The sequence below is a fragment of the Tinamus guttatus genome, unplaced genomic scaffold (assembly GCF_059628265.1).
Source record: "Tinamus guttatus ecotype Peru unplaced genomic scaffold, ASM5962826v1 Tinamus_guttatus_pri_ptg000601l, whole genome shotgun sequence".
Lineage (NCBI taxonomy): Eukaryota > Metazoa > Chordata > Aves > Tinamiformes > Tinamidae > Tinamus > Tinamus guttatus.
The window spans coordinates 2,736,626-2,878,402 of record NW_028289135.1 but is presented as its reverse complement, the minus strand read 5'-3'; the positions used below and the strand labels follow the sequence as shown (position 1 = coordinate 2,878,402).

General features: G+C 45.8%; 5 protein-coding genes across 5 annotated transcripts in view; 3 read left to right on the top strand and 2 right to left on the bottom strand.

Moving 5' to 3' along the window:
• TSNAX (translin associated factor X) overlaps positions 1-12,868 on the bottom strand; it is an 18,721-nt gene extending 5,853 nt beyond the window's left edge. The window contains exons 1-4 of the mRNA XM_088534899.1: positions 12,789-12,868; positions 10,865-10,972; positions 9,842-9,956; positions 8,166-8,296 (exon numbers count right to left, since the gene is read on the bottom strand). Coding sequence (XP_088391025.1) covers positions 8,166-8,296; positions 9,842-9,956; positions 10,865-10,972; positions 12,789-12,804 — 370 coding nt within the window. The 5' untranslated portion in view covers positions 12,805-12,868. The remainder of the gene's footprint in view (positions 1-8,165; positions 8,297-9,841; positions 9,957-10,864; positions 10,973-12,788) is intronic.
• Positions 12,869-42,314: 29,446 nt separating this feature from the next.
• Positions 42,315-74,050, top strand: EGLN1 (egl-9 family hypoxia inducible factor 1). Its single transcript, XM_088534897.1, has 5 exons — positions 42,315-43,357; positions 67,316-67,435; positions 69,403-69,539; positions 71,043-71,110; positions 72,987-74,050. The coding sequence occupies exons 1-5, from the start codon at positions 42,440-42,442 to the stop codon at positions 73,049-73,051; spliced, it is 1,308 nt and encodes a 435-aa protein (XP_088391023.1). The 5' UTR covers positions 42,315-42,439; the 3' UTR covers positions 73,052-74,050.
• An 11,346-nt stretch (positions 74,051-85,396) lies between these two features.
• Positions 85,397-90,924, bottom strand: SPRTN (SprT-like N-terminal domain). Its single transcript, XM_010216021.2, has 5 exons — positions 90,662-90,924; positions 89,461-89,560; positions 88,494-88,622; positions 86,757-87,024; positions 85,397-86,465 (listed from the first exon to the last, which is right to left on the bottom strand). Exons 1-5 carry the CDS (start codon positions 90,922-90,924, stop codon positions 85,726-85,728), a joined length of 1,500 nt encoding a protein of 499 aa, XP_010214323.2. The 3' UTR covers positions 85,397-85,725.
• A 371-nt stretch (positions 90,925-91,295) lies between these two features.
• Positions 91,296-94,209, top strand: EXOC8 (exocyst complex component 8). Its single transcript, XM_088534889.1, has 2 exons — positions 91,296-92,884; positions 93,528-94,209. The coding sequence occupies exons 1-2, from the start codon at positions 91,364-91,366 to the stop codon at positions 94,134-94,136; spliced, it is 2,130 nt and encodes a 709-aa protein (XP_088391015.1). The 5' UTR covers positions 91,296-91,363; the 3' UTR covers positions 94,137-94,209.
• Positions 94,210-116,042: 21,833 nt separating this feature from the next.
• Positions 116,043-122,615, top strand: RHOU (ras homolog family member U). The gene is made up of 3 exons (XM_088534846.1): positions 116,043-116,379; positions 117,077-117,135; positions 119,637-122,615. Exons 1-3 carry the CDS (start codon positions 116,043-116,045, stop codon positions 120,090-120,092), a joined length of 852 nt encoding a protein of 283 aa, XP_088390972.1. The 3' UTR covers positions 120,093-122,615.
• The last annotated feature ends 19,162 nt before the right edge of the window (positions 122,616-141,777 follow it).

Here is a 141,777-nt window from a genome sequence, read left to right as displayed (position 1 = left end):
AAAATCAGTTTAGAAATGAGTATAAACCTAGATGTGAATGCTCATGAGAGTCAGAGAAGCTTGTACGCAATTAGCTTGAATTGATTACTAATGGAATAAGACTAAAATTAAAAATGCATATCACACCTAACAGTGATTTGTCTTAACTGGTTCAACATTATTTCAATAGTGAAACTGATAAAAATTTCTCCTGTCGAGCCACCAATAATTTGTCAGCTGCTCAGTGATACGTCCATCACTGTTCCACTGCCCAAGCTCTGCTCTAGCTCTACACGTTGTATTGCTGCATTTCAGACACTGGAATCTGCTCTTGGATTCCTTAAAGTCTAGGCCACCAAACCATACACCTAATTTATGGTGAGTCCATTTTCCCAAGGACTAACGAAACAAATATAGCTTCCCTATTTAATACACATAGGTGCCTACAAGAGTGAAATTCATTTCCCTAACAGGCACAAAAACCTTGTAGAAAATCACAGAGAATAGATTCATCTCACACTGTGGAGAATAGAATAGTTTAATCAAGCAAACTTTTGTGTTGTTATTGTTATTCAATAATAATAGTTATTTTTGGTATTGTTAGTACAAACACATGTATCCATGACAAATGTTTTTCTGCGGGTGGCTCATCCTGGATGAGAATTCTATGCACAAGTTTGTACTTTGCTCCTACCTAGTTACCTAATACGCATTACCATGAACAAGCCCTCTTGTTTTCTTAAGCATCTTCTATTGCTTTGTGCTGAGAATTGAAATCCAGATTTAAAAACCATTCAGTTGCAGGGCAAATTTTTCAGCACTAACAGCCTTGAGGGCAAGTGTTCAAGGTACCCAAGAAGGGAAGATCCGAGTGAGTTCAAGTTTCAATAGGTCACAAAGAGCTCGTGTGTGCTGGTGTGGCCCATGACCAGAGAAGGAAGAGCACCCAAGGCCACACAGCTTCCCCAGACAGCTCAAACCTCAGTGCAAGTTCTCCAAAATGAGGCTGTTTCTGCCTAAAGGCCCCATCTCACGAGCAGGTCCAAAGCACCAGTGATGGTCATTTAGCCTCATAAGTACAGTTTTGGGGAGGTAATTGAAAAAAAAAAAAAAAAAAAAAGGTGCACTACCATTCACCAGCTCATGTTTTTTGACAAATGACTGCAAGACAAAAGTCCAATCACACTGTGCAGTTTTGTTTTCTGGAATGGAGTTCCTCTGTGACGCATTCTTCTATCCGATTTAAAGAAAAATAGTAATAGCAAAAAAGTTTCATCGCTATTTCTTGGTCCTCTCTCACTTTCCTCCAGAAATTGGTTGCTGCAAAGGCTACAGAGCTCTGGTGAATGACTGATGTACACAGCTGCCAGGCCTGAAAACACTCCTAAGCCACAGTACAGCTCCAGTACAGATTGCTCCACTCACTAGCTAGAAAACTGAATAGCAATCAGACAAATAAATGTTTCATAAGTTCGGTTTTTCAAATAAACAGCTGCAGCATTTGCCACAATAATATTGCAGAACATCAGATAAGAAAAGACGAACTTTGCTGGGCCCAACCCAACATACACATCTTTAGAAGGCAGCATGTAGCTTCTCTTAGAGTCTTAGGCTGCCCGTGGAAGTCAACGGCTCCTTCAGGAACCAGCTGATAATCACACAGAATATGTCCTGTCTGGTCACAGCTAAATTCATACTCTTATTCCCAAGTTTGTTTTTAATTTCTTGTGTATGGACACAGAAATGCTAGAATAGAAAGCAAAGACTAAAGAGGCTTTGCAGTTGCTGACAATTTTTTTTCTCCTGAAGAACATGGAAAAAAAATCATAAACAAGAAATAATCAAAGGACAGTAAAATGCAAAAAGTCAAGGTATCAAGTTTCAAAAAAGCAATTTACAGGGTGACGAAAATCCATCGTCAAAGGGTTTTTTTTAAACATACTTGGTGATTAAACCGAAAAAAAATAAGAAAAATAGGTCTGATAAACATTAGCTTATTCACTGCAAATTCCATTAATTTTTTAGTATAATCAGGAAACTTTGTTTCCATTTCTGGCATCTTACCTCTCACCCACAACTGCAAGGAGATGAACTTTAATTCTTTAGCCACATCCTGTTCCTGTGTTATTATGTTCTCCCACCATCTTTCAGAAATCTGATTGCTTCCTTCATGAATATCTTTTCTTTTAAGTTTTAGGTGTATTTAAGGCTCTTCCCGGGTGAGACGTTTACAGTGATTCATTATACCTTCCTCATGCAATAAAATAATTTTCCTTTATATCTGAGCATGCAATTAAATACATCATCCATTTTTATTACAGTTTTTAAATTTTAAGAAGAAAAAAAAAGTTCTACTTTCTAATATGTATGATTGTTACTAACTGATTTTGCTTTAGAAATACATATATTTGGAAAGGTATGCAGCATATATAATTATATGAATGCCTCATACTCAATGTAAGACGACTGAAAAAGGTTAAGGACAAAGTCAAAGTTACAAAAGATGTTAAGAGGTAGTTTTAGTCTGTGTTCCAAACAGAATCCTGCATATGATATCAAAAAAAAAAAAAGCCTCAAATTGCTTATACAAGTAATCAGTAACCTATATCTGTTTAATTGGAAAGACGTCACCCGTCCCTGTGGCATTTCTAAAGGAAGCACGTTTGGTGGCCCTAGGTACTGAAGTTAAAACACAGTACTCCAGCACAAGCAAAATATTTCATTCTAAACCATGCATGTTTCCTCAGCCTTACCCAACTCAGCAGCATTCAGAACATTTGTTCTGATGCTCTGTGCAGTATGATGAGGCCCCTAAAGAGACTCTAAGTGGGATAAGGAGACAGGAATAAGCTGCATCCCATCACCCATCCCAACACAAATAGTGCCTGCCCGAGATAAACGTGCCAGGCTACGTCAATGCTGAACTTTTACACAGAATTCCCCTCGGCACGAGCAGCACAAGCAGTGATGCAGAGACAAGGTGCTGACATTTTACAGCCTCATCACCTAATCCTGTTCAGAGCAAGTGCAGACATGACAGAGCTAATGAGCTTCTGGGTGCAAACCGCTCCGTCCCCCACTACTGCTAGCGCAGGCACACAGCAGCAGGCAGCTCGGCCAACATCCAGCAGCAGCAGCACTCAGCACCATCCTAATGAGGAGACTCCACACGAAAAATGGGCTGAGATGGGTTGAGAAGATTGAGATCTGATCAATATATGTAAGAACCTGGGGGGAGAATGCAGAATCCTCCGATGGGGCCAAACTCTTCTCGGTGGTGGCCAGTGACAGGACAAGGGGTAATGGATGCAAGTTGAAACACAGCAAGTTCCATCTCCATGTGAAGAACAACAACTTTACTGTGAGGGTGACAGAGCCCTGGAACAGGCTGCCCAGAGAGCTTGTGGAGGCTCCTTCCCTGGAGATCTTCCAAACCCACCTGGATGCCACCCTGTGCCACGTGCTCTAGGTGTCCCTGCTGGGGCAGGGGGGTTGGACTAGAGGATCTCTAGAGGTCCCTTCCAACCTCAGCCATTCTGTGAGTCTGTGATTCCATGTCTTGTCCAGCTATCGGCTGTAAAGACAACACCCCACCTACATCTGCTGGGCTAGTTGTAAAACCACCACCACATGCTCTCACTGAAGGTGCCCTACAGTGAATGCTTGTCACTCAGTGTCATTATGGCTCTCACACACCCACCAATCCCTCATCATTAGCAGACAAAAAAAAAAAAAAACAAAAAAAAAGTTGAGTAAGGCTTCCAAGAGCTGGAGAGTTGCTCTGACAGATCCTGTAAGAAAGGTGCTCCATTCATTTCCATGTAATGCCCATCCTGCTTTACTGATACCTCTGCGTTACCCAAGCGCTATGTGCACATGTAAAGCTACATGTACTCAGAGTGGATTTTGATGATATTTAGGGTATTTCCACAAATTCTAACACTTTACAGAGCATTGACTTTCACATCTTTAAGGCTCATACAGGTCTTTGCTGTTAACTAATGATATTTTACACTAATATTTTGTTAGTTAAATATACATATAAATAGGAAACCCTGCAAAGTTTCTTCACTCGGCTTCATTAATTCACACAATCTTTTGCAGCCCTTTTTTTTTCCATGGTGTCACACAGCATTTTAAAGAAACAGTACACGTTTCCTCACAGGATATATAAGGTATACACTGCAAAGTGGGGCAAAGGAGCAGGAATTCTATATTACAAATAGTAAAGCTTTAAAAATATCAACAAAGCAGAACGTTCTAACATAACAAATGAAGAGCCCTACATTAAAAAAAGACTTCATTATTTCAGTATCTCTTTGTTTGCTTGTTTAACCATCCCCTGGGACAATCTGTACTGTTAAGAAACGTGTAGAAAACAGTCATCAGTTTTTGTTGTTGTTCAATTAGTGCTATACTCAGTGTTTGAGCTCATGCAAGTGTCCTTTGGGGAAACGTCCTGCGTGCCATTAGCACTATTCTTAATGAGGGAAAGCATGAAACTCCTTTAGTGCTCTGCCAGAATTGTTTTATCTTCAAGTCAAAAGAACAACTGTTTGGAGTAACCCCAAAAAAAGCATTTAACAATGACAAGCAGCAAACAATATTCCCAAGCATTATACTCATAGCACTGTTCTATTTATGGACTAGCAGTTATTATACTGAATAAAATATGCATTAGGCAGCTTTATTATGCAGCCGTGATTCCTCAATTAAGGCCACTAAGACGGTTTCCATTACAAGCCTAGTTTTGATCCCTTTTGTTCTTTCTAGGAGAGGTAGGGTGGGGAGCAGGAGGATGTCTCATGTTTGGTTTCAAGACAAAAGAGAAGAGTTTTGGGAAGTCTGAGACTGATTGGACATGCTATTTTTTTTACATAGAACATAGGCAGCTTTTCAGTATCTTTTAAAAATATTTTTAACTGCAACTTTTCTGTTTATCAACCTTTTTTTTTTTTTAAACTTGTTCTCCAGATTTTTTTTAAATACAAAATCAGAATTGAGAAATGGATTAATGGAAGATCAAGACTTACAACTCTGGGAAATATATAAAAGGAAATGATCTAGTATTTTTCCTAGCTACACGTATTTCCAAAGAAAGAAAGAAAGACCAAAGAAAGAAAGAAAGAATTCTTCATCTGACTGCCCCTTTATTCTTTATGCCTCTAGGTTTTCTATTGAAGCTTCATAACCCTGATAGCAACAATCTTTACCACCTCCTCAAGCCCTGTTTCAGCATGGTCAAGACCTGCAAGTCTCAGTCTGCACATCCTAAATGGACTAACTGGAAAGCAGAAGACACAGTGAACAAGGTGAGAATAAAGCTTAGGAGAAAATATGTATTTGCATTTACTGTGCACCCATGAGCTCCTCTAGAGCAGGTCTGAAAGCACCGCCTGTCTTCTCAGTTATAAATGTGCGTATTTGAACACCCTCCCTTCGAACACGGGCACTAGCTGGCACAAACCTCCCTCAGAGGCACCTCATGTAGAAGAGACAGAGCTAAAGTAGATACTGGGGACAACCTACAGGAATGGAACAAGGGCTGCTGCATTTCAGCTGGATTTTATAGCCAGTGTCCTTAATGAGGCAAGAGTTACCTAATTACAGAAACAACTGGGAGATCTCAGGGCCGGGCAGCATGTTGCAACTGAGGAGGCTACACAGACTTGTCACTGAGTCATGAGAAAGTAAGAGAAGGAAAAAAAAAAAAAAAAAAGGTGAAAGCACAGCCGTTTCCCATTTGTTGTTCCAAGAAATCCCACTGCAAGCAATGCAACTCACAGTCACTCCACAAAAGCAATTTGGGCTGCATATTTCTTTCTTTTGTATCAATCCACAAAACTGCAGAGCTCAGGAATTTGTTTGAAAGACTGCACAGCTGATCAACAGGAAGGATGGGGGAGCAGAGCCTGCTTCTGCTCCCCGTTACGATTTAGTGCAGTGACACCACTTCCCTTCCCTTCCTTTTGCCTAGAGACACCAGTAAGTTTCATCCTGTTGAGAAAACCCTGTGACAATCTCCCTCTCCTCCAAATTATGAACAAGTGGTGGGGATGTGCCTTGCAGCTGGAGAGGCTCTGAGTCAGCATTCACAGGCAGCAGGCCTCTAACTTCCTCTACCAGATGTCTACAGCAATGTGGCTGCCTCACCGGGGAAAAGTTTTAGAACTGTTGAATCTTTTCTGAAAGTGTATTATCAGTTGCTCTATAAAAACTTTTTTTTTCAGTTCCATTCTGGTATTTGCAAGGATCTTTACTCAAATCAGAAATTGATTATAAAAAGAATTGGAGTAGCTGCGTATACATGCTGAGCAAACACAGCAAACCTGAACAGAGAACATTTTTTCCATCAGTTTCTTTAAGTTGCAACCTGTAACTAAATTTACCTATGTTTTAGATAAAAACCTGACTTCAAGTTGGCAAGGATGTGGTTTTTTTTTTAACCAAAATTAGAAATGTATTTATTAAGAGCAGAAAATGTGGAGAAGTGTCAAGTTTGCTCATTTGCTTTATCGGACACGGGCACATACAGAAGTTATCATGGGATTATCAAGTTTCCCTGGGATTATCAAGTTTCCCTATGTCTGCTATGTAATGATACAGTTATCCATGAGATTAATGCAAGCTGATTTGAGGCAACCTCCCCTGCTATGAAGCAGAGGTAGGTCCATCACCTGGAATCCACCGATGGCAAAGCGCATACAAAGAAAAGACCCTCAGAGAGCTCTTGCAAAGCAGCTGACACACAGTAGCTCCAGTGCCCATGCTTCCACCACAAGGTCTCACAAAGACCCGTGTCTCTTCTACGGCATCTCAAAAGCTGCTGCGATACGGATAACAAGGAACGTTGTGTGGGGCCACTATGTGGTGGACTGTGGGTTTCCTAAGCTATTCTGACAAGGTTTACAAGTCTCGGTGCAGCTTTTAAGTTTTGCTCATAGTGGTTATCAGTTCAGACATCTATAAAATGAACGCAAGAAGTCTCGGCTTTTAAGCGGTTTAAGCAGTGCTTAATAGGAAAATCCAAGGATTTTCAGCAAGAATCGGATATATTTGGACCAGCAGCATTTACAGTCTGAGGGCATTTATCTTGCAATAGCATCAGATATTTGAACTGTTCTGTTCCACTTTTCCTTGTCTTCTAACAGTCCTGAGCTGAAATGGCAGCAAGACTCAAACTGATCCTAATCAGCTCTTCTGAGTAAATATTCACATGTAATTTGAATAAGCTAGGTAAAAGGACTGTAACTGAATTAGCCATGGAAGACTGTAGCCTGGCAAGCTCCTTCCAGCTCATCAAACATATCTTTCACTTAACAATTGCTTTACTCTTACACAAACTTAAGTTCACAGACGTAACTGCGTGGTAACCTATGTCCCAAATGTTTTATAAATACATCTCTTTATAGATATATCTGCTGCTAGTTTGCAGAAACAACCCTGTGAATAGTTTTAAACAATTCAGTCATTCAGGGAATTCAATATTCAGCTGTCTTCAACTGACAAGAATTCTTGCCTGAACAGGGAAAGGCATACAGGATTTTAATACATTTAAAATTTGATAAACGTGAGACACCGTTTATGCTTTAACTAAATATTAAATAATCAGATGCAGGTTTTACTCAAGGTGCCACAAACACAGCCTAAGAGAGAAAGAGATGTGACTGAAACAGATATACGCTGTGATTTAATGTTTGCACACCAGGAGAGAGAAGTACATTGCAAATTGTTAGAGGAAAGAGAACAGTAATCCAAGGATTTTAGTTTGGGAATGTGAACAATTCACAACAGGACAGTTCCACAATTTAGTCACTCCTACTCTCCTCACAGAAATTATAACCCTTCAGCTGGGCTAAATGGGTATCTTGCATATAATCCTCTCAGTCAGAGATAACTGCCTAGCACCTTTGTGAAAACTATTACCCATTTTATGTCAGGGTGCAAACTGCCTCAGGTGCAGGATCTGATTCAAATCTCTATCTAGCTGCAATGCTGAAAAGCCTGTGGAGCAACAGTCTCTCCTGTACCAGAGCTGACTCTGACAGCAAAGATGAATCTAACTCCTCATCCAGCTGTTGACATGTGCAAAATTCAGACCTCTTATACAAAGATGAACCACTGCTAGGTAAAGAAACATATGTTAGTCCAAAATAACAAAATTTTCCTCTTTGGTTATAATTTACCTGGAGATATAGCTCTGTGGAACTGATACATGTCTTCTCCAATGAGTTCTTGTGCAACCTGCTTAATCTTCCTTCTAACAGCATCTAACTTGGCTTCAGATTCATTTAGTATTTCTTCACCATTAGGAGCGCTGCAATCATAAAACAGAAACTGATACAGCTGCCTTCAGAAGAAGAGAAAATAGCTAAAAGATTTTTACTAACCAATACATAATCAATTACATCAGGAAAAAAATAGGAAAGTTGATTAGCTTTCACTGAAACCTATTGTAGGTTCTGAATCATTTCCCTCTTGCTATGAAGATAATCAACCAACCATGCCTAGTTTTGGCAGCACGGTTCTTTATCCAGACTATAATTTTAACTGATACTTAAGTAATAGCAATGAGAAACACAGCAAAAGCTTAAAAAAAGTATTATAGAAAACTAACAGTATTTAGAGAAGTGTTTAACTTCTCAAAAAAAAAAAAGTATTTTGCTATATTATAGAGGACATGATCTATTTCACTCTTTTTTTTTTTTTTTAAAGAAGGTAATTGTGGATTATGCTGTTAAGAAACAGCTGTACTATCTCATCCACAATATACACTAGGTATTTAAAAATTAGTTTATCTAGTATACTTTTAACTCCCTCCTTCCAAATAATCTGGCCGTATTAGGCGTACAATATATTTTGGGACTACTGGTCTTGAAAAAGCATCTAAAAGCAAAGAGACTTTTGACAGTAAAGCCACAATGGCGGCTGAAAAAAAAAAAAAAAAAAAAGAAAAAAACGGAGATGGAAGTAGGAACACAGCATGGAAAGCCTCTACTCTCTGGAAAATGGAAATTTTCTTACAAAACAGGAACCTAAAACTCCAAGTAGAGGGCATGTGGGTTTTTTTGCTGCTATTCTTTCCTCTACCAGTTCCCAGAGTATCTAGCCCCTGTAGAGGGAGCAGCTACTCACAATCAAGTGGTTACTAGAATTACCACAATACCCCTTTTCATAACAAGGCAAAGTTAGAAAGAGGTCAACTTCTTAATCTCTTTTTATAAATGTAATCATATAGTTACTAATATAGTGGAATTGCATGGGTAGGTAGCAAAAGGTAGGTGAGAGCGGGAACAGGGAGAGTTGTTACAGTTGTTACATGTAAGACTACTATCTGAAATATAAAGTAAACATTTTGTACAAGAAGCTCTGGAAAGATTCACATTTTCCCATTACTATTCTATTTCATATGCCATTTCTGACAATTGCTTTAAAACTCACGAGGGGTGAGTTTTAAACTCCTAGGTTGCAGCACCTGGGCTCTTCCCTTTTGCCCCGATGAGCTAGCGGGAACTGCAAAAACCAAAACGAGGAAGCACTCACCTGAAAGAAGGGTGCATCTTCCTCTTTCCTAGGTCTTCTCTTCCAGCATGCTGGAAGCTGGAAAGCTCTCTCTTCCTGTCATATCCTCCTGCTCTGATCCCCTTTGATACTTCAATAAAAAGGGCTAAGAAACTTCACTTAGCACCTTTTAATTCTCTAACCGGAGTGTGCATTTATTAGCTCACATCCAGCCTAAAGAATATTTATGGGAAGTTAATCAGGTCCCTCTTAACACTGCAACTGCTCCTCACAAATACAGAGGACACTGCAAGGCATCTTCTGGACGAGCATGAAACTCTTCGTACACAACGTGACTTACCTGGTAAATCTATGGAGCAGAAATATCGTTCTTTTGCTTTCAATGGTTATATCACGACTGAGCTTCACGAGCCGCTCGTATTTGTCGTGCCTGGTGTCGAGCTCCAGTTGAAAGGCTGCAGAGTCAAGGACAGCAGTAACAGGCACAGTGAGCACGTTGCAATAGCCAGGGCAAGAGCAGAGAGCCGGCGCTGTGACAACTGCTGCTGGCCTCAGCCCCAGGGCTGTCTCCCTGGGGACACCTTTCTTCCCAGGGAGGAAACAGGCACAGGACACAGCTGTTAAGGTCACCACCACCCCCCAGCTGCAGCTCCTGATCTGAGCACGTTTCTCACCAAGCAAAGGTGCGAAACCGTCTCTGAGCAGAGCACAATGAACCAGAGCGAGCAGAGCACTCGCAAGCACCCAGGCATCTCTACGGGATTTCAGCTCTTTGAAAAAACTTGCTCAAGGACCACTGAAAAGCTGCATTACACACCAACTTCCATCCTTAGGCAACTAGGCATCTTTAAATTGTCAATCTTGAGCAGCAAAAAAGTTCTCCATTTATCAAATGGATTTATTACTACTTTTGCTTAATAAAGCAGGGTTTAAATACATGACAACCCTGACAAAGTTTTAAGGCATTGCATATAAAAGCTGGGCTTGATCAAAAGTCAACTGATTTTAATACTCCATAAAAACTAAAAAAACAAAAGCAAAATGAGATCAATTATTTGAAAGAATGCTTCAATTTATGGATTTAAGTTATCTCTAACTAAAATGAACGGCTAGAAAAGTGAGCAAGTGTAATTGGTTATAACAGTGAAAGTATTACAAATGCTTCGCAGGTAACAGTAACATTTTTAGATCACTGTAACATATGTCCCGCATATCAGTTTTATGAAGTGTAAAAGGGTATGCGCTCATCTGGTTTCAAATTTTTTCTCAGAGAAAGGTTGTTCATCAGATTATTAAATACATCTTTCCTAGGAAATCCTATACTGCATGTTTTTATAATCAGGTCTTTCAAATTCTTACTTACATTTAAAAGACATCATCAAAGCTGATGATGGATTAACGTTCTCTTTTTCCTCTCTTCTTTGGCCATGCGGAAAATTGTCATGCTTCCGTTTTCTGAACCCCCCTGATCCTGAAAGCATGAAAAAATTAAATAAATAAATACATACGAAAGGCATACGTAAAACTCTAACCAGCTTTGCCACAACATGAGCCACACTGCAAGGCTCTCTCCAGAGCATTTCCAGTTCTATCCATATTTCACAGGGCACAATAAGATAACGAGATGAACTTAACTGCCAAGATTACTCTACCAACTGACATCATCTTTCTCATTAGCTTGGTACCTGCTCCATCACTTTCCTAGTAGAAACCAGAAAAACCCTTCTGATCTCTGAGGATGGTAGGAGTCTTCTTCTTAGGGCCTTTACAACCCGCTCATCTTCCCCCTGGATGGGAATGGTTGCATTTTGCTAGGGGGGACTTGGAGTTAAGATCTAGTCATGGAACCAGTTATCTTGCATGAACAAGGCCTACAGGATCAGCCATAGGATTTTTTAGAAATTATTTTAAATGTTCAGCATGAGAAGGGCATATTTATTTAAGAGTACTGAAAGCTTTTCATTCCTGTGATTAGTTCTGCCATAGGGCTTCAGGAATGAGAACAGATCTGAAGGAATAATACAAGGGGATTATCATTACAAACTATTCAAGGTGATTCTCTGTGGTGTGGCACCTCTAGGTCCTTACACTCTGCCCATTCATCAGTTCCTTCTTTTATCACTTTGACAAAGCTCTTAGCTACAACTGGGCTTATATGTCTCTTCGTTAGTCTCCATTTTTCCAACCCCTATAAAAAATCCCTTTTGGATTGTGTTTTACTATTGATTTCTACTTTGTGCTGCTTCTTCCTTTTGTCCCCTCTTCATCTGGGACTGACCCAGTCATTCATATTTCAGCAGTTCCTCCCTCTTACCTCCTCCTCTCTGTTGCAGTTCTCATTTTGTGTTCCTAGCAACTGACCAAACTCTTACATACGAGCACACCTTTTTGAATACACAGAGTTCTATCAATTTCCTTAAAAAAAGGAAAGGAAGCCACTTAAAGGTTGCAGAACACTGGACCTTAAAATGTTTCCATTTAATTGTTTACTATTATCAAACCAAAACCAGAAGTGGGTGTAGTTACTTGCTAAAAGAGGAAAGCGAAAATCATTTTTTCCCCCTACTCTTCTATGAGGACCTAAGTTCAGGGTTTTGTTTTTCCGGTAGCAGCTGAAAACATTAGAAATCCAGCAACTGAGACACCATGGAGAATTAAATTCTCTGCAGTTTTCCAAACGTTGGACACATCGTGAAGAACAAAAAAGTGGGGGGAAGGGGGAAGGAAAGAAAAAAAAAAAAGGAAAAACAAGTCTGCTGGGGATGCAGGGAGAGAAAGATGGAGGGACAGGGAGGGAAAAAGCTAAAGAGGCTCTACTACATAAGCAACAACTCAACCATTAGAAAACTGCAGGCTGTGATAACAGTAACTTAATTTGAAATAAATAATAATAATAATAATTTTAAAAGTTCCTAGGTGAAGAGGCTGTTTCCTGGCTAAAAGGCAGGTCTATGAAACGCCTGGGCCAATTCCTCACACCGGCGGCCAAGTGAGCGCATTTAGACAGCGGGAGCTGCCACCTTTAGAGGCCTGGAATTCCGGGGGGGGGGAATTGCTTTTTTGTCTTGCTTTTGTGTTTTCCGCCGGAACAACCTCCTTCTCCAGGGCAGGGTGAGCACCCGCGCACTCCTCCCCTAACACCCCCCAGCGCAGCGACAACCGCCCCGCAGAACAGCACCCCTGCTCCGGGCGGCCCCGGCCCCGCTCGCCGCCGCACCGGCCCGGCCGGCCCCAGCCCCGACCCCAGCCCCGGACCGGGGAGAGCGGTGGTGGGGGCGGGTCGGTACCGTCTTTGCCGCTCATGTCGGTGCCGCCGCCGGGCCAGGCCGCGTTCCCCGAGCAACCGCTTCCGCCCCACTTCCGCCAGGACCCCGTGGCGCCGCCGCCGCTGCCGCGCGGCCCCTGCCGCTCCGGGCGCCCGGGCCGCTGCCTGACGGCAAGGCGCGGCCTGCGCACCGCCCGCCGGCACTGGGAGGCACGAGACAGAGCCGTGGCCGCACGGAGGGAGAGGTCGGATCTTTCGCCACGCGAAAGCGGAGCAGCGCCGGGAAGCGGGGCGCGTTGGCGAGCGGGCGCCTCGCGCGGCAGCTACGCGACGGGGCCTCGCGCGCGCGGGGTGCGCTGGGAAGTGTAGTCCTGCCGGCGCGCCTGCCACGTGGGAGCCTCCAGCGGCGGGAGGAAGGGGCACCGGGCGGGGGGAGGCGGCACCGGCGGGCCCCGGGGCCGCTGTAGCGTCCCGGTTCCCGAGGACACGCGGGGGACCCGCTGCTGCGAGGGGCAGAGCCTGCAGGAGCGGCTGGGAACACCCCGCCGCGGGGAGAGGTTTGCGTGGAAGCGGCAGCGCTTTAGAAGCAGCGATGCGGGGGCTGCTCCGCGCCGGGGAGCCCTCGCGGGAGGGAGCGCGGCCCCGGCGCAGCTGCGTAAAAACGTGGCCACGGGCACGGTGAAGAGCGGGCGAATCTGTCCGCACATTCAGCAGGACAACAAATTACTGCGTCAAAAGGGCACTTAGTTACCTAATCCCCGCAGATTGGGAGAAAAGCTTTGGGGTAAGACTGCGAACAGTCGTAAAGCAGGAGTTGCCAACACCTAATGTTTCCAAATGCCTAGAACAAATGATTCTGTCATGCAACGTTCAAAACTTTTCAGAAACATACTTATAAAACTCTTCCCTGTTGCCTAATCTAAGAAAACAGATGTTAATCACATTTAAAAAGCAGAGTGCAAAGAGGATCCCGGCAGAACTTCCTCGGGCCTGATCCACGCATCCAGTTATCGCATCACGGTTCTGGCTGCTGCACTGCCAGCTGCAGAGGCGCTTCCCGCGTCCTGCGGCGCAAAACGAGACCGTGGAACGGTCCGTGTCCATGTCACCGCTGCACTCATTTGAGCGCGGCCTTTTGCGTTGCGGGGTAGACAAAGCTGCTTCTGGAAACACTTCCTCCTTCCCTCTCACTCTCTCCTCATTTTTTTTTTTTTTTTTATTTTTAACTGTGATATTCCCCTGTTCTCTGCAGTTATCTAGGCAAAAAACAGAACAGTTTGGGGTATGTTGACACCGCAGCGGGGTGGAGGAATGCCGGCATTCAGGTGCTTCTCGGCGGTGAGCGTTTTAGCTGGACGTGGACGGTGGAAGTTTGATCTTCCACTGATCTCAGTTAAAGTTAGTAACACTTTATATGTGCCTAGGGATACCTGACAGCTTGCTTGACCATCGGCAATGTTTTCTTGTATAAGAAATGCTTTCCTGAGACGATAACTTTAAATGCAGTAGTGCTGCATCGCATTGGCAACAGGTGTATTTTTGCAATATCTTCTTTCTTCTATCTGGTATTTTTACCTTTCCCTCTCCCTTTCTAGTCTATGCCTGAAGAGAATGACATCTACACATACTACTGTATGTGAAGGAAGAATAGCAACATTTTGAGGGAATAACTGTTCACAGAAATGAGGTGCAAGGGTTTGGGATCAGGCAAAATAAACAAACAAACAGGGTTTTCTCAGCAACTTAAGGTCACCTTGAAATACCGCATCTGGGTTACGTATGGCTGCGCTCCAGAACCTAGGACAAGGTCAGTAACTGGGCTTTCATATGGAGAAGATTGCATTTTTAAGGCTCACGGTTGTGAGAAAGGAGTGTGAGTAGGTGGACCAAATATAATCTGTGCCTTTCTGAGTGGGCAAGCAACTGAAAACAACAGTTGTAGGAGGCAAGAGCTTCTCCATTTATTTTATTCCCAAGTTCTGCTTCTCTGGGCAAGCAGCTCCATTAATTACACTCCCATACCACGTTCATAAGCGAGGCCTTTGATCTGATGCAGCGTCATCAGAGACCACCTTGAAATGATGCTTGAGGAAATGGAGAATTAAATCTCCTTCTCTGGAAAAGCCCGAATCTGACAGCTCTTACTGACACAGCCAAAGAGGAGTCGTGACAGCTCCAACGCAAGGTCCACACTTGTGAAGCTACTTCAGCACCTGTAGCTGTAAGTGGAAGGGAGCTTACACTTAAGCCTAGTACTTTGGCAGAGCTATGAAGCCGCCCTGCCCTCGGTATTTTTAATGTAGCTCTTTGGCAGATGTTTAAAATCCAGCATTCTCAGTTTGCTTACAGGGGTCATGATCCTCTCCTTATGGCTCTATAGCTTTAGTCAGAAAGGGTATCTTTGTGATGCTTCCCACATCCAAATAACCAGGCTGGGAACATCCGTTGAGGTCTCCGCGAAGGCCGTAGCGCTGTGGACAGCTAGAGACGGAAGGACCTCTCGTACCCCTTCCTTTTCTTTCCATGTTTCGCCACCACGTCCTTGTGGAGCGAGGCTGTGCGGTTGCCTTGGCGATGGAGGGCCCGGGCACCAGGCGCTCCGCGGCACCGAGACGCCCGCGTGAGGCGGCGCGATGGCGAACGCTCCCAGCGAGGGGCACCGACACCCGCGTGAGGCGGCGCGATGGCGAACGCTCCCAGCGAGCGGCACCGAGGCACCCGCGTGAGGCGGCGCGATGGCGAACGCTCCCAGCGAGGGGCACCGAGACGCCCGCGTGAGGCGGCGCGATGGCGAAGGCTCCCAGCGAGGGGCACCGAGACGCCCGCGTGAGGCGGCGCGATGGCGAAGGCTCCCAGCGAGGGGCACCGAGACGCCCGCGTGAGGCGGCGCGATGGCGAAGGCTCCCAGCGAGGGGCACCGAGACGCCCGCGTGAGGCGGCGCGATGGCGAACGCTCCCAGCGAGCGGCACCGAGGTGCCCGCGTGAGGCGGCGCGATGGCGAACGCTCCCAGCGAGGGGCACCGAGGCGCCCGCGTGAGGCGGCGCGATGGCGAACGCTCCCAGCGAGGGGCACCGAGGCGCCCGCGTGAGGCGGCGCGATGGCGAACGCTCCCAGCGAGGGGCACCGAGACGCCCGCGTGAGGCGGCGCGATGGCGAACGCTCCCCGCGAGCGGCACCGACACCCGCGTGAGGCGGCGCGATGGCGAACGCTCCCAGCGAGGGGCACCGACACCCGCGTGAGGCGGCGCGATGGCGAACGCTCCCAGCGAGGGGCACCGAGACGCCCGCGTGAGGCGGCGCGATGGCGAACGCTCCCAGCGAGGGGCACCGAGGCGCCCGCGTGAGGCGGCGCGATGGCGAACGCTCCCCGCGAGCGGCACCGAGACGCCTGCGTGAGGCGGCGCGATGGCGAACGCTCCCAGCGAGGGGCACCGAGACACTCGCGTGAGGCGGCGCGATGGCGAACGCTCCCAGCGAGGGGCACCGAGACACTCGCGTGAGGCGGCGCGATGGCGAACGCTCCCCGCGAGCGGCACCAAGACGCCCGCGTGAGGCGGCGCGATGGCGAACGCTCCCCGCGAGCGGCACCGAGACGCCTGCGTGAGGCGGCGCGATGGCGAACGCTCCCCGCGAGCGGCCGCGCCGAGTGAGGCGACAAAACGCTTATGAAACTGTCACAGGGGAGTTGCATAAACCCGGGTCAGATGTTCAGTTCGAGGCTGCTACATAACCGAGGAGTTTTGCAGCTGGTTGACGAAGGGAAATGGGAGGTCAGCTGGTCTCTAGCTGTTATAACAACAACCTGTTTTGTTTCTCAGGCAACGGCGATGCCCATAGTCTTTCGGCAGTCATAAATCAAGAGGATAATTTCCTCTTTTCCTGGAATAATGTTTGAAAACTACAAATGTTTTTCGGTCCATTGAATTTGGGACTTCTCTTAGGAGCGCCAAGATCCATTTAAGGGTTATTATACTATGGTGCAGCCTGTGAGCGTGTTGGCACAGAGATTTAGGGAATGCTCCGTAGATTTAGCTGACTTGTAAATGAGCAAGTGTGAAAGAGAAAAACAGAAAGAACCTACCAGCTTGCTCAACGTCCAGCTGAAGGGAGAAAACAAAACAAAACAAAAATCCCCACTACTGTGCATTGCCATTTTCCTAATGTTTAGTTTATATCTTCCAAGGGAAAACTGGCAAGTGACCGACTATGAATAATGCACCCATGGGGAAAGTTTGTTTCTAAACATGAACAGTTAGTGCCTGGCTTATGTCTGGGTGGGTGTGCTGGCTATTTCGTAAATATTTCATTTTAATGAGACAGCCACATGAAAGAATTACTGTGGAGGAATTCAAGGTGAGAATATCTTTATTTTGCATCTACATCAACATCAGCACCCTTCGTGTAGTAAAACCGAAGAGCAGAGGCTAACCTTTCTCCTCCATCTCTACCATGCCCCTCTCTGTGTCCCCTTGCAAACTATATCTAATATGATACCATCCTTTACATTTCTTGCTATCTCAGGCAGAGGAACTGTCACCTTGATGAAACACTAGGCTTTTTATCCTCTTGACAGAACACAGAGATGGCACAGGCTTGAGATAAGCTTTGGTGTAATTTAGGAAAAGGTGCTGATGGAGTAACAGCTGCAAGCAGAAACCAGAGAGAAAAGTACTTGCCTTTAGCAAGTATATGGGAGTCACAAAACTGAGGTCAGTTAAGCGAGGGAGCCTGAAGGTGCAGTACTGTTTGGGAACAGGTAAATCAAATTGCACAGCAGCGTAATTTGCATAGTTTTTTAAAACATATTGAGGTCTCTGATCTAGACCTTGCCAATATAAATTAGTCTCAGATACTCTTCTGTACCTATAGCCTTCAGTACCCCCTGGTTGGTCAGCGTCAGATAGAAATTCTACTTCATCCTCTTGGTGCTCCTTAATACAGCAGGTTTGGGCAAATGACTGTTGGCAAAAGGGTTAATCTCATGCATCTGCAGTTAACCCTCTGTATAAAGGAATCTCAGAATGAGGTTGGTGTCTACATCTGAGAGAGGCAGAATACCACATTATATATGGAAAATAGCCATTCATGTCAATGTAAATCAAGAATAATTCTCTTTAAATTGGATACCATTGAGATGAGTATCAAGTCTTGAGAATCCCCAGTGTACAGAATATTTTATGCTGCGGTATAGGTAGGGCAAAAAAACATAGCAAGCCTCAGATAGTTAAAACAGAGAAATGCTCTCCTAACAATTCCCACCAAAAACTTCTGTTAAAAAGCAGTTAAGGTTGCTTCAGGGCAAAACACACCCACACAAGAAATGACAGGTTGGGGAAAGCTTCTTCCCATAAGTTATCGTGCACACCTCATATTAACCACTCCCAATGACAGACTCCAAACCCCAACGAGCAGCTTCCCTTGTTCCGCGGGATAAAGAGACACACTAAATACCCATCCCTCCTACACACTTCAGTGCAAAACCCTCTGGCTTCTGCAACACTAACATCACCAGTTGATGCATGCGGAGTGGTTATGTTTGTGATTATGAGAAAAAAAAAAAAAAGGTATTAACAAGGGTCCCCTGAGCTTGCACTCTGCTGGTACGGTGGGTTTCAAGGGCCCTCTTGGATTTGTCTGAATCTGTTTCTCTCTGTAGGTGACTCACCAGTCCCGTTGGTAGACCCCTTCCCCAGCACAGAGCTGAAGAGGCACCTATTGCTTTTTTTTAAATTGGGGATCAGCTATGTGAGCTATTTACACTACAGTAAATCTGGTTGCCTTGCTATAAAGATAGTTACGTTGTACCAGTTATTGGTACTTGACTTATTCTATGTGATTTATTCCCATTGATGCCTTGAGAATTTTACAGGGAAGGAGTTTGTGTTGCAGAAGTCTGTGTGTGTGCCGAGCTGTCTGCTCCCTAGTGTATCGGTGGTATTCCACCTCCCGTCCCACAGACCTTTATGCCTTCCCACACCTACCTGCTACTTTCACCCATTTTTCTCCTGCTTTACCTAGCTGTTTAAATGCCAATGCAGCATTTGCACTGCCTTTTCATACCCGGCTGCTCTAGGAACAGAGTGAACTCTGTTCGAAGAACAATGTCTTGGTATCTCACCAATATATTTTACCCACTCTGTGCCATAGCAGGTTCATGAGCCTTCTTATTCACAGGAGAAAGGCAAAGCTATGTTGGATTCAGGCACAAACCCAGGGCATTTACGCTGGGCCTCATGGAAGGATGAATCTTTTTCCCATGCATAGCTGCATCAAGACAATCTGAAGACAAGTAAATGATGGACAACAGCTTTCCAGACCCTGTCCACTGACAGTGAGTTGGAGAGGACTCTGTCTAGGAATACTGGTCTAGGAACATTAGTTCATGTCATATGTTATGCCCTTGAAAATGCTGTGACTTGGTCATAATCTGTTACTTCACCATCTATCTCCAAAATTTTGGCCTTGTTTTCCCTGGCTGCTGCACTGTGGCCAGCTCCAGCTTGAAAAATTGAAATCCTTACAACACTTTGTTCATTACTGGCTGGACATTTTAAAGTTCTGTCGTAGTATTAAGGTCCAGGAGAGCAAACTAATAAAGATTTAATACGTGCATGCACAAACCCATCTTTAAATGTCAGCATGAATTTTTTATTTCTGTCCTCCAGGAAAATCTACTTATATCAACAAATCCTAGAGAATCAATATTTCTTTAGAAAGCTGTAATAACCAGACATTAATCTTGATGCCTTTTTAATGTTAAAACTTTTACTAATGGTTTCTGATTTTCCTGTGGGCTATGGGTAATAACACAACACAGAGTGAGCTTGAAGCAGGGGGTTTTCCAGGATACCTGTATATGACATTCACATCTCTGTTTGCTGGTCTAAGGCTATGAAATCAAAATGTGTGGAATCTTTCCTCAGTTTCCATGACAGGAATACATCCCATATGGAAGTCATCAGCGTCAACTCTAAGCTTCTCTGTAAGCAATGTGTAAGGAGCCATCCGTATTAAAAATGCATTACACAGACACCCATGCAAGTTGAAGTCTTGGAAGAACAAGTCTATGCCCCCAAAGTCCAAGTGGTCACAAAGCAGTCAGAGAACACAGGGAGTGCTGAGATTTCAGCGCCCGCGTGATTGCCCACAGCTGTACAAACAGTACAGTGAAGAAGATGGGTTGACCTTGGCCGTGTTTTGAGAGTGCCAGATAACTAGGTCCTTAAACAAGCCCTGTTTCAGCATGAACAAGATAGAAGAGACAGTGACCCAAAGCAACATCGCAAGTGAGCAACGGGAATAGCTAAAAGGGACTGACCCAGGACAGAAGTGGTTGGTGATGACAGATATCTGCCGTACGTACCTGGCAGTGAGAGAAGTGGATTAGACTGGCTATATGACAGTAGTACTTCAAGTACAAGTAGGCAGCACTACTCAGAACATGACTTATTGTGCCTGAGTAGTCCCATAAATACCTGCAGGAGTGAAATTTTAGCCCATTTGCAGAAAATTGAAATGAAGAGACACAAAGTATTTTAGTATATTTCTAAAGCCACGGGGCCACAGCTATCTTTTCCCAGCTTCCCAAGTTAGTGTCTATATTTGTCTGCAAAGAACATTGCGGGGCACCATTCTAGCAAATAATTGCAATGCTCATCTTGCTGACCTCCCCTTCACCTTTGCAAATAGGTATTTTCTTTGCTGTCTTCTCACATGACTGGGGAACACACCCTCCAAGACTAGGATGGGTTGCAAAAGTGCAAACACAGTCCCTAGGCTGGGCTCATCAGCGACCCCTCTCTTATCTGGGGCTATGCCCCAGGATGGCTGTTAAGTACGTAATGTGAAGGAATTTCTCCCCCAACAGTGGATGAAATACAGTAGATCAGCTAACCTGTAGAGAAACCACCAGATGTTTGATCCATGACCAAGGGAGACTTGATGCAGTTTGAAAGCTAGAAATGAATTTATCAGCTCCACGGTCTTCTATAGAGAGCAGGCAGTGGAAACGAGCCTCAAAGTGACTGTTGCTTGAGGATTGAAAGAAACTTTTTCTTTGCTATGCTGGAAAAGTGGGCATTACACAATTCCTTGTTGTTTTTCTCACCATATGGATTCTGCCCTTGTGCAGAATCCTCAGGGATACACATGTTCAGTGCCACCCAGTGAGCTGAAGAATAATGAAAAGATGTTGAGAGAGCTCATGAAGATCACTGTGAAGAGCATTACTGTAGTTCAGAATGGCAAGAGCTCCCAAAACAAGAAAAGAAATGGCAGAACGGAGAAGGAAAAGAACTGGGTCACTGAGTGTGTCACTCAATTGTCAGCGAAAAAGAGGATCATGCTGATATAAGCAGTGGGGGAATAAGGCAATCTGGAATATGGGTAAGCCAGAAACGACAATAAGGATGCATGCAAAGATTCAGTAGCAGCCCGTGGATATTATGAATGGATCAAAAATCACTATTAATTATTGCTGTTATAGGATATGCTCCAGAGTGGTTGCTTATCTTCTTTCTCTCCATGCTCCTCCACAGCCTGTCCAGCAACCTTCACCTTGCCCATCTAGCACAGGGGCTGCTGAAAGTCCACCAAAGGCAGAACTTCACTTTTGAGACTTCACTCACAGCTACAGCCAGCTTGGCAGGGAGAGAATCCCTCTGAGGAGAGGGAAAAATAATCCTGTTTTCCTTGATATTTCGTTGTTACTGCAGTGCTGCAGCTGACAAGGAGCCTGCCCGACTCCAAGCAGAAATATTCTGCTTACTCTGTTTTGCTCTCCCCTTTCAAACATCACTTTTATATTCCAGTCAGCTAAGCAACAATTTTGTAAATTTTACAACCCCTTCCCCCCAGAGCCTGAAGGCATGAAGTGTTCACACAGAGCACAATGTGAGAGTTAAACTTATAAAGGATGTGAAAAGACATAAAGCTTGTACAGTTAAGTTCTAAAAAAAAAAAAAAAAAATAGCAGGAAATCTGCCTATACCTTCGGGGGCAAACACTCACCGAATCGATAAATTGAGAGTTAAAAGCAGACCATGTTAAAGACTGATGAAAGCACAAGTAGGCATAGCATATTATTTAGATCTGTCAAAAAAAAATCCCAGATCTGATTTACTTAAAGAAAGCATGAAAGTGCATGGAACACATCCTCACCAGAGGCACCACCTGCAATGTGAAACCTTTGGAACAAATTTAGAGGAATGAATAATTCCAAATTACATATAATAAGGAGGTAGAAAATACAAGATATGCAAGGTGGCTCTTTCAAAACCAGATCATGCTAAACTGTGCAATTACCTTTCTTAGATGCGATAACCCAACCTCTTTGGTGAAAGAAACATGGTAGATCTCACCCACTGGACTTCTGTAAAGCATTTGATTCAGTGCCACTTAGGCAATGAAAAGGCTGACAGGGAAGGGTGGAAATCAGTAGGCAAATTGAAAGGAGAAAAGAACCGCCTGAATGGAAGAAGACAAGTAATGTTGGAAAGGCATCATGCTGAAAGGATGGGGGTCCACAAAGACCAGTCTTAGCACTTTTAATATTTTTGACTGACAGCTTACACACACACACAGAGTGTTGTGAAATCTGATGGATTCGTGATGAAATCTGTGCTTAGCAAAAAGATTGAGGGCGTTGCCAGTCCTCAAGGAGTTACGGATATCATAAGGAGAGATCCCTGAGCGCTGGAGTTACACAAAGTGAAATGCAGTGGTACAAAAGCATAACTTGGGGAACTAATAACAAAAATTTCTGCTGCAAGCAGGGCTTGAAATAACAGAGAGAGTGAGTCTGAATCTTGAAAATAACCACAGGGTAATTGTGAGACACCAGTGTAATGCAGCTACAGAATAGACAAATCCAGTGTTGGGAAATATAGTTAAGATATTTCCCAAAGAGGCAGAAATACTGCTAATGGCATTGTAAAACAAAACAAACAACAACAAACAAACAAACAAAAAAAACCAATTTGTCTGCAGTATTGTATACAATTCAAGTTAGTTGTATTAGAAAAGTTCAATCTGAAGCAGGCGCTGAGAAGAGATGCTGGGATAATTACAGGGCACAGAGAGCCTGTCCTATAAAAAGCTGGAAGCGTTTCAGCAAAGCAAAGGGCGAGACAGCCTGTGATTTCTCTCCATAAATACCTGGGGGAGACACAAGGAGAAGAGCTGAAGTATGTTTGATGTGAAGGGCAGTTTGACACCAAAACATGTGAGTGCAAAGTGGCCACCAGCAGACCGTGTCCGGACAGCAGGAGGAAGGCCCTAGCCACCAGCGGTGCAAAGGAGTCTTCTCACCAGAGCAGAAGGCAGCAAGCAAATACTAGTGATGCTCAGAAAGAAGCATAATTAGTTTCTAAAGAGCCTGTATGAAGTGGCTGCCAATAGTGGCCAAGGACCAGACTCCGTGATCCCAGGTTCCTTGCCACCTGCCTCGTGCTCCCGTTCGCAGAGCAGCTGCTGGTGGTGTCCCACGTGTCCCAGGAAGGTGCTCCCGGAGCGTGCTCTTTCCCAAGCGGGTGTCTCCCTGCTTGCCCAGGCTCGGGTAAATCTTTGAACCTCTGTCTCCCAGGCCTCGAGGGAGGCTGCTCCCTTTTCTCACAGTGCTGTGCAAAACAAAATACTCCTGGGTTTCTCCCAGTGCCCCGGGCATTACTTAATCCCCACCAGTACTCCACAGGCACTCTCCATTTCGATCGTAGGTGGTTGCTAACGGCTCATTGCTCCCATCCCTGCGCTTCCTCTGCCAAGGTGGCAGGGAATAACCAGGCTCTGCAGGAGGCGAGGAGGCACCGCTGCTACACAGCCACGCTGGGCCAGCCACCCCTTCCACCGGGAAAGAAAGGCGTGTTGTGAAACAGGTAACACCATCACTTTTTCCAGCTCTGAGTGCCTTAAAAACAGCACACTCACCATGGTGGTTGGCCAGGGAGTAAAGCAGATTGCAGAAGCACAGCTTCCTACTTATGAACTCCAAAGCCTGGTGCTTTGGATGAAGGAGGTGAGTGCAGGTCCCGTAACAGGGCTGCAAGTTCTACCAGTCTAGTCAACACAGCTGGAGAACCTCAGGCCTGCAAAGCCAGCGAAAATCTCCCGAGGACTGTTTTTGTGTATGCGTCTGTAGCGATGCACATTTCTACGTCTGCTGCCTTGACGTGCTGCTGGCCCACACCGCAGGCTCCAGGCAGATGGCCAGGAAAATGCCCTCTGCCACTCTGGCATGGCTGGTGGCCATTCGAGGTCTATGGAGCCACCCAACTCTTTTCTTGAGCATGGAAAGGGCTTTGCAATAACAGGAACTTTTCCAGGTCCTCTCTGACGCCGGTCCCCCTTTCCTCTCTCTCCTTGTTGGCTGCTGCTTTCTGCAGCCAGTGGAATGAGTATGCAGCTCCAGGGTATTCCCCCGCCGCCAGTGAAAGCAGGAATTGCCGGGAAAGCAGAAGCTGGCTTTGCTTTGGGCATGTTTGCATCAAGAAGCTCCTCTGAAACTTTACATCTGTGTAGCTCACCGCATTAAGCTCAGGTAGCGCAGAGGTGTCCTTGTGCTGGTGTCACTCTAAGGACTGCGAATGGAACCCAACTGGTCTTCGCAGAAAGCGCGAATAGGAGACAGATTTAAAACAAACTCTCAGGAGGCAGGGCACGTAGGACAGGACCACGTGTTAAACTCTCTGTTAGCACAGTACAACACTGGCCTAGGCCTGCAACTCCCCCAAGCTATCCAGCACAGATACTAATGAAGACAACATTCAGATGTCAACCTGTTCCTGGGCAGCGGGGGCAGTTGTCCCAAGAAATAGTTCAAAAGTCCATTTTTAGAGCGGACGTCCAGCACGTAGGAAGAAAAGTTGCTGTGCCTCCTGTTCCTTTAGCTGTTCCCAATCTCCTAGTCTGGCTGACCTTTCCCTAACGTAAAACCTCCGAGGGCTATTTTGATCCTAGTGTAAATCACAGCAGCTTTGAGGCTGACATCACAGGAGGTTCTTATCTCATGGGGACTGGGGCTGTCCCAGCACAACCTGGCACCTTCCTCCCCGAGCCCACCGCCGGGCTGGAGCTGACAGGACCCCCTGGGTACACCACTTTCTGCCGGCTCTGCATGTCCCCCCGCAGCAGGGGAGTCCTGAGCCCATCTCCTCGGGTCTCTCCTGCCCTCCCTTGGAAGGCTCCCCAGCTAGCAGGACCTTCCCGGCCGGCAGCTCCTACCCTCCCACATCCCCGGCTGCAGCTGGACTCCTGCCAGGAGAGGAGCAACCTCCTCTTCCTCGGGGGGAGACAGGGAGGTGCCCACAGAAAACAGTTCATCCCTCCTAAAATTTAAACTGAGACAATTGTGCTGATGGCACAGACATTTCATTTAGACACCTAAAATGAGGTAAGGGTAATTCCTGTCCCTTCTGCTTCTCCAGCAGCGTGTTCCCCATGCAGAGGCAGTGTAAATTTTCCGCCTGCGTGCTGTTCTTAGCCGCTACGTGTTAGGTAGGATGTCAGATACTGTACGTCCTCCCACGTTCTGGCAGGGCTCTTTCCCCCAAGTGGCATAAATGATCGCTTTCATCTTGCTGCACTAGATATTCAAGATCACGTAGCGAAAAGGATGCTTATTTACATATCTGGCTGTGATCAGTAAAAAGCTCCTATCAATTATAACAAATGTCTGCAACATCTAGGGCTTAAATTTTGTTATGTAATGGCTGTTTAAGTGCGTGTGTTTTGTAATCAATAGCCTAAATGTCTTTCTCAGGAAGATTTGCATTACATGATCAACAGCCACATTAGTCCAAGCCAACTTGATGGAAGGGACAGTTAATCCCAAAGAGCCAAGTAACTGGAATGTGTCCTGCTCCATGGAGGGATTGCTCAGCTACACGCATACAGCTGGGTATAGCTGGTGCAGCTGAAGCTGGTAGTTAGCCAGAGGTTTGGGGTTTTATTATGATTTCTTTTTCTTTTCTTTCTTTTTTTTTTTTCATTTTTTTTTTAACTAAGAAAACATTCACAGTTGTTCCACAGAAAAAGAACAAGTAATCTATCTAATCTATCCACATGGAATAAATGCAGTTGTCCTTATTTCCTCCTTACTTGCTTTCACCTTCTGCTCGTGTTACTTGGGTGACAAGATTTTTCCAAACACCAAATTAGGAGAAACCACAGCTCTGCGTGACAGATAAAGAAGCGGGTGACCCAGCAGGTTTATAGCAGATAGGTAATACGTGCACAGGGCAGATCCTGCCAGGGATAAACCGTGCAGTATTTTACAAGAGCGGCCAAGGAAAGTTAACCCATCCACATGGGTAGAGTCCCAGAGGGGAAGGGGCTCTGTGCTTCACTTCCCGCCATCCCCTTCCCCTGGGACAGCTGAACTGCTGAAGTACATACAAAGCAGCTCCCATAGCACCCAAGTTTACAACCTGACCTGTCGAAACAACCTGACGCTGATGTGGAATGAGCTTAATACAGCGGACTAAGCTGCCGTGTGGAGGCCCTGTTTCATGCAGAGCTCAGCTGTGGGGTGATTTCCAGAGGAGAGGCAGCAGGCTGGGGGTTGGTCCCGTCCTCCTGCTTGGGCCTGCCTGTGCCTGCAGGTCTGCACCCTCTGTGGAAAAGAGCAGCCCTGGTCCAGGCAGGGCACTGCAGAGAGGTCCACGGCATGTTTCTACACTGGGGTAGATCATGTCAGGCACACAGCCTCTTATATCAGCACAGGGTCACTAGTAAATATGAATGGTGGTGGTTTGCACCCACTTTACACAGAGGCACATAGTGTGCTGAGGGCACAGAGAGCCTAGGCCGTGCTGAGTGCAGAGGCAGATCCCAGCTGGAGAAGGCAATTTGTATGGGGGTCTCCTTGCCACTGATGCTGTGGAGCTGCATGCATGCTGGAAACAGGATGACATCTCTCCAAAGCTGCCCAAATCTAGGAGGGAACAGTCAGAGCCAGCGGCCCCATGGAACAGCCTCGCTAGGAAGCGGTGCCTGCACTGCCTGAGCACCCTTCGGCTTCCCGCACAGCCTCCGACAGGCGAGCGCAAGGGCTGGAATTGCACCGGACCGTGTGGCCGTCCACCACAGGCCCGCGGCGCGTGTGCAGCCCGTGGGCCGCAGGCCTCGCCGCGTGGCGCGAGGCAGCGCCCAGGCCCGGGAGGCCGCGCGGGGCCCGGGCTCGTGGGCGCCTCGCCGCGCCGGGCCCCGCGCGCTGTAAGTTTCCACTGCCTACGTGCGCGCGGGGAGCGAGTTCCTCCTGCGGCGAGCGCCGAGCCCCGCGCCGCCTGGCCTGCGCCTACCGCACGCGTGCATGCCGGGCCCGACCATCGCAGCGGATGTGTTTCTCAAGCTATAAAAGTTCTGTGGGGCTGTTTTTTCTTTTTTTTTTTTTTTTTATTTTGACTCTGAGGGCAGGCTGTACTAGTTAGGAAGGAAAAAAAAATAGAGTCCACCTAGAGTTGCAAAATCTCAAAAGCCTGCAAAATAACCAGGGTGGCCCACTTGCTGCATATGTACTAGAGTGGCAAAATTCCTACAACAGGACATAAATGACTCATTTTTTTCACCCAGGAGTCCCTCCCCCAACCATTTAAAAAAAAAAAAAACACTTTTTACTTATTTCCTAACATGTGTCATTTTACTAGGAGTGCACTTACCCCGTTGTTATGAAAGGGAATCCAGTCCAATGGGACCAAGTCATTCTTGAAAAAACCTTCAATGAAATAAAAAGTCACAACTGGACTTACTTTGGCATAACAAGTCCTCAGGATACTGGTGGCTGCTAGAGTCATGTTTTTGTAGGCAGTCTGGATCTACTAGTTTTCCGAGTATAATAATTGCAGCAAGAGCTGTGATGTTTTGTAACCAAACTAGTTTATACTGGCAAAAGCCCTGCTTTGGATGATAGAGAGGTGACTTATGCTGTTAAATTTCTTTCAGTAACTATAGGGGAAGTGCCACTCTAGTATAAAATCACTTTATTCTGTCTATACAAAAGGTGGGGATGATTACTTATGCATCATTTTAAATATCCTTTAATATCACAGACAAGATAAAATAGCTAAATACTTGTTACATTTTGTAAAATACTAACATTAAAACATGGTTTTGGAAAGGAAAAGCTACTATCTCATAAAGAAAAACAAAGTAGATTGATGCTCCAGGAAATTAATCTGCAATGCAAATTCCATCTGATATAAGGAAAAAAGAAGTCACAAAGGCAGCTAGAATGCTTCAATTTCTTTAGCAGACTAAAGACTTTGGGATCTTTACATCCCAGTCTCCATGCACAACCAGCTGTGTGAATCCAGGACTTATATATTTCAATTTAATTTTTCAAATTTGAGTTAATTTGTTTGCAGCACGCTAAGAAATTAGTGATATTCTCCATGTGACAGTGCTGAGTAGCATGTCCCTTTAGAAATACACTAGCACTGTGATATCACTATGGCACTTGTCACTTGTGTGGTATCACTATTGCCTGGCCAGCTTGAGAGGCAGGGGGTACCAGCAGCCCTGGCATTATCAGTGTGGCATCAGATGGATCTAAGGCAGTTTTAGGAAGAGGATGTTCACTGCCAGCATCTTTGGAAAACAAAAGGCAGCATGACACAGAGCACAGAGTTGCAGGCATAAAATCTAAGGAGTGTAAAACAGGGGTTGAGATCATTGCCTCATGGAGATCATTGCTAACGGAGATAGGCTTGGCATGGAAGGCTTAGAAAGCAAAGACAAGCAACTGTTTGATAGTGTAATATCAGGGAGCGTTTCAGCCTGTGCTCACTGAGAGCAGCTACACAGTGTCACATATATATATATATGTGTCACATATATATATATATATATATACAGCAGGTATATATGTATATACATATGTATATATGTATATATGTATATACAGCAGGTGCGTTAGAACAGCTCCGTGCTGCTCTTTAAAATAAGTCCCCAGATAACACGTACCGTGTCAGAGCAGACAGCAGAGCTGCTGAAGGGGACAGAGGCTGTTCAGGATCCTTGCAGGGAAGCTGCTCATGAAGAAGAGGCTCTGGGCCACCTGAGCAAGAAATTCGCTTCTGAGTGGCCAATTCACGTACTATGTGCGAGTGAAAATGAGGTCATTTGGCCTCAAGCCTTCTGCTGGTGACCTCTTTCCCGAGGCGAGGCAGCCAGGAGCTCACAGCAATGACGCTGCAGGCTGGAGGAATCTGCTCCAGTGGCGGCAGCCAGTTCTGGCACCCCGCAGCCGCCTTTCCCCAGGGCTCCCTGCGCTCCCACCCATCCTGGGAGGGGTGCATATCCTCGATGTGACAGTGATGGGGCCCCTGGGACACCAGGAAAGGCGGTGCTGGAAACCAGCAGCCACCGTCAGCAATTCAATGGCCCGCAGCTCCCTCCCGGGAGCGTGCGAGGAGCAGGGCACCTCCGGCCGTGCTCCTTCCTGCAGCAACCTGCAGTGCGGCAAATCACTTGACGTGCTCTGCACGTGCAAACAGCCAGCCTGCACGCACAGAGCAGTACATGCAGCCAGAAGACACACAGGCAGCTAGAGTGCCCCTCTTAAGAAGATAAGGATGTCAGTGGAATGATACACGGCGAGGGGTGGCAAAGTGGCAAGCAAAGAAAACAGTCTTTGCAGCAGCACTGTGGATAAATACCGGCAAGGCAGAGGTGTCTGTGCCTCACTGCTAGAGAAAAAGGATGCTGCAGCAAGCAAAACTAGCTTTACTAGAAGAGTCTAGCACAGTAATGGCTGTAGAGTGGGATAAGAAAGGCCATAGCTTGGAAATATTATCCAAAAATAATCTGCAAGGCTAAAAATAGCACGGATGTCAAGATTTAAAAAGAGGTCAGAATTGAAGCTAATGACTGTGAAGATTCAGAAAGTCTTAGGAGATGCAGAAAATCGACATGAACTTCACAGCTCATAAAAGACCTAAAAGTAGCGTATACGAAATAATGCTACCTAGTCACGATCTCTAGTCACCTGAGCCTAAACGAGCAGTTTTCTTTACTTGTTTTTCATTTTCCCTGGCGTGTACGCACTGAAGGGGCCATATGCCAGACCTCCTGTGCTTCTCATATATGGACCATGATGTTTCCTGGTTATAAAGTCTTCTTCCCACTCTATCTGAAGGGGTTAATGCCCCTGTTTGCACTCATGGCTGCTCTCCTGCTCGCTGGAACTGCTGTCAGGCAGGACAGCCTGTGTGTGCTGCCCTCAGCCTGCTGGAGTTAAAACGAGCCAAGTTAGCCTGGACAATGGAAACACAAGGTCTGCCTGAATCTAGTTCATTGCTGCTAAGTGGGTCAAGGAGAGCTGGTGGCAATGGGGAGAGGGCTGTGGCTGCTTGGCAGGGTGATAATCTGCTCAGAGACAAAACTGGCGCTGGAAGACTGGCCTATGCACCTCTTTGGTGGCTTCCCCCATGCATAGAGTGGCTAGAGCTACTGATGAGCTTTTGATTGCTCCTCAGGTTTGGTGTATGCTACACTGAGAAGGGCAGTGCAGTCGGGTGGATTCCAGATGTGCACAACTCGCTGACATCCCTGTACACTTTCCTACCTGGGCAGGTATCTAAGGCTAAAAGGTGCAGTTAAGGGGAGTCCCCCTCCCCAGACCAAGGTGTGAAAGCACTCAGATGTGGATGGTCCTGGCGACACACAGAGGTACCCATCTACCTCTACAAGTGCAAAGACACTGAACCCCTGTACTTGTGCAAGGGCAAGGAGACTGGGGCCGCAGAGCTGCCTTCCTGTACCACAAAAAAAATATACACCTAGCTTCTTGCACCTATGAAGAAGCTGTTTCCATGCTCTGTTTTAAACTCTGGGATGGGCCCTGGCAATGTAAGGGAGTAAGAGATGCTCTCCTCATACATGTTTAGCAAATGTCCTGGCATATAGATGTGTTTGGGTTTGAGCTTATAAGAACATACACCCACATTTGCACGTTCTCACCTCTTCCTTCCTTCTCAAGCACTCTCATGCCGATACGCTGCACCGTCAAAACAAACAGCTTCCTTGCGAGCACTCCTGTTCAGAGTTTTATGTGACTCAGAACCACAAAAGCACTTTCTCCAGGTACCTGAGTGAGCAACAGTGTGCGATGCTCTGGCCAGAGGTCTGAGGAGATCTGCTCTTCACTTCTGTGGCCAAGCAAGAACCTTATGCTCTCCAAACAAGATGGTTATCAAGGAGATGTTTGTGTCCATTCTTATTTTTGGGGACTCTCTGTTCCCACTGCTGCCATGACTCATGAAACTCATTAAACCAGTGTGTGCCTGGCAGGAGATTTAATTATACAGCAGCAGCAGGACAGTGAGGGAATTTATGCTTGACAGGCTGACAGCAAGATGGCTTTATCTGCAAGGCTGTTTGTCTGTCAGTACAGCCAGCTCCCTCTGCAAGGCTGGGCAAGCTGCACCGGGCACCAAACCAGCGAGGAAGCAGGGAGGAAGCTGTGCCAGAAGCAGGCTCGAGACACTGGTGGTTTGCAGAAACACCCTGCAAGGGTGCCGGGCACCACCGCCTCTGCGCGGCGTGAGGAAACATCTGGTAAACCCAGCACCTCGCGCTGCACCGTGACCTAGATAGGAAGCTCCACGCAGGGCGGGAGAACGTGAGACACTGCACTGCTGCCACGTGTGTGTCAGGTTGTTTGCTTTTAGCTGGATTGAAGAGCCTCACGCTCACTAAACCATTGGAAAACAAGCTCTGGCTTCTCTCTTCCTTCTCAGCACGCTCACACCAGCACGGTGTGCAGCCGGCCCCGCATACGAACAACGTATTTCAGTACTTAGCAAAATACTAAGAAAAATATTCCCTAAACCACTGTATGCATCTCGGCTGTGCATGCACCACTTAAAAAGCACAGCCTTAAGGTTTCTGTGAAGCTGCTCACAGGGATTACGCACATTAGAGGGACTGCTCTTCATGTGTATAAACAAGGTTGTTTACGCAATGAAAACTTTCCCCTCCTACATTGGAGACTGCAGGAGACAAGGAAGCCACACATGTAAGAAACTGAGAAAACGAGGGCTCAAAAATTGCATCCTAGAACTCCTCCTCACACAAGACTTCCCTGATGCATGCAAGCGGGGCCTCTCCTGCATCCCTCACTACACATCGTCGTACAAAGTCCCATAACCCAGATTAATGCTGAAATGTAGCCCTTCGGAAGGACTCATTATTTCCTGAAAGGTCCTTTTTTCTTTTTCCCAGGTGAAACAGGCAACGGTAATTTTATTTACTGGAAACAACATGCAGGAAATGTTTAGGAGTTAATGCCTACTACTGCATGAAATACCTCTCCTTTTTTAATGTTTTATTATGATGTACTTTTATTTAAGAATCATATGTACGACCAAGTAATTTGTCATCATTTTTTTCTCCTAAACATACCTTTTAATTAGCACACTATATCATACACTTCTGAACATGTAAGATCAGATTGTTCTAATTTTAAGACTAACATAAGACCTGTAGCATGCTGAAAGAACTGAGTAAAGTTCTGACACTGAAATGTAGTCTCCTTTACCTTTAAAGAAGTTATATCTGTCTGACACTTTGAGGAAGGCAGAGAGATGACTACCCTATGGCTTAATGTACCTATATTATCACTCCCATATCATTTTTATATCAACAAAATAGAGATTTCTTTTAATTCTGAAACTCTACTATCAGGAAGGAAAATGTTGAAGGATGTATATCAAAGGTTTTTAAGACTAAATTATCTCAAAACTTACCTATTTGTCAATTTGTTCAAACATTTAAACCAAATTTTGGAAGACAACACTTTTTAATCTGCTGTCACAGTCAAGGAATCCCTCCTCATGAAAAATGGGTAGTATTAGGACATAGTTTTCTAGCTTCTGTAGCAGTCACCTGTTTCTCTCCTATATTTACCTATTTCTTAGAAAGAAATGTTCAAGTATTTTGCTCCAGGAACCTATTCTGGAGTTATATTTTTAACTGGCATATTATCTCGGTGCTTAATGCCTCTGAGCAATTTAAAAAATCTTCTCCGAACACTGCAGTAACTCATATGGCATTTATTGCTATTTTCATTGGTGAAGTAATTTCTGCAATCATTCTGGGATCTCTTAAGGGATGTTTCTGGACTGATTGAGGGAGTATTAGCACTGTAACCAGGACTGTGACCCATCCAGGAGCACACTGACAGGTACTGGGTAATCATTAATCAGACTGCTCGCACTGTGGCCCGTGCAGCCAGAATCTGCCCATGATAGGAAACTGTCTTTGATACCGAGAAGGTGCACAAATGGGGAAAACACTGGTGCAGCTATTTTAAGTAGCTGTTCTGGGAATGTATTTCAAACTCACCTTTTTATATTTTAATGAGAGGCACGTCTTCTGTTTTAAATGTACAGCCTAGACTGAATTATTATTTTGTGAGAAATGAAACAGCTTTCAGGAAGAGTGTCTTACAGAACATTATCTTTCTCGGATATCTTTCTCAGCCATCTGCAACTGAAGCTCACTGTGCCTGGATTTTTCCGTCTACAGCAGCAGTTTCAGTGCAGGATCTAGGGGAATTTCTCCCTTCGCACACACGCACACTTTTGGGAAAAGCCTTCCATGCTAATTCTCCTCTGAACCTGACAGCAGACCTCACCTTAAATTCAAGGAGAGCCTGTTTTCCTTCCCGGCTCCACCACATGCCTCTGGAACTCGTGCTCCATGGCCTCCCTCCGCGGAGCTCGACCCGGCCCGCGCCGCGGCCTTGCAAAACCTCCGAGGAGATGAAGCCCTCCTCTATTTATAGACGGCTGGAGCTGGGTGAAAATTTCCAGGGAGCGTCCTGGAAGGGCTCCCACGAGCTGCACCGAGGGCTGGCAAAGGCAAACGGCTTTGCGACCACGCTTCAAAGCTTTCCCTTGCGTCTAGCGTTCACTAAGCCTCTGCAGTAAAAAAAATAAAACAAATCATGCTGCACGTATGAGGCAACCGTTCGGTGTTTACCTTGCCAATAATGAACCTTTGAAAAAAAAAAATGTTCTTCCTTATGTGCCCCTGCCTTATCTGGATTACAATCCCTAAATCAGAGGTTTGGGGCAGATCCTCAGGTATGAACGTGGATTCTCAGTTTTCTTTCTAGGTGTGCAACTCTGTGCTATCTTAGGGTAACACAGAGGGAGATCTGTTTCTAGCTTTATGCTGTGGCTTTTGCTTAAAAGGCTCAGCCCCTTGAGGCCGGTATTTTTACATCAAAAATAAGGTCCAATTAACAGATGCATTGCCAAGTGCTGCTCTACAAAATATATGATTCAACATTTTTTACTCATGTGACAAATGAAATAAGGAGTATTTCTTAAAATAGGGGAGAAATGGTCACCCAAGCTAAAATAAGGTGATGGCAGGCTGAGTGTGCAGACCAGGCATATCCACAGACACACAAGCCTGTGTGTGCATATGAGCTAGCCATACTTGGCTTCTTGCATTGATAAGTTGTAGTTTATTCAAAAAAAAAAAAAAAAAAAACACACCCTTTCCTACTTTTGCTCAAATCACATGGCTTTTATTGGAGGATGTGTTTGCACAATGGGCCTCCCATCCATTTTTCAACAACGCTCACAGCTTACAATTTGCTAAATAGGTGAGGACAGAGTCTGTACCTTTTCTCTGCCTATTCCCTCCAGCTCAACTCTGTATTACCCAGCGAAGAAACTATATTCTGAGGAACCCTTCTAGGAATCTATTTCAATGAATAATCTTCAATGTGGTTCCAGCATTAGACACACTGTGAAGTTATTAAAAAAAAAAAAAAAAAACAAGGAAAAAAGAAAAAAAAGGACAACATTAAAAGGATTGTGCCAGGGAGAAATTGTAAGCCCATTGGAAGAGTAAGGAAGTGAAATCTGCCTACTGAAAAGATAACACGCTATCATCTTCCATTGCACTGTAAATTGCTTGCCGACCTGTTTTTATTTTTTTGTTCATTTTTGTTTGTTTTTGGTTTTTGGGTTTTTTTGGTTTGCTTTTTTTGGTTTGTTTTGTTTCTGTGCAAAAACGAAAGGCCATTTCTTCTAGTACCAATAAATGCCATCTTATCTCTAGGTCACTAATTAGCTAGCTGGGCGAGCAAGGAACAGGTTCAGGGGTAATAGTCCTGACCGTGACAAACTGATGGAGCGCGATAGGAAGACTCAGACACGACCCAGCCCTAATTACAGTTCTGCAACCTGTACTCTTGCTCCAAGAACAGAACAAAGAGGTTCATAATTCATATTCGGCTATGGGTTTGCAGGAGCTCCTGCTAGTCTTATTTTCTGAAGGATCGAACATTCAGGTACTATTCTGTAAAAACTCTCCAGTGTACAATTTCAGAGTTGTGTTTTACCTGAAGCATTAACAGCACTTTGCCCTCTGAATGTCTGTTGGAAGAAGTGAAATGAACAGCGTGAATTTAGATTGTTCATAGCAATATAAGATACTAAGTTAAATTACTATAAACCTTATATCAATATTTTTGCTATAGTATATATTTGTCCTTGGTATACGTAATGTCACTTGAGAAGTGCTTTAAAATATGCTGAAATATCTTACTTAGTGTATTTGCACGGAGGGTAGTGCATGTTAGGCCTAGGGAGCAAGGAGACATGGAAGCACCATCGTAACCGGCATTTATTGATTTCACAGTTTTTGATGACAAATTTATTGAGTTCCAAAATTGCAATAAATATTTTGATCAACAAGCAGAACCTTATCAGCTTGCTAAAAACTGCGAAAACTGTAAAATTTGAGTCTCTGGCCTGCTGTTCTCAGCACTAATAACCTAACGCTCCTCTCCCCACATCCTTAGAAAGAGGAACCAGTGACACCAGCCATTATCACATCCCAGCACATAATATCGTGCACTTTGGATCTGCTGATTCTCTCAGCGTGGCTTTGAAAGGTCATTTGGACAGAGTTCTCTCTCACTTACGGAAAGAAAAAAAAAAAAAAAAGAAAAAGCAGAAATGGGTCAAATTGCATAATAAGAAGTAAATAAAGGTGAAGCTACATGACACGACTGAGTCAGCTTACCTTTCTGTCTTGGGTGGTCCTGCTTTCCCCTCCCCGACTCCCGGCCGGCGGCTCCACACCCTCTCTTGCACCACATCAAACCACACCGTGAGCCGATCCAACTCGTTAATCCAACAGAAAACTATTCTCTTGAGCTGACTCACCAAAGGGCGAGAGGACGGTGGCGGTGAGGGTGGCGCTCCGGCAAGGAAGGATGAAGGGGGCAGGAGCACCTCTTTTGGTGGGCAGCCACTCCACAGAGTGGTGCAGACGTGTCCTCAAGCCACGACGGACCAAGGCGATACAGAAGGACGTGAGAAGCACACTGAGGGCAGAGAGAGCGGTGCGGAATAAAAAACTTGCTCCTCGGGAAGGATGGAAGTGGGAACACCCAGACCCTGCCCTAGCAGAGGAGGAAACGGGGAGCGCGGGGGAACAAAGTGCTGAGCGGCGCTGCCCGCATGCAGCCCACGATGGCTCTCCAGGGTCAGCTCCCCGTGCTGGTGTCCGCGTGCGGCCTGGCAAGGGGAGCTCTGCAGGACACTGCGCGATCTCCACGGCGCAAGAGCACATGGACTGCAATATTGCACTCCCATTGTTCAAGAGAAGGTGTGGGGGGAGGGAACCATTGTTCCTCCAGAAAACAAACCAAAATGAAGTTTATCTGCCGCATGCTTTTCTAGGAAAGGCCTTATCAAAGAAAAAAATCAAAACCCTAGGTCTATTGAGGAATAACACCTGGTTTGCGTTATCAGTTCAAAACCTCCCTCACTATTGTCTCTTCCTTCCTCTTCTAAATTACTGAGACACGTTTCTCCTTCTGCAGCAGCAAATGTGTTTTTTTAAGCTTTCTCTTTCCTCAGAGTCTCCCTTGCTAGTAGAAGACAATTGCCTTCATCAGAAAAAGAAATGAGATATACCAGAAATACTGCTAGCCAAGTGGAGAACAAGAAAAGCCCCTGCATTTTCACTCCAGGATAAAATGCCTGGTCCTGTAATAAACACAGCTCCATGCCTTCCAAAACAGTTCTTGATTCTCTCATGAGCTCTGACTAATAATTTCTAGGGAGCTGGGAACAAAAGAACTGAGACCATAACCCATTAGATAATAAGAATTATGTTGTAATACATGAGCTGAGGCCCTGTCAAGCTATGAGGGTCACAAAGCAAACTGTCCTTCTTGCCCACATCGCGGGGATGCCTGCTCTCTTTTCCCTTCGCAACACGAGGGAAGGCACTGGCAACACGGTGACCTACGTGCCTGGCAGCTGGAAGAAGAGGAAAGAGAAAACACGATGTGCAATAAATCAGGTACACACAAAATAATCACGGCAGGCCACATCATCCTAACACTGCTCGGCATTGTATCCACCTTGATGATCTTTCAGCATGTCATGATGCTGAATCATGATGACACGGGGCAGGAAGCACCTATCAGATGCAAAGTAAAAAGGTCATGTTATGATTGTGGCCCTCTGCCACCCCGTGAAGTGCTGAGGAGACTCTCCTGACATTTGAGCCCCTTGCTGTAAAGCTGGAAGACTTTTCTACATTCGAGTTGAGAAAAACTTCTGGAGCAGGTCGGATAAATTCGACCTATTTACAGATAAAAGAGGAATTCTTTTTCAGAACTGCTTATCGCTGAATCAGTACATGGATTTCAAACAGTGTTCAAAAAATGTTCTTTGAAAGTATCTTTCTGTCCATAACTGGACTCTAAGCACCCTGAGGGCCTGTCGCTTTGCTTAAGTTACAGGCCAAAAATGTTCATAATTGTCAATCTTCAGCAAGACAGGGAGTTCTTTTCTAACCAAAGCCAGAAATACTCCCTCTGGAGAAATCTCACAAACAATGTGCAAAAAGCTTTTGAACTTTTCATGGTACAAAGTTGAAAATAAGGACAACACTAGAATAAGTCAGTCTTGAGCTTTTTCTAAAGTTTCTAAACTTTGCTGCATTTTCATTGTTTTGCAGATGTCCAGTAGCAATATTTTCTGAAAAAAAAAAAAAAAAAGAGAACACTGTTCTGCAGCATAATTCACTAGTGTAATTCATTTTTCTTTAGAAACGAACAGAATTATTAAAGTAGCTGAATAATTAAATCTACATAAATCTGCCTCGCTCAACTCTAACCATATTTTTGGTATAATAGGCTATATTCCCAGAGAAACAAAAGCATATCATTTCAGACAGACTCAGGGACAGCAAAACCAATTTCAGCTGAAGAGCCTGGAGGAATCCCACATTAAGCACCAACCTACTTGAGTTCATACAAAGTAATTGAGAATACTTCTCCTTATAATTTAACCCAACCCTTAAAATCTGAGATTATAATGAAAGTTGATGGTTTTTTTTTTTTTTCTTTAAACTTTACAACATTATGATATTCAATGATAAACAACCAAATTATTCTGTTGCTTTAAGTTCAGCAAAACTTTCGGGGGAACTCTACATTGCTACGAACAAAAGAATGAGCAGGCTGAACGTGGTCCAGAGCGTTGCGGATTGTTTTCAAGGCTCTAAACCCAGTTTCTGGTGTCCCCAGGGCTGTGTGGCAGCCGGGACCCAGCAGAAGGGAGTGACATGGAGCTGCTTCGTACTCGGTTGCACGGGTCTGCAGCACTGACAGCAGGGCATGAAGCCCTTCGCGTATCGGAGAGCTGTAGCCTTGGTCTCACGAACTGCTGAGATCCCTCCGCTTGTGCTGAAAGTGCACAAAGCGAGCTGAAGTATCTCAGCTGTCCCAATGTACTCCCCCGTGCCAGTCACTGCCCCCATGGCTCGGGGATAGCCCTTCGTGCTCCTCACCCGCTCCCGGGATTGAACCTTTCCTAGTTTTGCAGAAATGAGGGGCCTGGTCAGGGAGGTAGCTGAGAGATGAGCAAATTATGTTAACTCTTTGGCTGCCTTGGGAAAAGAGTGTGCATTCAGCAAAGGAGCACTGGCATAGCCTCATGGGTGTACTTGGTACGGCTTGTCCTGGTTAGAAAGGAAGCGAGCCTAACAAGGATCCGACTCAAACAGTTCTGGAGCTTTATTTGGAAAAGCTGCAAACCTGTTAGTTTGCTTGCTAGTGTGAAAAGCTCGAAAAAACGCCACTGTTCAGATCAATGAATAATGGTTTAAGTGGAGTAAAGACCAGACAGGCCAAAGAACACGATGGAGTGGTCTCGGAGAAAACAGCAAATGCTACAAACCCAACTGTCCTGAACTGTAATCATGGTTTTGTCATGGGCACACGCCTGGCCACCCGAGTCCTTACACTCTCATCAATCACAGCTTCCAAGTGCCTTTCTGAGAGTAGTAAAAAGCTTAGCCTTCCTTGAGCCCCACAGACTGTTTCCTGTTCACAGTAAAACTGTCTGAAGGTGAGATTTAAGAAAGAAAAAAAAAAAGGAAAAGAAAAAAGAAAAGAAAACCTTCATTTCCAAGTTGATTTTGTTCTGTGAATTAAGTTTTTCTAATCTTACTGTTCTGCACTTCCTCCTCTCCTTGGGCTTCAAAGATTCCTTTTGGTTGCTTATATAACCTTACCACTGCAGTACCCTGCAGTACTTTATCGATATAAAGATGGTATAAATGCACCTATTATTACTGCATAGTGAAAGCAGAAAAGTTACCCATTGACCAATCTACCTATTTTAGTCATTTCTAATAAACGTATCAGATCCATATCTAGTTGGTGATAAAAAATTATGACCTTGCATTAAGCCTACGCCATAAGATCCTCCCATGACAGGTATTACTTTATGGATTTTTTTATCTGCATTCTCTGCAAACCAATCTTTCTCACTGTTACCTAGCCGTGGCTCAAGTTATTTTACAATATCCACTGCCACTGTCCTGGAAATGGAGCAGGCAGGGAGCAGGGAGCAGTGAAAGGTAACCTGCAGAAAAGGAAGAGGAGGGAGTCCCTTCCCCCTCACTTTTGGCAACCACCATGTTGGTCATTTTGTTTTGTATACTGTATGTTCCCTTGCTTCATGTTTTGTCCTTATGCTGTCTTTTAATGAACAAGCGCTTTGGCAATGAATAGAGCTTGGAAAACATTTTTAGCATGTTGTAGCCACTATTGTAACATAAATACACATTGTTTTTCAGAATTCCCCACCACCACCATGTACACACTCTTCAGTTTTGTTACTGGAAAAGAACCTTTACTAATTCGTTTTATGCCCCTGATGAAGTGTCATTATCATAAAATACGGGAAATCCTTCATATATCTTAAGTTGGATTTTGCTAACTTTAGTATTCCTGCTGATCACACTGGGGAACAATTTGTCAACAAAACTTCAAGCATTTTAGCACATTAGCAAATGTAAAAACTAAGAGCAAGATCAATTGCATCCTCCCAAACCTGTGGGAAACACAGGGAAGGAAAGATAGACTCTTAAAGCCAAATTAGCCCATAAACTAATGACGATCAGTAGTTTTAGCCAGACACCGTGTTTGTATCTTGATCGTTTGTTTATTGGTTTCATACTTGGACTACTGAGCTTTAAGTCCGTGACTGTCATTTCCAGTATGTTTGCTCGAAGCAGTAAGCAACAAATGCAACAAATGCAAAAAACAAAACAAAAACCTCTTCTGTTTCTCTCTGGCGGAATGTCCTTGTTCAAATCTCAAGGATTTGAAAAGAACAAGCTTGACTCTCGTCATTTAGCACCGTTTAGCAATGCTCCACGTCCAAGGAATTCAGCTGAACTACCCTCATTTTTTAAAGCAAGCAAGAGTAAAGCCCAGCCTAGTGTTCTTGACACTGCTCTTATTCCCGTAGTTAAGGAATGGCTCTAATTAAGTCTAGATTTAAAATCTGCCCGTTTTATGCTGTGGTCTTAAACTTGTTTTTAACCCACTTCCTTCTGCCTCTACCAATATATCTTCCTTTGTTTAAGGGCGATGAACAAAGAAATCACCAATCTGCAACTCTTTCTCCTTCCTTTCCCAGCTTTTCCAGCTAATTCAGCTCTTTTTATCAGCTTTGGAACGTGCTGGTCACATTCACCTTGAAATCTGGTCGTTTGGGCTTTCGTGACCTTGTCTTCTGAATTCTCCTTTTGCCCTTCCAAAAATTTACACTCTTTTTCCTTCTCAGTTTCTGTGCGTGTACCACAGGCATTTGTAGCCTTGGCACACTTTGTTTCTCCTTTTACATCCTTCACGTAGTACACGCTGTGCCTAACATTCCTCTAAGACCTATTACTATGTCAGTTAATTTTAAATTTAGTTTTATAGAGAGAGATGATAGGAACCAGGCCACTTTAGTTACATACCTAAAGCCACTGTAACACAAGTGTATTACAACCTGAAGCACTGCAGGAGCTTGTGGAGTGTGAAAACATCACTATTCTTACCCTGTCATGCAAAGAAAAGCTGATTTTTCCCAGATCACATGAAAACCTGTGGCAGAACAGAGGTAGAAAGCCTGCATCACCAATCCTCGGTTACCTACTGGAGAATTCATTTCACCTTTCTACCTCCCGACATGCTCATTTCTTTGACTCTTCTTGTATTTCTTAAAGTCGATACATACGAAGGGAGGCCTGCGGCCTCCCTGCAGCCCTCGGGAGCAAACGCTGCGGGTCTGCTCACCAACTGCTTCCTGGAGAGGCCGAGGACAGCAATTCCAGCAGCCCATGAGGCTCCGGAACAGAGCGCAAAGCGCCAGGTCACCCACTGCGGGATGTCACTGCTTGGCACCTGGGGCAAGGAAGCACAGCTGTGGCCACGCTGCACCAATGGCGCTTACAGGTCACCTCAGAGGAATCCAGATCCTCGGCTCACTCCCGAGCGCAGCCTTGTTGCATTCGCACCTTCATCCCTAAACTCTCCCATCCTCCTCCACCCTGCTCTGCCAAACCAGCTCCCGTTTTCCTGCCAGGCCTGCTCACGGTGGCCAAGGTGGTGGCCTTGACCTCCCCGTGGCTCTCGAGGCCCCATCACCTGCACCTTGCTCCACTCGGCGTGTTTACTTTGTGCCGCCCGGCTCAGGCCTGTGCTCCCGGCCGGGCCGCCCTCGCACCCCACGTCGTTCCGGTGCATTCCCGTGCATTCCCGTGCCGTGCCGTGCCGTGCCGATCCCCGCCACCCCGCGCCGCCCGCCCGGGCCCCGCCGCCGCGCTCGCCGCCCGCCCCGCCCCCGGGCTGCGCGCGCGCCCCGCCCGCCTGACGCGCCGGCGGCGCTGGCGGCCTGGAAGTGGCGTACGTGCCGCGCGGGCCGGAGCGGCGCCGCCCGCTCCTCCTCCTCCGCCTCCTGCTCCCGCTCCTCCGCGCCCGGCACAGGCGGCGGCCGCGGCGCGCCGGGCCGCGCAGCGCCGCACGAAGGAGCGAGGCTGGCGGCGGGGCCCCCGCGCGGCGCCAGCGGGCTCGGCTCGGCGCCGCCGCCGCTGCTCTGCGCCGACCCGCGGCCCGCGGCGCGGCGATGAGGCGGCGCTAGCAGCGGCGCACGGAGGGCGCCGCGGCAGTCCCCGCGCCCGGCCGGCCGGCGCGCGGAGGCCGCGGCGGGCGGGCGGACGCGCAGAGGGCGGCGGGCGGCCATGATGCAGTGAGCGCTCCCCTCCCCGCGCGCCCGGGCAGGGGCCGCCTCAGCGCCGCTCCCGCCCGCCTCCTTACATAACCCCGCGGCGGCGGCGGCGGCGGCACCAGAGCGCCATGGCGAATGACAGCGGCGGCGGCGCCGGCCAGGGCGGCGGCAGCGGCGGCGGCGGCAGCAGTGGGAGCAGCAGCAGCAGCAGCGAGCGGGACCGTCAGTATTGCGAGCTGTGCGGCAAGATGGAGAACCTGCTGCGCTGCGGGCGCTGCCGCAGCTCCTTCTACTGCAGCAAGGAGCACCAGCGCCAGGACTGGAAGAAGCACAAGCTCATCTGCCGCGGCGGCGGCAGCGGCGGCGCGGCGGGAGGCGGCGCGGCGGCGGCGGCGGCAGGGGGCGCTGCGGAGCCCCGCGGCGCGCAGCCCCCGCCGCCCCGCGCGCGCAGCGCCGCGGGGGGCCCCGCAGCCGGCAGCGGAGCCGCGGCCGGGGCCGCGACCGGGGCGGGCGAGGCGGCCCCCGCGGAGCCCCTCGCCTCGGCGGCGGCGGCGGCGCTGAGCAACAACCACGTGGCGGCGGGCGAGGCGGCGGCGGCGCCGGGGCCGGGCGGGGAGGCGGCGCTGCTGTACCGGGACAAGTCGGAGCTGTACCCGGGCGGCGTGCAGGCAGCGGCGGGCGGCGCGGCGCTGCGCCCCAACGGGCAGACCAAGTCGCTGGTGCCGCAGCGGCTGGCGCTGGAGTACATCGTGCCCTGCATGAACAAGCACGGCATCTGCGTCGTGGATGACTTCCTGGGCAAGGAGCTGGGCGGGCGCGTGGCGCAGGAGGTGCGCGCCCTGCACCACACGGGCCGCTTCACCGACGGGCAGCTCGTGAGCCAGAAGAGCGACTCTTCCAAGGACATCCGCGGCGACAAGATCACCTGGGTGGAGGGCAAGGAGCCCGGCTGCCAGACCATCCGCCTCCTCATGAACAGCATGGACGATCTCATCCGCCACTGCAATGGCAAGCTGGGCAACTACAAGATCAACGGCAGGACGAAAGTGAGTGGCGGCGCCGCGCGGGCCGGGGCCGTCCCCGGGAGACCCCCTCCTCTGGAGGCTTTGCTGGGTCGAGACCTGGCCTGGGAGCCGTGGCCCTGAGGTGACGTTGCCGCCGGTGTCCCCGAAGGCCCGGGGCAGTGTCGCCCCTGGCCTGGGCAGCGCGGGGCAGCGCCGGGGCGCTGGGCCCCGCAGGCCGCGGGGTGCGTGTGCGCCCGGGGCGGCCCGGGCCCGGGGGACGCGGCCCGGGGGAGCCCGCCGGGAGCGGGAGGGACCCCCGGCCTCGCGGGGGGAGCGCCGCGGTGACACCGGCGACACCGGCGGCTCGTCCGTCGGCGGAGCGATGTGGGGGCGCAGCGGGGCCTGCGCGGGGCAGCGTAGCGGTAGGGAGGCACTTCTTCAATTATGTTATCATTTTTATAATTTAGGGTTTTTGTTTGTTTGTAATGTAAAAACCCTCACTTTTCTCCGTAGATGCGTCTTTTTTGGGGAGGGGGGGCGGGGGAGGGAGGCGAGAGAAATCAAAAGTCTGAGTTCTGCGTCGAAATTTCCCTTTGTATTAGCCTAATTTGCAATTCCCTTCAAGCCCCTAAAAGAAAGCCCGCACCGTAGTAGAGCCCTGGTAATGAATATGCATTAGTGTCTTTTCAGATTTAAAAAAGGCGGGGGGGGGGAGCCCCTCCACGATTTGCTGCCTCTGTTAAAATCCGGGGAAGCCGGTGAATTGTGGGAGCCACCTCGCCATGGAGCTGCGCCGTCCGCCACAGACGGGCTGTTGTTGCTGCAGCTGCCGAGCCTCAGCTGGTAGGAAGCTGAGAGGAGGAGGGAGGAACGCGAAGGCAGAAAACAGCCTTGGATTTGTGTCAAGCACAGTAAACTTAAAACTCCCCCACTTTTCTTCATCACAGGACTGTGTGTTTTTTTTTTTTTTTTTTTTTTCTTCTTTGGGCTGTGCTGTCTGTGTACCTATAGCTGGACGAATGCAGTGTCAGAAGCTTAGCTGGAACATAGTCTGGGTTTCTCTTGTATCCCTGTTAGCTTGTTTTTTTATTTTTTTTTCTAAGCCAATTCATCTTTCAAACAGATTTAAATTTCTTTAAGGTCCTAGTATTGCAAACTCGCACCCTGAAAATACCTGTGGCTTTCAACTTTATGCAGTAAAGAGGAATAGGGCTTCTGCCTTGGAGGTGGTGGTGGTGAACTTGTGCCAGTAATGTATGCTCAGGCTTTAGAAAATGACCCCGGGATTTGTAACTGTGATTCCCGAGCTGTCATTTCTTAGATGTAGTAGTTACTACCACGGTAACTTTGAAAGTGTGTGGACAGAGAACGGCTGCTTCCACGTTTATTTGATTTGGTGCCGATCAGGTGAGGAAGGCCCCGGAGCCCCGCTGGGTTTTAGTCACTCCTGAAATACCTGCGCACTTCAGGCGTGGGGAGCGGTGCCTGTTTGTTCCTCAGCGGCTCAGGAAGGCCCTGCTTTCAGTCTGCGCCTTTTCTCCTGCTCTGCTCCGCTCCCAGCAGAAGTCAGTGCTGGGAGTGCTGCGGCGAAGCTCAGTTTTCTAAAGAGGCTCCGCAGCAGGAGGACGAAAGCTGCCAGTAACTTTCTGGGTTCACCCGTGAGGCGAATAAAGGAAAGCAGTCGGTGGGAAGAGTCAATAAAAGATGGTCCATAGAAGAGCCTGGACTGTTTAAATGTCTGGTTTGGTGCTTGTGTAAAAGGGCTTGTTCTCAAAGTCAGCAAGGATAAGAGTGGTGAAATGACTTTCGTATTCTCTCTTCTTCTGCAAGAATTGTACATTTTCTTCTGCCATTCATATCCCAGTAAATAGCATCCAAAGGCTGTGGCAAGGAGGAAGAGATGTATAACATGCATGGAGGCATCTCTTGGTTATCCGAAGTTTATTCTTCACTTCTTGCTTTTTCTGGATTTAGGTATGTTTGCCTTGTGGTAGGAATCCCAATGTCTTTTTCATTCTGAGCCCTATAGTGGGGTAGGCAGTGGGGACATGGCAGTACCAGGGTAGTGGTGCTCTGTGGGTTCCCTGTTGGTGCTGTTTGCGTGGTGGCAGCTGCTTGATTCACTTAATTGGTCAAATACAGTCCATTTCCAGCTATTTATGGGTACGTGGGTTCTGCAATCTGCAGCAAAAACTTGTTATTTTTAAAAAGGAACAGTCTGTGTGTAATACCTGCTCATTCTTACTGGCTGCATTTCAAGTAGCAGAACAAAAATACTTGCAAATGCAGCTCAATATTTTCACTGGACAAACTAATCTCTTACCAAATAATTTGACTGCTCCTGTATGTTTATTTTGCAGTATTGTGGTCTGCAGAGTTTGTGTGTGGAGGACTTAACATATTATTTTACTGAAGGTGCTAAATAAACCAATTTGCAGTGTTGCTGATGGGGTTTGTAATTCACAACCATTTGAACTGACAAAACAATTCCGGCCCTTGGGAATCCCCCTGCCCTGTCTGGAAGATTACCAATGCAAGTTGCACAAGAGTGGCTTGTCACCTGTATCAAACAGTGCGCCAAGCTGCACATAACTACCTCGTCTATAAAGTAACCTGTTAAAATTGGGCAGCATGTTTAAAGAGGAGAGGTATGGAGTGTTGCAATGTAAAAGTATATGCATCCACTCAAGGACACTTACTGAGAAACGAACTGTGTCCATTTTAAGGTGCAGTACTGCACCTTTTCAGGAGGAAAGGGAGTTTTTTCATTAACAGTTCTATTTTTTTTGTCTCTTTTATTTTTCACTAAATTTGTGAAGACTTGATAAAGAGGGTAGGAATTAGAGCACATGATGGAGTGGATTTGTTTATGATTCATTCCCTCTAATAGGATATGCTTGTTTACAGAGCTTGAACTAGGTCTTGTAAAGGTTAAAGATTCAGTAAGAGCTCCTGTGACTTCCAGGACAAAATGCCAACCCTTGCACAACGTTCAGAAACAAAGCTCGTTTTCTAAGAACGCACAGCAGTGAACCCAACAAAAATATTTTAAAAACTCCCTGCTGTAATCGGACTGTGAGTAGTTTGGATTTCTTGTTTGTTTTGCATCTTAAAATCTCTGCTAGGGTGCCTAGGCTGACTGGGCTGCTTAAAACTGATCCACATAACCCGATGTGACTTTGTTTAGGCCTCATCATCATGGGATTATTTTCCATGTTGAGAAGTATCTATGTAGCAGTGGGTGTAAACTAGCCGACTACTGTTTAGGTGAGCATAGAGCAGAACTGTAGCCAGTACAACACGGTGGCTGGCACTTTGCTTACCTTATAACTCTTGACTTGCTACATTCCTTGCTTTTGTTCTGTTTCTCTCCTTTCCAGAGTGCTTCCTTTTTTTTTTTTTTGCTAGCATATCACGGCACAGACTCATATGCGTGAGCGCCAGTGTCTTTTTCCCACTTCCTGTTGTTTTCTAGATTTTTCTTCATCCATCTCCTCCCAAAATATTAATTTTCTCTTTCCTTTCTCTTATCTGTTCCTGCATTTGTATGCGTACATATCTGTTTCCTGCCTGCCCTGTCTCAGTGAACTAGTGAAGGTATAAATCTGTTCATCAAAGTTAGCAAATGAAATATTCCAGGATCTCATCCAGGTGTAAAGGTTTTTCTCCCAGAGCTAGAGGGGCAGCGCTGTGATTTTTATTTATTCATTTTATTTATTTTCCTCCCTGAGTTTATGTCCTCTTTTGTGGACTGCTCTTCATATCTAAAACCTGAAGTGTTTCATAAATACGAAGCTTGCGTTCTTTACTGGTGTGGTAACTTTCGTGGCTCCCAGTTGTGAACTGAGCTTTCTTGCTCTTTGCTGTGTCAACCCGGGCAGTTCCTGCTTCCACACTGCTCCTTTCATTGATTGGAGATTGAATATGCACTTTCTAGTACATTTCCATAGTGTTTTTTTGTTTGTTTTTTTCCATCCCCACTCCTTTGTACATCTGACCAGAGAGCTACAACTCAAATTGTTCATTTTTCGTGCTCTCCTGTCTCTCTACCAGTATGCCAGCAGCAGCCCCTGCTGCTCAGCCACCTGGGGCTTAAATCGCTTTTTGGTCTGTGTGGCGTGCAAGCCTGCTTTTCAACTTTTTCCTGAGTTTGTTGAATTACTTATTTGTGCATCGCTTACTCTTCCTCCCACCTCGAGATAGAGATAGATGGCGTGGTTCTAAATACTTTCACTGCTGCGTATGACTTCCTGCGTGCCAGTCAATTTTCAATCTTGTGCTGCTGCATAGCGGTGTGGGCAGGAGTCTTCAGAAGACCTAGTGTGCTCTGAATCCAAACTAGCCTGACTGTCCTATATAATTAGGTTCTGAAGTAATATTCCTTGAGAAATTACTCTTCTAACAGGGACTGAATTTCTCTTACCTGCTGTCAGCCTTTCTAGAAGCGAGAAAGAAGAAATTCTCTGCTCTAGCCACTTATTTGTGTAGCAGCTGTCATATAAACATACTGAGTTAATGTTACCAGGGAAAGACAAGCACAGCCAACAAGCAGCAATCAGGTGATGCGAGCGAAGCTGTCAGCAGCTAGCGTGGCACCGAAACGGCTGCACGGAGAACATGAGAACAGGATACGCGAGGCCGGCTTCTGCAGATACCCTTTCACACAGTGCCCAGGAAACCTGAGCGAGACTTTCAGATGTTCTTTCCACTGCAGCTTATTCTGCAAAATGTAGAGGTGAGCGTGCGTGCAATAACAAGGCAGCAGGGGAAAATAAAGGCTGGCAAATGACAGCCTTGAGTGAATGATAGCCCCCAAGTAAGAATTGAAAGGCCATGACACAGGTGGAGTGCTGGCAGAGGGACAGTGAGCATGGGGCTTCATAATGGCTCGCTGTGTGGCTTTGAATTTGCAGTCCATTTGTGGGAAAGAGTGGCTAAGTCTTTCTCAATCTCTGTTTACTTGAATTGCTTGAATTTGTTTGAAGGTTACCCATGCCTGTGCTTACTGGTCCCCTTCCTAATGGTGGTAGTTCTGCTGGAGCTGGTGTTTTGGCCGAGACGAGTGTGTGGTTCAGTGATTTGTGGATATTCAGAATCGTCCACTGTTGTGAGGGTTATTTATTTCTCCACTTTTTTTTTTTTTCCCTATTGAGATAGAAATCTGAAATTTGGTGAGTATAGTTTCATTCATTGCTTCTCATGCACAAGTGCCTTGGGTCCCAAGCAGAGCAGATGATCAGAAGCATGTCTGTTGTTCCTGAGTCAAAGCAATCTTTTGATCAAGAAGCACAATGTCTGGAAAAGATACATGTTTAGGGCCCCTGAAAAATAAAATTTTGTTCTTTCTCAGAGGTCCTAGTAAGTTCTCACTCTAAAAGAATTACAGAATTATGTTACTGTCTTTTGGAAAGTAACTGTTGGTGGGATCATTTAGAAGACCTCAAGTTCAGGTCCCGTTAATAGCCCAGCACAGACACTGATATCTAGATCAATTGTATCATGAATATCACTTTTGCTGAGGATTGAAATGGTCTCCAGCAATAGGCGCGTGTGTGAGTACATTTGCCATACATATATACTGTGAAGATTTGTAATCCTGGAGTCAAATTCATACCTTGACTTAAAACAAGCAAACAGCAGCAAAAAACCCTTGGCGCACTGGTGTGTGTCATTTGTGACTTTGAGGTACGGTGTGAATATCGTGTGCCCGAGGCTGCGGAGCCCTCGCTGTGACTGCTGTTAACTTTTCCACATCCCTGTGTCTTAGGCTGCAGTTCAATGAACACTTTAGGCTGGCACTGCCGAAGAAGCAGTCGCTCCTCTTTGCCAGGACAAGTATTTACATGGCCAGCCAGTGAACTGGACTGGGGAACTGATCCATCTCAAGAACAAACTGGCAAAAGTAGCACTCCTGGTTCTCCGTTAGGTGTTTGTGCTGGCACAGGGCACTGGCAGATGCTGAGACTTTCTTTCAGCAGCAGTGCAAATTTATGCCAGCTTAAAAAGTGTTTGCCAAACTACAGCCTTAATTTAACACTTAAGGACTGGTTATCCCAAAACTTACCCATTAAAATTTGAGCATAGTTTAAGAAATTTTTGTTTGCTTATTTTTTTTTCATTCTTAAGCTTTCTTTTCTCTGCTCATCTGTGCTTAGCACAAGACTTGATTTTGGCCTTCAAAATGTATTCTTCTGCCCTCCAAAGCTCTTCCTTGTGACTCTTTTCTCTGGAAGTTGCCCCGCTCTACCCACATGTAGCATATGCAAAGCAAAAAAACTTTTTTTTTTTTTTCAAATGAAATTTATTTTTATTACGTCTCTGCCCCATTTAAAAAAAAAAAAAAAACTAACAACTGAAATAAGGCAATGAGCCCATTAGTTAGTGGGGTTTGTTTGTTTGTTTGTTTGTTTTTTAAGTGCTTAGTGCTGATCTCTCTCAGTTAGTCTAGGGTTTCTTTTGGTGCCAAACAAACTCCGTGTTTCTCCGTTTCGGGACAGAGCTGTCCGTGCGTCCTGCGAGCAGCGCGGTGCTGCGCGGAACTGGGTGTCAGTTCCTTGCTGGCTGCCCTGCATAAGGTCCAGCTCCCCACTTTGCTCAGAGGCCTGCTCTGAAGTGGACAATTTCTGTACTAATTCATTTTCTTGCCCTGTTTTGTCTGCGCTCCCTGGTGTATTAGGAGAGCTCAATGGAGAGCTGGTTTTTCTCTTGCTTGCTTTCTTCTAGTCTTTTTTGTTGTTGTTGTTGTTTATTTGGCGGTGCAACTGCAGTTAATTTTTGAGTTGCGGCCGTTTCGGAGAAGCGTTTTGTCCCGCGGTCCGTGCGCAGCGGCGATGCGAGTGCCCCGCGGGTGGGGGACCTCGCGGTGTCCCGCGGTGCTGCCGGGCTCTGTGCGCGTCGGCGCGGGCCCTGTCCCGGGCACGAGCGTCTCCGCTCAGCGCCGCCCGCAAGCCAGGCGGGACACGCTCCTCATCGCGGCTCGCGAGGAAGAGCCGCCTTCCCTCCTCTGTGGCCTCCTAGGCAGAAATTCTTGGGAAACGATGTCCTGCCAAGTCACAGGGCTGTCTGAGCAGCGCTCCTCTCATTCCTACGTTTGCCGTATCAGGAATCTTCATGGAGTGTTTGAGATTTTTTGCCTTTTTCTAGATTGCGTTTAACTTCTGAATAGTTTATGGTTTCCTGCTAAGAAATACATAGCATGTCATTTCCTTTAAGAATACAGGTAAATATCATGGTTGTTTGTAATAAGTCTTCAGGTTTGGATTATGTCATGGTTAATGTGGGCAGCCTTTAGCTTCATGCAGGCTAGATTGCTATTGGGATTTGGCAGAAACATCATCTAACTGCTACTGCGGTGTCCTTTACTCAGTGCTAGTATGTCCAGCCTTGTGGCTTAACTGAATATTTTCTGCTGTAACAGAAAGGAAGGATATTTTATGAAGGGGAACAAGTACTCCATATAGAGCCAATAGTTTCTTTTTGCCTATCCAAAAACTAGCCCAATGGATTTTCTTTAGATTACCTGGAGAGCTCTTGTGCAAACTCAGGGTTTTCTCTTCAGTTAAGAATGTTGCGAGTGGATGGATTAATCCTGCAGTGTGATGCTCCTGGGTCTTCCTGCCTGTTAGTATTTTGTTATTGTACCATAATTGAGTGACTTACCATTTCCAAGGACTGTGGAGATAACTCCAAAGATGCCAGTCTAAGATTCTTGATCATTGGCAGGATTTTTTCTTTGGAGCTATGGTAATGAAATAATATAGTTGTATTTTCAGTGAGTAGGACAGTAAAGTTATTTTGGCTTTCCAGATCCCACTAAATGGAGCGCTCACTAATTATGATACTCTTCGTGCCCTTTGTGTTTGTGATGAACTTCTCACACCATTCAAAAGGAGAACTAATGCTTGTCTTTGTGGCAACTTGAAAAAGTCCTCCAGGGCTCTCCCAGTCCTGCTGAGCTACCTTCCAGTTTCTGAGGGCTGCTGGTTAATGATAGCTGATGGAGCATATTTGCAGTGCTTGCTTGTGCCAGAATTAGTGGATAAGTTGGAGTCACAAGCTCCCGGCTGAAAGCTAATTCACTCGCTGTTCCAGGACAGCGTCTGTCAAAAATAGAGCAATGCTTTTAGGCACGTAACTGCTACTTACAGTTGAAGGCTTGCTTGCTGTTTGGTATTTAACTTAAAATTACCCAGGAATATTTTTGTTAGTGTGTCATGTTATAAATAAATGGGGATCATGTAGAAAAGCTCATGCCTATATGTCTGTATGGGCACAGAGTATGAGTGTGGGGCAGTTAGAAAGGTCGTACCTGTAGGCCAGTTAAGGGGGCCTAATAAAAAAGGCTTTTTACACCTGAGGATTAATTTCCTGCATTGATTTGGGGTCTGGCCAGCTTGGAGCACAGCTTGACCCTAAAGACTTTCTGACCTCTACAATTTTGAGGGAATTGCGTATGGCTTTAGTGGCCCGACTCTGTGGGCAGGGTGTGCAGCTGCCTTGCCTCTGTCCAGCAAAGATGGGCATTACACTGAAAAAGGATGTGTAGGTGAAAGCAGTGAGTGATTTCAGGAAGCCCTTCCGCTTTGCTCGTAACAGAGCAGAGGGATCTGAGCTGAGCATTGAGCAACTGTGTAAGAAGCTTATTAAAAGGCAGCAAACTAGCTGAAAGCTTGAGGATTTTCTGTGCATTTGTTTTATTTATTTATATATATATATATATATGCACACACACACAAAAAATGTATTTATTTATTTAGAGGAGGTGTTTGCACTGTCAGTTCGTATCACGTAGTTCTGTAGCTACCAGTTCCTGGTAAAGCAGCAGAGGACAGAGGCTTCTCTCCCGGGCTTGCACTTCCTGGGACTTGCTGACTTTTCAGTGAGTCAGGGTCTGTTATCTTCCTGCTTACATAGCTCAGAAAGCTGCAGATAACATAGCTAGATTAGCCTTGAGGTTACTGCTTAAATTAAACTGCAAATTTTCAGTAAGAGAATAACCTGACTGATGTGACAGCGTGGAATTTAAATCGCTATAGATCAAAACCTTGGTGCAAGCTCATTTTGGGGACAGAAATCTTCACATACTGAAGTTCTCGTGTAACTCTGCGGCCAGAGATAAAGCGCACGAACGATTTTTGTTTGTTTGTTTTGCTTGCTTTTTCCCCAAAGCAGTTTACAGCTGGTTAATAATACATTTACAATGCATTTTTCTTCTTGCTGCTCGTCGTCCCGGTGGAGCCCCCGCAGACGCAGGGCTGCGCGCGGGGCCCATGCGCTGTGCGGGCAGTGTCGGGCGCCCCAGCTGTCCCGCCGCTGTTGGGAGCTGCCGCGAGGGCTGGCGCTGCGCCGGGAAGGAAGGGAAACCGGGAGCCCTTGGTAAGGGCATCTCCAGCTTGCTGCGTGTCGCCTGGCGTCTTGCAGGGTGCCCGGTGAGGTCCATGTTGAATCCCTCGTTAGCTGTGTAGGTGGTCGTTTGTACTGCACTTGGTGCTTTGCTTTTTTCTTCCATGTTACCTATTTTAGTCTGTGTATATCTGCCCATTATGCAGCTCGAGGGCAGCATCTGATTTAAAGTGTATGTTCACGGGACTGGTCTAACCAAATGTTTAAGGAAGTTAAAATCTCCTTTTTTAAAAAAAAAATCTAGGGGAAGGGGCACGTGCTGCCAGTCTAAGAGTATTCTGATGCTTAATGTGCTTTTGGGACTGTTTCTGCAGTGAGAGGACGTGCTGCACCAGGGCTAGCCACATTTCTGCAGCTAGAGAGCCGGCAATATGAAACGTGCTGTTTGAAAACCACAAGCTATCAAAAAGCTTTACTCTAATATTTCCCACATTTTTTTGCTGCATGCTATGTAGTTAGCTTGTAACAAACATCTAGATAAATTTATTTTCAGTGTATTTTGTTTTTTGAGAAAAATGCCACTGACTTACCATTGAGAGTTGGTACCCTTTCACAGGAAGGCAAGGAAGGCAGCAGTTAAGGATCAGGCTCGGATATTTTGTCATAAATCAAAGAATTGCTGCTCTCTGCTTACAGTCCTTCTCCCTGCTTTATCTTCCAGACATTTCTCTTCTTTGTATGCCCCATATAAACTTTCCAGCTCCTCTTGCTTGCTGTCCTCCTGCCCGGGATGCCCTTCATCTATTGACTGCATGGAGAAGGAGCAGGAACTGAGGAGCAGGCGGCCCTGCCAGTTGGCACTTGCTGGCCCCATGGTGGCTGCAGACCACTGGTTTTTCCTGCATTATTTCTTTCCATAAGGTACTGAGCAGTCACCAGCATCCTGGCAATAGGTGTCCTCGGCGAGGACTGTGTGTGGAAGATAAGGGCTGCACGTGCCTCACGAGACACGAGTTGACCATCCGTGCCCTGTAGCTAGTCGTAAACTGAAGCACGTGGAGTTGTGCACATCTGAAGTGACCTTCTGTGTAAAGTGGATGGTAGAATGTGAATTGTAGATCAAAGCTATGAATTTTAGAAGAATATGCAGTCTTGCTGTAAAAAAAAAAAAAAGAAAAGAAAAAAGAGTGATTCATAGTTTAAGACAGCCGTTGCTAAATTGTTACAATCATAGTGATTCTATTCAACATTCGTGTGTTTTTTGCACTCTGAATAATCTAGTTTGATTCTCACAATTTCATTTTTTTGTGTGGTTGTTGGATTTTAATTCTCATTTGCCATACATCTCTCCTTCATGTAGATATTTATCATCTGTGATTATACTACTCTGTGTTCACTGCAAGTAGTGGTAGATGTTTATATGAGGCCTAGAAATCTGGGTGAAATGTTGCTCCTGTGTGCCGTCCAGCAATTCAGAACCTTTCTGAGCCAAAGGTTGTGTCCTGGCCACAGCTCTTAATAGCCACGAATGAACGTGTTTGCCATGAGCTTATGTAATCTTGTTTTAAAAGCCATTTGTACTTTTGGCCTCTGCAGCATCCTGTTGCAATGGATCCTGCAGTTTGATTAGGCAGAAAAAGAGCTTCCTTTTATTTAATACCTACTGCTGGATAATTTTAATACTTTGGCTTGTGCAAACTTTTTTCAGTAGTTTTGCCTCTTATGATTTCTAATAATCTGTCATTTTCTTCCTCACTTTTTTCAGCTGATACCTTTTCTCTTCCGAACTAAGGAGTCCTGGTCTTTCCGGTCTGTGTTCAGATGGGTGCTGCCCTGTGCTGTGGGTTGTTCTTGTTGCTTTTCTATGAGTGCGTGTTTTTTGTTTTGTTCTGGTGTTGTCCATTCGGTGCGAGGCACCCAGAATTGCAGTATTAGTATACAGGTACGTCATGGATTTGCATACTGGCAGAATAGTGTCAGAAATCCGTAGACAAGGAGAGGCAACATGAACAAAATACCCCATTTGCCTCTGCTGCTGTGCTGAGGTGCTGTTTTAAGAGAACTGCTTGTATTTGCTACCGAGTTGGTTCTAAGGAGACGGTAGCCAGTTTAGAGCCCATCACGGTTCTTTCTGGAGGGCAGTCCTTTGCACTGAGTGAATTTTGCCTATCTTTTTCTTGTCAGGTACTTGGCATCATTTTACCTTCTTGTGCACTTTGCGGAATGGATTATGGAAAATGGTTTTATATTGCATACAAGCACTGTCACTCTAGTGCTCACCCCCTTTTTCCTGGTCATATATATGGCCATTTTGAAAATAATCACTCCTGTGGGGGATCTTGTCATAGCTGTCATTTTTCTCTGAAAGGAGGTTCCCTGTAATGAAATTGTTATTGCAATTTACTATTAAATAGCTATTTTCTGTGTCTACTCCAGTACTTAAGACTATCTTGTGAATAAGATCTTGTAGAAACACCATGCTTAAAGCGCTCTTAAAGTGTCAACATTTCAATTTTTTTTTTGTAAGGAATAAGTTTGTGTTAAATTCCCATTATAGCTGGGAGAAAATGACATGTAGCAGCTCCCTTAGACCTCCTAACACTTGGCACGGCCTCAAGAACAACACTGGAGTTCCTAGCTTGGAGTCCTGACTTTGTCATTTTATTTTCCGTAGAGAAAATAGAAAACAGGAGTGGTAACATACCCTGAGCCAAAGGCTGCACCAAAATTTTGCTGAAGTCATATAGGAATTAGTAAAATAAATATGTGCTTATTTTTATCCATAGCATCCTATAACTATAAAGAGACTTGCAAACATGAAAAATAAGCCTCCTGCAGGAGAAGAAATGTAAATGAAAATGCTGTCAACAAGCCGTATTTTCAATTTAAACTTCTCATAGGACAACGTGAATATTGTAGTAGAAGAGTTTTGGGTGTTTACTTATTATTTTCCCAGTTGCTTTTTCTAGTACATATATCCTGCTGTTTCAAAGTTGTGCTTCCTAAAAGACAAGCCAGTAACAAATGACCCTTCACTACTGAGGCTGCACATTCTATAGGTCAACTCATAGTATCGCCATAGTAAAACTCCACAGAAAAGTTCCCTCTGAATGAAAGAATGAGAGTAGATATTCTGAAAATGCTGAGGGTTTGGGGGGTTTTTTTATGTGTTTTTTTTTTTCCCTCCCTCCGGTTTGGTACAACTTTCCAGAGGAAGTAATGGAATTCTCTAGGGAGTCCCTGAGGAACAGTCTTTGTCTGTGATAAGAAGATATGGACTTCTTTTGGGATTTTTTTTTCCCTTTGACATATCTCTTTTTTTAAAATCCTTATTTTGTAATAGAAGATGGAATAAAGTTCTTGTTTTCTGGAATAACTTTCAGCAGTCTTGCCAGTAATTACTTGGAATTGTTTGTATTAATTCTGAGAATAAAATACAATATGTTCTTTCTTATTGGCGGTTTTGGATTCTCGTGTGTGCCAACCTGGGAGGACCTGTCTCCTATTCCCAATTGGGGAATTTACTTGTAAAATGTTTTCAAGTAGCCAGCGAATACTGTACTGTGTTCCTGCCTATCAGCTTGATGCCTGCTTTGCTCATATAAATAAATGATACAAAAAAGTGTCTACTCTGAGGAATTAATAATTAAGTATAAGCTGAATCCTCAGCTCTAATAATTCTGTGTTTTTCTCCATTAGGGAAAACTATTTAAAATGATAAATGAATCCATTCCAGCTACAACTAATGGAAGAGTTTTGTGTGGAGTGCTGCAGTTATCTGCTGCTGCAGTACCTGCGGTTTGAATTGATTTTTAATTTTTTTTCTTCTAGTTAGCTTTCTGCAAGGCTACTCAGTAACCTTTTATCTGGGATACAAACCATGAGTACGGCAGTACCTGTGATGATATATGTAGCTTTTTACTTACTTTTAGTTGCAACTCGTGGTAGCCCCTCAATTTGAGATGTTTGGCAGTTCAGTTGATCAAGGGGCTGGAGGGCACAGAGAAGGTGGCGGTTCCTGCTGAGGGCTTGGGGGACAGCTTGTGGTTAGTGCTTGCAACTCGATTTCATGGGGTTAGTAGCAGGGCAGTTGCAGTTAAAAACTGTGCTTTGCAACTTGCTGCCTTTCATTATCAAAGCTCCTGTTTGGCAGGTGTTGGAGCATTCCACAAGTTTTTACCTGCTCCTTCTTTTCCATCCTCTTTTTCTCTTCAGTCATTCTCTTGTTTCATGTTTTTTTTTCCTTCCTCTTTGGTTTTGTGAATCTCATATCAAGTGAAGACTTGCAGGGGATGCAAAGTGAGCCCTGGGCCATGTATTGAATTTGTTGCAAAGATAAAGGGCCAGCAACCCAACTTAGTAAATCAGCTATCTGTCCCTGGGTGTTGTCTTGAAATGTCTCTTATTAAGAAATAATTATTCATTGGCAGTGCAAAATAATATATCTGTATCTTAGAAGATCTGTTGCTTTTTTTCAGTAACTGCATAATAGTTGCACATTAGATTATGGTCCATGGCTGAAAAGTAAGCTCTGTCTTACCTCAATCTTTCATGATTTCCTGTTGGCTTGAATTGGGAGCTTGCTTCATGTCTAGAAATGTGTAATATAATGTTTTGCATATTTGATTATTGTTTCACTTGTTAATTTTCGTGGTTCTCAGCTTTATTTTCTGGTTTTGGCTAATTTTTTTTTTTTTTTTGGAAGTGCTGCTCTCTGTCTTCCTTTTGCTTCACTTTACATGGTTGTCTTGTGTTTCATTCTTTTGGTAATTTCTCCCGCTGTCGCTTTAGGTGGCAGTCACAGGGAATCCGTATCCTTGAATTGTTTTTGAGTGTTTGCACACCAAGGCAAATACCGTTTCATCATTTACATTCTTAACTATACTCTGCACTTTTTTATTTACTTAGATCACAAAGGTGAAGGAAGAAATAGTCCTTGAAAAACGTTAACTTGTGTTCTGCAAACCTTCTGTGTAGATAGAATAAATCTGCCTTGCGGCTTGGCTCTCATGCGCTGACAAGACACCTCTGATGGGGGCTGTTACTGCTAATCCCGGTAATCTGGCTCCGGGGAGTACAGTAGACCCTGGAGCCTGGTGGTCCTTCAACTTCCAAAGAAAGTTACTGCTATTTGGAGTTTGGGTGAGCTATGTTAAAGCATACCCACAAAAACAGGTTGGCCGAGAGGATGAAGCGTGTGTGTCCCATCTCCAGATCCATTGTTTCGGGATAGACTCTGGAACAGCGTGTTCCCTTTTGCCAGATGCAGTGCTCTTCGGGAGATTTAAGTGTTGGTTACATGTTACCTCAGCCAGGGGGTTGTGTGGCTGGTTTTCTGTCTAGGAGCATTAGGGGAAGGTCCTGGCTCTCATGGGTGCCTTGGGAGAGGACAAAAACTTCCCTCACTGACCTCTGCTTCGGAGAGGATTCTGTTCTTGCTCCTGCGGAGGCCGATTTCTGTTTGCTCTGCTCTTCTTCTGTGCCGTCGCTTCACATTCAGTTTCAGTTTTGTTCCCTTCTGATTTTTAGAGGGGGAAATATGTAGTTTGAGATTATGACGCTGCTCGTAACTGTGATGTGTGTCCAGCCCGGGCTTTTGCAATGACAACAGACAGGAATCTTGACAGGTGGCATCAGCACTTTATTTTTTTTAAATGGTGGTTTGCAGAAAAGGACTGATCTGCCTGGAAAAGCCTACTCGTATTCTGGGAAGGGTGAAAAATGTATTTTCATGAATGTATAAAATACTCCTTTTGTTATCAAAGTAACGGTAAGGAGGGGAGTAGCTGGTTTTGTGACTTGATTGCCTGTTTCTGTGTTAGTTTCGTGATGCTTGGGGTAGGTGGAGTTGGAGAAACCAGGTGGGTTCCTCGTCATCTATTGATACCTGGTAACACCAAAAATTGTATTTTCCCTGAGCTTAAGTTTACTGTTGAATCAGCTGATATTTAAAAAATACAGAAGAGGAGAGGGGCAGCTTTTGGTATTACCTGGGCCAGGATGGGCCGTTTCCTCAAGTTTTACTTGCTGCCCATGGACAGCATTTGCTAGATGGGCATGGGAACCAACAGCCTCACCACCAGCGTAGCCCAGGGGCTCTCTGCTGTTTTACACCATGTTTGCAGTGGCAAAGGACAGCAGTTTGTGATCACACGGAGGTGATCAGCCTTTCTCCAGGTTGGCAGCTTGGGCAGAGTCAGCGTTGCTTGGACATAAATTGTAGATGGCTTTAAAATATGCTGCTAGCTGCTTTTAGCTATCTGGCTTTAAGTCTCCATAAGACTTTCGTGCCGGGTTTAATATTAATTATAGCACTACTTTGTCTACCATAAAAAAAAAAGGGGGGGGGGGAGGTAATGTAAGTTGTTTAAACGAATTACCTGCCCCCAAATAGTAGAAGTGATACATAATGTCAATTTTGGAATACTGTCTGTCCCTTTGCAAATATGCTTACAAATTATTTTAAATTAGCTTTTCATGAACTTACTGTCCATGGTAGTAAATCTTTCTGTAGATTGAGATGAACAGGTGGCAGCTGAGATCTTGACTTGGACATTTTAGTGTGCTCATATAGGTAGGGTAAATTTGAGATTCTTAGTGTACAAGTACCTTCCTATGTGGCTGGCTTTCTAAATATATAATCCTATTATTGTGCCCTTGCACAACATTCATATTTATATCAATAATTCTTTCCTGTAAGATAAATCCCAACTTTATAGTTATTTCACTTCTTAATGTGTGAATAGAATTATAGTTTTAAATAAGAAATGAAATAATTTCAATCAGTCCTTTTTAAAAATATACGAAATACCTCCTAGTATTTAGCAAAATTATCATGTATGGTTTCTTATCTCTGATAGGGAAAAAGTTCTAAGCTTCTCAGTATGTACAGTCTCGGGAGGGAGGGTACTATTGGTGATGATGAATATTTTTTAAATGGCAAATCTCTCAGCCATGTGCTTTCCAAAATGTTACAGTGTGTGGAGTTTGTTTGTTTGTGCTTTGTTATTTTATGTGTGTGTGTATATATTTAAAGTCCCTTCACTCCCTCCTGTCTCAACTGTAATCCTTAGGGTTTCTTTCCACTTCCTAAACCTCTCCCGGAATTAAGTTTATAAAGCTTCCAACTCTGAAGTTTCGGCTAATGCTTCCACAAGCTTTATTTTTAAGGTAATTAATTCAGTTTATTCAGTAGATCTCTCAACTAAACAAACGCATTTCTTGTGTGTAATAATCTTAAAATGGGCAATCAGTCTTTCATGTGTGATCGTTGGTGCTTGATGTTGTATGGCTGAGGATACACATTAGCTCTGGCATTGTGCTGAAAAAAATATTTAGTGAATACTGGTATTTATACTGAAAAATGTATTTGATGAAAATATATATTACTGAATTACTACTAGATCATTTTTGTTTGTTTGTTTTAAAAGATGCTGCTTTTTTATCTTCTAGACCAGATAATGATGAAACTAGCAAGTTGACTAGAGCCATGCAAGAACAAAGCATTCTGTTCCTTCTTGGAAAAAAAAAAGCTTTTTTTTAAAAAAAAATATAATATATTTTCAAGGCACTTACAATGGTAAATTAAAAACAGACTTTTAAAGTCTGTGTGGATTGACTTTTCTTTCAAATGTCTATATGGTGCCAAACTACTGAGTCACTAGTCTGCTCTTCTTGGAGGGCATGTGGAGTTATCCGTGCAGGCCAGCCAATTCCACAAACACATGCTACGTTATTCAACAGTTGCCTGAATCTGAAGTATATTATTCAACCTGTTTGTTCATAATGTGGACAGATTTAGGTTGCCACAAATCAAAGTATACGTTAAGCCCTTTGTCAGCTGCAAAATGGGTTTTTGTGTTTGCTTCTAGGTTTTTTGTCTTTGGGGATAGTACCTTTTCAGCTAATTTCTTTGAGAGACCTCAATTAGTTACATTTGGCTTTTTGTTTGTTTAAGTTTTCAACATCTGCATTTTTTTCGTTTGAGTTTGTAATAGGCTTTCGTATCAAAAATACCAGAATGTGTGTTATTGAACCTCAGGGAGGCTGTTAGGGCTTTGAAGCACTAACTTAGGCAAGTATCAGATATGTTTTTTGTTTTAAAGAGGGGTGCAGGTGTTTAAGCTTCAGAACATTGTAATTATTCAGAGATGCACTTCAAAAATTCTACTTTTTTTGAAAAAAAAAAAGTTAAAGGCAGTGCACAACTCTGTAGACTTTGTTAATTAAATCTGAACACAGCTTTATTTTCCTAATAAGGAATTAGATTAGTAAGTGGAAGCCAGTTTTAATACTATGGAAAAACTGCAAGGATGTTTGCATTTATTTCACCAAATCGATGTTAAAACAACACCTTTTGGTTAACTTGGCACAATTTTGAGAAAAGTGTATGTCCTAGCTTGGCTAGCAGCCTAGAAAATGCCAGTGTTTTGACTACTAAGGAGGACCCAAGCTTGATACTTCCCTGACGTTTGTAAGCTCACTCAGCAATCTGTTCTCTTGGCACTTGGAGGTTTGAGACTTGTAACCTTCGAAGCTCAGGTGTATGAGAGCAGTGGGAACCCTGTTAATGTTTAAATGCTGGTATCCCTGTTTAGTAGCAGAGTAGTCAGGGGCTGAAAGGCTCCAAAATCCTGCTCTGGCAGTCAGGAAGTGCATTCTGGGCCTTCCTGTTATTTCTGTCTGTTAACACTGCTTTCGGTTGCTCTCCGGTTACCTTTGAGATGTGTTTCTGGTTGCCCGGCTTTCCCCACGGCTCACTATGAGCTTTGAGGGGTTTCGTCCTGTTTCCAAGATCTGCACGCTCCTAGGTTCCTGGGTCTCATCTGATACGTTTATGGGAGTTTCTCTTTCCCTTTCTTTTTTTTTTTTTTCTCTCTCTCATTAAAGTGTGGGCACACCCCATGTTCACAGTCATTTTTGTGAATATTAGGCTTAAAATGTTTGATTTAAATTCAAACCAGATGTGGGATTGCCAGCTCTAGATCGCTGGGTTGAATACAGCAAGGGAGCAGCATGAAAATTTCTGCCTTCAGATTTGTCAGTTTGTTAGAGTGTGTAAATCGAATACTGTAAGTAGATAAAAGTACAGCTTAAAACAGGCAACAGTTTTAATAAGTAAAGCAGTGACTTCATTTGAAAAGAAGTTGAACTGGCAAAACTTTCTGTGAGCTTCAATCAGAAACCAAGAAGTTAAAGTAAGCTATGAGTAAAAGTACTTACCTGTTGTGCCCAACCTCTGCTGGTATCCTGACTTGCTTCATTTTGTATGTCTGTCAAGTCAGGTTCTTTCAAAGCAACCGGAAATCTTGTATCGACAGTCGTGTTGAAAGGCTTGGGAAGGTAGGTCAGATTAAGCGTTAGTTTCTGGACTGCCTAGAAGTTCGTAAGGAAAATAAACTGCATACAACATAGCTGCCTGATGATTCTCTTTAGAAGACAAGAAGCTGCTTCAGCTCTCTTTTGTTGTTGTTTTGTTTTCTTTTCTTTTCTTTATTTTTTTAAGCTGTCAGCAGTGAGCCTGCTTGCTTCTTGCAGACTCCCCACTTGACTTCCATTGAAAGGTACAGATTTTTAGTGAGGATGCATTTTGCAGATACTCATATTTCTCTTCATCTTCTCTAGATAACAGTTCCCCCTTGCCTGGGCTTTCGTGGATGTTTAGGCTTTTTCCACCCCCAGCTTTTCTGCAGCTGTAGGCTCTTTCCACATACTCCTAGCTTTTTAGATTCACTGTTTTGATTTCTGTGACCACTGATTCTCTGGCCTAACAAGATCATAGAAGGCATATTGGCGTGAAGTTTTACTTGTGTGAAAGTTAATATTGAAATACTTAGATTGGCTGGGCCCCAAAGAGCTTATTTTGCCCATTTCAGCTTTCTGTGTTTTGGGTAGAACTGATAGGAGTTTCTCCAAAGTTGATACATTTTTTTTTTCTTTTTTTTTTCTTTTGAAAATTTCCATCTCTGATTGTGGAAGGTCAGCAGTAGAAGACTTACAAATTAGAACCAAGCTCTACCATGTTAGCATGTTTAAGTCGGTATAGCATGTTTAAGTCAGTAATATTGACTTTGCTCATACAAAGTAGTATCTATACAGCCGTGCTTCCCTCAATTTCTCTGTTATTTTGTGTACTTTGCGAAAATAGCTCTTCGTCTGAAGTGTGCTTAAACTGAAATGTATTTCCTCAGGATTTCTGTTTGTCAGGGATGAACACATTCTTTAACCAGATATGCATTACAGATGCACCAAACAGGCTCAAGTCAGTTGTGTTATATTTGCTTTGATCCCATATGTGTGTTTTTTGTTTTTTTAATAACGTGTCAAATGACCCATGCCAGGGATTTCCAGTGAAGTCTTTGTGAGAGCGTGAGAGCATCTGATAAGTTTTTGCTAGGAAGTCATCGGTCTTGGATTTGGACATCTTGTTTTGCTCGCAGAGACTTGCAGTTCCTTCGGCAAATAGCAAAAGTGACATCTCCTTAACCGATGCAGCTTTCTTTAGTCCGAGCTAAACAATAGTTATTTTATACTAATAAATTAATATGACAGAGCACATGTCCTCTCTCCAGTCTGTTGCGTGTTTCTTTGTTTTCCTTGGGATTTGGCGTTGTCATGTAACTAGTATTTTCTCCCCCCTCCCCTTCCTAAGAGTTTTCTGTTACTGCTTTCTGCTTCCTGTGAACAATACCCAGGCTTGCAGGTATGCAGCTGGGAGAGGAGTGGGAAAGGAGAGAGGAAAAAGCTTCAATCTGTTTACCTGCAGCTCTCCCGCCTATATATAGGGGGTAGACGCCGGTGTTCCTTCTGCTTGGTCATGGTTGAGACCGAACTCATGTTCTGTGCTGCCCTGATGAGCTCTGCTTCGTTGATGCCCCTTCAAGTAGTGAACCAAACACTCCGATCGTTCCCTCTTGTTTGTTCCTTTCGTGCATTTAATTGCTAGATGTAGTAGTGGTTGGCACAAAAGTGGCAAGGATGTTTAGCAAAAAAAGATCAGTGATTGCAATTAGCTCCTTGTAACTTTGTGCTAGCAGGTTACTATTTCTTGTTTATGGTGATAACTTAAAATGCATTTTTTTCTAGAGCTGAACATCCGGAGGGTGAGCATGTACAAAATATGACTTGAATATATGGTGTCTCTCTTTGGGCATGCCAGTATGCAGGGAGTGTAGAGGCGCTCGGGCTCTTCCAGGCTTTTTTGCTTATTCATGGGTTTCGGGGAGTATCTCTGGAGAGCGCTCACGTGCCCAAATTACATTACTGTAGTATTGAAGAAGGTTGGTGTTAGTGTTTCATAAAGGAATGCTTAGAAGTTGTCATGCCAGAGAAGTGCAAAAAGGGGAGACTCGGGGTCTATGATTTGAGCACCAATAATTTCTTGTGTTGAATTTGTCAAATTCCTTTTCTACAGCTGATGAGACAGGTAGCTCTTGGTTTTGAACAAGCCCTTTATAGCCCTAATCTAAAATGTCAGGGAATTTTGAACATTCTAGTCTCTAATGTGGCTTTTTCAACTATCGATAGCAGTGTTTTTTTTTTTAATGTTTAAATGTTTTTTTTAAATGTTTAAAATGTTTTTTTTTTTTTAAAAAAAAAAAAAAAAAGCTAAGCTTTGTGCCAGGTTTGCATGTTTATATATACTATCGAATGGTAAAGCAGTGGGGGGAAAAAAAAAGTATGTGACTTAATTGCATGCGTGGGTAACCTTTCAGTCCTTTCCCACAGAATAAAAATGGGAGCAATCGTGCAGTACATGACAGTTTGACACAAACTCACTTTGTTTTGTTTCACAAAACAATATATTTCACATATCCTGTAAATTGTTAAGTTTTGTAACTTTCCTTATCGTAGCTCGGTTGGGGAAAGGGGACTTGTCACACTAACTGGGGAAGGCAATGTGCTACACTGGCCAATTCGTGTATTTGTTTGCTTTCCAATTTGTCACTAAAGGCTGAGTCATTGTTTCTGTTAGAACAAATATATATTAGATAACTTATCTAATCTAACAGCAAAACTGCTTCTCCTCTCTTGTGGCTAATGATAGCGCAAGTTTCGCACTATAAAGACAAAAACAAGTCCTTGATATATTTATTTATTCTTCAAAGAGTGTCAGTGCTTTAGGCTCAAATGAATTGCTTGAAACACTTTTAACACTGAATGCTGCCGATCATTGTCTTAAACTGATGACAACTGATCCTCCCTGGGCTTTCCAGCAAGTGCTGCGTGTTCTCTTTTTCTCCAGCAATTTTGAGGTTAAAGCTTCCTCTTTCCGTTTAGTGGGTAGAACTCAAACTTGTGGATACAGGTTTGGATTTCCCTTAAGTGAAGAAAACAAGTGAGATTGTTCCAGTAGCTTGTAAAGGAAACTACATCAGTAGGATGCAAATTTAGGCTGGTCTAACTATTATGGAGAGGAAAGGGAAGGGGAGGGAGGGAACTTTTTGAAGAAAGGCACCTCAGTGCTCTTGAGGGGGAAAAATATATAAGTATATGTTTTCATATATATATTTTATACAAAGCATATTTCTTATATATATTTGACAGAGGGGCCTGGGAACAGTGCTTTCTAAACTTTTAACTCTAGCTTCTTTTTAACTCGGTGAAAGATATGTAGGTCACTCGCACCTCAGTACCATTTCATACCTCAGTCTGATTCCTCGTTGTTTTAGTGAGAATTGGAATTGCTAGAGATACTAGATCTCAGCCTTTTCTTCATTCTGAACAGTAGCTGTTCCACGTAGATCTTGAGAAATAACTAATGTCAGCGTTAAATGTACATGATCCTTTTCAGTAAAACCTCTTAAATAACAATATTCATATTGCTGGAAATGTCTATTCTGGAATGGGATTCAGCAAACTTGGGTACCTTTTCAGCATCATTTATGCCCCAGGAGAGCCTGATACAGACCAGCTCTATGGACATGGGCCTCTTCCAAGAGTCTGCCTCTCTGTGGAAACCAAATACCTTCTTCTTCCAACCCAGCTTCACTATTTTATTTTATTTTATTTATTTTATTCCCTTTTTAGAAAAGGAAATTACAGAACCTTTATGACATTATTTGGTATCTTTAACTCACTGTTCTGATTTTGTGTGTGTGTATGTTGGTTTATCAGCTTTGTTGCGGGAAGATAAGTAATGACTTTGCCAAATAATAAGTCAGGTTACTTAGTGTATACGTAGTATGTTTATGTAATGTGAGCCTGGTAGTGGCGCCTGTCGTATGGATGCACTGAAAGTGGTTGGGAAGCTGGAAGGCCTCGTCTCAAAAGGACAATATAATGGAGTATTTTAGTTTTGAGAACTTTTCACCAAAGTATTGTGATGTGTGCGTTGTTTTTTTTTTTGTTGTTGTTTTTTAGTTTTTTGTTTTGTTTTGTTTTAATTTTGTTTTACAACCACCGTGCTACTTTTTGGCAAAGGTTATGTTCCTATATGTACCTGGAAGGATCCACCATTGGATTTTCCACTAGTGCTGTATTTATGCAAATAAATACTTTAAATGCTTGCTACCATAGCAAAAACAGTTCTGCTTACCTGTAATAGGTAAATATTTTACTGAGTAAACCACAAATAATACTTTATTTCTTTGCCTGCTCAAAGCAGTTTATCATGCAAAGCAAACTGTAGAAAGTTTTATTTTTTAACATAAGAAAGATAAAAGTTAGTTAATTATCAGTATAAACTAGCAAAAAAAGTGTACTGAAACAGTTGCTTTGAAAGGCTTTTAACTCCTGGTGTTTCACAGTTTAATTATAAGGCTGTTTTTGGTATATTACATGAGAGTTACATGGCTGAAGCTTGAGAATCTAGAGGGCTGCCTTAACCAGACTGAATCTGGCCTGGAAGGCCCGTGTTAAGTGTTGGCCTTCTCTACCACCTCCTGCAGCAGTCTGCAAGTCAGCTCAGATAAGTGCAGCATGGGAAGTTAAATGTACTACAGTACTGAGAGTCGTTTCATGTCATCAGCTTATTGCGCATTGCTGTTCAGTGTCTGTTTCAGACTTCTCACTTCTTCCCACATCCGAAAAGAGGATGTTTTCGTTACACACATAGATAGATTTCAACAAAGGTTCAAAGACCTCCTATGAACAGGACAAAACAGAGGCCAAGGAATGCACTTAGTGATGGAGAAGGATGGGCTGGCTGTGCTGTCTGAAAAGTCTTCTGAAAATAAAGGTTGCTACCACTTTTTGAGGAACTTCCTTGCAATGGAAACAAGAGGAGGGAAAAACAAACAGTGCGTTGTGACAGTTGTCTGTGAACTTGAATCTGGAAGACTAGTATTCTCATCACCAGGAGAAACACCTATTTTTTTTAATTACAAAAAAGATATTTTTCCTCTCTTGTATTTCGTTCAAGGGAGGGAAGTCTAAACGATTACTCACAACATTGGACCACCCTTATCTTTAGCACCTCACCAGCGTTCCTCTTGGTGCATTCCATGCCTTAGTTTTTGTTGTAGCTAAATGATTTTCAACTAAGAAGGAAAAAAAACGTTTTTTTTCCATTGGATTTTTGGATTTTTTTTTCATTGCTATCTTAATTTTTGTACTGCTTATGTATAAGTTTTATAGGTGGTAATACAGATAAAAATATAGACTATTTTTTTTCCCTACAGATAAGCTAAATTACTGTGTTTGATTCTTTGACTCTAGGCTATGGTGGCTTGTTACCCAGGCAATGGAACGGGATATGTTCGCCATGTTGATAATCCAAATGGAGATGGAAGATGTGTTACCTGTATATATTATCTTAATAAGGACTGGGATGCCAAGGTATGCAGTTTTCTATAGCTTTTTTTTTTTTTTTACATGTATTTTGCTAATGCATCTTTGCTGCAGATGTTTGTTCATGTTCTTATTTCTGTGCCTTAGTTGTGTTCTTAGATAACTTCAGTAATTGATATCCTCTGTGATTCTCTTGTGCTGAGAAGTTCTACAGATGAAGCATTTATTGTCATAGTTTTGACAGGTGCTAGCAGAACCTCCTTGACAGTTAGATTAAGGAAACCTGCATATTTTTCATGTATGTTTTCATTATGCAAGTAAGTATCTACCAGTACTCAGGCTTCACAAATATCTAATAATCCAATTTATTGTATAGCTGTTTGTATGATGAACACCTCCCTTCCCCTGCCCAACAGACTCTTAATAAGAGTAACTAATAATTTGGAAGGGAATGATTTAAACTTATTATGTGGCTAGATTGATTATTTGAATATGTTTATAAAAGTAAAGATTGTGTAGCTTAAGAGCAGTTGCAAATGAGCAAGTGCTGCAGTGCTTGCAGTATCAGTATAGTTCAAGGTTATGCAAGTCTTTGTATTAGTGTAGACACAGAGTGTAGAATAGATAAGCCTTTATGACCCAGGTCAAGTGGTCTGAGAAGTTACTACCAGTGATTTGAAACTCTCCTTAGAAGTTACACCTATGATAATTACTCTTCTAATTAGGATTATCCTAGCAATTCAGTGGGATTAGGTAGATTTGAAGAACAGATGTAGTTAGCTGGATGTATTGATAGGATAAGAGAGTGTGCAAAGATAGCTTTATTTATGCCTTGCTTGCTGTGCAGCTAGCTGTGCGGAAGATTGTTCTCACTGCATATGAAAGACAAGAAAAAAATCCCTACTGGTATCTCTGTAGTAATTCTTAGGAAGCCGAATGTGTAACAGCACGTAACGAGGCAGTTCCCTCATGAACTGAGTATACTTTCTGTGGATGACACTAGTTGCAGCCAGGGGTGATTATTTTCGTTTTTGAACACAGTCTGTTTCTTAAAGCAGCTGGATGAGCCACTGAAACTGAAAAGATTCCTGCATGAAACCAGTAGTTCTGAAAGTTGAGCCAGAAATGGATGTGCTTATGTGCTTGAATCTTTTTGCTTCTTGCTGCACTTTGTAAAATGTCAAATTTCATCTTTCACTTTAGAAAATAAATTACTAGCCGTCTGTGGACACAAGCATACTGGTTGGACTAAAAATCTTTTTTAAGTTTTGGGATGTTTTTAGTCGATTTCACTTTTTTTCCCAGGGCAGCTGAGTATGTATCAGAGACTAAGAGTCAAACAAATTGCACATTGAAAATAACTAAGACAGATATACTAGGAGAATATTTGAGTTATTAACAGATGTACATAATATACTGCAAAATCTATTTTTAATTACAGTATATTATCAAGTGAATTGATTAGCAAATAAAGAAGCTCAAACTTTCTGCAGGAGAACAAGTGCATCTAATAGGAGTTGTTTGTTGTTTTTGATCTCCTTTAAAAATAAATCATTTAAATCAGTGCATCTTGTTAGTATTTGCACTGCACATTGGCAGGAATTTCTTCATCTTAATTACAGAATTACAGAAATATTGCATAAAGCTTTGACTGCTGTTATTTTTTTTATTTCCTTTAAGCTGCCTGCTTACATAAATCTGTTTATCTGTTTTTTTTTTTTTTTGTAAATTAAGAGTGCAGTTAACAAAAATAAAAACACAGATTTCTACAAAAACAGAAAAAGACAGTTATTCTTGTAAAGCTTTCTGAAATTACTCAGAAATATGTAAGACTTTTTGTTAAATGAAATGCATTGTCAGGAGGAAACTCTAGGTTCACGGTTTCTTTAGCATCTAAGAAAGGGTTTTATTTCAGTTACAAGTGCCTAAAACATTTTTAACTATGATATTCGATACTTAGAAAAGAATAAGTTTCACTACATTTTAAGCACTGATTTTAAATACCTGATTTTTAGGTAAGTGGAGGCATCCTTCGGATATTTCCAGAAGGTAAAGCCCAGTTTGCTGATATTGAACCCAAATTCGATAGACTGCTATTCTTCTGGTCTGATCGCCGCAACCCTCATGAAGTGCAGCCAGCATTTGCTACAAGGTAGGACTCGTGGATTCATGGGCACTGCATGAAGCTTCTTTGCTCATGGGCTCAGGAAAATCCTAATGAGAAATGAGTGAAACGAATGAGTTATGACATGATCCAACATGCCTTCTGAAGTCCAGGTGTACTATGGCAAGGCTTTTCTTTTTTTCTCTCCTATCTAATGGTGATGTTTCAGTTCTGTTTGAGTTGCTGAATTTGTATGGATGTCTGATCTTTGCCTGTTTATCTTCTGGGTAAGATACTCTCTTGAAACAGGGTGAGTAGGGAGAATACTGGAAAGAGAGGAACTCATGAGTGTGTGTTGGACAGGAGTGGGAGCACGCAGGGCTGTGTAGAGACCCCACTCTAGCCAAGGGGAATCGTTTCTACATAGTAGCGTTATACTGTGGCCTCCGTCCTATGTCCATAGCTTATTGCTGTGTTTTAAATATTGACTAACTACTGCGCTTCTGTGTTCCCTTTTGTTGCAAGAGAGGGAGGTCTTATAAAACAAGACATTTTCCTTTTTTGTTTTTATTTTACAAGTGACTTAATTTGGGAATTGGGAGAGGGCTACTGGGTGAAATGGCCACTGATAGGCAACTTTGTCCTGTACTTGCAGGGTTACAAGAGGGACTTGATACCTTTCTTGTGACTTTGTTTAGAGCAGTGGATGATGCTGAACATACTTGTGTTCTGTACCCAAACCTATTGAGTAATGTTACCAGATTGTGTTGGCTGGTAAATTGTTGGAGTTGTTAATCCAAACTTCCTGGTCCACATGTTGTAACACATTTTGATGGTCAGAGCACTGAGCATCAACTCGAGCAGTGAGATAACACAGGACCAGCGCAAGAAGTAACCTGAGAACTGTGGTCCCAGTGTCCTCTTGCTCTGAGCCTTTTGGAAGACTGTGCCGCTCTGCCCTCCCCTCCATACCCTGAGCAGGGTCAGGGTGTAAAATGCTCTTTACCAGCCTTCTACCTTTGCATAGAGAGCCTTATCAGATACTTTGAAGTGTCTACTCAGTAGTTGGCCTTTCATATTGCAACCCTCTGGGCCGTGGAAAACTGGAGGAGCTCTGCAGGAAAGGGAAGTTTTTTTTTTTTTCCCTTATGCCAGCTTCTTGCCATGTGACTCAGTCCTGGACTCGACTGAGTAAACTCAAAAGTGAGGGCAGAGGACAAGGTGATGGGCCGGGAGACTGTGTGCTCCCTGGTACAACTTGGGGGCAAAAAAACATATAGCAAGTCATCAGAAAAGTCTAAATTTATAGCACTTTTAATAGATTTTTAATAGCTTGCCCTATAGTAAGCATAGTCTGAATGGTCTTTCAGGACCTGTTTAGGCTACACTTAATAAAAGGGAAACACTGTTTGGCTGTTGGGGTATCTTTTTTCTATGAAACTGCAGAAGTATTGTCTCATATAATTTGAGTTTTGTTTTCAGTGCTTCATTATAGTATGTCTGTTTTTATTAATAATTTAGGAATTCCTTATTTTTTATCCATTTCTCTAGGTACGCAATAACAGTGTGGTATTTTGATGCAGATGAAAGAGCACGAGCTAAAGTAAAATATCTAACAGGTAAAGTATTGCAAATATCTTCTGTGTTCTTCTTTTATGGAAAGAGCTAAACAGTCCCAACTGATCTTCTTGGCCCGCCAGTGCACAAAAGGGAGGGAGAGAAAACCAAATAACTTGTATAACCGGGTTTTATAGGGAAGGCGATCCAGTGGTTAAACTGTTAGTCGCTGACTTGGGAAACGCAGGTCAATTCCGTGTTCTGCACACACTTCCTTTGAGACCTGACGCTAGTCAGGCTTTTAATAGAGGGATACTGCTGCTCCCTGGTTCTGGGTCTCTGGTTGGGGTGTTCTGAGGGTAAATGCACCCAGAGGTGGTGAGGCCCTGCAAACTGAGAGCCGTGAAAGTTTCTTTGACAGAGTTATTTAATAGTCAAATTCAACTTGACCTGACTTGGGTCTCTGTATTTGAAGAATAAAAGCCTAAAATTAAATTTTGGAATCAAAGAATGGAGTTACTTCCTCCAAATCCACATATCTAGCATCTGTTTTCCTTTTCTGGCTTCTCCCTCAAGAGGAAGTTGATCTAATTTTCCTGTTCAAATTAGCATTATAAGGAGAAACGCTGTAGGGTTTCTGCCGTACTTGCAAATGCCATCACGACTGTGCATGTTGCAGCAGTTTATAAGCAAGCTAAAACAGGTGTAGCTCAGGTGTAACACACGTATCATAGGTCCAGGTTCTCGGCAGTTTCACCGAGCTCTCTACCTTGCATTACTTTGAAGACACAAGCCAGCCCATGCGAAAACTACATTCATTTTTGGTGCTGGAGTGACCTGCCTTTCAGAAGGAGCAGGAGAAACTCAGCTTGTGGCCCACAGAGGAACGTGGAGTGCTGCAGGCCCGGGCCCCGGGGGCTCTCAGCCCGGGCTCACGCGACCATGGTCCCAGGCTCCAGCCAGGCCCCGGGGGCTCTCGGCCCGGGCTCACGTGGCCGTGGTCCCAGGCTCCGGCCAGGCCCCAGGAGCTCTCGGCCCGGGCTCACGCGGCTCTGTGGCATGTGCGCCGTGTGGCACTGCCCAGGCTGCCAGGAATACCGGACGCCTCTGGCACGGCCCCTCTGCCAGGGCCTGTGCGTGAGCTGGGCTCCCTGGCGTGCAGGCGTGACTGGAAGCTTCTCTAGCAGTGGCCATGCCAGCGCAGAGCCACTTCCACGTGGCGGCCAGTGATAATTCTGGTCCCGCTTCGATCTGCGGTTGATTGGAGTCGTCCTCCTGTGATGATTTCAACAACTCCAGTGAGCATCATGCAAGACGCTTTATTTTCAACCGATATTAAAGAGTATAAAACTACTAATTTGGGCCTAGTGTCATTCTAACTAGTCATGCACAATCTTTGTGAATATTTGTTGAATATGCGATATTGTGTCTGTTGATGTCTGACTTTTTGGAGGATTTATCCTAAGTTATTTAGGTCATTTAGTGGCAGGGGCGGGGAGGGGGGGGAAGACAAAAGAGGTGGTTCTAGCAGCAAGTCAGATGAGATTTTGTGTTAGATTTTTTCCCTGTCTCTTTACAAATACCCTGAGACTTTGCGTCTTCCAATCCAAAATGATAGACCAAACCCTAGGATTCTCATGTGGATATTTTCAGAGATCACTTTTGTATATATGATATTAAGTATCCATTTTTAAATTTGGGCATCTGTTTTCAGAGATGAAGAGTGACTGTAGCTCATTAACTTGAATCCATGACACAGCAGCTGTACTGAAGTGTACACAAATCTGTTTTGGTAAATCATAGCTACAGGCCAACTTGAAAGATGCTTTTTTTAAACTTATCTTGAAGGTTGTGTTGAAATTCTATAAATTACACTTCGATAAATGCTGAATAGCAGTGCTGAATAATAATACTGATTTTCTTTCCGTATTTCTGCAGGTGAAAAAGGTGTGAGGGTTGAACTAAATAAACCTTCTGACACGATTGGGAAAGACGTTTTATAAGCCTTTGATTTAGCAATTCCTCTTGCTATTCTCCCTGATAAATCTTGATGCTATCTATTAACTTTTGAATGTGAATAACAAGATAAAGGAAAATCGACAACAAACCAACATTTTAATAAAGAAGCAAACAGTGTTTCAATGTTGCATCAAACAGAAGATTTTTTGACTGCTGAAGCATTGTGCTATGTGATTGTGACTCCAGGCCTGTGACTGCTTATGTGAAGAAGATAAGCAATCAGTAAGAAACAGCTTATGCATCTGGACATGAAATAAGTGCCCTACATAGAATTTGTCCATCCTTATATTTTGCCAGACCTGTCATCCAGCTGAATCCAGTTCATCTCTCCCTTTTTTTATATGGTAAAAATTTGAATTTTGGGTAATTTTTGTATGACCAGGTACAGTTTATCAAAATTGAGTGTTTAAAAAAAAGAAAAAGGAAAAAAAATTACAGTATTCTCCAAAATAACATCGATCTATTTTTGTAAAACTGTTCATACTGTTCTCCTCTGCCATGGAAGATCTAAGTTAATATAAGGGTTGCCAGTAACTGATTATCACTTTAATTTTCTTTACACCTTGAGTCAGAAAAGGAGCACTTTAATTACCAGCTAAAAATCTGATTGTTTTGTATTCATATCTCACACTAATCCTAACTTTTAAAGATTGCTGCTGTATTTTTTTGACTATGTCCTCTGAACCTTATTAACAGAAGCAAATCAGTATCTCGCTATTAGTAACATTCAGTTTGTGGTTTTGTATGTTGAATCCACGGAGGGCAAGTTTCTGTCCCTCCTTAGTGTTTTTTTGTTTTGTTTTGTTTCTAAGTGACTGGCACTAAGTGAACTTGACACTATCGGTTGCTGTTATTGGCTTTGGGGACCTGGTGAATAACATCGACTTACAAGTATATACAAGGGCTTTCCTAGGCTATTAGAGGTACCCAGAACCTCCTTATGTACTTGACAGAAAATTTTGAGCTTTCTCCCTTTTCTAAAGAATACCTGCCATCCTCCTTTCCTTTGTATATAAGTTAACAAAATATCTAAAAATACCCTCTCTGTCTGTCTCTCTTTCCAAATGTTGGTGTCCCATCCAGTCTGTAAGTTGACACCTTGGTCTATTATATAGAATCAAGGAAATGATCTGCACGGAAGCTGAAGTGCATCACTGCAGGCTCCATGTGCGATGCATCTTTATATTTTTTTCACTGTGCTAAAGGATTTTCCCCAGAAAGGCACTGCCCTTTGATCCATACTGAGATATGTATTTAGTAAGCAAATATTTAGTTTGTTTCACATTGTTTTCAGTTTTCGAAGGAGAGGGGACATCACAGAATGAGATGTGCAAAAACTTAGTTATTCTTTTTTATTTTTTTTAAAAAAAGGAGATTTTGGACTTTTTTTTTTTCCCCTCCCCTCCCTGAGCTTTAAAAGCTTGAGTAAACAAAGACAAACCCTATAAGATACAGCATTCACATTTACAGGAGTTTGGGGGTGGATCAGCTTACCCACTGCAGTTTTCTATCTGTCCTTTATTCCCTTAGCCAAAACAATGTGAGTGTACAGAAATATTTCTGTATATATTACAACTTGTGACAATTTTAGCATCTGTATAGTTTGTATTCAATTAGAGACCTTTTCTATGGAAAGCTCAGTAATTTTTTATTAAAAAGATTACTATTGTTCATGTAAAACATGAAAAAGCTAATTGTTTAGTAGCAAACTGACAGAAGGGGGAAAAATCAGTATTGGTATATCTTTTAGGAGAACCAACAGAAATTCCAGGTTAATTTTGATTTCACTTTTCCTTTTTTTTTTTTTTTTTTTTTTTTTTTTTTTTAATAAGTTGCCCTTCGCAGTTACTTCTTTCTCTGTTCTTCTCTACTCTGTTCTTCCTGGAGAACTCAGACAGGATACCTTTACTGTAAGTGCCTCTGCCAACCTGGCCAAGGAGTGCAAATCTTCATTACTGTCTGGTCTGCAGTGCATTTAGGCTACTGATGAAATGAGCAAAAAAATAAAAAAAAATAAAAAATAAAAGGCAAACAAAAAAAGCCACCACTTCTACTTCATCTTCTTTAATACTACTTTAATGGAGGTTTGGTTGGTTTTGTTTTAGCAATGCACAGCATAAGCCTTTAAACTTCATTTCATTCCCTCTGTCATTGAAACTTATGCAGTTACACAACGTATCAAATTCTAATCATGGTGTAGGTTTGCGCTTGCCAGACAGGTTTAAAAAGTGCTTAATTTTTCACTCCATTTGAGTCATTGCTATAGGGTCAACAAATCAGGTCAGCCATTTCTTCCACGTTATCTTTTAGAAAACTGTTCATTTCATGTCGGTTGAATATTCAATTTTAAGCATCACCAAGCAGGTCCTTGTTTTAAAACTATTTTTTAAACTGTCTTATGATCTGTATGTGTCTAGTCCTGGTTAAAGATACAGCTTCATAATGCTATTTTTATTCATGATGTTAGCCAGCTGTAAAATACGAGACCTTTATCTATAGCAGGCAAAGAAATTCAGGATTCATTTACAGGTTGCCTATAAAGTTGTGTAATTTGAAAAGCAGTGTTCATTATGAAAGAGCTCTCAAGTTGCTTGTAAAGCTAATCTAATTAAAAAAAAATGATGTATAAAGGTTCTTGAAAACATTGTGGTTCTTTGTGATCTATGTAACTTCTGGAAACTTCTCCTTAGCATCTCCTTTCTACTCTGATGAAGGGGGTAGGTGGATTTTTTATTATTATTATTACTTTTTTTTGAGGCAGACCTGTTAGAGCTCTGGAGAAGCCTCTCTTTCTTTGTAACTTCTCTGTAGTTATCTGGGCCTGGTGATCAGTTTTCCACACTTCTTTCCCTTGAAAATGTCCCTGAGTTCAGACTGGCTGGAGAGCAGGGTCAGCTTGTGGTGTATTGAAGGCACGGACTCTGGTATAATGAACCAAAGACCCTTGAAAATGGAGCATCAGATACAACTTATACATCATACTGTCCTGGATACAATCCTTATTTGACTAAAGCACAGTTACCGAATAAACCGATAATGTAAAGGTCAAGACTATCCAGTCAGCTTCTTGGTCACGCAGCGGCTGCACAGGTGCCATTTTGTCCTTTTTCTTGTTTTTGCTCCTTGCTTGATGATAGACCACCTGCACTGCTGTCCTTGAGGTGGGTTATCTGCTAACAAGGCACCCGTGCTACTGTCCTTGAAGGGCCTCCATATCTCCCCCTCTTTGTTTAACTGTTGTATTGCCATAGCTGCTTTTAGTTAAGCAGCCATAATGTGGTTAACTGATTAATCAATCAATCATGGAACACAGAGTAAGAAACAAGGCAGATGCACTAACAATAACCGAAATACAGTTAGCTAAATATTCCCATGGATTCTCGGTTGTCAGGCCTTGCTCGCTGGACCCAGGCCTGTGCAGGGTCAGGGTCCGTAGATTGGCCGCTTCAGTGTCTTCACCCACACAGCTCTTGTTTTCCAGCACTTGGTTGGTAGGTACATGGGGTGCAAAGCCATCTCCTCACGGGTGGGAGGGGGCTGCTAGGGTTTCATGGGAGCTCTCCCGTTTTGGGCGGCTCTTAGTGAATCCGAGCCCCTTGGAGGCAGCAGCAGAAGGGCAGGTCTCGCAATGCCAGCCCCTGCGAGGGGCCGTGCAGCTTCCCCAACTGCCCAATGTGCTTTTTGAGGGCCCCGCTGAAAACAACTGCTTGCACGTTCTCTCAAAAACCATTTCCCATCCTCCTTTCATGCCGGACAAGAAAGTAATCCAGCACTTGTCACCATTCCACAGCGATGTGGTTTGTAGTTCTCAGAGTGGAGCCCGGTGTGCAGGGGTATCAGTCGGCCCAGCGCAGCCCAACCCTGTGCCACAGAAGGGTGACGTCTCTCCTGCGTGTGGTAAAGAAGAGCCTGTGCTGGGCTGTCTGGAAGCAAACTGGCAGCCCGAGCGCTGGGGACAAACACCTTGTGCTCAAGGTCGTCTGCTGAAGGTCAGGAAGGAAAGACGCCCATCTGCAAGTCCTGCTGCAAGTGTAAAGGGAGAGGAAGATGGCGCTTCTGTGCCCACTGAGGGCCGTGCACGGGGCAGGGTTGCTACGTGGTAGTAGTAGATGCAACTCCCCAAACCTGGGAGTCGGGAGGTGTACCTTGCCTGTGCAGAGACACGCACTTGTAAACACGTACACAGAGAACTCAGCACTATTTTGAAGGAATTCGTGGCACTGTGCATTTTCTTTTTTTTCTCTCTTTTCCCCCCTTTTTCTCCCCTCCCCCCTTTTCTCTCCCTTTTTTCCCTTTTTCTCTCTCTTTTCCCCCATTTTTCTTTTTCCTCCCTTTTCTCTATCTTTTCCCCCTTTTTCTCTCCTTTTTCTCTCTCTTCCCCCTTTTTCTCTCCTCTCCTTTTCTCTCTCTTCCCCCTTTTTCTCTCCCCCCTTTTTCTCTCTCTTCTCCCCTTTTTCTCTCTTTCCCCCCCTTTTCTCTGTCTTCTCCTCCCCTTTTCTCTCTTTCTCTCTCCCGTTTACCCTCCCCTTTTCTCTCTTTCTCCCTCCACCTTTTTCTCTCTTCCTCCCGCCTCCCCTCTCCCCCCGCCTTCCCGCCTTTTTTTTTGTGGGAATAAAGAAACCCTGAACGTGTTTGGTTGCTGCAGCCATGCTGAAGCCTGTTTGTGCTCCTACAGCACCTGAGGAGCTGGACTCCCTCCAAACTTGAACCTACTTTTATGGGCTCCTTGTCACCCCCGCCAGGTCCTCTGTACACCAACCAAACCAACTTCTTGCTCTATTGACTCTTGTTGCCACTTAGTTCCAGCAAGCCTTTCCCCACAGCCTTGAGGATGAGTATGCAGCACGTTTATCCCACTCCTGAAGCAAAGAAAGCCTCAAGTTCTGGCAGGGAGGAGACGGGTACTAAGGGCTGGCTCTGCATGTGCAGGAAGCAATGAGATACAAATCACCAGCCTGTCGGGGACAGGTATGAGGCCTTAGGACAGTGATGGAGGAGGGAGCTGAACACAACTGGTAAAGGAGGATGACAACAGACTGATGCATGAGGTTAAGCTAAAGCACATGCATGGGGTGAGTATGAGGAGAATGGAGCACAGCAAGCAAAAAGGGGTGTTAGGAATGTTTCAGTGTGGGGAAGAACATGAAATGTGAGGAGAACATACTATAAGTTTGCCCCAGGAAAGAGGGTGTGCGTGGACAGACAACTGTTCATAGGTCCCATCAACCTCCATGGATGTGTGTTGCAAAATAGTGTATTTTGTCTCTGAAGATGAAAATTTCATCAGGAGTTTCATTTTCTGTGCGAAGCAGCAACTGTTTTTCTTGTTTGTCTTCCAGATATAAGTTCAGCTTGGGGGATCTTTTTCTCTTCTCTAACTACCTTGTATGCAACATAGTTGTCAATAGGAGAGAAAAGGCGTGCCGCTCATTTAGCCTATAAGCCCAGTCCCAACATCTTCATGCGGCTGAAAGTCGGCAGAGCAGTGGGGAGGGAGATGAAGCTCACAGGTGTGAGCTTAAAGACCGGCCAGTATTGTGTACAGCTGAGTCACGGCTTCGGCGCCCTGCCTGCATCGGAAACCCTTCCTGTCAAAAGCAGCTGCAAGTGATAAATGAACTGGGGGTCTGAAATCTCAGCATGCAGGCCCAGGGCTCCTCTGGGGCCTGCCTGTTTCAATGAGGTTTGCTAGGGCAGAACCAGTTCCTTCCTGGGCTCGTTTCAAGAGTTACGGCTGCATAAAAAAATGAATCCAAAATAGTTAAAATGCAGAACCTTGATTCTTTGCTCACTGATAGCAAAAAAAGATAAAAACCTTAATATTTTGTTACTGAATTGGGTTGTGAGCTAGTACGTCACTGCCTAAAGAAAGCCAGGGTCAAAGGAGGGACAAAGCAAAAAAAGCATAGGGCAAGACACTTGGGTTGGGACTGTCCCTTGCTTGCATTAGCATATGTAGGCAAGCTTTACAAAGCTATTAATAAAGTTTGCACTATAGCCGAGGAGATAAGGCAAGTAGAAATTTGGAGCCTGATCAATTTTTGCCGCAGGCATGAGGAGTTTCTTCATATAGTGAAGATGGGAGGGACCTGTCAGGAAAACAACCCATGAAAAAGCAACCACCACCACCAAACCTGAAAAGTGAGTGCAGAACCTTAAGTTACTGAAACTGAAAGATATTTCGGAAGAATTGTCTTTTGGCAGGACCAGTATCATCAAGTAGAAAATACTTGCAGAATGAAAATGTGATTGTGGAAACCACATATATTAGGTACATGGAATCAGGGCCACGGGTAATGCCCCTGAAGGTGGCATTCCCATAGCACAGAACAAAGTTTGAGCTGTCGCAGGGACTTTTGGCTTTTTTCACTTCCCCTTCCCCAGCTGCTGCATTATAATAAGCAATAGTGTATTGGGTACATGTTCTGCTGTTCTGCACAGTCACATTTCTAGCAAAAAATCTAGAATGTTAATTTTTTTTTTGTTATGCATAGAACTCTCTGAAAGGAAGTAGGCAACTGAATTTCTTTCAGCTGTACTCTCAGAATGGTTATTTAAAGCTACACAAGCAGGAAACAACCTTGTGTAGTGAAGATTGCCACAACCTCAGGTATAACATTATTAGTGAAGGAATATATTTTACACTGCAAATCCAGGAAAATGCATAGTGTCATTTTTTTTGCATGATCATTTTCACTTATGACTCAGCAAACTTGTCCACAGTAGCTGTTATCTGTAGTACACGCTGCCAGAATGCAGAAATAGTCAAGAATCTCCTTGGAAAGGAAGAGCCTGAAGCAAGAGCAAGCAACTGGGTCCCCCTGCTGTTCTGAGCTGGGAAAAACAAATCCTCGAGGCAAGAGAAGAAAAAAAGTGTGTTTTTAAGCGATATGATAAAGGAGTTATTCTATCCATTTTAGATGGACATTTTTGTCCTACACAAGAAAAGGCTGCTGTTTTCTTATTTTTTTAAACTTCTGGCATTCAAGGAAGACTTTTCGGTGCCTATCGTGGTAACAGAGTAAGCTCCTGTTTAGATACTTGCAAGGCAGCTTTATTGCTGTATCAATATGTTGCCTATAACTACGCACTCACTAGAGGCAGGAGTGAAGGAGCAAGCAAAGGCGGGAGGTGGTTAGCTGGCACTTCCAGTGCTAGTGGTAGATTTGAAAACCGGTTCTGGCTTCCTCGAGCACGACTGCACAGAGACCGACAGCTGGGTTTCACAGCCCCTCAGCACATTTGGCTGCCATTTGTGCTGCCGAATACGCTGGGAAGGCCTTTCCGCCCGCACGGTGACTGCGCGGGCAAGAGGAGGCTCCCCTGAGGGCCGTGAGGCAGCAGCGGCCACGCGGCCTCTCCCGCCGCCGCTCTGCGCGCGGCGCCTGGCCGCGGTTTGGCCAAGGCTCGGGGCTGCTGCCGCTCGCCCGTGGAAACAGCGTTCGTTCACCTCGAGTGGCTGCATGTGGCCCTCTCCAGACGAGCTGATACGGGAGGGCCCCGGTCGGACGGCAGTTGAGGTGGTGGGCGGTACGACCGGCTCTCAGTTTCATTGACTTAACCAGGCCGGGACCCATGTCAGAGCCGCCCAGGAGCAATTTCACAGGAAGCCTAGGAAGTCTCTCCCCTGAAGAAAGGAAGGGAGCAGACACAAGGAGATGGGAACCTGGTGCAGGATCCACAAGTGAAACATCCTTTTGTAAATCTCTAGAAAACAGCGTCACTTCAGTATAAAAACTGGTGCCCACAACCACACGTAGACTACAGCAGGGGCTGGGATTCCCCGCTGTATAACTCTCTGCATTTCATGAGTCAAGTGTCAACCCCAGATGTTGCCAATAAAACCTCTTGGTCTCTTTACTCTGATAAAATTGCCCAGGCAGTGTTACCACAGAGCTTAACAGTCCTTTGGGGATTCACAGTGCCTTAAACACCTATTTCCTGTGTCATCGGATGCTTTTCCTACCTTCTAAGTGTCTTACAGCTAAGGTTCAAAGTTAATTACGGCTGAGCTTTAACTCTGTGGTTCGGCTAATCCTGCCACTTCCCCGCACAGCTCAGCGAGGCACCAACAACTGAAAACCGGCTTTCCAGATGGTGACCCAGTTGCCTGTGAGCACGACAGAGCAGGGCTTCGCTTTACACGTGTTTGGGGAGGCTGTTCTGGTAGTGGCCCATGCTGCGCTCCTGCCTGAAGTTCCCATTTGGGATGACAGAGCTGGCCCTCCTCCACAGTCCCAGCGAGAGGAAGAAACAGTTGGAAAAAAAACCTGATGGCTAGAGATGGTGAGAGAGCTCCTAGGCTGCTGCAGTGCAAAGTCAACAAGGTTGACCCCAACTACCTTTGCTCACAGTTTCCCCCTGTACTGAGGTGCTCGTGGGGCTGTCAAGCAGAACCACAGAGTGGCCCGCTGGAGATCTTTGGGTCCAATCTCCCTGCATAGAGCAGGTTCAGTTAGAGCAGGCTGCTCAGAGCTGCGATCAGTTGGGTTTTGAATATCACCAAGGATGGAGACTCTACAACCTTAATGGGCAACCCGCTGCGGTGCCCAACCATCCTCCCTGCAGTTTTGCCTTATGTTGAAACGGAAATTTCCTGCACAGGTGCTGTTAGTCTCAAACCTAAGGAGTAACCCAAATAATTGACAGAGGTGAATCCCGCAGAGGACAGGAGCTTCGAAAGCTTCAGAGGTGGTGGTTGCTGCCCATGCCGCTGGGCTGGCTTGGTGCCCGCAGGCCGGGGCTGCTTCCCACCTCCCACCCTCCTCAGCAGGGCAGGAGGCTTGAGGACACAACGTGCTGAAGTCGCTCTCCCCGCTCTGGCCCTTGGTGTCCTTATGTCGCCTCTTGTCCTTAGGAGTACTCTTCCCCTCCAGCCTGGTACGAACGGCGTAGACTTTGTATCACACCCCTCCTTCGCCGTGTTATCTGCGGCAGCCCATGCCAAACTGCGCAGTGCTTCCACATACCAGGGAGCTTGCCATGCTGTTAGTTAAAAAGCAGCTCGTGTGAGATTGCAACGCACTATAAATAGCGCTGCCCCTAAGAGCCTTACGAGTGATGCCTGTAAAATATCAGGTGTGTGCTGAGCTACACGTTAACCAGGCCCGAGCAGCGAAACGAGGCACGCTGCGCTCCCAAAGCAGGCGCTCCTGAATTGCCAAAGCTACACACTGCCCTGGGGCAGGGGAGGATATTCATTGCTCCCGAGCAGTATTGGGCTCAAGCTGGGCAAAATGGCTAATATCCGGCCTGCAGGAAATTGGGACAGATGGTCATGGCAGGCTGCAGGCCGCTCCCGGAGCAAGGGGAGCGTGTTGCACCTCTACGAGAAGAACCTGCACCTTTGCAAACACAGTGCCTGTGAGGAGAGGCCCCGGCATTTGCCTTTCTCTATGAGTGTTTGTATTTGAAGGTGTTTGTTTAGTCCCCGCTTTCACAGGAGCATAGGTGACCTGGCGAGATACGCAACGGGTGGCAGCTCCAGGACACGGGTGCCTGCGGCGCCACACAGAACGTGGCTCCGTGCAAGCCAGCGGCGCTGCCTGCAGCGAAGACCCGTCCGCTGCTTTGTACCAGAGCACACCCGCGGTTAGGACACCTCGTTACTAACATTCAGTACTTCTTGCCTTGTGTCTCACTCTCGGAGCAATATTCACATGCTCCCTGTGACTCAAAAACTGTTTGCAAAATGGGAAGAGCGGGCCCACCAAATGGGTCCCTGCGGATACGTAATTACTGGGACACTGCTGAGAACAGATCAGGAGAAACGAGCACGAAGGCAAAGATGTGGGAGAAGAGTAATAGGGAGATAGCGGAATAGGAGCAGGCAGGCCAGACGCTGTTCTTCCCAGCGACTCAACCTCCTCTTTCCCTGTCCCCCCTCCCCTTAGAATGTGAAAACTGCTGAATGAAGCTTCGAGGTGCAGCTTAAACCCAAACTAAACCAGATTACAATGTTCAAGATGCTGTATTGGGATTTCACTGACCTCGTCTTACACCAGACTTTGTGTGACAACTGACAGATCTTCTAAGACAGGGTAGGTGTAGTAAATACACAAGTTATAGTCCAGAAAGTGATGAAAAAACAGTATTTACTGTTTCTAAATTAGGTATTGGTAAAGTCAAATATTTAGCTTTCTTTTGGGGAGGGGGACTTGTTTTTGTCTAAGGACAAAAGGCAGGAATAAAGAAGCGATGGATGATAGGGGACATTGGGGCAGAGACAGGGTGAGATTTTTCAGGCCAAGCTGCTGCACCTTCTTAAGACACTTAATCTAGCCTTAAGGCAGTCTGGCCTGGAAGAAGCTAAAAAGCAAATGGGGATTAAGGCCACAGGCTTCTTCTGCTTTAGCTTTCACACCTACAGCCCAGTACCACTTCCTCGCGCTGCCACCTCTCTACCTCCCAGGCCTAATGAAGGCCCAAGGTGAAGGTTGTACAGAGCCACCTCTGGCCTCCTCCTCCTGCACAGCTGGCTGGATGCCAAGTTGATCTAAACCGCCTTGTTTTTCAGCACACCATGGATTTGTTTTTTGTATATACCCCCCAAAAAGATGCTTTTTGTATTATTCACCCATCTTCAAACTAGAGAAAAAAAAAGAAAAAAGGCGCTACTGTTTCATCTGTCAAGCTGCACTTGCAGTAGAAAGGAATATTCACAGGAAAAAAAAAGCAAAAAACAAAACAAAACACACTGCCAGGTGTTAACTGTACTGGACACCCCCCTCCTCTCCTCTCCTCTCTCCACCGGTTTGCATTGGGGCCGGACTGCAGGGCGGCCGCAGGCGGGAGCCCCCCGCTCCGCAGCGCGTTCCCGCGCACGCGCCGACGGGGCGATGCCCGTGCACTGACCGAGGGCTGCTTCGCGAAGGGGAGGGAGGGTTGCCCCAGAACAGAGCCATTAAAGCCCCCCGATGTTGGAGATATATATATATATATATATATATATATATATATATATATATATAATGTAAAAGCCCACTGATGAGTAACACAGAATGTGTGCACCAGCATGTAAAAAACCCCCACAGGCTTAATGAAAATTTAAAATTAACCAATTTATTTAGAATATGCAAGAACATTCCAATCCAAGTTAAACTGTAGTAGTGTCAATATTTAGAAAAATACATCATATTCAGAAAAAAAGAGCTAATGTATTCTTAGTTTTTTTTTTTTTTTAAGATCCTAAGGCCAACGTTAAGTATCACTTGTCAAGTTCCACTGTACCCAGCTTATTTCCACTCTCCAAAGTGCACTGCAGATAACTCTATACAAAGGCAAAAATATGTGCACTTATGGCTAATATAGCCAATTAAACATTGCAACAATATTATATGAAACACTAACTACTACTTCTCCTTTCATCAAAAACATTTATGACCAGTTTTACAAGTTGACAATAAAGTTGTCTGCTTAGCCAGTTAAATAATTTCAGTGCAACAAGAGAACTGTAAATGTTTTACAAGTTTATATTGCAATCACATCTGCTGCGCATTCATCACCTCTTACTGCACAATGATTTTGGTATTCACCACCACTCTGACTGGCGTATGGAAGCTGCAACAGAAACTGCCAGCTGAGGTCAGCCTAACGCCGTTTCAAGCTGTTAAGCACTTGAAATTCCAACTGGGACTGAAAAACGGTTAAGATTTTTATGGCAAGGCCAGAAACAGTCTTTCCCAGTTTTGCTACAAATATTTTTCAGAGCTTTTGCTTACCAGTGTGTGCCCACGGAAATCAGTTACTCATGTACATAATACCTTTATCCTGAGAACTAGTGAACTTGCAGTGCAGGCAGAGTTTGTACAAAACACTAAAAAGAGGACAGAGGACCTAGCCAGACGCTGATTAACTGACCCAAGGACACACATAAGACTGAAGATTATTAGTGTTCCTGTGACCACTCCAAGCTTTTAAAACAAGCTCAAAATGTTTACTTCTTTTTAAATCGAGTCTAAGCATAGAGCTTCTTTGCCCATCCAAGTAACTTGCACTTGATTTCTCCAAAGTTTCATTTCTTTTCTGATTTTCTTTTCATTTCCTATTCATCTATTAAACCTAAATGGACATTTTGCTATGTTTTCCTTGCATATATGTTTTCAAAAAGGGTCATGAGTGAAAATGACCACATGAAAGCATAGTTGTGGCTTACGTAAAATATTCGCTGTTCTAAAAATACCCACTACTTAACTATACTGATATAATTAGGAAAAAAAATCTTCCATTATAGGTGGTTACATTTAAGAATGGCAAAAATACATTAAAAATGTCCCGGGGTTTTAAGAAATGTAAGTTAGCATAATTAAAAAGTCTCATTTTTTAAAATATTCTTTTTGCCTTGTGAAAATGCAGTTTAGCAACTTCTCTTGTAATACCTGGGTTCTGCACGAAAATGTTAGCAGAAACATCCACCTCATGAAACATGAGCATTAGGTTCGTTGGAACACAAAGAGCAACTAGATTCCTAGTCAGTTCTAACGTTTGGCTCCACAAAAATCAAATTGCCATTATTGTTCTGAATGTTGACAATGATTTAAATTCCTGTTTGGGACAGACACAAGGGAAAAGCGGCATAATTGAACAAGCCCTGCACAGAGTAGTTCAAGCAACAGTTCCAGCCCTGGGTTATTTTTCTGAGGCTGCCATCCAGAAGTCTCTAGGCAAGACAAGAGTCTAGGTGTTCATTTATTTTAGACTCCAAAACCTCCGACTGGCACACAGGGCAACTGACTTTTTTATCCGGCCTTACAGCAGCGCTGGAACTTGCAGAGGACACTGTAGATTCAGCTTCGGTTTTCACAGTTGTGTTTATACTTAAAGTGACATCAGTGAGCTCTTTTTTTACAAAATAGTTTTCAAAGGCAGCTTTGTCTTCCACCTGTGGCCATTGCTGCAGTGCGCTAGTACATTCCAAACTTCCTTTTTTGTTGGATACAACCGGACCTGTTGTAGTTTGCTCAAAACAAGTTTGTTTAGGTTTCCTGCTATGCCATGGTGAAACCCTCTTCCCTTTTCTAAGACCTTGATCTGATTTTTCTTCTGTAACACGAGCGATTTTAACAGGCGATCCATTAACATTCTTGTAAGCTTTTGTGTCAGCAACAGAGAGCTTGGGGAACTCACGCTTGGAAGCAAAGTTAATTTTCTCTCCGGCATCATCAGCACACAGTGGAAAGAAGGTGCCACGACGGGGCGAGTTTTCAAATTTTATCTCATTTTTAGGGACTGGTATTGTACTTCTTACCTCATGATGCTGTGAGCTGAGTGTCTCTCCATTTTTAACAACGCTGATGGAACCTACATTTTTCTCTGAGTGTCCACTGTCTCCTCCTCCAAGCAGATACCCCTTTCCATGGAAAGGGATCACATTTTGTGCATTACCTGTATGTATCTTGCCTGCAAAATAAAAAGGGAATAACCTTTTCATACATAAACTATGGGCTCAATATTTTGTGCTTTATCTGAACATTTCTGTTACAGTTTTGAAACAGCAGAATAAACCCTTTGCAAACAAATAAGCTAGAAAGAAGCCTAGAGAAAAAGACACAAATAAAAGGGGTCCTGATCTTTGTTACATTATAATAATATCTAATAACATAGCTCATGCAGTGGTTGATCTCTATTTGTTCAAGGTAATGTTTGGTCAAGAACTGTTTGAAAAAGGAAAAAAAGAAGTATGTCAGATACCTTTGTTAGCTGATTTGGAATTTGAAAGTTCTGCTGGCTGGGTTTTCTCCTTGCCTTTCTTGGTAAAGTGTTCTGGTTCCTTGATTTTTGTGAATGTACCTCCACACGTCTCCTGATGCTCAGCCCACCAAAAGTCTCGCTTAGATGGTGCTCTGTTCATTGAGCGTTTCACATACCCAAAATAAGGTTTTCTGTTTTGACAGGGGCCATTGCATCGCCACCAATGCTGGCGATATAAATCCACCTCATCATGAAAATTATGATAAATCTGTGTTTAAAAAAAAAAAGTAATTCAGAAAATGTCTGCTTTTGTAAGTCTTGAGGTTTATCACTGACTCTACATCATAAAATAAACAAACAAACAAAAAAACCCAACAGCACTCCAATCCTTTGCAGTACAGGTCAACAAACCTAAAGTCCTAAAACCTAAAGATGGAAAAAAATGCCTGCTAATGGGTTGATGGACTACAACAAACCTTTCTCAGTGTTGTCTTACTCCCAGAATAAATGCAATTTATTATACTATTATAATATCGGCATACTAGCATGATGCTAGTATATTACTATACTAGTAAGTATACACTATTATACTTACTAGTATATGCTATTATACTAGTATATACTAAGTTTACTATATTCAGTAAACCTGAAGGCTGACAAATGACCTGTCATTTGGGAAGCACATAATTCCCAAGCTTATCTCTCTCTGACCATTTTTTTTAGCACTACTGTGAGAAACAGCCTCACCCTTTCTCCATACCCTAGTTTGGCATTTTAATCTCCAAGATAAATCTTCATGACTTTTACATTATGTGCTCTTTAGAATGCGCGGTATACATGATTTTAAAAATAAACTGAAAGAGCAGCAAAACAGTGTAACTAAATAAAATTTCACTTCATTTTAACTCATCTTGTCAAAAACATGAACTTCAAAGACAATGTTCATCCACCCATCAGGCCCCACTGAGACAAATCTTAAGTGAAAATGATTATTCTGAACTTCTGCCCTCTGAATTCATTAAATTACTTCAAGTTTAAAAGAAACTTTTAGGGAAAATGCTTTCAGGGGGATATATGAGAATTATATGATTTTAATAACCTCACACATCTTTAACATATTCCCTACACTATCATCAACAAAATAACTACTGAACCCGTAAGCAGTTTGAGGAAAGCGGGTATTCGTGCCTATCGTGGAGTGTCTACTAAGAAATACAAGGTTGAGGTTGGGATCATCTAGTCCAACCCCCCTGCTTCAGCAGGGAGACCTAGAGCGTGTGCCACAGGGTGACATCCAGGCAGGTTTGGAAGATCTCCAGAGAAGGAGCCTCCACAGCCTCTCTGGGCAGCCTGCTCCAGGGCTGTGTCACCCTCACAGGAAAGAAGTTCTTCTGCACGTGGAGATGGAACTTCCTGTGTTTCAGCTTGTACCCATTACACTTTGTCCTGTCACTGGCCACCACTGAGAAGAGTTTGGCCCTCTCCTCTTTACACCCACCTCTCAGATATCTGTACATATTGATCAGACCCCCTCTCAATCTTCTCTTCTCCAGGCTAAACAGGCCCAGCTCCCTTAGTCTTTCCTCATAAAATAGATGCTCCAGTCCCTTAATCACCTTCGTTGCCCTACGCTGAACCCTCCCTAGTATTAATCGTACCACATTTGAAATATTCCAATGCATGGCATGAAAGTATGAAGAAGGCTGCATCACACACCACGATGTAGGTTCTGCTCACCGTGACGTTGGCTCCCGTGAGGCGGTTGATGCGCCGCATGTGCTTGCAGAACTCCGGCCCGTGAGACTCACGGTCTCTGTCGTTGTTAGTAACAAACAGCAAGGCATGGATCATTTCATGTAATAGTGTCTGAAACAAGGCCAATTATCAGCCATTTACTGAAAAGCACTGCACACGATTTTTAAATTATGCTGAGAGTTTTTTTAATCTGTCCTACTTTACATTCATTTTAGTGCTAATCTTATTCTCATATATTCACTTGTCAAATCTGAGTCATAGAAACATAGTACTTATTCTATCTGCCAAACCATATCAACTATTTCCGTACAACCTAAACATGCTAAAAGATGTTGTTTTAACACATGAAAATAATCCCCAAACTCAAATCAGATCTTCAAAAGGATCATCCTTCCCCGCCAAACAAAAGAGATGCTTTGGAGAAGAATGCAGAAATACTCCAGCACTTCCCTTCATTAAACAAATCCAAACATTGAGCCACCTCATACAAGCAAAGGCATGAAAAGCAACGCAAAGCTGTGTTCACAGTCATATTCTAGCCCTCATTTTCTGTTAACCTGAAAAGTGAAAATAAAGCCATTTTCTGGTTGTAGTTTCTGGCACTGTGGTTTTGATATTGCAAGATAGCTTAGGAGCTAAAAAAAAGTCTTATCCTCCTTTACAAAGTCAATAAAATAAACAAGTAATTGTAGACTCCTACTCTAGAATTGCCCATCTAAAAACAGGCAACTGAGGATACTTTAGTGTTATCCACATAAGCAAGAGAAAACTGCAATAAAACCACTGCTATTTTTCAACCTACAACCTTCATAAGAATACAAGTAAAGAACTTGTTTTTTTTTTTTTTTTTTTTTTTTTTAACAGAAAAATGTAAAATTGGGGGTGTGGAGTGGGAGTGGGGAAAGTTTAATTAATTTTATGTCCATATTCATGAACAATCTTCAAATACCTCGACAAGATCCTTCCTTGGTCTTAACTTCAGGAGTGGCTCGCTTAGCCGAATGGAACACATTCCACCTTTTCCTTCATAGCTACACACTCCAGCACAGCTGAAAGAGATGCAGAAACAGAATGCAAGAGTTACTGGTTTCTGTAACATATAAAAAAATAATTTGGAGTTTAAATGCTGACCCCTTACCTACATGTTAAATAAGCTGAATTAGAAAGGCTGTTAGAAGCTACTCGAAGAACTCAACAACTCACTCTCATTAACAAAGAAAAAAAGGCAAAATATTCAGGATATGCTCAGAACATTCAATTACAACTTATTACATCTTTTATAATCACTTAATTCTAAGCTTCAAAGGTAACAATCCTGAAAATCACCACAGAACATTCCAGACTTGTTTGTTCAGTAGGCAAATTAATGTTTTCACTAAGAAACCAGATAGAGTGAAAAACAAAGCTGTTAAGCAGCAGTCAGCTCTGACCCAACTGGCTGCTGTGGTTCTACCCTTAGCTGATGCCCTCCCCCAGGTTTGATTCTCACCGGACCTTTACACAGTCACTTCACCACAGCAATACTGCATAAAACACCTTCTGTTGTTGGATTAGCTCTCTGTAAGCATAATATATTTGAGTATTTCCAAATGCCCACAAAGAGAAGGACAAGAAGGGGAAGGGCTTCAACATCCTGCAACCTTACCAGTTGACCTGCTGCACAACTGCAACTTCTTTTTAGCATCTCAGATTTATTATGTATCCACCTATGTCTAATCTAAGCCTCGTTAATGTGCTATTAACGCTTCACGTTGGCCTTTCTACTAGGCTGTAAGGGCATCAAGGAAATTGAGAATAGCAACTAAGATAACAGCAAAATAAGTATGCTTATGTAATTTTTTTTTTAAAATGTAATTTAATATCAATTTACTTATTCCAGAGCAATAATTCTGGCAGCACATCGAGAAAGCCATTTACGGCTGCCAGAGCTTACAAGCTAAGGGCAAAATAGACAGTGACAGGGACAGAAGGGCACCCTGAGCAGACGCACGGCCTGTGCCAGGATACTGCAGTACCCAGGACTGCAGCAGTAAGCAGGGTCACTGCTTACTCGGTGAGTCAGAGCGAGGCCTGGACCGTGGCCGTCCCTGCAAGCCCGCCGGCACCCGAGGTGGCCCCAGCCCCACCGCCACCGCCCGCCGCTGCCGTACAGCGTCATGCGCGGGCTCCACGATACCGCCACGGCCGTGAGGCGCCCCCAGAAGAGCGCCTCGTTGAACTGCACGAAGAGCCCGTGCACGTCGGGGCTCGGGTCCAGGAGCTCCCACGCCTCGTCCACCACCGAGAGCGGCTGGAGCGCCGAGGAGGCCAGCGAGGCGCCGGCGCCCTCGGCAGCGGCCGCCGCCTCCTTGTCCTCCGCCTCCCACAGCTCCTGGAGCTGCAGCGCCAACGCCAGGTCGCCGTCCTCCGCCATGGCGCGCGCCCAACGGCCGGCCGACCGCCACTGCGCGCGCGCGCACGAGCGGCGCTCCGGCCGCGACGCGCGCGCACGGCGTCACAGAGGGCGCGCCGCCACCGCCCCGCTACAACTGCGCACGCGCCCGCTCCAAGGCGCAGTTCGCTCTGCCCATGGGGCGCATGCGCGCGCTCGCGGGGGCCGCTCAGGGCAGAGGGGCGCGGCTCGGCTGCGCTTGCGCGGCGCGCGGCGGGGCTGTGTGCGCATGCGCTTGCGCGGCTGCGCGGCCGTGCTGGCGCAGGCGCGGCGGGCGCGCGTGCCGCTGTGCGCAGGCGCGGCGGCGGCGGCTGCGGTGGCGGTGCGGGTGCTGCTGCCGCTGCTGCTGCCGCTGCTGGTGCTGGTGTCGGTGTCGGTGCCGGTGCCGGTGCCGGTTCGGGGCGGACCCGCCGCTGTGTCGATGTCGGCCATGGCGCTGCCGCTGGGCGAGGGAGGCGGCGGGAGCCGCTTGCGGCGGCAGCTGGAGTCGGGCGGCTTCGCGGCGGCTGAGTACGTGAAGCAGCTCTCGCAGCAGTCGGATGGCGACCGCGACCTGCAGGAGCACCGGCAGCGCATCCAGGCGCTCAGCGAGGAGACGGCGCAGAGCCTCAAGCGCAACGTCTACCAGAACTACCGGCAGTTCATCGAGACGGCACGCGAGATCAGCTACCTGGAGAGCGAGATGTACCAGCTCAGCCACATCCTCACCGAGCAGAAGGGCATCATGGAGGCCGTGACGCAGGCCCTGCTGCTGCAGGGCGACCGCGACGACGCCGCGCTGGGCGCCCGCCGCACCGCCACCGACCCCTTCCTGCCCCTGTCGGCTAAGGAGGCAGCGGCGAGTGAAGAGGGCCGCCAGCGCACGCTCACCACCCTCCTGGAGAAGGTGGAGGGCTGCGGTGACCTGCTGCCCGAGAGCCCCGGCAAGTACCTCGTGTACAACGGCGACCTGCTCGAGTACGACGCCGACCACATGGCGCAGATCCAGCGCGTGCACGCCTTCCTCATGAACGACTGCCTGCTCGTGGCCACGGCGCTGCCCAACCGCCGCGGTGCCTACCGCTACGACGCCCTCTACCCCCTCGACGGGCTCGCCGTGGTCAACGTCAAGGACAACCCGCCCATGAAGGACATGTTCAAGCTGCTCATGTTCCCTGAGAGTCGAATCTTCCAGGCCGAGAATGCCAAGATCAAGAAGGAGTGGCTGGAGGTGCTGGAGGAGACCAAGCGCAGCCGGGCCCTCAGTGAGAAGCGGCGCCTGGAGCAGGAGGCCCTGCCCCGGCCCGCGCCCCCCGAGCCCTCCAACCCCTTTGAGGAGGACGACGGGGAGGAGGATGAGGAGCCGCCCGCCGAGGAGGAGGCCGTCGACCTCTCCCTTGAGTGGATCCAGGAGCTGCCCGAGGACCTGGACGTGTGCATCGCGCAGCGGGACTTCGAGGGGGCCGTGGACCTCTTGGATAAGCTCAACGAGCACCTGGGCGACAAGCCGGCGAGCCAGGCCGTGAAGGAGCTGCGCGCCCGCGTGGACGAGCGCGTGCGGCAGCTCACGGACGTGCTGGTGTTCGAGCTGTCGCCGGGCCGCTCGCTGCGGGGCGGCCCGCGCGCCACGCGCCGCGCCGTGTCCCAGCTCATCCGCCTGGGCCAGTCCACCAAGGCGTGCGAGCTCTTCCTGCGGAACCGCGCGGGCGCCGTGCGCACGGCCATCCGGCAGCTGCGCATCGAGGGCGCCACGCTGCTCTACATCCACAAGCTCTGCCACGTCTTCTTCACCAGCCTCCTGGAGACGGCCCGCGAGTTCGAGACGGACTTCGCCGGCAACAGCGGCTGCTACTCGGCCTTCGTGGTGTGGGCCCGCGCCTCCATGCGCATGTTCGTGGACGCCTTCAGCAAGCAGGTCTTCGACAGCAAGGAGAGCTTGTCGACTGCAGCCGAGTGTGTGAAGGTAAGAGCGAAAGCGACGTGGCGGGATGCGGTGGGTAAGGGAAGGATGCAGAGATTTTGCAGCCCCTCCAATTTCTAACCCTGAGTCGGACTTTGAGCGCAGTACTTGAAAAAGTTTCCTGCACTGAAGTTAAATGTCGTTTTTTTTTTTTCCCAATTTAACAACGAAAGCATTCAGATTAAGTTCAGAGCAGACAAAAACGTGCCCTTATCAGATATGCAAAATGTGTTCAATCTTAATTTGCCTTTAAATGGTAGAAGATTCGTAAATTTATGTAAGGTTTATCAGAGCAATGAGTTTTGTGAACACTTTCATTTGTTTCCCAAGCCTTCAGTGGACTATTATTTCCGTTTTTTTTTAAAGTACTTTTTAAAAAGTCCTTAATTTTTCAGAGTATGGTATTTCTTGGCTGTTAATAGGAGAAAAAAAAAAGGGTTCTAGTGTAGTCTGTAGTATTCTTGACAGCAAGGTTTATCTTTCAGTTACCACATTATCATTAAAAGAGTTTTTTTTTAAGGGAGGAGAGATCTGTAAAGTGTAATTAATACTTCTCGTTTTTAACAATGATAAATGTGATGAACTTCTAAAATGTAAAGGGGCACTGCAAACCGATAACACGCTTCACTTTTTGTTACGACTCAAGGTAGCTAAAGAGCACTGCCAGCAGCTCAGCGAGATCGGGCTGGATCTCACCTTCATCATTCATGCCCTTCTGGTGAAGGACATCAAAGGTGCCTTGCAGAGCTATAAGGACATCATCATTGAGGCCACCAAGCATCGCAACTCTGAGGAGATGTGGAGGAGGATGAACCTGATGACTCCAGAGGCCCTGGGAAAACTGAGAGAGGAGATGAGAGGCTGCGGGGTAGGCAATTTTGACCAGTACACTGGGGATGACTGCTGGGTCAACCTTAGCTATACGGTGGTAGCTTTCACTAAGCAGACTATGGCCTTCCTGGAGGAAGCGTTGAAGCTTTACTTTCCAGAGCTGCACATGGTTCTTCTGGAGAGCCTTGTGGAAATCATCCTTGTGGCTGTCCAGCACGTTGACTACAGTTTACGATGCGAACAGGACCCTGAGAAGAAAGCATTCATTAGGCAGAATGCATCCTTCCTTTATGAAACTGTCCTTCCTGTGGTGGAAAAAAGATTTGAGGAAGGAGTTGGAAAGCCAGCCAAGCAGCTACAAGATCTGAGAAATGCTTCAAGACTGATGCGTGTAAATCCAGAAAGTACCACCTCTGTAGTGTAAAGTGAACTACCTGTTCTCGTGGACAGAGTGAATGCACTTGCAGAAAATGCTGTACATTAAAAATATGGACTGAGTGTTTTCTGAGTCCCCAAAAAACACTGAAGTCTTAACTGCAACCTTCCGGAAGCTGAGTACTTACAGTCAGTCTGCAGTGATGAAAACTCTTTTTTGGATTGAAGTCACATGCACTTGCACTTGAATAACCTGTCCTTCAAGAAAGGCTCGTGTAGTATTTGTGACTTGGGAAATTACATAATATACAACATTTGGCCAAATAAAATGTTTGTGAAACTCTTAAATATATGAACAGCATTGAGCAGGAAAAGATCACTTCTAATCATGTCATTGTATGAATTCTTGTTCAAGGCAGTGTTCTTGCAGAAGGGGAAGTGCTGAAACTCTCCCAGGGTGTGGTATTCGGTGAGGCCTGTCCACCTTCCAGATGTGACTCAGCGCTGCGGATAAGCAACATGGATTTGCACAGTCTGATTTGCTTGGTAGTAATGCAGGCTCTTTAGTTTCTCTGACATACAAAACTCTGCTCACTTCAAAGACACCTCTAAATTTAAAGTCTTGAGTAAGTGCTTCTGTTTGGATGAAGAGGCTTCTTGTTCTCTTTAACAAGCAGAACTATGGCTTTAAGTTGCACCTCTCTGAAGACACAATTTTACTGTCTTCAGAGGAGCGGGAGTTTTTTTTCCCCCTTCTCCTTTGCATTCCACTTCCTTGTTTTCTCATGGAATTCATTGGGATCAAGTCCATTAGGTGTAGTATGCTCTCTTGCTCAAGGCACTGTCAGAAATGCATTAGGGGCCATTACCTGCTAGTTAAGAGGCATAAATGCTTCTGGGAAGTGGAAGGCAGGGAGAGGGTTTCAATCAAGGTATCCCTTTGTCTGGAAAAAAAGACAGCATTCTAGTTGTGCTGCACAGAAGAGGCACAGGAGAAAGAGTCTGAAAGTAGTGCTTCTCAGAGGTGACACATTCTTGGAAATACACGCTCCAACTCTCCTGAAAGAGTGTGCATTATCCCCTGTAGTACGGCTGCAACTGAGAAGAGCTGTCCTTTTTACAGACAGCACGAGGACTGTATTTGGTTGAAATGTGCCCATGCTGGAGTTCTCAAAGCTAAAATAACAGTGTTCTCACGTCAAGTGGGCCTTAGTCCCGTGACTTGGACATTTACAGGTGGATTTATATCTGGATAATTCCAGATCTGCTTTGTGGCTCGAGTGTCAGGTGAGGAATATGTCTGTTGGCTTGGACGGATGGTGTTGGCTGTCGCAGTCAGTATGTGTCTCTGCAAATAAAACAAGCTGAGTCCTATAGGGAGGCTGTCTTGAGAAGGCTGTGAGCATCATCTTCCTAGCTGCTTCAGCACAGACCTCCTTAGTTGTGAGAAAATGATGCAACGATTAATAACCTTGCATTAGGCTCTTAGGTGATCTTACCTGGAACATAACTGAATATCCAGATCCTCTTAACTCTTCAAATGAGAGGCTTTGCAGTTTGTATCTTGATAGTGAGGGCCTTATAACTGTGGACAAGCAAAAAATGAAACCAGGAGAGCAACCTGGGTAGCTACCTATACTGGAGCCTCTTCATTTTTCTGTATTTTCACACTGTCAGTTGAACAGATTTATTTTCACCTTAGTGGCTAGTTTGCATCTTTTTGTTCTTTGGATGCCTTTTGAGCTGCCAGGTTTTACAAAGCAGCCCACTGCGTCTACTCACGTGCTCTCCAGTGTTTGGGCATTTTGCTAGCAAATCATGGAAAATAAATGGGCAAGATGTTCCTAGAGGGTAACTCAGTGCTGAAGTTGATTAAGAAACACTGAAATAGCTATTGCTTTTATTTTAAATTATAGTGAAGGTGAGAGTTAGGACTTGTGTGATCCTTACTTCTAAGAGAGAGACACCTGGGTGTTATTTCACTATTGAATTATCTTTGAACCTAGTGTATACTGAAGTAATATATTCTGTCTCATTTGTTTTGAGCAGGCAAATGTAGCCACCAGGCCTCACTTAATAAGAAATGTTTTCAAGTGGATTGTAAGTGAATGTTCCCCGTGATCATGAGTAATCCGGGGGAGAGGAAAAGGGTAGGCTTTTTTCTCTCAAGAAAAATATATTGTTTGCTTTACAGCAAAAGAAAGCATCTTGTGAGCACAGATCAGAGAGGAGCCTTGCATTTTTTTTTTCCTCCCTTCTCCTGTGCAAGAGAAGAGTAACCTGTGGAACTACTTTACAAGGTGCTGGTTAAATGTTATATTTGAGGATTTTGTGTAAGAAGCTGTATTACGGATTCCTGATTCCCAGCACTGGCATGTGATTGAATAGGAGGAGAGTTTTGCCTGGGCTGTGATTTTATTCTCATCAGTGGCTGAAATGTAAAAAATAATTCTGCCATGTACTGCATTACATCTTTATCATCACCCCCTTCTTCAATCTGTTTCTGTCTCTTCCTGACTTGCCTCTACCGTGGAGCAGTCGGCTTACATGGAGGTTGATATTAACGGCTCGGGAAACCTGGTCTTTCACTTGGGTGATGAAGTTGTGTTTACATGGCTGGCACAGTCCCAGCAGTGTCTGAATTTTATAAACTGCTGTAGGTAGCATTGATATTTTGTAACTTGTGTATCTATTTAAATCATAATTGAAGGAAAACAATGATTTAAAAAGAATGGTGTATAATTAAATTCAGCACACATTGTCAATTGTTGTTGGATAAAGTCATCATCATCATATGCTGAAAGTTAATTTTTAATAAATTTCAGATTTGCAGACAGCAATTCGGAATGGCACTTTTCTTTTCCTGAGCTGTACACTTATGGAAATTGTTCAGGCTGGGGTTTGTGGGAACTACTGAGTAATAAGTTAGAAGTTTTGCTGATTTGGGGAAGTGCTAGCTGTATTTTGGCTAGCATATTTTCTTTGAAAGAATCACATATAAAAGCTGTTTTCCTTCAGCTTCTGTGACAAAATTCTGAAGTATAAAATTAAGATTTTTTTTTAATTTAGATGAATTTATGTATCAGAATTTAATGAAATAACTTTTCTGAATGGCAAGGAACGTCTGTTAAAAATTTTGGGCATACAACTCGTTAATGGAGTACTTCTGTTTTTATTATATCATGCTCAGAAAGAGGCTGTTGGTTGCCTGCTTCAAAGTTTAGCGTGCCCATTTGTAAATTTCCAGTAATGTCAAGGAGCTTCAGGTGAGCGATGATGTGTGAGGGAGATGAAGGAGGCAGGAAAGTGATAAAACTCAAATAACGCCGCTGCAGTTGCATTCATACCAGGTGGGTGTATGGATTAAGGGAAGTTTAAAGCAATGGTCCTGTCTTGCAGCGTGTGCTTTTGTAGTGCACTGCGGGATGCAGGTGGAGCCCTGCCTAATTTGGAGGTTTGGGGTAACATCTCACAACTTGCATCTTTGCTTGCTAGTGTTTTTCTTCTGTGTTTTTAGATTTTTGCACTTTAATCTCTTCATGTTTTCTTTTACTCCTATGTCTCTCCACCATTAGCAGGTGCCCTGCCGAGGATCTCAGCTTCACAGCCTTGTGATTTTGTAGAGGTACCAAGACCTGACCTTTGTTCTGCCGCCTCCTGTACGGAAGCATCTTGCTGGATTACAGATCCCTGCAGAGATGTGAAAAGCTGCTTGTTGAGAATTCAGCCCTCTGGTGAAATCTACCTCTTTATAGCTAAACGGAAACTCTTTGGCTTAATGACTGCTAATAGTCAACCCTCTGTCACGTGTTTTTGTCCCTTTACCTCAGTATTAGACTGAAGTTGCCAGTGAGAGGGCAGCCAATCTCACCCTCATCATGCAGCTTTGCACTATAGCATTGTATGCAGATGATCACCACCATCAGTCTCCATAACTACATATAAACTCCTGACATCTGCTTTACTGCATAGCTACTATGCTGTCTTTTTTTGTTGTTGTTAAGTAAAAATGTTGCTATTCTGCAGTTTACCAGCATTTTTTTTTCCTAATGAAAGCCAAATCCAGAATCTGGCCTATCCAAAACTGGAAGAGCTTTGTCAGTGTAGCTGTAGGCACATCCATTTTCCCTAGATATTCAAGTGTTCTGATATATGTTGACAGTTGCAAATATCTATACTGTATATATAAAATATGAAGTATACTGTATTCTCATAATACTATCTATACACTATACATGTATACTGAATACCTATGTATAGTATATGTAGTAGTATGAGAATAGATTCATGCCATATGCCTTTACAAATGTCCCTAACTAGAGCAGCAGGTCAGAATATGCTGGGGTCATCTTGGGCGCAAAGAGGATTATTACCTATTTAGTGAACGTTGGTGGGGCAACTTTAACATGCCCATGCCCTGTCGCAATGTTCAACTGCAGGATTGCAGTCTGGACTAAATTCTGTGCTACAGATATGCCTGGTTTGATGCAGCAGAGAGAAAGCGGTAGAAAGCATGGCTCGTGCTGGCCACGGAATAGTGTTCCCCTTGCCAGTGGTTAACATAACTGATGAGGAAATTTTAGATCACTTTCCATGACTCTGTTTCTCCCCCACTTCTCACCCAAGGAGAAGGCAGGATGCCGAGGATCTGCTCCCGAGGCTGCTCCATGACAGCCGTGATGACACGTGGCCGCCAGTGGAGGTCCCAGCAGAGCTGTGCGGCGCCGAGCGTTACCTCAGCGCGGGCTCAGCAGGCCCGAGCTCTGTGTTACGTCCAGTTTGTTCTCAGGGGCCGGTGAAAGAGCTGGAAGCACGAAGGAAAGCTGAGAGTGACAGGAGACGGATTCAGCAGCATGGTCCTAGGTTACCCAAAATATAATTTGGCAGCAGAGAATAAACCAGACCCTTCATGACACAAGGCATGCCCACCTGAACACTCGCAAACCTGGGCAACACTGAGATCTGAGCTTTGCAGACGGCTGCCAGTCTAACTGCCAAGGAGAAACCTTGATTCCAACACCTGTGAACTTCCCTTTTCTGGGCTTTGAGTCATACCTATGTTTCTAAAATCACAGTTTATAGACAACTGTCTGTGCCAATCATTTTTAGCTTTTGGGACTTATTTTTATTCTTTATTAGTGCCCTAGAGCACCCTTTCAGTTAGGGTCTCCTCCTGTTACATTCATTTCCAGTTGTCTGAACCCAGTTTTCACAATAGGAAAAGGCCCGGCTCCCTGCCCAGCTCCTGCAGGATGAGGTTGTCAGAAGAGTACTTGAAATTCTTCAGAGAATCCTTCCTTCCTCAGGATTCAGGGGCTTTTTCCTCTCAAAATGTGGCTCTCTGATAAGCAGCGTCTGTTCTGCCTTTTTTTTTTCTTTTTTTCTTTTTTGCCCTAACAATTGGCAGGATTGTTTATTTTCCCGGTCGGCGAGGTAACTTCTCCAGCAGAGGCGCCACGCTGGCGCTGAATGGTGTTGGATTATAGCCTGTGTGTCTGTCTTGCATAACGAAGGACGTATATCGTGACTTCCTAGCGGGCGGCAGTGACGGTGCGCTACAGCAATGCTGTTTCACCTGGGCGGGTGTAGCCTATGGCACGCACAGGCTGGAGGAGATGCCCTCCTGAAAATTAAGACGGCTTAAGCAGAGGTGCACAGGTGGGGGATCAGCTGGCTCTTCTGGGACGTGGTTTCACTTGGTTAGGACACCAAAGCGGACAGGCCCCCGGGGCAGCAGTCACGACCTTCCCCGCACGGCTCCGTCTCCCAGGGCTCGTCCCCAGCGTTGCTCCCTCCTCATGGGGTTAGGACCTGGCTTGTTTGTTCGGACACAAGTGATTTATGTGAGTAGGCAGAAGGCCCCTGTGTTGCCTGGCATCTTCCTGTGGAGCGGCCCCGCTCCTGGTGAGCCTGTAATCAGTGACCATTTTTTGTTTTCACCTAAAGTTTATTACCATTTAAATAGCCTTCCCGCCTGCCGCATCCTGGGGGGGTTTCTGGCTCCGCTGCTTCACAGTCTGCAAAATTAATCCCCTGTAAGATCTTGTCCTCACAGGAAAATAATACTGATTTAGCTAAACTGGTTTAGAAACTTTTTTTAACCCTCTCAAGACCTTTTGTGGGACGCTGGTTTTGAAAACTGGAGCACTTTTTACCGACTCAGTTTATGATACATTATGCTTAGACAGGAAAGTGTTGATTCACAACCAAAATTACAGTGCAAAATTCTGCCGTCAGGGGCAAGGCTTTTAACTAGCACAGGGTAATTCCAGATTTACCTCAGCAAGTGTTTTTAGGTCTTGAAGATTTAAGGGCCAGACAGCAAATGCCTTTAACCAGGAAACAATTAATTGCACAAATTTCCTCTCTGCAGTCAGTGCAGCTCTCACCCAGGTAATGCTCCCTGGGAGGCAGTGGCTCATGCCTGCGCACTGTTTTTATTACTGTGCATCTCTGCTAATTAGTTCCTGTTGGATGGTAGGCCAGCTTGCTGCAGGGATTTCTGATGAAAATTTCCATCAGTTAAGATAATCTAAAGTTAGCTTTAAGATGAAAAGCAAACAGGTTTTCTGCTTCACTCTGTGTTTTATGTATTTATTTTCCCCAAAGAAAGCTCCCAAGCACAACCCATGCTCCCAGTGGAAGGCAGGACCAGGCCTCTGAAAGTCATTCCAGTGTTCCCGCGGTGAAGCATGCTGGCCCAGAGTACCCGGGTGCTTATTCGCGACATGCCCAGTGTAAGAAATCCCTTGTTTGTGCCTTTTGCAAAGGGTGCCAGCTCTGGTTCTCCCCCACGGGCCATGCTCCGTGTCTTTTCCAGAGGAATACGCGTGCCGGGCAGGGCCAGCGGAGGGACACGCTGCCCACGTCGACAGTCCCCGGAGCGGCGCAGCACAGTGCGTACACGGGGTCCTACCAACGCTGGCAGCAGCGCTTGGGCAGCCTAGCCCCTCCGCTGCACATTCAGGTCAGGGACGTTTCCACCCCTGCTGACGGTGACGCCGGCCCTGTTCACGCTGTCTCACACGAGCTGCACATCCTTCCCGTCCTGCATGCTGGTCTGTAAACTAGGAACTCGCTCGTTATGCTGCTGGTGTTACAATTTATTAGCAGAAACCTTCCTTTCTCTACACTGGACACGCAGCTCTTCGTGTTTGACTACTACAATTGTATTTCTAGTTAGAAATAACACATTAGCCTGGCTTATGTGCTCATGCAAGTCAAGCTATAAACTGGCAGATGAATGAAATTAACTGCCTCCAGATTCGCATTCCTGTCACTTATTCAATTATTTGATCAGCATAATTGCTCAGAGCAAAAGCTAATTGGAAAATGACATGCATTTATTCTCTCTATAGAGGGGGAGAGGCTTATCGGGTGTTTTACTGCAGGCAGTTTCATTACTTGCCATATTCTGGAGGAAACGAGTAGGTTTTTAACAGGGCCAGGCCCAAGCACACAAAGCCTCCTCTCCAGCCAGATCCTATCCCACCCCTAAGGCAGCTCCAGTGTTTTGCCAGGGAGGCTCTGAGCACAGGTATGCTGCAGTGTAAGCTGCAGTGGCACTGGGGTACGGGAGCTGTAAGCCAGCCTCTCCTCCAGGAGTCATTGGCACCCAATGCGTCCCTGTTCTGTAAATATATATATGTTCCTGCAGGTGCTGCCGTTGTCCGTGTTTGCTTCTGCCTATGCCTTGTTAGGGAGAATGGAAATGACCGGGAGGCACAAATCCTAAATTACTCCGTATTTCCACTCCTAGCTCCAGCACTATTTGAGGTTGGATTGTTCAAGCTGTTTAAGAAAGAGAGAAGCAGGCGCTTTCCAAGGCTATGGGGAGCAGAGAGGTAGCACATCTGTCAATGCCGACAGTTTGCAAGCTATTGTCTACAGCCCGAGGGCACCTATAGGTTATCTGCAGAGGAAAAGGAGCTCAGAAAATCAACCCACTTGCCCTTTGGATAAATTAATGCCAGAAGGTCTGTATCGCTGCTGGAAAATGCTTCTTATCGGAGTCTGCAAATTCAAACAGAGTAAAACTAACAATGTGTGCAACAAAATATTTTTCCCTTAACCTGGTACCAGAACAGTGTGTTAGGGAAGGGAGGGCTGACTGGGCAACTTCTGCGTGTCTACCCAGCCCTGGGATGTGACCTGCTGCTCCTGCTCCTGCTGCTCAGGAGCAGCTCAAGCGTCAGATTTTGTCTGCGTGGAAGAACTCCAGAAATGGTGCAGAGGCGATGCCACGGCTGAGAGCCGGGCTGCGCTCGCACCCGCTGGGCCTGGCTGTGCTGCTGTCACAGCGGTGTGCTGCGCGGTGCAGAGCAGCCCGGGGAGCGCGGGAGCTGCATGCAGGCCCTGCTGCTGCCTGCAGCTGAGGAGGAGAGATTAACCATGTACATAATTTTGTAGTTCTTCTGAAAGGAGATGAGGAGGTGAGTGCAGCACGGTCTATTGAAGTTAGGCCCATTGCACTGAAAGGATGCATGTGTTTGCCGTGCTGTTAACAGCAATGCTCTGCGTCCTGCAGAGACCAAGGAAATGGCCTTACATGGTCATGGTGAAGCCAGGGTTGCTGTCACAGTCCTGGTCCCACCACGGCGCAGCGCTGGGGACAGGTACCTTAGTGTGAGTACACGCAGCAGTGGTGGCTTCCCCTGCATCTCCCGGCTGCAGCCTGGTAAACCGCTGGGAGCTGTGTCACTGCCGGGAGCAGCCTCTCCTTGTGCGCAGCAACGGGGCTTTCTCCTTGATTTTAGCACTGCAAATATCAGGAACTGGGTGCTTGTAGTACGCTGGGACAACATTCTTCCCAGACTATGAAACGATTGAATTTCTGCAACTGAAAAATTTAGAACATCTATGAACAAGAGTGATTCTTCTCTGTTTTAGGGGGTGCCTGCCCACTTTCTCGTGCTGCGGAGGCCCAGGCTGGCAGCTGTTTGCAGGCTGCCCGGTGCCCATCTCTGCCGCGCGCCCGCAGCCACGACCCGACTCTGCTGCTCCTCCCTGGCCGTGTTCCACGTGCTCAGGTCGGCTCTCCTTGCAGGAACACCATCCATTTCCTTACTCAGGCACAGAATATCTGGTTTATCTGAATAAGGAAAACACTACTCTAAATGTTAACAGGGCCTTAAGAGTCTTAAGCTTTTTCCTCATTATCTTTATTCGTGATGTTTTCTCCTGTGGCTCTCACAAAAACACAAACCCCAGTAGTTTAAGGAATTCATATTTTTCGATGAAAATTATTTCACTGAAAAATTACATGCAGAACAAACTGGAAATATTTATCTTGAAAAATGTAGCAAGAATTTTTAATGCCAGAGTTGTTGTTATACACCTACTGGTATGACAGAGGTAAGAACTTACAAATAAAGGTTTCATCAATTTTGGGAATAAATACGTATTTTCTTATGTTTGTGCCTAGGGGTGGGTACTTAAGGTAGGGGTGGTTAAGACTGCTGCTTACAAATATGAATTTAATACTGACAGGAGCTGTGAAGACCTCAGTGATTGCCAAAGAGAGACCAGGGCCTGTGTAGCAGAGGCTTCCTCTCATCTTCTGGCCGTGCTGTGTCAGGAGAAAAGGCTGAAGATATTAGTCTAACCCCAACTCTCCCGTGGTGAGTCAGAATCAGCTTCTTGGTCTTATGGACCTAAAGTCAGAAGGGAAGGCTCGCCGTGGTCTTGTGGCTTAATGTAAGCACTGTGAGTCAGAAGAGTTTATTTATGGAAAAAAAAAAAGAAAAAAAATAACCTCCTTTCATTTGTGAGCAGATGTCTCTAGCCAGGCGAAGCAAGTTGCCACTAGAAAATTCCAGCTGTTGGCATTTCAAAGCTGGGGGGCTGCGGGGAAGGGGCCCATTGGGTATTTGATAATTTCTGAAGCACCATTAAATGTATCCACACTCAGTTATGCTGAAGTAATAAAGGGCAAGCACTCAGGTAAACATGAGCAAAGCCCTGGCTGGGGTTTCAGGGCAGCTAAGCTCCGGGTGACCTAAGTGGGAATGTTGATTAAAGACCTCATGCCATGACCCACAGCGATTCAGGCAGGTTCCTCCTGCCACTTAGTAAGGCTTGAGTTAAACTGGAAAGCAGGATGCAGCGGCAGTGAGTTTATCAGTGCTGAGCAGCATGTTTATAGGCAGATAACCTGTGAGTAGCTCCCCATTTAGCCTCGGATTCTCAAGGGGGATTCAATAGGTTGTGTGTGTGCTGCTGGGAGATATTAAAGTCATTTGGGAAAAAAATGAAAAACCAGCCCAGCTTTGGAACAATCCTTTGGAAATCAGTCATTCATTACCTATAGTTAATGATCAGTTTGTGGGTTAATAGCCAAACACGAAGTTAAGGATGATTAAAGCTCTAAAAAAAAAAAAAAAAAAAAAAAGACTCTTGGGTGACGGTAGTCAAGGAAATGTTCGGGTATTGTTGATGGTTACTCCTCTGTGTAAACTCCCACGGAGACCAACGAAGGATATTTTAACTTGTCAAGGCAATAGCACCATAGCAACAAATCTGTAAAAAGCCCGTCGGTTTGGTGCACAGATTCTGTTCTGCAAAGCAGGACTTTGATCTTCAGGTGTATTCAGCACTGCTATTGTTTTTATGAGCATAGTGAAAAGGCGAAATAGGTCTCTTGTTTAAGTGGGACGATTCATGATTGCCATTTACCTTCTGAAGGACGAGCTGTGCAGAAGCAGGAGCTCTTTCCAAGCGGAGCCCCAGTCAGAGGAGGCAGCCTGTCAGCAGAGACCTCTGGTGCTTGCAGTGAAGCAAGAAAAACAGGGTTTGCAGAACCTCATGTCATCAGTGTATCAGCACCCTCTGCCCAGCCCATATTTATATTTGTTCATCTTCAATTAATGTTTGCCCAGTTTACTGACCAAAAAAATTTTAATTATTATTTGAACTACACAAGCTCATACAGCAAAGGTAAAGATAGGGCTTCTCTCTTCTGCTTCATACCATGGTAAGAAAATGGTTAGCTGAGCTTTGACTGGGTAATCTATGACACAAGTAGCTGCTGTCAAAGAAGGAGGAATTCAGACTGATTTTGAGGGCACAAGTTGAATCTGGAAATGCAGCAGTCAAGGAAAAAGCCAAAGAAAAGGCAACCCAAACGGAGATTGTTAAAGTGACAACAAGCACGAACTCCATGGCGTAATTCAGGTAAAACCCACCATTGCCTCCAAGCACTCAGCTGGGTGAGGCAAGTGCTACTTGCTGTTCCTGATCTTTCTGATAAAGCGTAACCTGTAATCCAGAGCAGGCGGCATCTGAAAGGATCTGCCTGTCCGTCTGCAGGCTCGCAGCTATATCTCATGGCTGACTTCTTGAAAGGGGCTTGGCAGTCCTTGGATTGCTTTCAAAAGTAAAGTGGGAGGAGAAGCTCTCAGGAAACACTAGCATGTCCCTCCTGCCCTGCTGTAAGAGCAGTTGTATTGAACCGTTCCCGACTGCCAAGTGCGTCCCACCCTCATGGTGACTCTGCAGGCCAGGAGGCAATTGCCACATGTGGCTGTCCTTGCCTTTAGAAAGCTTTCCCCGACATCTTTCTGGAGCTCTCCTCCTCCAACACAGGGTCATCGCTTATGTTCTACCCCCTCCACGTGCTGTGGAGGACAGGCCCTCCCTGCTCGCTCCGATGTGGCTCTAACCCGTGCAGAGGCTGCTGTGGCGGTGCCCCTGCCTCTCCACACTCTGCACCGGGCAGCACGGGGGCAAGAGCCAGCACGTGCCCCCTTGCAGCTGCCACGCTGCTCACACGGCCCCCTTGCAGCTGCGCTGCTGCTTTCATGGAGCCCTTGCAGCTGCACTGCTGCTTGCACGGCCCATGCACCTGGGCCGCCCACCCTCCACTCCGCGCTGGTGGCCAGGGTTAGTCGCGACCTGGGCACTGGAGCAGCCCATCCGGGGTGCTCCACGCTTGCCTTTCCTGCCTCAGCGGTTTTATCTTTGCATGCTGCACTGTAGAGTGCGTCCGGCTCCTCGCCGAGATCTCCCTCCTCACCGTATTCCCAGGTGCACTCGCCTTCCCTCTGCACTTGTTATTTTGCTCCCCCTCCAGCATCCTGAGGCATGTGCAAAGGCAACTGCAGCCTAAGCACGCAGCCAGCTCTGTATTAACCAAGAGCCATGATAACCCCACGCACGAAAAAAAGAGCTCTCTGTATAGTCAGTACTTTGGGCTGAGCAGTGATATTTCATCCTTCAGTCTTTCTTCTTAATTGTTGCTCTGGACATTTTTGTTTTATCAGATGGGGCACGACACTTAAGACCTAACCAATTTGTGCCTCTTGTCAATGGTTCTTTGTTTTATTTTAGCTTTTTTTTTTTTTTTTTCCCTGAATCTATAATCATTTCTTTGTTCCCTTTGGTAAGTTGGCTGCTGGGGTCATTATATGCCGGTGAGGCCGGCCCGTCTTAAACCAAGTCATATTATTTTAGTTATTAGCAGCCGCATCTGCTGGGCTGGTAGCGATGCCCGGCAGCCAGGACTCACCGCGCTGGGCACTGCACGAAAACCAGTTGTGCCCTGAGCAGCGTGGTGCCCACTGTGCCCAATGCGTGGGGCGCTGAGCCCAATGCGTGGGGCGCTGAGCCCAATGTGGGGATGCAGAGCCCACCGTGTGGGGCGCTGAGCACAGCCGCTGCAGCGCGGCCGTGCCGGGAAATGCAGTGCGGCTGCAGGAAAGGAGAAGCCTCCTTGCAGATTTCACAAGACTCTGCTGTTTGCATCAACACCACCTGCTCTGGACTGAGTGGAGATAAAAAACGCCAGAGTGCAGGTGCTAAAATCCCTTACAGAAGCAGATTAAACACCTTGGGCTTTTTCCTCATGGGTACTTTGTTGACCTTAATCACAGGCTCCCCGTCTATGCTGGTATAGGCTAGCATGGTATATGAATAAACAAAGCAGAGGCAGGGCACAAGCCCCAACCCTTGCCCATGCTAATGGTTTGTGTTGTCCTTGTGTGATTTTGTCCCAGACCAACTAATATTCTCACAGACGGTGCCCAGGCATGTTTGGGAGCTGGTGCGGGTCATTCCCAACAGGCAGTTTGGCCCACAGTGTCATTGACGGTGAATGCAGAGAATTGGGCATCTTAAACTGAGCTTTATCCAAGAGTTTTGTGTTAGAATGCATTTTTAAATCTATATTTGCGTTTTGTAATTTTGCTAAGCAGCATTGGTATTTTGATATCTGAAGAAAAAAGTCATGATTGGAGCTCTTCTTTAGGATTCCCGTAGGTTTTCTGCAGCAAGCTGCCAGGTCCATTTTTAAAGGCCCTTCAGAGGCTCGCCTGCCTCCTGTGCAGGTTTGCAGAGCCCCGGGGAGCTGCGGGGCCTCCGCAGCCTCGGCTCGATGGGCAGGATGGGGCTGAGCCCCCGCGGGCCTGGCGCAGGGATGAGCCCACGTGGTGGGAGCGTCTGCACCGCTGCTGGCCCCGGGGCGCCCGGCCGAGACGCACGAGGGCCCGTCACACACACGGGGTGGAGCGGCGAGGTCGGACCCCAGCGAGGACGTGGGAGCTGCTTAGGGCCTTTCCCTAGTTATTGTTATCCTTGCTGAGTCTTCTCCGCACTGCCTCTGGGAGGAAAGATGTTTTTCTTCTGTTATCAGAGCAGTCTAGAAGCAAAAAAAAAAAAAAAAAAAAAAATCCTACCACCACCAGCAAAAAAGTCCATCCAAGAAATCTGGGCCTCATCCACCGTTCTGTTAATTAGTCTTAATGAAGACAATAAAACCAGAAAGTGAAGCAAAAGCCAAGGGAGGTAATTGGGACAGTCTGCTTTGCAAAGGAGACGGAGTTCTGGGAAATCAGGAGAATCACCTTGCAGAAAGCCTGAGATTTCTGCCTTCTGCCTCTCCCCTGAGTCCTGTTTTGCACCAGATCAGACGAGATGGGGTAGTTATCACAGCTGTGCTCTGTGCTGCTCTAACAGGCTGCACTTTCCCGTTAGGTCACAGTGTTGGCAGGCAGTGGTCCTGCTGGCGCGGCGATGCAAAACCGAAGGGAAGCAAACAACTAACCAGCCTGCGGGCAGAGCTCCTTTTGGGTGATTTTGCCTGTGCATTGTCAGTGATAAATTTCCCAGAACAGCAGCAGCATTTAAAAACGCATGTGCACGGTCCACCCCAAATCTTTGGGACTTTCTCCTCCTCCTCCTCTCAGGCAAATACTTTGCTGCCTCTTTCCCACGCCGTTCGCACTGCCGCAAGCCGGCCACGGGGAATGCGTGCCCGGGGTGCCTGTGTGGGTCCCGTGCTGCTTTGCCGAGTGTCCCTGCTGCGGTCTCAATCTGCTCCGGGCCGAAAGCGCCCGGGGCCTCGCTTGGCTTATCACACCCGCACAGCTGGCGACCTATTAATCTCCCGCTCCCAATGCCTTCACTTTAGCGGGGAAGCTGTAGTGCATTTTAATGGTTTGCATTTATACTTAACAGATTCTGGCGTTCAAAGCTCCTAGATTACTCCTCTGTGAACCCCCCTCTCCTTAGTTGTTGTAGGGAGGGGTCTGTATTTAGTTTACTCGTCTCTCCAGCTTTGATACTCTTTTTCAAAGGCGTGGAGAGCAGTAAAGTGATGGCAGAGGTGGGTTTGAAGTCAATACTCTATTATTATCCACTAACAATGCTTTGCCCTTGCTGCACATCTTTAGTGCAAGGACCTCGAGACATGCAGGAAACATCTTTCATTCGCTGATGAACTGGAGCTAAGTTTATGCTACAAGTTTTCCTGCACGGCTGCGTTTCTAGGCGCGTGAACTCTGCTTGCTCCCTCCCTCCCTGGCTCGCAGCGGACACCAGTCTGGCAAAGTTACCCAGCAAGGGAGTCCTTTGAATTTCAGAAAACTGCTTTAAACTAGGCTGGTGAAAGCACGGTTGTGTCAATATAAGCTGCCTTTCCCTGGAAGGGTTTGTTGTGAGGAGCTCTGCTGGTACTACTGCCCTGGCATCTCTCTCCCTCTAAATCTGTCTAAATCATAAAGCAAAAAGAGGCTTGTGAGCAGGAAAGCTGGGACTGGAATGGTGATTTCCTGATCCTGCCCTTGTGCTCTAGCAAGGTGACACACTGGCTGCTACCGAAATAGCTAGCAAAGGGCTCTCAGGTAGGGACAGGACCCTTGAAAGGAAGATAACTTATATTGTGGCTGGCTTCTGTCTCTGACTGAGTGCATCTATTGCACCTGAAAGTTTTGGCCTGAGGACCTGGGAACTGAATATCTTTATTCACCCCTGGAAAAAGAAGAGAAACACCACATCCACAAACAGCATCCTACTTTATCCACAAGCAGCATCCTACTTTAAGCGCCTATCCCAAGCAGATTGGCAGTTAGGTAAAGCACAGCGTGTTCAGAAATACCCACTCTCCTCCCAGCTGTGCCAGCCAGGCCAGGGAGTCAGGCTGGGACTTGTGAAACCTGGTCTGGCCACTGGCCTGGGACCTTCCACTCGGAAACACCTGAAACCTGATGGGGCGGATTTGCATGGAGGGATCTGCTAGCCTGTTTGCTCCAAGCAGACAATCTTCCCGCCGACCCCAAGTGAATCACAGCCTTTTCTCCCCCGCATTTGTTTCACCGTGCAGCAAAAGAGCAGCGGAGGCTCCTTGCCCTCTGCACAGCTGCCCTCAGGGTTGTGGCTGCCAGTGAAGCACAGCCTGCTCGCCTGCAAGCAAACCGACACTTGTGCTGGGTCAGGCCAGGGCTTAATCCTCACCAACAAGATCAGAGCAACTGCTTGCAGAAGAGATTTTTAAAACTGGAAAAGGACAGGGAATTTCAGCAGCCAAGGGACTCTTCTGCATGCAACACCAAAATGTTGCAGCCAGAAAAGAAAACAGCAGGAGAAATAATCTTTTTTTTTTCTTTTTTTTTTTTAATAGCAGTCAGCAAAAAATGCGTGGGCCAAATGGAGACACATCATCACAGATCCGTGAGCTGGAGCTGCTCTGACTTGGGAGGGTAGGTGTAGAAGTCAACACAGGAGGCTCCTTGAGGAGCAGATAGGACTTCCTCACCCCTCACCTCACAGTGCTTTCATAGAAATCTTTCTGGTTAGAAGCTGCTCTTGCACCTTCATGAGACTTGGGTTGATGCAAGAACATGTTTGGTCCACCCTGAAGTGCCCCAGGAGCTATCCCATAGGATGACAGGGAGAAGGTTAAGATATCCAGAATATGAATCTCTGTTTCCACTGGTTGTTGACCATTGCGGCATGATCTGGGCTTGTCTTATAAAAGCGTTGTAAGACATCACTCAGCATCATGAAGCTGTTCAGTGTGCTGGTTCTTTATGCGTATGGAAAATCCATAGTTTATGTGAATGGGAAACCCAGATAGTTTGCTATCTCGTGTTCTCCTCTCTCTCTTCCTATGGCAATGTTGGCATAGTTCTTGACAAAAAAAGCATTTGCTGGGACTTGTCTCCTTCTGTCTCATTTACTCCTCAGTGTCTCCCTCAGCTGCTCTCACTCTGCCTCTCTAGGCTGCCCTTTGGCTGCCTCTTCTCATTGCTCCAGCAGTTTTGATCACATCATCCTCTCTCACAGCTCATTTGCAAACTGGGGCCTTATTCTTCAATACAGCCCTGCATTTAAAAATATCACAAGGAAATATCCCTGCACTTACTTTATTGACACATAAAAGTGTCAGCAATTTTAGGTCTGGCCTTTCTACCATTTCTAGGTCCAGAACCAAGTTCTCCGTCTCCCACTGCAAACCTGGAATCTTCCCCTGAAACCGCCCATTCTCACACTGCATGATTGGGTCCTTAAAACTGTTGTGCCGCCAGGATGCACATTCTGGGGAGAAAACCATGCCTGGGAGGCTGCTCTGCAACGTGGCTCCTGCTTGAAACAGCTCTGAGGCCTCTGAGGCCTGGTGAGGTGAGGTGAGGTGTCCGTGTGCAGCACGAAGCTGAGGTGCACGAAGGTGTGCGATAAATGCTGGTTAGGGAGGAGCTGTGCGCATGGGCTGCTAGGGTCCATCTCCATTCACAGCATGAAAATAAAACAGATGTCTGGCATAATCCTGAGAGGCAAATAGGTAGGGTCTTTTAACTTGGCTGGTAAGGAAAATGCAAATAATTTCTTGTGTACAGAAAATATCAATGAGATACAGATGAGTCAAGAAACACAGATTATGACACTGAAGATTGGGGTGAGAGTGTCCATGGGAGATGGTGGCTTGCAGTCTAGGCTCAGACTAGGGAGAGCATGAATGCCATGGAGAACTAACTGTGATTCACGAAAAGAAGGAAAGAAGGAAAGAAAAGAAGGAGGGAGAGAGGGAAGGGAGGGAAAAAAAGGAGGGAAGGGAGGGAGGGAGGGAGGAAGGGAGGGAGGGAGGGAGGGAGGGAGGGAGGGAGGGAGGGAGGAAAGAAGGAAGGAAGGAAGGAAGGAAGGAAGGAAGGAAGGAAGGAAGGAAGGAAGGAAGGAAGGAAGGAAGGAAGGAAGGAAGGAAGGAAGGAAGGAAGGAAGGAAGGAAGGAAGGAAGGAAGGAAGGAAGGAAGGAAGGAAGGAAGGAAGGAAGGAAGGAAGGAAGGAAGGAAGGAAGGAAGGAAGGAAGGAAGGAAGGAAGGAAGGAAGGAAGGAAGGAAAACTACAACAACAATAACAGCAGAGCAGGGCAAAGAAGATCCATGTTGCAGATACCCTCTCTGCTCCAGGTTCCTCAGAGATGTGTGTTCAAAACAAGGTCTCTGTTCAACTCTCACCGTCCCCACCCATGCACAGCATGTTGCCAAAGCATGTTTTCTTCTCCTCTCTCCTTCAAGCTGTCCAGCTCAGTTTGTGGAGTTGCCTCCTGCTTATTGGCTGTCCCTATAAACAGGCAGTGCTGGTGCAGAAATAGCATGGTGGACTGTAAGGCCCTGTGAACAGGAGCACAAGGGGGTGCAATGCGTGACGGAGCAAAGGCAGCATCAATACCTTCATTATTTGGGTGCTGGGCAAAGCCAATACTGCCTATGGAAACCCTTGGCCACCTTTGCTGAGATGACTGTGCCCAGCAGTGCCCACTGCCCTGCTGGTGCCACTGCCATCATAACCAGCCAGGAGCGGCCGGGGCGAGCAGACAGGCAGGAGAGCTCGGGCGTCCATGCACCCCGAGGGCTGGGGGCAGCCCCAGGGCGGTGAGGGGCTCCGGGACGAGGTGGCAAATTGGCGGCCGTCACACAAACTTTATGACCTTCAGCAGTTGTGAGCCAAGATTGGATGAGGAGGGTTTTGAAAGCAAGACAAAGAGCTCACCTCCCATGGTGATATCCCTGCAGAGCCGCCGCAGATAGGAGGCTCGGGCTACTTTGTTTCCTGAATTAACAGGAATTCGTGAGGCTTGAAGCTATTATGTTTTGGCCTGGTTTGCTTGTGGGTTTTTTTTTTTTTTTCAGGCTTATCTCAACAATCCTTTTTGCCTTTGAATTTTTGATAGTGTCTTCCCAAACACAACTCCACTTGAGGGGTGGGAAGATATTATGGAGTTAATAAGTGTCCGCTACTGATCCCACTTCTCAGGTACTGGAAACTTCCCTGAGGTGGTTGTCTTGGGTGATGAGAATGTTCCTTAAAAGTAGTCCTGGAAATGTTATTTTAAAGTTACAATTCAAATATATAATGAAAACAAAAACACTTCTACATAGTATATCTCATAATACAGTGTCACCGGGATCCTGCCCTTTGTAAAAAGCAGGGGTTCCTCACAGGCGTTTGCTTTCAGAGCGGGGGGCCGTTCTCCTGGCGAAGGGCAGGATCGTGGCGCGACGCCGCAGCGCGGGCCGCGCTCTCCCCTCGAGCAGGCCGCGGTGCACCACGCCACGCGTGGCGCCGCCGCTGCCTCGCGCCCTCGCCGCTCACCCTGCGGGGCTTTTCGAGTTTCTGTGAGGAAAAATAAAAAGAAGAAAGCTCTCATTCTCCAAGGCCTGCGTCCAACTCGTATTTTCCTGTACCACAGGGGAAATGATAAGCCGGGATACAACAATGACCTACTTCACGTCTTGATAAAATCATTTCCCCTCTCTCTCATTTTTCTTGAAGAATAATATTTGACTAGCACGAGCACGAGAGATAGAGCGAGAGCTTTCCTATGAGCTCACTGATAATGGGGCAAATTCAGCCCTGAGCCAGACAACTGCTACACTGTTGACCTCTGCGCGGTTAAGCCTGCTTATCCAAGCGCTCAGCGCTTGGAAAACAACAGGGTTAAAACCTGTGAGATGTGCCTGTGTGCTAGGAGTGCCGTGGCCAAAAGCTCCGAGGACAGCAACTATCCATCATGTATCTGTAAATGAATGTGCCCTAAGACACAGTCAGGGAGCTGCTCACATCCGTGTGTCCTCAGCTGGGTCATATTCCAGTCTGGCACTGGAGAGCACAGCACGTCCGCCTGCTTTCAGCTGGCATGGTGGGCAAAAAAGATGGAAATCCATCTGCTGCATCGCTTCAACAGGCCATGACGCACTGTCCGAGATGACCAGCACGGTGGCATTTGCCCTACATTGACTTCCAGCATCAGCCCACATGCCATTTCACAGCGCTATCAAGGTAGACAATTTATGGGATGCTGTCAAGATTAACATCCATTTGCTAATAAAGCAATCCATACCCTAATCATTCAAGTTTAATTATTTTTCCTTTTTTCTATTTGTTTCCTGGCATAAATGTGGTGTCAGCCTACTCTGTCCTATGGAATTTTCACTGATTTCTTGTTCAAGGAGGTGGAAAGTTCCTCCGAGTTCCCAGCAGTGGAGACCTACAGACTGCTGGGCTTTGCAGGCGAAGGGTGGCAAGCATCTACACACCAGGATGGAGGCTCCTCTTGACAACTCTGCTCTTCAGGCTCAAGGGAACTTTCAATCCAAACTCATGTTTCTTGGGCACTGCTCAGAGACTGAGGAATAAACCCTCACAAGGAGTTACCACAAGTCTTACCTCTTGCCCTTGTAAACATCTTTTTATTTTTTTTAAAGCCTGCCTTGTCTAGTGTAGGGATGCAGTTCTATGCAGACTCAGAACGGTGCACAACAGAAATGGCCAGAGAGAGACTATTTGTTTTTAACTGAGAACAAGTGTCTCATTTCCTCATTTCCTCTTTGCCTGGGTGAGGTAGGACGATCTATAACAACTTTTGGTCCTTGGGTAGCTATTCTGATCGGCGCTACCCACACAGGGCTACTCCTACCCCAAGCTGTGCGGTTCACTGTCGAAACAGCTTTGCTGCTTGGGCAATTGCCACACCACAGCTCTCTCTGACTGTCCCAGACTTACAGCAGAGCCCCTCTGCCAAGCCTTCTCATCCATCCAGTGAAGCATCTCCTGGGCTTTAATAGCCTAATGCTGACCCAAGCAAACCCTGAGACATTGCGCCTGAGCGGCTGCAGGGTCACGCAGGATTGCGGAGCAGCCCCTGGGACAAGCACCACAGCAGGCTGCTGTGGAGGTCACCACTGGCAAGAATAGGCTGTGTTAGCTTGAAAGCAGCACAACTGCATCCGTATCCCGGGGAGTTAGCTGCGCCAGCACTGTTAAAGCAGTTCAGTGGTTGCGCGTAGACAGGCTATAATTAAGCACAATTAAAACAGAATGCTTTTGTTCTAACCTAAGCAACCCCATGAGGACCTGCACCAAAATACCAAAAGGTATGAATTAAGCCATTTCTGTTATTCTGGTACATGTCTGAGCGTAGGCTGGCTCCAGTGCCAATCCTCCTGGCTCTGGATCCTGGCAAAGCACAGCCACCTGGGTGAGCTTCTCTCAGGCTTCATCACGAGTGGAAAGAGTACATGAAAGCACATGGTGGGGAATCATTTCTTGGTGGTGGTGTGTAGGGTCTGTAGAGGCAGAAGGATGACAGCCTTCTTGCAAGTCTGATGTTTCCAGCTCTTTCACAGTGGTGGCGAGTCTGGCACAACTGGCAGCAGCTGCGGTGCTTGCTCCAGAAGAGACCCTGCTGCATAATGTGGATTTCCAGTTTTGGTGAGGGAAAGGGAGCCCATCACACCGGATGGTGTGGGAACTGAGTGGTGCTGGAAAAGTTAACCAAAACTTGACTCTGCCCTAGAGTTACCATCTCTGATGCAGGTACATCGCTCAGGCTGCCCAGGCTTTCTGCCTGAAACAAGGACTGTAGCACCTATAGCCCACGACTCTCTGGGAGAGGCGCATCATGCGTGTACAGTGCTGCAAGAGTCACAGAAGAGCCGTGCATGTGCATTAATAATTGCCCTCATTTAGGTTAGAGCCAAATCTATTAGCAACGTTTTATTTTCTTCCCTCAACTGCAACACTTCCCGAGACCAACCCACGTGAACGGTGCTGAAAGCGCCCTCGCTCGCTCCCACCGCACGCGGGCCCGCTCAGTCCCCGCGCGGCGCTGCAGGTGGAGCGCGCGCTGCTCGCACGGCACACGAGGTGCCCGTGGCTCCCGCGGCGCCGCGCCCGGCCCGGCCCGGCCCGGCCCTGCCCGGCGCGTTGGGCCGAGCCCCGCTGCCCCCCTGGGCCCCGCTGGGGCCGCCGCGCCGCTCGCCAGCGCGGGCAGCACCGGGCGCGCCCGCCCCCTCCCGAGCGCCGCAGCCAATGGGTGCGGCGGGGCCGGGCCGATCGACCAATGAGGAGCGCGCGCGCCGCCGCCTTCGGGGCGCCGTGGCGCCGCCTGCCGGGCGGGACCGGCGGGGCCGGCGGCGGTGCCGCCGCGCGCGGCTCCTCCTCCCCGCGCCTCATTATGTCACGCGGCGGCGCGGGGCCGGCGCGCGCGACTCGGTAGCGCGGGCGGGAGAGGCGAGCGCAGCGCTCCGGGCTCCGCCGCCTCCCCGCGCACCGCGGCCAGGGCGCCGGGGTGGCTTCGCGGCGGCCGCGCCGCGCCTGCCGCCCCGCCGCGGCCCCGCACCGCCCGCCCGCCGCCGGGCCCCGCCGCGAGCCGCCCCGGCGCCCCCCGGCCGGGCGCCCCGCGCCGATGCCGCCGCAGCAGGAGGGCGAGGGCGGCTACCTGGGCAAGCCGGGGCCCGGCGGCTGCGAGGTGCCGCCCGTGCCCCCGCGCCGCGTGCGCAGCGGGCGGGCGGCGGCGGCGCTCGGAGCGGCGCTCGGCGGGCGCTGCCGGGCGGCGGGGACCGGCGGCGGCGGCGGCGCTGCGGGCGGCGGAGCCGGGGCGGCCGCCGGGGCCGAGCCGCGGCGCAGCATCAAGTGCGTGCTCGTGGGCGACGGCGCCGTGGGCAAGACGAGCCTCGTGGTGAGCTACACCACCAACGGCTACCCCACCGAGTACATCCCCACCGCCTTCGACAACTTCTCCGGTAAGAGCCCGCCGGGCGCTGCCGCCGCGGGGCTCCCGGCTCGCACCGACCCCCGGCCCGTCGCGGTGTCAGCCCGCGGCTCGCACCGCGCACCGGAGCGGCGGCGGCGGCGCGGGGGTCTCGCCAGCCGGTGCCCGCGCCCCGGGGGCGGCCGGAATCGCCGGCTCTGCGCAAAACTTGCAGCTCTCCGCAGAAACGGGGACCTCTCGAAAGGGAGTCGCGGGCGCCCGCATTGTCTCTGCAGCGCAATCGAGATGCGGTTGCAGTGGGAGAGGCTTTGGCTGTGCTTCTTCCCTTTGGATCTGCGCGGGGGATTTTTTTTTTCAATTATTATTATTTTTTTCCACCAGACTTCTTGCAAATGTAAAGAGGATAATAAACCAAATCCTCTGCAGCAGGAAAGAAAGGCCAAGTGCTTGGCTCCCTCTCTGCCAAGCTGAGGTTTGGTCTGGGGACTTGCTGCCTCCTCACTTGCATTGGAGTCAATTGGAAAGCCCTGAAGGGCCCAAATGGTAGGGACAGACTCAGCTACGGCTCTGCTAGTAGTGAAATGTAAACTAACCAAAGACTGTCAGTGCTGAGGGATAGCAAATCTTCCTTCCCTTTTCCCTTTTTTATCCTTTTTTTATTTTCTTGGGAAATGTATAAAGTTGAACTCACGACGCTTTTCCCCCTCCCTCCTCCTTTCTCCCCAAAGCTGTTGTGTCTGTCGATGGGAAGCCGGTGAGACTGCAGCTCTGCGACACAGCTGGCCAGGTCAGTGAAGCCACTTGCTTGATTTCAGGGATGGTGGGAGGGAAGAGGTTGTCACACGGAGTAGCCCTGTTGATGACTTCATGGGTTTGAAAGGGTTCCCAGTGTTTGATCGTTTTATTAAGCTGCTTGCGTTTGTGCTGCTGTGCGTTCACCCCACTGCTCCGTCCAGCGTGTGTGAAAGGTTGGGGGCTGGGGGCATCCCGTGCCTCCCGTGTGTGGGCTGGGCACAGACTGCTGCTCTGCTGAGAAAGACCAAGTTACTGGGGCTTGGAGGCCACCTGGGTTTCTGCCGGCCCCTGGCTGTGCCCCCGAGCAGTGCACAGCACTCTTAGGAAGGAGGTTGAGGCTGGAAGCTGGAGGTGTTTCACTACCTGTCTCCCCTCTGGGAGCCGTGGGATTTAGGGTTTTAAATAGCTGATAGCTGGGTAGATCTGGGTTTACACCTTCACCGAAACCACCCTGGAAAATCTCTGTGGCCTTAACATACAAACCTATTTAGATGAGTTGTAACTGGGCGCCCTACTTAGGGGAGGAATTTGAAGGGCCTTGATGTCCTAGACAATACTGTAGGTCTCGTTCTTGTGCCCTACAAACCCAAATTTATGGACTCCCAACAGCCTCCTGTGGAAGATAATATGAGAGGAAACAGCAGATCTGTCCCATGATTTAGTGCCTGACCGATGGGGCGGGCTGGTACAATAACATACTCTCAGCCTTGGTCGAGACACACTCATGTGCAGAGTGTGGCAGGTAGAACTGCCATCGTAGCAGGGTGACAGCCCATGAAAGAGCAACTGCAGGACAGATCGGCAGGTCCTGATCACCTCTTGCCTTTGCTGTTGTTAATGGCCAAGATGTTTGTTTAATCTGTCCAAGTGCAGCTGGAATGGGTATAGGCATTGAAAATCCAGGGTCTATCTAAAATGACAGAAGTCATCCTGAATAAAAGACACTTTGTTAAAACAGTGCTACTGAAATCTGTGGCTAAAAAAGACACTCCAAGCAGAGTGACACTGTAGGTTTTTTAGTGTCATGAGCCCAAAGAGAGGTAAGTTCTCCGCAGTTCCTGTACTTATATTGAAAATGTAGGAGCATACATGGAATAAAATAGAATAAGGGGTCTTATCTGGGTAGAAACCTATAGGAGCAGAATTTGGCTTGCAAAGCCCTTGCATCCAGCTTTTTAAGGTTTCTCGCACTGCAAGAACAGGCAGTTACGTGGCAAGGTGCTGTTCTCTGAATGGTCCTGTCACCCTGTACAGAGCTGGACTTTGCAGTAAATATAGGGTTTCTCTCAAGCCAAATGGTGAGAGGCTGCTTTCCTGTGAGGCTTAATCTGGGAATCAGGTGAGTTAATGAAGCTTGCTTTCTTGGCTCTTCTACCGTAAATCGTTGTCTGTCTCGGAGTTACTGCTGAAAAAAATTCATTCAAGTGCAACGAGACTTTTGAGGCTTCCAGTGGGCTTTAAACTGCATATCGTAGGCCTTCAGAGGCTTTAAAACAAAACCTCAAGTCTTGAGAATTCCACGCAACTTGCAGCTGAGCAGTAAAACCCCGGCACCAGAGAGATGTGCTCAATGGTGTTTGCTCTTTGCACTTCTTTAAATTAAGAGCTTTTGAGAACACGGTGCATTTTTAATTAAAATGTCACCGCAGTTGAGGCAAACCCTACCTTCTCCGGCGGCTAGTGTTACTGTGCTCTTATCCCACTGTCAGCAGGACAGCGGAGGGCAGGCGGCGTGGAGTTAACCCTTGCTTGCTGACGGAGTCAACCCTTGCTTGCTGCTGCGTTCTTCACTCCCAGCCCTTCTGGGAGCTGCTGCCAGGATCAGCATGCCTCTGGGGCCAAGCCTTTGCAACCCTTAGGTGTTTGGCTTTCTTGTGGCTGACTCCTGAAGCTGAAAGAGGGGCCTCTCCTTCTTCTAAGAAGGAGGAGGGAAAAAAAAAAAAGGCACTGGGAGAGCTGTTTGGGGTTTGTTTGATGTGCCATGGATGGGAGGGAAAGGCAAAGCTCTTAGGCCCCGCCATTGGCATGTTAAGCCTGCACATTGTGATTCCTTATTGCTGCCATCAGATTTAAATCCCCAGGCACAAAAGCAGGGAAATTATTCCCATATCCTGTAGGATATTGTTAAGTAGTCAGCTGCTTAAACCCATCCCAGCCCGTGTGCACTTGCTGCCACTTGTCTGCTCTGCTGCTGCCCGGGTGGGTGTCTCCTGTCTCGGGCAGGAGTGCAGGCGCTCGAGCTCCGCGCGCGCTGTGACTCAGCTGCTCGGTGACGTCACCCCCGGCAAGGCAGATCTCTGTAAAGTGTAAAGTCTCTGAAGTCCCTCCTCTCCTTGTGTTTTTAGCCCTGTTGCCTTAACCTGCTTGCCTTGATTTTGCCCTTTTGCTGATCCTCAACTTCTCCAAAAGGGCGAAGCAGGGAATACACCCAGGAATTCTTTATTTTTTTCATGCTGTTTGTATTGGGTGCTTATGCAACTTCCTTCTCCGCAGGATGAATTTGACAAGCTACGTCCTCTGTGCTACACCAACACGGACATCTTCTTGCTGTGCTTCAGCGTGGTGAGTCCTTCCTCCTTCCAGAACGTGAGCGAGAAGTGGGTTCCCGAAATCCGATGCCACTGCCCCAAAGCGCCCATCATCCTGGTTGGGACCCAGTCGGACCTCCGAGAGGATGTCAAGGTTCTCATCGAGCTGGACAAGTGCAAAGAAAAGCCGGTCTCAGAGGAGGCTGCGAAGCTCTGTGCCGAGGAAATAAAAGCTGCGTCCTACATTGAGTGCTCTGCTTTGACTCAGAAAAACCTCAAGGAGGTCTTTGATGCGGCCATTGTGGCTGGTATTCAGTATTCGGATAGCCAGCAGCAACCAAAGAAATCAAAGTGTAGGACTCCAGACAAGATGAAAAACCTCTCCAAATCCTGGTGGAAAAAATACTGCTGTTTTGTATAGGAGTTGCAAGGACACAAGTGCTGCTCTGGGGAAATCAAATAGAGGCTATATTAGCTGAAATCTCATTCTGTGTTGTCCTGAGTGTATAGTGTAGATCCGTATGTATGTGTATATGATGCTACTGGATATCTCAGTTGCCCTTTTGAGGGTGGCAGAAGGATTCTTAGATAAATAATTACCAGAAATCAGGTCTGGCCTCAAGTTTCATGACTAAAATCTTTCATTCAGGAAGAATTGCACCATGTGTCTGTGAGGTTAGAAGGATTTGTACAACGGATTTGACTTCTTGTGCCGTGATGCAAATGTGATGGGGAGGAACAAGTCAGAGGCCTTTGCTGCGAGGGCTGTTCATGAGAAAAGCGTGAGTGACTGGACGGTAAAAGGGAAAAATAACACTGTGCCTCCTAACTGACATTTTTAGCTTTAAAAACCCACTCCTGCTCTCTTCTCCATGTCTTCCCAACGCAACATTCTTAGGGATCACTTTAAAAAGGGTGTGCAAGAGGTGTAATCTATGCGCAAATGCCGTAGCTGGAAAGGTCACGCATATACCTCCAGTCTGCTGTTAGGGAACCTAATGCATTAAGGAACTGACATCTCATTTGTCACCTCCTGACTTGGAAATCGTTTTCTCCCATCCTTCCCCCATCTTTCCCAGGCAGTTGTATGGAAGTCCAAGGAACATTGCTCAGCTTTAACTCATTGCTTTGAACAGTGGTGAGTTCCTCTGTATTTATAAGACATGACGATAGTTCATCTATTTCAGCTAAAAGGAATGTAAATGTTGTTGTGTTGAGTTTTTAAATTTTCTTTTCCGAGCTGTTACAAGTATCCATGCAGCATCATGCAAACTGCATCTGTTTTTTTAAGTCTGCAATCAGGAATTACAGAATGCCCCTTCTCACCCTTTTAGGCTGCTACGCAAAATAACAAATCGGACAGATAAAGATTATAAGCCACTGGGCTCTAGAAACTGAGACTGTTGTGTCCTCCTCGCCATGCTGATTTTGACCAAGTTAATGTTTCCCTTCTAAAGGCAACAGTTGCTTGTTGTTGAATCTTGTCCAAGATCACACTCTGGGAATTGGCCGAGGCCACTCTGGAAACTTAACTGATAATTCCTTCCCAGATCAGTCCAACAAATTAAAGTGAAATGTGCCTAAAGAGTTGCTGGGTGATTAACACAACATGGAATTGAGTGTGACCTGCTCTTTGACTAAATCTGATTCCTGCAAAACAAAGCCTAATTCCAGCCCCCTTGGGCTCAGGAGACCTTTGGGGTAACGTGACTCTCAGCAAGTGTCAGTATTTTAAGTTATTCTGCAGAAAATACTTAGTTTGTGCTGTCTGTCTGTCTTTTTATGACCTTCACTGCTTTTTTTTCCTAGATACTTCAAGATCAAGTTATACTCTGGCTTTCTTCTTTTTTCTTCCCTTTTTTTTTTTCCGACTGTGGCTCTAGCCTTCAAGTGACCTTTTTCATAGTCTTAAACTAAACTGCAGTGACAGAAAAACTGAACCTATTTTTTTCATCCTAAATGAATCAATGCCTGATGTAAAGAGCAACTGTGGAAGCCATTGGAATTGATAAAGCTAACCAGAGTTTACCTTCTGGCCCATTAAGGAAAAAGACACTATGTAAATGCATTCTGGGTTATGTTGGCAAGCTCCACAAGCAATATTTTTTCCTTCACCACAGCAAAATCAGTGCAGAATGCATAATATTCCAGCCCTGAAAACTTTGAAATGGAATGGAAATCTTTACATGGGGCCTAATTCAATAAAAATGTGTTGGCTTCTGCACTGGAAGAGCCTAGAAAAGCAGATCCCATAGCACAGAAGCTGGATGCCTTTAACTTGGTTGCATCTGGTCCATAATAGTTTAATGTTTACTAGTCATGAAGTTAACACCTGAGCCTTTATATTTTGTACTCTAATGTTTGACAATATTTCAGATACACAGTCATATTATCATCTTGGGGAAAACCCTCAAGCCACGTTTCTCTTAGGTGCTTTGCTTCTCTGTAAAATGGTCTCAGTTGACCTAAAATGTGTTTTTTGGAAGGGGAAAGGCTTGAATCTGAGCAACTCCCACTTGCAAAAATAACAGGATCTGTTCTGCAAGATCATAATGCTTTGTATCCTGCCATACTGGAAGCAGTAGGTTATATTTTAAAAGCAGCCTCTTTCGTAGTCTGGAGTAGCATTACTTCTAAATGTAGCCAGCTGTGACTGTTTCAGAAAATGTGATGTACATACAACTTGTTATAGCCCTTTACTAGGTGTATGTAAACTGAGGTCTAATAACTTTATGAAGACTGCTCTACATGGGGCTACACAGGGTCTAGGTTTTAGAATATTACTTTTAAAATCACCAGTATTTTATGAACGCAAGTGAGGGGGAAATGTCTCTATGTAGTCTATAATCTGATGTGCCTTATAAAATTCTCTTCTAAGTGTAGGCTATATTCTGAAAGAAATATTTCATGTGAAAATGATATAAATGAGGTATTTGGAAATAAATTCTCATCCGCGTACGCCTCTGCCTCTTCTGCCCGCTCCGACCAGGCCGGGGGGAAGCGCCCGGCTTTTCTTAGCGCTGTTACGTAAGGGCCAGGCCAGGCCTGCTCGGGTCGCCTGGGGCCTGCGCTCCCTCGATGGGAGGCGAAGGCTCCGGCGCTCGGGAAACAGCACCTTCCTTCTGCGCTCCCGGGGAGAGGCGGGAGGGAAGGGGTGGACGGGGCCTTTCTGCCTCCCCCCCTGCCTCGGCACCTGCTCCGAGCCTCTACTGAGGGTGCTGGGAGCTTCACGTTCAACCCTGCAGCCGGAGCTGAGCCCTTTCTGCAGGAGCTCCGAGGCTGGCATCACCCCTTCTTGCGCCCTTTCCGACTGGGCTGAGGGTCCTTTTCCCTCAGTTCCTTCAGCTTTTCATGCACGCTACGTGCCTGGGGGCTTAGGCAGGTGCCCGGCTCTGGCATTGGGGCCAAGCACGGAGGGTGCTGCTCGAGGTGCTACACGGCAAGGCTTGGTGGCCTTCTGCCTCTGCCCGTTTTGGAGGGGGTTGAGGCTGCTGGGTTCACGGCCCCTCTGAAAGCAGGGCAGGTTCAGCCTCTGAGCACATGACATGACAAGCATAGCCCCAGCAGCAAGAAAGTTGGGGAAAATTCAGACACACGAGACGTTTCCCACCTATTCTGTTGCTCCAAGTGTGCCCTGGAGAAGCTACAAGTTGGGATGTTGGGAAGAATTGAGCCTGTTCCCTTGCAAGCTCCATCCCCTTGAGCAGCCCCGCGCACACTCAGACCAGGGCTGCACTAGACGTCTTGTTCACCTGGGTGACCACCACCCACGACCCTTCAAGCACTCGGGCTGCTTGTTGTACAGTTCAAGGAAAGGTGCTTCATCCTGGGCTTGCATTTGCAAACAGTTACCGTCCGGAAGGAGATTCACATGCCATCTTTCGTATTGCTCCTCACCGTTTGAAATGAAGTCCTGACTTTTCTGTGTCATTAACTAATGCAAAGCGGATTGCTCGCAGCCTTGTTTGCTTTGTGCTGCCAGTGCCTTGACTGCTTGCAGGGTTCGTTTCTGGTAAGTACCTGCTGCTTAACCACAGCTGCTCTTGCTGGTGCCTTTGAAGAGTCGTTGCCCATTGGCTTGTGCAAGTAATCAGAAACACATTCCTGAAATGGGATCCGGCTTCAGCTGGGCTGCTTAAAGTCTGGGTGTGCTCACTGCAGGCAAACTCACCACACCTCTGTGTGCTGACTTGCAGAAAAAGAGACTATGTTAGCTGAATACTCCAAATCTCCTGTTCCTGGATTTCTGTGCAAAAACAATAGTACTGCCTGTGGTATGTTGCTCTTCTGCTATATGGGCTGATGCTGTATGTGTCCTAATGCATGGACAAGACAAAGTAGGGGTTTTCCAGTTCTGGACATCCTTTATGGCATGGTAACTGTGCATGTGTGTCTGCTGCTGTGATCAAAAGGTTCCTTTGGTTGCCCTACCTGATCTACTGAATGAGGTGGCAGCTGAGGCTGATAAGAGCATATTGAAGTAAGTCTGCTGTAAATAAGGTTTACTGGGATCACTGAAATCGCTGCTACTTTGTGATGGATGAAAGTTGCCAAGAGGGGATTTTTTAAGGGCTTTAGAAAAAAAAGTTTTTTTTTTTTTTTTTTTTTAAAAAGAAAACACCTTTATCACTTTTCCCTATGTCTTTTTTGTGTTGGCCACCTCCAGGGTGTCATTCAGGGCCACCTATAGCTGGGCCCTTTACAAATGTGTCTTTTGGATCTAGCTGAGAGAGGGTGTCTGTAAGGAAGTCTCACTACCCTCTTTGCTTATTCTCCCCCCAGACATCAGACAGTGACCGCCAGGAGACAGAGGCTGCTGGAGGGAATGGCCTCTGGGTCCGGCTACATGCAGCTGACTTGATATCATTGTATGTATTGTGCTTAAGTGTTGAACCTTAGTTTTGCATGTGAGTGACCTTATAGATGAGCAGCTCTTCTTAGCTCTGGTAGATAATCCATGTGCTCGAGTAACTGTGCGGAAGAGACCTCCATCAGCTTCAGGTTAGTGATGGCCTGTCATGCAGCAAAGTAGGCACAGGGGCAAGAAGCAGCTGCTCAGAAAAGAGTAAGATAATAGAAAGCTCAAAAGAATGGGTAAAGGGTCTCCTGGGCCACTGCGATAGAAACTACTATTACCTCCTTCAAGCACAAGTAGTTTAAAAGCTGAATTAGACAAACAGATAGAGAAATTAGGACTGTTAACCTTATTTTACAACTGTATTTTTAGGAAATCTCATAGCTGGGGATAGCTGGAAGCTGGGAGAAAATACCATTGCAGACTGGAGGGAAAAGTCACTCTGTGATTGCTTCATTCTCATATTCTTCCTTCAAGCATCTGCACTGTCTAGGGACAGGATACGGGATGAGGTGGACTTTTGGCACCATCCAGTATGACTGTCCATATGTGTTTAAAGTTTTTGAAAGAGTGGGATACGTTTCAAGCCAACAGCAGGGCCTTGAGAACCAATAGGACCTGCTGATCATTAAGCTTCCCACATTATGAGCAGCTAGTGGGAAGATGTAATATGATTGGGGTAGCTCACTACCATCAAGTGCGGTCCTCTGTGGTACGAACTGGGGAGCAAGCAGTTGTGTAATCCAAGGAATTTTGCCATCTGAGGGGATAGCATTCTCCAGTGTTACGGATTTATTTCCCCCCTCTCTTTTGACAGAAAAAATCAATGGTGAGTATTAAGAAAGGTGTAAAAGCCCAGCTTGGGTTTTATACTTTCTTAACTCAGCAAGGAAAATGTCCCTAAAGGAGGGGAGGGACTTGTAACACAGCGGAGCGGCCCATGCTGGTTCTGCAGTGTAGCCCTAACAGTGCTTCAGGTACTGGCAGCGGGTGCCAGATTCAGCCAGCCTTTTTCAATCCTGATTGTATTATATGGGAGGCTAGGGAGGACTCTGAGCTCAATGCTGAAATGCTGAGGTCAACAGAGTTGCAGACCTATGAAGCTTTCTGTAGCATGGAAAAGATTCAGAAGAGGGGATCCCTGTAAGCTTGCAGAGTCACGGGTGGGCTTGTAGTTGCCATGCCTGTGCGTGGCTCTTTTCCTCCTAAACTCACTGTGAGAGATGAGTATTGATCCTCTACTGTTCCTTGGAGTCTTGGTGCTCTTGATCTTCCCCTGAGTCTAACCCATCTGCATACATACCATTACCATGAACCAGCATTAGTTTATACAAATGAGTTAGTTTAAGTGTCCACCTCAGGCTCGAGCACTCGGCTAAGGCAGGCTCAGCACGCTGCTTATTTCGAATTGTTTTGCTCGCTCTTTCTGAAGTGCCTCTTGTCATCACAAATCTCCTTGTATATCTATCTCACACCTTCAAATCCTGGTCTATTATTTACTCCATTAATGCCGGGTGTCTTAAAAAAAAAAAAAAAATCTTTCTCTCCAGGATGCTAATTTTAGGAGCAGTGACCTAAGAGGGCTGATATGGATGCTGGTGCATGGGATGAAGCAGGCTCCTTGTCCGGACAGCTGCTTGTTCTCCACACACCAGGGATGTCCCTAGATGCGTGCATGCTGCAGGCCCTCCACAGCCACCTCAGTGGTGTTGCAGGCCTGTGGCAGGGCTAGCTTCTCACGATGGCAGGCAAAACAAGCTCCAGATGGAAATGCGATTTTTATGTTTCGCATTTCCATTTTCAAATAGCTGACGGAACGAAAGCTGGGTGCGCAGAGGCCCATCTGCACTGCTTTGCTCCTGGCAGGCACTTGTTCTCCGATAGTGCCACAGAGATAATAACACCATGAAGCAGCTGCACTGCCTGCCTTTGCCTCTGCTTCGTGTGGTCTCTCAGTGCAGAAAGACCAAGCAAGACTGCTCTGACAGCAGTATGTGAACAGCAGCTTCCCCCGGCCTCCCTCTCTTTCCAGGGCCTCATGTCTCTCTTCCCCTCCCTGCATCCCCCTCTCTATAGGCTATTTTCCCATTTATTCTTAATTCAAAACGGCACTTTGCCCGAAGTCTGCTGTTCAGCATTTTTTATGCTTCCTGTATCGCATTCTAGTATCTTTTGAGCTTTGTGCCTTTCCACATTTTAATTATAAGCTCAGCAGGCTTCAGGCTTTGCTATTCCTCGGGGCAGTGAAAAGCTACTCCTTTTTCTTTCCTCTCCTTGTCATAATCTGCAGCAATCAGCCTGGATGAATTTTGGGGAAAAAAACGGGCAGCATATTGCAGAACAAAAACTAAAGATTGGCTGGCGATAGCAAGGGGGTAAAGTCTTTCGCTGTGCTTGTTATGGCCGTGCAAGCCTGTGATAAGGAGGCACCGGGTGCCAGCACGCGGGATGACTGTTGACATCTTGGGGTGAGGGCATGGTGTCTGCTCTGCGGCAGGCAGAGCCCTGGCCATTCTCACAGGGCTTTGAAGTACCCTCTGACAATCTCCATCAGAAGATAAGAGGGATTTCTAAGGGAGGAAGGAGTTCCTGAAAACGGTTTCGGCAGCACGTATGTTTATCTTGTCAGTGTATCCCAGAAAGAGCACAATACCTGGCTTGGTGACACCCAAGGAGATAAGTGGCGTTTCAAGCAGAAAACACAAAGCAGTGTGGAACTCCATGGGTTTTTTTGGTTTGTTTCTTTTATTTTTGCTTAAATGACTTTCCTAGCACCTAACTTGGGCCTACAGCTATACTAGGGATACCAGTGGGTACATCCTTGCCTGGTCCTTTCAGTGCCTGCTTATGGATCTGGTGCTCATGAATGTGTCTAGTGCTTTGCCATTACTGTCTGCCTATACAGCCATCCAGGGAAGCCAGTTGCACAAGCCTGACACAAAACCGCATAAATAAATATTTTATTTGCATTCATTTCCTGCTCATTTTGTCAAGTGCCCTCTAGGTCTAGTATTGTAGCATCTGGTGAATATCAGTTTACTGATGACCAGGTGAATGCTGGTGAGACCTTAGCCACCACTTTGCTCTGTAAAACTCAGACATATTTGCCTTTTCCTTCCCTAGCTGAAGAGTTCCAGGCTTTCTGGTGTCTCCTCCTCATGCAGTCACCCCATCCCCTTGATCATTTCGCTCCTCGTCCTCTGTGCTTTTTCTAACACCACCATCTCCTTTCTAGCAGGAGAAGAGCCGAACTGTGGGCAAAAGTCATAGCATAAGTTTTGTATTTCAGTACTCTTCCTGGGAAAGCTCAATATTTTGTTGGTCTTGTTTCAATGACCTTTGGTGTTGGATCTTCTGAAAAAAATTTTGGAAATCCAGTCATATTATGCCCTGTTCCTGGACCCTGATTTTCCTTGGACTCAACATCATGCCTGCCAAGGTCCAGCAAGTTTTGAGTAGGGTTTCCCTTCAGAGAAACTGTGAGACTCTTCCCTAACAGGCCGTATGTACCCACGTGGTCCATGCCCTTTTTCTTTACTGTAGCCCATACCCTTCATATGGTCATAAGGGTCATAAACTCATTGTTGTGAGAGCGGTTCAGTGCTGTAACGGGGGCAGAGAGGATGCTCAGGGGCTCCTCTGATCATTGTTTGTCTGTGAATGAGATCTTGCAATGGGTGGAAGCAAGTAACAGTGATGAAAGGACATGGGTAGGGAAATTTTCCTATCGTGCCAGAGTGCTACCAGGGTCCAGTATGCTAGGCTGAGATTTTTCAGACATGGCTCAAGTTTTTGCCCACTTCCTTTGGTGGTCAGCTAACCAGGCCTTCTTTGACGGGCTTGCCGATCACCCACCTAGTGGAAAGGAGGCTGTTTTACAATATTTTAAGTCTGATTGCAAACATCCCCAGTCACATTTGAAATGTTTGATCTTAGAACTGCAAAAATGCTCGAGGTACCTCAGGTGGGAGGCACAGTACAAACACACAATAACATTGTATTATAAAAGTGTTTTGACAAAGGAATCTCCATACTCACATTAACATATAACGTTAAACTGGTTTAGACTGGCTAGACAAATATTTTGTGCAGGATGTATCATTTGCCAAGTTAGAATGGAAACAGTAAATACTATCAAAACGACATTGAAAAGTTCTTCACAATAAATTTGGTCATGAAAGGCCCTTGTGCTAGTGTAATATTTACAGTGGTGTCCTAGAAAGCAGATCTGGACTACTAATTTTAAAATATTCCTAATAATCTGGGAGGTTGTGATTGCAGCTTTTCAACAATACATATTGGTTATTTTCGACTTCAGGTAAAGGAAACACTTGGCTAGATTAGCCAAAAAAAAAAAATTAAAAAAAGCATATTATTTTAACCACTACCTTTAGCAGTAAATGTGCAGAAGTAAAAGGCAGGTTGGGCTCTAGCCTTTTTTTATACAGGCTAAAGTTCCCTTGTCATGATGGCGGTTTTCGATCAGGATGTGAGCTGCGGCCTGTAGAAATGATAAGGTATTTTACGTTTGCAAATCAAAGCAGGCAACTTCTACATCCAATGCTTTTGATAGCAGCAGCATTAAAATAAGGGTGAGAGATGGACAGGAGGCATTTGGCAAGTCTGACAGAAGGATGTCTTGATAAGCACTGTTATTGTTGGGATCCAATCCAGATCTTTAGAATCCTTCATCTAAAGGGTCAGTTAAAACAGTCACTGAACACCCTTGAAAATACAGCAGAGCAGTCCTAATTAGGATCAGATTGTTCTGGCTAGAGGCAACTTTTCCTGGTAAAACCTTCTGGCGTGAACCAGGCCTGAGCAACCAGGAAGCAGCCAGAGATCTTCACTGATCAGCAGTGGTTCAAAGCTAGTGAAAGTGCCACAAGGACTTTCTTATGTATCTTCGACCTCTATTTACTGTGCAGTTGAGAACTTTAATGCTTACAAGGCTTGAAATCTGACCTATGTTTTGGTCCCTGAAGACCAAGCAGGAGAGAGAAGTGTAAGAGAAATGCAAGTGGCCATGGTGGTAGCTGTGGGCAGGATCAAGGCTGGGCTCAGTAGTGGCCTGGGGCTGGTGGACGTTATCCACAGCCTCGACAGATGTCATTTCTGTAATAATCAGGACAAAAAGGCACTTGGGGTTGGGGAGCACTAGAGCAGGCAGTCCTTGTTTAACCAAAGCCCCCATTTGCTTTGTAGTTGAATCTATTGACTTCAGAGGGGTTTCCAAAGTGAGGACAGCAATTCATATGCAGGTTCCTATTCATTTTCTCCTGACACTTTGTATTCCTCACCCAGGCACTTCTGTTTCTGATTAATTAGCAATCAGAGTGGCAGAAAGATAGCACAATCTGGTGTTTATAAATAGCTTTGTCTCAATAGGAGGACCAGAATGGAGGACACGTGGCCCTTAAAATCCTCATGATAGAGTTTGGGGTTGCCTTTTTTTTTTTTTTTCCCTTCCCCTCCCCTCTTCACTTTTCCTTTTTCCTCCTAGTTGGCAGTGTTGTCCCCAGGAGTGATGTCACTGATTTATAATTTCCCTAGATGCTGCAATCAAACTGGAGTTTCTGCTTCACAGAATATTCCATTGACTCACCCAAGTCTCAGCAGCCAGCATGCATTGATTTTCAAAGTGAACACTTGAAGGGGTGAGTGGGAAAATGTGTAATAAATAAAATAGCAGCATTGATAATGCTCATTTGGAAAAGGAGATAATCTCCTTTGTTTGCACTACCACATGTTAACGGGTGAAGCATCTGTGACACTTTCTTAATAAAGCTGGCACTGGATTTGCCTTCATAGCCTAGAAAATCCCCTTTAATCTTGTGAAACGCTATCTCCGTAATAAGAAGTATATCATGGCTGGAAGCACTTTGCTCATTCCCCTCTATTGTCTCGATCAGATGTGGTGCCAATTTGCAAATATTTAGCTAGATTAAGGCATTAGGTTTGTTTGAGGGGAGGAAGCATCATGTAATGGGAAGAGAAAGAGAAGAGACGGGATTTATTATATAAATGGGTTTCCAGACACCTATTACTCAACACTTAGTCTTTGGTTTTATTTCTCTTCCAGTCACCTTTGAACCCAGGCAATGGAAGCTTTCCCGCCTCCCCTCAGAGCTGCCGGTAAAAATCGGTCCTTCTGGGATGCATGTTGCCATGTTAGTTAAATTAAAATCTCACTTAATTGCAATCCTGGAACAGTGCTTGAAGACGGGGTTATTGTGGCTGATTGGAGCAGGAAGGCTGCAGTTTCGTGTGCTCCTCCGTGCAGGCAGATGGGGCTGCGTAGGGGAAGAGCTTGAGGAAACCGAGGGGGAGAGAGGTAGAATTCTCCCCTGGCAAACTGGGGCTCTGGCCTGCGGATGCAGGCCCCAGATCTGCTCCCACTTAGGCTGTGCAACTCTGAAGTCAGTTAATTTACAACAGCCCTCTCTGGATTTACTTCCATGTAATTGATGGCAGACCCTGGTCCTTTTTATTCATTCTGCACCTAGTCAGTTTAAAGGGTCAGGGAAAATATCTGAGGAACAGAAGAGCCTTTGATCTTTGGGTTAGCATTTCTGTTACACTTTACGTACATAAAGGGCTGTCATATCCTTTGGCTGCGAACTGCTCAGCAAAGACAGCATAAGAAGGAGTCTCCATGATGCTGAAGAAGTTTCTGGGATGCTGTCCTCACTTTGGAAACTTCTCTGAAGTCAATAGCTTCAACTACAAAGGAAATGGGGGCTTTGGTTAAAGACAGAGAAGCACAAATCAGAAATGGGGAGAGGGTGAAGATGGGTTTCCACCTCCATTAGACCCACTAAAAACACTCCGTTCATATTGTGGAAAGCAAAATATTTAATGAACACTGTTAATTAGCAGGTCTTCTCTGCAGAGATTCTTGGTTTTCCATATCGGAGAGCAGCATTGCAGACACCAGCACTGTTATTGCAATACACAGTATAGCAGTTGCTCACAGAAATTCATGTTTGCCAATATGTGCCATACACCTATGCTAGCTCTTAATTATTCTAAGCATAGAGATTAAAAAATAGATAAGGAATTTCAGTGCACTGTTCACACATGCTGGTTTGTCTAACATCAACATTAATACTGAATATCACCACTGTTGCAGAATGTAAGAGGAAGTGTCAGGAGGGTTTCAAAGAGCTAAGATATATATAAGTAACATCTGTTCTAAATACTCACTGGAGCCCGGGTAATAGGAACAACTTGTATTGACTCTATCTGAGCATAACTCAGCTCTCATCTCTGCTTTGCAACTCACTTGTAGCAGAACTGGACTGGGATTAGAGGGATGATTTTCAACACCACTTGTTACGAATGGCAAGGCAATGTGGCTCCTCCAGTGTGTGAACAGCTCAGGTTTTAATTCAGAGACAACCATTCCCACACCAAGACCTTGGCCACACAGAGCCAACTGGGGTCCTGGTTTTCGGATTAGCCTATGGGGGCTTTTTAGCTGGCTTTCAGATATGCCAGGATAGCCAAACTGGGCCAACTGCTACATGTTTTAGAGTGTGAAAGAGGAATGAAGACCCCTGCCAGAGCTACTAGTGTATTAAATCAGGTGCAGATAGTGCAAATCAGCTTCTAATGGCCCCATGACCCAGCCTTGAGCTGCAAGGTGTGAATGAAGGTGGCTCATAGGCACAGAGGAATTGCCTGAGGCTCTGCCTCCACAGAAGAGAAAACTTTAGGTAGTGTGAGGGGTACGTGCAGATTTCAGAAATTTCTTATTTTAAGCCTCTACGCCTGGTTACAAATAATTATTTACATTCTGTGCTGAAGTATGTGGGAGACGGATCGGTAGGACATTGATGTAGGAATTCACAGGAATATACATTCTCAACAGGTTCTTTGTATTAAGATGCCAATCAAAAAAAAAAAAAAAAAAAAAAGAAGGCTGTAAGAGTAAGCTGCTCCAGACTTTCCCTTGACTACATGAAGGCAATGAAGAGCACTTCAAATCTGTATTTACATTTTTATCCGGTGGCATTTGAAGCACTGCTACCCCATAAAAATTCAGTATATTTGCTGTCTGTGTGCAAATTGTATCTACTTTTTGCGTATTACTTCCCTGACTTATTGATGTTCAAGCTGATGCTGTGGAAAATCTGTGGTTTTCATTTCACACAGGGAATTAATTATCCTTTTCCCATTCTGCCTTGTGGAACTCATGCCAGATAAATTTCATATCAGATTAGGGGGGCTGAGCAAACCTATGAAAAGCCAAACAGCATCGGCCCTGAGCTCCCTGCCATTTTGAAGGACAGGCACTAAAAAGCCAATTAATGTCCCAGGAATGTCTAAAACTTTGGATTAGATCCAAGTGCAAACATGATAATGACTAGAGAAACACGTTTGCCTGCACCATTTTTTCAGCTTGTAGCCCAGTAATTGATCTGTGTGTTCCAAGGAGCGGGGGCTTCCCCAGGGATGGACTCGTGGTGGTCCTGGGTGCATGAGGGGCCAGCAGCGCTCATGAAGAGCCATGCAACAAACTCAGCTGCAGATGCACGGTGGTTAGCAGCATGTGCTCAGCCTAAAAGCCCATGAGGTCCTGGTCTCGTGTCTGCACGTGGCGATGCAGGAGCGTTCCCAGCTGCATCCCATCCGGCCCGCAGCAAGGTAAGACCGGGATGCACATTAGCTGCTTGCAACTGCCCTCCCCCTTCCTGCTGCTCTTCACGCCCTGGTTTTCGTGGAGGAGAAACCTGAGCGCACGAGGCAGATAGGGGCTGCGCCAGGCTCCAGCTCGCTGATGGGGCCGATAACGGGCGCAGGACCCTGGGGCGTGCTGCAGCGCGCACCCACGCCGCCGCGCGCACGCAGCGACGGGACGGCTGCGTTGCCTCACCTGGAAATACCTGAAATACTTGTTGGCCACAAACGCTTCCTTGCTGTAAGCTCACTGAGCAGCCCCATCCCTGGTAACCTTTCCACCTTGTGCTCCTGCTTTTGCTTTTGCAGCCTGCTCATTTCTAGTTTTGCAAAACCTCCACCGGGGTGGAGCGACTCATTTGGCAGGGGAAGAGCTTGGCCACAGCCTTGCACTCCAAAGGAGAAAACATCCTTTCCTGAGACATGCAATGGTTTGGATTGGCATTCAAACTTCGTGTTTCAGGGCCATTCCTACACATTTGGAGCGTGTTTTCTCCTCCTAGAATTTGTCCTTCAGTTCAAACATCACACAGCTATTTCCCTGTGTAGTTATTGCTTCAGCTTTAGAAAATTCAGCTTTGGAAAAGAAGGATTTTGAAACTCGCATTGAAGTATCCAAGATGACCTGCTCTTTGATTTTACTGTCTCTGCATGGTCAAATTTGGCCTCCAGTGGACTGTTAGCAAGAGTTCTGGTCTGTGCCTATATGACTAGAAAATGCAACTCAAAACTTCCCCCTCTGAAGAGAGAAAGAGAAAAGCCAAGAGAAAAAAAAATCCTTTTTTCAGTGGATAAAAAGTACTTTATCTCCATCCTTGGGCAGCAGGCCTATTCTCAGAGATGCCTGATAGGGAGCTTAAATCAAAGCTTAATCTTCAATGTAACCTTGAAGAGAAGTTCAGCGGAAAGGCCAATCATGTGAGTAACATGTGAATTCTCCCTCTGACACATAGCGCTGCAGTGATAGCAATCCCTACCTTAACTTGTCCTGCTGGAACCAAATGTAAGGTTGCAGTAACACAGGCTCTTCCTTTCCTCCTGGGTAGGGAGGCCTCTCGTAGGGAGCCCTATGCTTTCCCCACAGGCAGTTGGGCAGAGAGGCTGAGGTGGTGTGTATGTCTTGTACGTGGTGCTGGGCTTCCCTGAATGAAAGCTGGTGGGTGATCTGTTACCGGAGTCCACTGAGCTTTCTGGAGAGCAGTAGAAGTCTCCTTCAGGGTAGATGAAGCTTTGCAAGGAAATGGAGGCCTGAGGATCTTGGGGTGAGGTTGCACTGCAGGATTCGAGTCTGTAGGGGCAAGTATCTCCTCCAACTTTCCAAAGAATTTTTTTTTTTTTTGAAAAGTCAGGCTTCATTCTGTTAGTTTTCCATTTTGTCTATCCTACAGACATAGACATATGGACAGAGATGGGCACAGACTATTTTTACATAAAGAACAATGTGTTTTTTATGTCAGCCACCGGAAATCTCAATTTATCTCTTAAAAAATTCTTCATTTACCTTTCAGAGCCCTACCTTAAAGCAGAACCTCGAGGGATGAAAAGGACTCCTCCTCCAGTGTTGCCCAGATAACACCCCTCCACATTTCTCAGCAGAATTTCCGAACAACCTTACCCTAACAACAAGTTGCAGTTTTCCTTTATCCCCATGTCTGGCTGTTTGGGGTATGCCAGTCTCCTGAGTAGCAATGTCAGTCTTTGCTTGGTCAGGGTGTAAGTGTGGAGACTTTACAGCGTAGCTGTTAACATGCGATGGTCCAGGCCCTGCACCACCTGAATCATGTTTGCAATTCTGGGAGAGTCCAATAGTAAACAATGAGCAGATATCCCCAGGCTTTTTTGGCATTTATTTTACACAGCAAAGACAAATCAGAGCTGAAATCTCTGTAAGCGAGCATGGCAAAAGCACAGTAGTGAGTGACCTGCATGAGAAAGTCTCTGCCAGCCCTTGTAGACAGATGTGGCTGGTGGTGATTTAAAGCTGTGGAAACAAGGGGAAGATGGCCCAGGTGCTCAGCACACAGCAGGGAGCAGGGGAGCACATATCAGGCTTGAGCAGGCCTTGCTTTGTGTCAGCGCTAACCACGGGGTCGCAGGAGGATTCTGTTATTAAAGAAAATAATTTTGGGTAAGTCAGGCAGTTATTCTCCCGTGGGCTGTTTGCAGCTGATTGATTGGATCACAACTGGTACCAAGAATGTGAGGGCTGTCTGACCGACCGCTGGTTTTACAGCCACATTTCTCCTTCTCTCTCCTTTCCACCTTGTTTTCTTTAATAGATGAGGAGGCTAAAATGCAGGTGAACTCTGTGAACTGCAAACAACGGGGATTCGAAGCTTCCTGGAGCTCATAGGGCGTTCAGGGGCTGCACCATACATGCTCTGTGCTGGGAGAGGCTTCAGCTCCCCGGGAGGAAATTTGCTTTATGCTTGGAGGCAGAAAGGGCATAAAGATTGTACAGCATTAAAGGGCAGAAATGACTCGAATTCAGAGGAAAGAAGGGAAGTAGGAAAGAGAAGAAAAAGAAAAAGGACGGAAGGGAGGATGGAAGGAAAAGAGAGAGAAGCGGGAAGAGAAAGAACAAGAAAGAAAGAAATGAGAAAAAGGAGGGAAGAAGGAAGGGAGAAAGAGGGAAGAAGGAAGGAAGGGAGGAAGGGAGGGAGGAAGGAAAAATGAAAATGGAGAGAAAAGGAGGCAGGAGGGAAAGAGGATGTTGTGGTGGGTGAAGGTAGAAGGAGAATAGTAAGGGGATGAGGTTGCCATCAGCAAGGAAGAAGCTGGGGTCACAGCCTGCCTGCAGGCGCCTGCGCGGGTGCTGCAGGGTGAGCCAGCAGGCCCTGGCTGAGGTGGGCTCCTGCATCCCGGGTGCCTGGGGGTTAAGGGACTTTGGTGCCCGGGAGGGCGTGAGCTCTGGGGGACACTTCAGCTGCTGCTGAGGCATGGATAGGATCTCTCCTCCTCATGGAGCTTGTAGAAACTTGTATTTATGAGGTTTCTCCCTATCTGTAAAGTCAAAAGTACAAAGCCAGGAACCTGGGAAACCATGTAAGTCTCATCTCCTGAAGGAGCCGGGCTAAAGGCTGGTGCAGAAATCACCTTGCCATGGCTTTGGCTGGCATGTGGACAAAGGGCAAGGACTAGCAGCACAGGAAGATGAACAGAGAAATCTGTATAGAGCATAAAAGCTAGTAGTAAAATTCATTTCCTGCAAGAATTTCAAATATTAATGATTTTTGCCCTTGCAATGCAACATACTTGTGTGTGATGAGTAGATGTGATCATGTTATGTTTTACAGCCTTCCACCTAAAGACTCAAGAACTGTCTCATTAGAGGATCCCCCTATGCTTCAGTGGCTGTGAGCTAGGAATAGAAATTAATTACCTAGACTTCCACGCCTCTACTCTGTCTGCAGCATCACACAGCCTAAAAGAGGATAGTAGCTGAATAGTTAAGAGGAAGAATGAAAGAAAGAGCTTGGAATAATAAGAGTATTTTAATACACAGAAAAAAATAAAAGGAGGGGGAATAAGGGAAGAGTTTATTTAGGAGCTGGTATAGAGGAAGAGATTTAAGGAACAGAATAAAAGTTTGGAAGATCTATGTAGATCAAGTCGGTGAATGTCACTCTGCTTCTTGGTGTGATGCCAAAGGCAAAAAGCGTGCTGGTGGCAAACTGGGTAACTGGAAGCCAGTGTCTTCGTAGACATAAACAGCAAGTTTAAGATTTTGCAAGCAGGTTTAAGATAACTAAATATGAGACTCAATAGTGAATATCATTGGGGAGGTGGACTGTGCTGTCCATCCTACAGACAGAGCTTGGAAACCCAGGAGAGAGAAGGCAACATAGTTCTGCATCTCAATAAAAAGGGATGCAATGAACCAAGATACTTAGGGACTTATGTCCTGCCTAATGACAGAAAAACAGTGAAGAAAAATAAGAAAAAAAAATGCATACATGGGAGGAGAAAAGTTTCAGTAACTTTAAGAATCCTAGGTATACCTCCCATTGCCTTATGTGAAGCTGACGGAGGACACAAAGACAAATTTTCAACAGGATGGTGCATGCATTAATTACAGGAAATGTTTGTAGGGGAGCTCCCAGACATGAACGCTGGCAGATGACATAGCACCTGCTGGGAGCTGAGACAAAATGTCAGCAAGGAGAAGGAAATCTATCCTCCCTCTTGTTCCCCTGACTTTGAGAGGACATCTTTATGGCCATGGAGATTGGAGGGCTGGGGAAAGGCCCAGCCACTTCTGTCTCCCCAGGATGAGGGGCAGTTTCCTTTCTGGGAACGACTGTGGATCTGCCTGGGGCTGTGGTATATTGGAGGGCATCCATTCCTATGGCACTGTTCCCTTGACGTTAGCCAAAAGGCAAGCTTTTTGAGTTGGGGAAAAAAAAATCCAAAACTTATATGTATTGTTTGTCCCCCCAGAACTTATTTCACAGAAAACATAAAACATGTCATGTTCCTACTGCCTTGGGTATTACCAGGGGAGGGGTGGTTTTGGCCCGGCATAGGGAGTATTTCTTTGTGTAAGACACAGTGCTGCTCTCCAGACAACAGGGAGGCTGCCTGTTGTGTGTTTAGTGGATAACATTTATTGCCTTCTATGGGAATGCTGTGTGTGATGAACACCCAACGTCCAGCAGAAATCTGCTTGCAAAGAGAAGGAGGGAAACCTCAGAATAGCACAGGGACATGATAGACAACAACTGTCGCTGTAGAGTCACATAGTTTATGATGTGGATGAAAGACTAAACCAGAAAGTAAGAGAATGATGATCCATTTTGGGCAAGCAAAGTGGAAGAAATGCTGGTAAAGTTTAGCAGTATATATCACCTAGGAAAGAGTTAATTCCTACAACCCTACTCTCAGCACAGAAGCTAGGAGCACTGACATCCCCCTCAGGCTATGATCAACCATTGAGATTTTTTCCTGATGATGTAACACTTGTAAGGTGACATCTTGCATGCATTTCCTGATGGGGTAGGTATCTGCAGAACCTGAGTGATATCTCTGCACATTGCACTGGCACTTGCCATGAAATTCACTTGATTTCATTCTTTTTTAGAAAAAGCAACCACTATTTTACTAATCCCTGCTTTGCTCTTTAGTACTGTGAGCCAGATTATTGGTTTTCAGCTATACCAGCACAGACCATTTATGTTAACAGGCAGTAGATATATACTCAAGGGCAAAGAAGGGAATTTATTTCAGCCACCCCCAAAATAGCTATGATCATCTTGGCCAAAATGGGACACTGAGACGAGGATTTCCCTAGTTAAGCGTATTAGTCACCAAAGACCCAGCTAAAGGTGGGTGCACATGCTCTGAAGGACACCAACGCTTGTGGGGACTCCCACTGCTGTGGTCTTGGGGGCAGGCATCTCAGGGCCCTTAGCCAGGACCAAAACAAAAGCACGTCTTCTGTAGCTGAGGCCCAAATCTGTCTCCAGTGTCCACTGAGCAGCAATGACCTGGCTACGGCAGGACCCTGCTGAAAGTCCATTAAGGATTTCAGGAGCTGGTTGTGCATTGGAGCGAGGGAGGTATGTGAGCCAGAGGTGGTGTTAAACTGCTGGGAACAGACTGCCATAGACCTGGAAATATTGCCACACACAGGCCGAAACTTTGTTCTGAAACCGCTTCAACAAAGCCATGATGCAGAATGAAAGGAAAATTATCCAGGAGCAGAAAGGTGCCAAATTAGAACTTTTCCATTTGGCTCTGTAGGACCCAAATCCCTCAAACCTCCGAACAAACATACGCATCTGTAGTATTTGTGAGAGGGTTGCTAAAAATTGTGCTTTTTGAGACTAGTTTGTTATCCTGCCTGGCATTCAGGTGACATTTTGGAAAGGCATTTGTCTCCTGCAGGCTCCTGTGTTGTACATATCTGCCTGCCCATATCGATGTCTCATACAGCCCAGGAGAGCTCAAAGAGCACTATGCAACTGAATCCTCTCCTACATGTTGAAGGCTGAGCTGCTTCTCTAGATTGTATTTATAGTTTATGGAAGGAAGCAGATATTTTATGATTGCTCGAGGCTATTTTAGGTATCTAGCATAGCATGAGATGAATTGTTTCCTGTAACTGCCTGTTTCTCTTTTCTAAGTGAGCCCAAGGTGTTTTGCTCCCATGTAGGTGTCACTCACATGTAGAAACATTTCAGATGAATCTACCACAAAGTCTGGGAACAGGCTGCAGGTGAGTTTCCCAAGAGCACTCAAATCCCATTTTACAAAGAAGTAATAGGTTCTTATATTTCATAGAAATCACTGAAAATTGGGCCCTTAAGACTCCTGAAATACTGCCTCTAAGTTAATTAGGGGCTCAGGAGGCTCAGGAAAATCTTCCCTTTCCTCTTACCTTTGGGAAGTGAAGTGTTGGTAATAGAGCTAAAAGGATAGTGCTGCTAGTAAGTGCTGCTAGCACTTTACGCTGCTGCATTTGTGACCATATTACAGTCTTATCCTGTCTTCTGGGGATCTGCCATGGAGCTCCGAGAGGCAGCCAGGGCAAGACATCCAGACAACTAAGCACTAAATATTCCCCAAAGTTTTTGAAAGAGTGCCTAATAGGAAAGAAAAAAAAAAAAAAAAAAGGCTTGCAAGAGTATTGCATGTAGGTCGGAGGAAAGAACAGAGCTGCACGTAAAGGCTGGCTGAGGGCGTATCTGGAATCCGTGCACCGTCCTGGTTGTTACAGAAAGGGTGCAATTCAAGTGGAAAGAAACAGGAGAGCTTGGCCAGAATGCTACAGGGTATGCGGGAAACGTAACTGCACAGGAAGTTTAGTAATGCTAGATCTGTCTTCTCAGGGGAAGAGAAAGTGAAGAGACGGGGCTGTTATAATGCACTTTGTACTTCTCCAGCACCATCCGGTTGAGAAAATGTGAATATTCTGATCCACAGACCACTGTGGGTTGAGAGTTGTTTCCACTTTCTATAGCAGGAAGCTGAGAATGGGACTGGTATAAGTGAGCTGCTGTCACATGAAATGAGGCAACGCCAATCCTGGAAATAGAGCCTTCCCCTTGTGTCTCACTGGCAAGCTGTGTCAAATATATGGGAAGACTGAGGTTTTCTAACTCACTATGTAGGAGCATGTGCAGCAGGACAGATACAGATATAATTTAGGCAAAGCATAAAAGTCAGAACATTTTAAGAGACATTTTAAAACCTTATGTGGTTTGGGTGGCAGTGAGATTCTTGAGGGGGTCAGCAAACTTAGGACAAGAGGGGTTTCTATGGAGGTTTGTGTGTGAAATTGTTCTTTTAAAAGGATATCTCTCTTGAACTTTAGTTAAGATACGGTGAAGGCCTGCCTCAGTACTGATAAAACAGAACTGCGTCACTGTGAGCCTTTTGGTCAACCATCCTTATTTTCCATGCAAAGATCCGTTAACTATTTCTGCTTCCTTAACCAGAGCCATTTTGTGCGTTTGAATTGCCTTAGCTTCCTTTGTAAAACAGAGAGATACTGGCCACCTGTAAGAAAGTGAGAAGAGGGAAAAACAACATGTGTTTGATAGATTCATACCTTAATTTGTGATGTTGAGATAGAAAATACTCTGAATATCAAGTCTGGACATTATTGCTTGGACAAAATTGGGGCTTTCACACTGAGCGGGATATGCCTGAAAAAGTCAAGAAGGATGTCTATGGGCTAGGAACATGGGACCCAAAAGACGTGGCTCCATTTCATAAAGACATCTGTGTGGTGCAAGGATTTCCTGCAGCCGTATATCCACACCCAGTAAAGTGTGCTTATCCCCAGTATCACTGCAGGAGCTGCAGTGCAGCTTTAGGTCAGTTGCTCACCACAATCCAATGGCTAGACGATATTCCCAGTAGATTTTGTGGCTGTAAATACTAGACCTTGGTTTTATCAGCCTGCTATTACATCCTGGACGCCCTAGATCAAAAGTAAAGGTGTGTATGTCTATAACACGAATCAGTGAGGTAACTGCAGTGCAGATATGCCCTTAGAAAGAAAGCAGGTAAATATTTAGAGAAGATATGTCTCTGGCTTCTGAGTGAAAATAAATGGTACATAGGGGTGTGTGATGAAAGTGGTGAAATCTGATATTCTTTTTGGTTTCTCCTTTGCTAAGATTTTTTTTCTCTTTCTAAGTTAAGCCTCAAATATTAAGGATTTATTCTGCAAGAGACTGTCATTCTCTGCTTAAATCCCTGAAGACTTTAAAAAGTTTAAAACCAGACATTCGTCAAATGAAGCATTCAGATCAGTTTGAAACCTTGCTTAAACGCTGCTCTCTGGGTTATCCCGTTAGCGGAGCTTCCTTAAATCCCATTTGCACATCAGAGCTGCACATTGCCTTACAGATTATTATGGTTACTTACGGCGACCACTGACAGCACTTCTGTCTTGACAGAGAGCATCTCATTCATGAGAAAGAGCTGCTTTTTCACAGGATTGGGGAAAAAATAAAATAAAGGACCCGTAATAGCAGCACAGCTTGGGCGCTGCAGGAGGAGGCAGTAGTCCCACGGTGGGCAGGCAGGAGCTTTCCTCGCTGGACACAGCCCGGTCAGA

What these genes read in the sequence shown, in the direction of transcription:
- SPRTN (XM_010216021.2), bottom strand. Translation starts at nt 90,924, where the DNA reads ATGGCGGAGGACGGCGACCTGGCGTTGGCGCTGCAGCTCCAGGAGCTG. An exon ending in TGGAGCCCGCGCATGACGCT is followed by an intron (nt 89,561 to 90,661) that starts GTACGGCAGCGG and finishes CATCTCTTTCAG; the next exon opens with CTGTGCTGGAGTGTGTAGCT. An exon ending in TCACGGGAGCCAACGTCACG is followed by an intron (nt 87,025 to 88,493) that starts GTGAGCAGAACC and finishes TTTTAAACACAG; the next exon opens with ATTTATCATAATTTTCATGA.
- EXOC8 (XM_088534889.1), top strand. Translation starts at nt 91,364, where the DNA reads ATGTCGGCCATGGCGCTGCCGCTGGGCGAGGGAGGCGGCGGGAGCCGC. An exon ending in CTGCAGCCGAGTGTGTGAAG is followed by an intron (nt 92,885 to 93,527) that starts GTAAGAGCGAAA and finishes TTACGACTCAAG; the next exon opens with GTAGCTAAAGAGCACTGCCA.
- RHOU (XM_088534846.1), top strand. Translation starts at nt 116,043, where the DNA reads ATGCCGCCGCAGCAGGAGGGCGAGGGCGGCTACCTGGGCAAGCCGGGG. An exon ending in CGCCTTCGACAACTTCTCCG is followed by an intron (nt 116,380 to 117,076) that starts GTAAGAGCCCGC and finishes TTCTCCCCAAAG; the next exon opens with CTGTTGTGTCTGTCGATGGG. An exon ending in TCTGCGACACAGCTGGCCAG is followed by an intron (nt 117,136 to 119,636) that starts GTCAGTGAAGCC and finishes CCTTCTCCGCAG; the next exon opens with GATGAATTTGACAAGCTACG.
- EGLN1 (XM_088534897.1), top strand. Translation starts at nt 42,440, where the DNA reads ATGGCGAATGACAGCGGCGGCGGCGCCGGCCAGGGCGGCGGCAGCGGC. An exon ending in CAGCCAGCATTTGCTACAAG is followed by an intron (nt 69,540 to 71,042) that starts GTAGGACTCGTG and finishes CCATTTCTCTAG; the next exon opens with GTACGCAATAACAGTGTGGT. An exon ending in TAAAGTAAAATATCTAACAG is followed by an intron (nt 71,111 to 72,986) that starts GTAAAGTATTGC and finishes GTATTTCTGCAG; the next exon opens with GTGAAAAAGGTGTGAGGGTT.